The sequence below is a fragment of the Crotalus tigris genome, unplaced genomic scaffold (genome assembly GCF_016545835.1).
Source record: "Crotalus tigris isolate CLP2741 ecotype Arizona unplaced genomic scaffold, ASM1654583v1 scf7180000019068.10715455, whole genome shotgun sequence".
Lineage (NCBI taxonomy): Eukaryota > Metazoa > Chordata > Lepidosauria > Squamata > Viperidae > Crotalus > Crotalus tigris.
Genome location: NW_024097358.1, coordinates 6,878,316 through 7,010,005, shown reverse-complemented (window position 1 = coordinate 7,010,005; position 131,690 = coordinate 6,878,316). Strand labels below are relative to the sequence as shown.

General features: G+C 40.2%; 1 protein-coding gene across 9 annotated transcripts; it reads left to right on the top strand.

Annotated features, from left to right (window-relative positions):
* The first annotated feature begins 58,140 nt into the window (after window positions 1-58,140).
* Window positions 58,141-130,804, top strand: RAPGEFL1 (Rap guanine nucleotide exchange factor like 1). 9 transcript variants are annotated; one of them, XR_005558594.1, is made up of 17 exons: window positions 58,141-59,471; window positions 98,855-98,933; window positions 100,235-100,388; window positions 100,613-100,710; window positions 101,647-101,759; window positions 103,371-103,538; window positions 104,358-104,455; window positions 104,714-104,836; window positions 105,837-106,015; window positions 107,683-107,773; window positions 113,498-113,548; window positions 114,450-114,537; window positions 119,881-119,945; window positions 127,417-127,471; window positions 129,172-129,218; window positions 129,792-129,926; window positions 130,445-130,804. XR_005558594.1 is itself a non-coding variant. In XM_039358788.1 (16 exons), the coding sequence occupies exons 1-16, from the start codon at window positions 59,057-59,059 to the stop codon at window positions 129,798-129,800; spliced, it is 1,833 nt and encodes a 610-aa protein (XP_039214722.1). In that variant the 5' UTR covers window positions 58,141-59,056; the 3' UTR covers window positions 129,801-130,804. The 9 variants fall into 9 exon arrangements, 3 of the variants coding, with proteins under 3 accessions (XP_039214722.1, XP_039214721.1, XP_039214719.1); XR_005558593.1 differs by having other exon boundaries at window positions 130,394-130,804; XM_039358788.1 differs by having other exon boundaries at window positions 129,792-130,804.
* Window positions 130,805-131,690: the final 886 nt, after the last annotated feature.

Genomic DNA, 131,690 nt, shown 5'->3' with positions numbered 1-131,690 from the left:
CATGAGAGGTCAGGCCTAATTTGACATCCTATAATTAATTCACTTATTTATGTTCCTTTCAGATGTTAATTTATGAGCCAAAAGATATTAGAATGGATTTTTGCGATATTGTATCAGGGCCAACAGTACATATTTGAGTTCATTTTCTAAACTGGCCACAACTCCAAAACTGATAGTGAGCTCTGTACACTGGAGAATCTGTTTCATTCCTACATAACATGTTATAGTGCAAAAATATTGGAACATCTCAGAGAAGTTCTATTCTTCCTGAAATACCTGATCAAATTTTCTGGGCAATTTCCCTCTAAGAAACTGCAAAGATTATATAAATGTATATAAAATCTGAAATACATTGTCTTTAACATGCACTGATTTTTATTTTGTATTAGAACTTTTGGTTTTTTAAATTCAGTTTCTTCTAGTATAACCACAGAAAAGAACAAGATGGCCCACATTAACTGAAGCTGAATCCAATCCAACCTTACATACCACAGTGTGTTAATAAACTCAGATCTGTTCAACCAATCTTCCCAGCCCTGACCCATCTGGCTTTCCAAAGGCCAAGAGAATTTGGCTGTGAAGGCACACTCTGAGAACAAAAGATGGATTGTCTTGAATAAGATGCTGGATCACCCAGGCGCCCCTCCAGGGCATTTTCAGCTTCTGTCTAACCATGTGATTTCAAATTGTCTTATGCCATACCATCTGGACAAGAGAAGATGTCTGATGTCTGTAAGATACCTTCCAACAATCCCTTATAGCTCAGAAAGTCTCAAAAATAGAACAGATCTAGTACACAAATTAGTAATGGCATAACCTGAGTCAGTGTTTAGCCTAAAATTTGTTTAAAGTGCGCAAACTTTAAAACATAAAAAGCATATAAAGAAATATGTAATTCTACTCAGGATGAAATGTGTAATCCTAAAAATCAAAATATCTAAACAAGCATATTAAAAATACAAATTAATGACATAACCCTAAGGAAAAAAACACAAACTGTAGAAGAATATGATGAGCATAAATCATTTATGCAGCTTGAATGCCTCGTCTTCTGATTAATGCTCTCTTTGCTGGCTGACCAAAAGAAATTGCAGAAGAATTGAAATTAGAATAGAAAAGGCAGGGCAAACTTCAGACAGATTAGAAGGCAATAATATTATATCAATATGCTAGGTTGATGGTAGTCGTAATTTAATGGGATCTCTCAATATCTATATCCCCCTGTCTGACTTGAAAGAGAATTGAATTTAGCAATTTCAACAACTTTAATTTTCTAAGATTGTTCATTGATCATTTTGACTTTTTACTGTAGTACTGCCTGTTATTATAAGCTTTGTCTATGCCTATGAAGGTTCTTTAGCAACAGTGCTAGAATTAGTTTGTGATCGCATTTTTCTGGAAGCCCTTCCAGTCTGGCTTGTAGCCATGATAGTCTCTCATGAAATACCAATGAAGTCTCATATTGCTTAGCTTTTTCAAGATCAACCAAGATCAGCAAGCTATTGTCATCAGAATCTTCCACCTCTCACTCTGCACACACTAATTTTCAGGCCTGACCTACCAAATAATGTGGAATCCTTGATGATCTTTTAGTTTAGTTATTTGCTTTGCAGACATTTACTTGCAAATAACCAAGCTTGCAGATGTTTCATTACCTGACATGGTATCATCATCAATGCTAGTCAATGTGGAATTTTCTGGCTATTTATATTCAGTAGTTTTCCTGCCAAGGGTATGTAGTTCAGGGATGCACTCTTCTGTCTAACTGTCCTATTCAATGGCTGTTACAGTCCTTACATTGTATGTTATAGAATTGATGGCTCCTGTTTTTTTTACCTTCCTTTAGCATCTTTTTGTTTACTTAAGATGTTTTGGAGAGCTTTGGTTGGTTTGAAAGTGGGGAAAATATGTATATCTGGAAAATGGTGAGAAGACCCAACAAGTCAAGACCAATCTGCTTTGTCCTCTTCATTTAATTGTCCTTTCCCCACATAACACCCCATACTACTACTGTTCATGTTAATGTTAGTATTAACATTGTTCAAAGAAAGAAACAACAGATTGAGAACCTGGTGTTTCCCTTTTTATATCTAGTTCCACCCTAAGGGAGTGTCCAGATGGCAATCTTAGTAACAGCTGGCTTATTCCAGTTCATATTAAACCTTACATCTGACAGTACATTTAGACCTTTCCAGTGCTTTTTTTGTAAAAAAAAAAAAAAAAAAAAAGGTGCCGGAACTCACACATATCATACAACCCGCCTTGCCTATCCTACAAGATTCCATCCAAAAAAGGTGCCGGAACTCCGTTCTGGGCGTTCTACGACAAAAAAAGCCCTGGACCTGTCTATGCTGCAGAGTATCATTTGCACCAATTTACTGAGATTGAATGTTAGTGCTATTTTTCAACTTGTGTACTTTTGAGCATGTACAGAGAGGAACTCACAGATTCTCTCCTAGAACAGTAATGGCTAAGAGATGCATTGGTTAGCAATTATCTGTACTTCTGTAGAGAGAACAGCTACCTAAAGTGAGAACATAGGAAATCAAGTGGGATGATCTGGAAGTATCTGGAAAGGAAATGCAATAAAGATGATTCTCATTTAATGATGGACCAGAATTTCCACCACTAGGCAATGAGGCCATAAAATGTGACATTATGTGACTGCATGTTTTAACAACAACAGTTCCAAAATTTTCCTGTTGCCATCTTTAAGTGAATCCCCACAATGTTGTTAAGCAAGGACTTCATATGGTCACTATTTGTGACCTCCCGTTGGCTTTCCCATTGACTTTGTTTGTAGGAAGCTGACAAAGAAGCTTGCAAATAGCAATAGCACTTAGAATTATATAATGCTCCATAGTGCTTTACAGCCCTCTCTGTGGTTTACAGAGTCAGCATATTGCCCCCGACAATTTGGGGCCTCATTTTAGTGACCTCAGAAGGATGGAAGCTGTGTCAACCTTGAGCCGATCAGGATTGAACTCCTGGCTGTGGGCAGAGTTTGTCTGCAATGCTGCATTCTAACCACTGTGCCATCAGGGAAATGATGACTATGTGACTGTGAGACTCTGCAATGTCAAAATTGCAAGCCTCAAGCTGAATGTCTGGATTGCAGTCTTGTGACCATGATGTGACAGCTGGAACTTGAAGTTTTAAGTATCATTCATTCAGTACCATCTTAAATTTGAATGGTCCCTGAATAAGTGGTCATTAAGTAAGCACAGCTTTACTTTTGGAAAATCCAGGTTTCTGTTTCATCTAAGAGAGGGAGGGAAGTGAGCTCTGTCAAGCAGGAGACCTAAAAAGTATGTTGGGTTGTGCAGAGAACCGGACCTCTGAGAATGATTAGCAGAGATGGAAGCTGTTGAGTCCTCGAGTAAACGGCGAATGAATACAGCACATTCTGTAATTCCAACAGCCCTCTATTTTAAGTAGTTCTCTCTCCGTCACAGCTCTGAGGCTCGCAGGCCTCCTGACTCCTTTAATAGCATCCCTGGGCAAAAAGGTAACATTCTGGTGTGGTTCCGTGCCTCGCGCATGCGTGCGAAGCTGGCGCCACTCAGTCTGGTCCCAGGCAGCTTGCAACTGCCCAGGACCATTGCAACCTCCCGAACCTGCCTTTGCAGGCTCAGGACACAACATCCCTTCCCCCCGGGTGAGACTTATTAACTATATAGGTAGTTATACGCGACCTCAACATGAGCGTGGTGTGCCAACCCAAACCTGCACATCTATTGCAGCTACGCACTAGCCACACCACAAATGGTACTCGGCTATTGTTTTGGAATTAACTACCCAATACTCACACTCCCAGTTTTCCAACAACAGCAGGCACCCTCTCACTTTCCTTGCTTGGACAGCAGGGTTACAAAGTCCTCAAGATACTTGGGAGATCTTTTTACTCTCTGTGACCTCCTCAGGTTCTGAGAATCCCCTACTTCCTCTTGTGCAGAGGATGAAGTGGAGTTGCCCCCTCTTTCAAACCCTGGTGGTCCCCATGAACTGTGTCCCGTTGCCTGGTTTGCTTGCTTGCCCACCGGGCTTGTCAGACCAGGACTTTGTTCCCCCATGAACCTGGTTGACCTGCCTAACTGTAGGCTCTCGGGCCCCTCTGTATGCCTGCCAAAGTTTGGCATTTCTGTAGAACTCTCCAAGTCCACAATGGACCCATCAAGGGAACGCATCCCTTCACTCCCAAGCCCCGTATCGGGATTGTCTGGGGTTTCTGCAGTGCCCCAATACTCAGTTGCCCCCCAATCTATGCCGGAGGTGCCAGAATTGGGATTTGCTCTCTGACCACCTCCCTGTGTGAAGATTTCCTTTTGGAAGCAGTAGCAGTACTGGGCCAACTTGACTGTTTGTGTGCCAGTTCTCTTGCAATGTTTGGGTTATTAGGATGCTCCCAGTTATTCTCCCTGACTGGAGTACTGAATGGATGATTCCCTGGCTGGAGTAGGCACTGGTGCCTGTATTATTTCTTGTTCCCCTGAATTCCTGTCTGGAACACTTGCAGAACCCTGGAACAGGCCGTCTTCGCCCTCTCCGTTTGGCCCCGGCTGCTGCCAACACCCTTCCCTTTGCCCATAGTGGTCCCCCTACCCCCCTGGAGAAAGTCCAGGAGTTGCAGAGGGTAAGTCCAGTCTCGTACGCAGCTGATCGATATGCTGCTGTCGTTCAAGGACACCTTGTAGGACAATGGACCAGTAACCTTGCATACTACGGCAGGAACCCACAAGTGACTGGGCCCATAGTTTGGGTCCATACTGGGGCACCCACTTGCAGACACCGTGGTGCCCTGGGTTGGGTGACCTTAGGAGGCAGTCTGTCCGGGTGCAACCTGTCAGGTTTGGTGATCAGTTTGCGCCCCCAACGGAGTTCAGCTGGGCTCTTCCCAGTGGAAGTTGAAGGTGTGGTGCAGTAAGCAAAAAGAAAGTCTGCTAACCTGTGGTGCCAGTCCCCGTAGGTCAGTTTCTTTAAAGCATCCTTGGTGATGCGGACCATCCGCTCAGCCATACCGTTGGTGGAAGGGTGGAATGATGCAGAGGTGGCATGACGAATCATGTTGGCCTGCAAGAAAGCCTGAAACTCGAAAAAAGTGAATTGAGGACCATTGTCAGACACCAGAATATCTGGGAGCCCATGTGCAGCAAAAATCACTCTCAGTACTTGAATGGTCTTGGCAGCAGTGGTGGAAGAGACAGGTACAACCTCAAGCCACTTTGAATAGCTGTCAACAAGGACCAAGAAGAATTGACCCTGAAAGGGCCCAGTGTAATCTACGTGCACCCTAGACCAAGGTGACTGTGTTTCCTCCCATCTATGTACAGGAGCCTAAGGCATTTCCGGGCGTGAGCGCTGACACAAGTGGCATCCATGCACTTGAGCCTCTATCTCCATGTCTAACCCTGGCCACCATAAATGCTGAGATGGTCCATCTTTGGCCACCATAAATGGCCACCATAAATGGCTGCGCGCAAGCGCCTTCATCCTGACAATGCCAGGATGGCCCTCATGAAGGGAAGCCAAGACCCTAGGTCTCATTGAGGTAGGAATAACAACTCTGCTGCCACACAACAGACAACCCTGAAAAGTGGATAAGTCATGCTTCTTGAGCCAGAAACTCTGAAACTCAGTACCTGGACAACTCTCAGGCCATCCAGACAAGACCCAGGACAATACACGAGTGAGTATGAAATCCGTGGCTGATTCAGCAGCCACATCCCTGGCATTTAAGGGAGACTCAGGCAACGCCTGAATGGAAAGAATGTTAATGGCAGGGGCAGGGTCAGCCTCTACCATTTGTAAAGGTAATCTACTAAGGCCATCAGCGTGGCCCATTTCCTTGCCAGGTTTGTGAACCAAGGAAAAGTCATAGGCTGACAGAAAGATGGACCATCTCAGCATTCTAGGGGAGATGATATGGGGAGTTTGTTTGTTTGTAGTAAACAACCCCAACAGAGGCTTACGGTCAGTATAGACCGTGAAGTGTCTGCCATATAGAAATTCGTAGAATTTTTTAATTCCAGCAACAATGGCCAAGGCTTCTCTATCTATCTGGGCGTAGTTTTGGTCAGCAGAGGACAAGGTTCTGGAGTAATATGCAACAGGAACCTGAGTTCCATCAGTTCTTAAATGGCTAAGTACAGCTCCTACCCCATAAGGGGAAGCATCACAAGCGATGCACACAGGAAGAGTTTCATTAAAATGTGCAAGCACATCATTTGATGTAAGTAAGGCCTTGACCTCATTGAAGCTTTCTTCATGTGCTTGTGACCATTGCCACAATGCCTGTTTGTCTAAGAGTCTATGAAGTGGCTCAGCTACATTAGCTTTGTTAGGTATGAATGCATTGTAAAAATTCAAGAGGCCCAGAAAAGCTTGTAATTCAGCTTTAGACTTAGGCCTAGGAGCTTGCAGTATAGCCTTTAATTTAGACTCAGCAGGGTGAATGCCCCTGGCATCTATTCTGAATCCCAGGAAATCTGTAGAAGACACTCCAATTTTGCATTTGTCTTTTTTAAGCTTGAGACCTGTTTTCCTGAAATGCAGCAGAACAGCCCTCAATCTCTCAGCTAAATTTTGAGTGGATTCTCCTGCTATTAGGACATCATCAAAATAGGGGCAAACCCCTGGTATACCTCTCAGGGTGTTTTCCATTACACTTTGGAAAATTCCAGGAGCTACATTTACTCCAAATTGTAGTCTTTTGACTTTGAATGCCCCCCTATGAGTTACAATAGTCTGTGCTTCAGCAGCAGCTTCATCAACAGGTAACTGTTAATAAGCCTGTGCTAAATCCAGCTTTGCAAAAACACGTCCCCCCTTGAGGGAGGCCAAAATGTGGCTGACTACAGGTACAGGATATGCATGCTGTTGCAATGCCTTGTTTAGAGTGCATTTGTAATCTGCACAGATGCGAATGTCCCCATTAGCCTTGAGAGGCGTGACTATGGGAGTTTCCCATGGACTTGAGTCAACAGGTTCTAAGACACCTTGCTGAATCAATTTGTCCAATTCAGCATCAATTTTCCCTTTCAAAGCAAAGGGTACTCTCCTTGCTTTCACTCTAATGGGAGTGACAGTGGGGTCCAGTTTCAAGCAAACTGGGGGGCCTTTGTATGCTCCCAACTGAGGGCTGAAGACATCTGCAAATTCTTTGCAGACTTCTTGTAGACCTAATGTTTGCAAATTGTGAAGCCCTGTAACTTGTATTCCCAAGGCCTCAAACCAATCGAATCCAATGAGACTCGTGCGTTCACCCCCAACTACCAATACATCTAATGGACCTTCAAAATCCTTGTATTGTACTTTAAGGGTGGCCTCCCCCTTAACACACACCTTGGAATTTTGGAAGTCTGTTAAGACTATATTGGATGGCCTAAGCTTGGCCTGGAACCCACTGCTAGAGCAAATCTTTCTGAAAGTATGAATAGAAATGATTGAAAGGGCAGACCCAGTGTCCAGTTCCATAACCAATGGAACTCCTTGCAACTTCACCTTAAGTGACAGTTTCTTTTTAAGTGGCCTGTGTGTGCCTGTCCTATAAATGCTTCTACGTGATGCACAGAAACCCACCCTGTTTTGGCTGGGGACCCTGGTACCTTTCAGGCCCAATTCTTCTCAGGGTTGTACCTTCTGATGGCCCAGACACACAGCTGCTATGTGGCCTTGCTTTCCACATGCTCTACAGATTGCAGAACGGAACCTGCAGTCCGTCCTCTTGTGGCGACCTCCACACCTGAAGCACTTGGGTACAGCTAAAGACTTTTCTTTGCCTTCCTTCTGCTTCCTTTCTTTGGCTGGGTAGAGATGATCCACCTCATCTTCAGGATCTTCTTCCGAGCTCTCCTGGACTCCCTCATGGTGCACGGAGACAGCTTCTGGGTTGTTCCTGATAGACCTCATGTTCTTGACTGCCCCACCTGCTGCCTCTTCTGCAGTGACCTCTCTCAAGGCATCTTGGAATGAAATGTCCTCCTTTGCAAAGAGTCTCTGTTGCAAGTCTCTGTTCCTAAGCCCACATACAAATCGGTCTCTCAACCTTTCTTCTAAGTCTTTAAAATCACAAGGCTTAGCTGCTCTTCTCAAGACTGCAATGTATTCTTTAGCTGATTCACCAGCTCTTCGATCCCACTGTTCAAAAGTGTGTCTCCACGCAATAACAGACAACTTGGACTGAAAATGTTCCTTCAATAATTTTTTAAAATCTGTGTAAGTGACAGATTCAAGAGGAGCAGGGGCTGCCAAATTTTCAGCAATTTCAAATGCATCTTGACCACAGACACACAGCAGAGTAGCAGCCTTCAAGCCATCTTCTCTTACTTGATTTACTCTAAAATAATTTTCTACTCTGGCAACATAAGATTCCCATCTTTCTGTGTGCGTGACATCGAATTCAGACAGTCTCCCTATCTTCACCATTCTTGCTTCTATATTAGGAAGGGGTCTATCAGCCAGCTTACCTCCAGCAACACTGTACAGGCAGGCCAGGTGCTGAGTTTAACGCCGTCTTCCTCTCTCCAGGACTCTTGGGGTAAGCTAACAATTCTTCTTTTTTGTTTTTGTAAGCTATCCCACCTTCGTCGCCAGTGTTGAGTCCTCGAGTCAATGGCGAATGAATACAGCACATTCTGTAATTCCAAAAGCCCTTTATTTTAAGTAGTTCTCTCTCCGTCACAGCTCTGAGGCTCGCAGGCCTCTCTGACTCCTTTAATAGTATCCCCAGGCAAAAAGGTAACATTCTGGCGCGCTTCCGTGCCTCGCGCATGTGTGCAAAGCCAGCGCCACTCAGTCTGGTCCCGGGCAGCTTGCAACTGCCTGGGACCATTGCAACCTCCCGAGCCTGCCTTTGCAGGCTCAGGACACAACAGAAGTGACATCTCATTTCAAAATGGATGTCATTGCTCCCATGCTTCTTCTCTCAACTGCTTCCAACCATTTGGGGTGCACACACAAAATGTGCATCTTATCTGGTTTCTTATCTGCAATTATTGCCATCCCAAATTTTAACTAGAGAACAGGTTGCCAGACAACTGACTCTAACATGGTGGTAACACATAAAACAGTGTTTGGAGGCTTTGTAGGCCTCATCCTCCATCTCTCCGTGTTAATGTTCATTCATCTGGATTCCCACTTGAGAGGATTTTGGCTACTGACACTTTCTTCATCCCTTTCACATTTTAAAAACAAATCTCCATTTGTTATTTTTTTGTGTGTGTTGGGGGGAGAAGTTGGTGGAAAGAAGCAAATTCTTAATTCTGATAATTTCCTAATAATTTGCTACAGTGATTCGTGCTGCTTCTAAATTATTCAGTGCAGGTAGTTTTATCAAAAGAGAGCCAGTGTGGTCTAGTGCTTAGGGCAGCAGATAAGAAAACAGGAGACCATGAGTTCTAGTGTCACCTTAGCTATGAAAACCAGCTGGGTGACCTTGGGCCAGACACTCCCTCTTAACTTACATAGGGTTGTTGTGGGGAAAGTAATAGGAAGAATGGATGTGTTGGATGTGTTCACCATCCTGAGTTGTTTGTAAAAATAATAAAAGCAAGATACAAATAAATAAATCATATTGAAACTTTGCATAAAACATCTAGGATAAATGATGATGTGCTAAGCTCAGTATTGTAATTTCACAATAACAGAAATGGGTGCAAATACATGAGCCCTTGGAACATGTGACATGGCTTCATGCATTATGCAAAGCCATCATGTGATTTGTTGCTCTGGGCCTAGAATGTTATCTGAATCCAACCACTATAATTCATAAAGAATATTTTACAAATCATATTTATTATTGGGATCCCAATACATTACTGTCCTTGCAGAAACTTCCTTTAATACATGCCAATCTTGCTACCTCTAACTCCCTTTTAAAAATTGTTACTATTTCATTTTAAACTTAAATAGTGGAATTTTCCATGTTGCAACTAAAGCAACAGTCTCCTGAATCATATTTGTAAGGAAGCTCTTTAGGATGTTGATCAATGTAATAAGTGGATACAGTTCAGTACATACTTATTTCCAGAAAAGAAGACAGTTAAACTGGGAGAGGACTGTGAATATCTTGTAGGGCTAAAATGAAGGATTGAGAGCATCTTCACCATCTTGCCTTTGTGAATGGCTGTGCCTATAGAGGTAGCTATTTTAGGAATGGGAAAATCTGCCATTTGTTTTGGACAAATCTCAAATGTACCTCTTGGCTCCAATTGCTTCAAGGGTCCTATGAACTAGAGGTTGCATTTTAACAAACTATGGCTTAGTGTACTGCGGGAAACCCAGCTACCTCCTTTCTTTCCATTAATGAAAAGGGTTAAGAAATATCGAATTATGCCTCTACAGAACACACCAATGCTCTTGACTTATGTTTGTAAGCTACTGTATCTATGTTTCTCAACCATTTTCCAAAGTTGCTGCACTTTCTGAAATCCCAAAACATTTTATTTGGGGGAGAATGCAGTTGTTGTTTTTTTAAAAAGAAGTTACTATAATACCTGACAAGGGAATGTAGTTTCTTGAGGAATATAATCCTCTATAGATTTTTATCTTCACATCAATTATACCGGAAAATTCTGTCCTTTTTGTTCTGTTCTTTAATCACTGGGTAATCTTTCTGCAAGCAAATGCTCTAGGCCCTTGCAATTAATGAGAAAACAGTGAATAATGAAAATAGTCTCATCATCAGTTGAGTTTCAATTGCTTACTAATATGCTTCATTAAATATAGATTTTATTTTTATCAAATTATTGCATGTCTCATGGAAATGGTTTCCAGACTATGTCAATAAAAAATCTTCTGATCTCACAAACCAGCCTTTTGCAGCTGGTGCTCTCTAGATGAACTAAATTTTAGTTCCTACCTACCATTAAAGGGGTCTAATATAGCAAAATCAATAATAGTTAACAAAGATATTACAGTAAGTATTACAATATTGCTGCCTCAGTGTTCACTTCTAGGGACTGTCCAGCTCATTCTTAGAAATTTCCAATCCAACATGAGATTTGATAAATGCTGAATTTGAAAGTTTAATTTAACAATTAAAATATTTGGGGATGTAATATTTTATATCTTTTATATCGATTATATAAAAGATATGTTACAAATAATAATCATTCACAATTATCTCACTTTCTTTTTATTTGAATTTTTGAGTATCCAAAGAGGAAAGCTAGTTGGTTTTTGGTGGATCAGAGGAGAAGCATGGTAAATTTGGTATCTAGTGTGACAGGATATGGAGCAAAATGGAAAATGCATTCAATCCCTGGATCATACTAAAAATGTCATGATGAAATAAAGTTATTTTTCTTTTCTGGATGGCAGGGTTTCCGTTTTTCAGCAAGAATTCATTAAGTTGCCATATAAATATGCAAAGGATTGGACTCTCTGGAATCTCCCAAACCATAGAATTTGTGAAAATAAACTAAAATACCAATTTTCCAAAATGTTAAAGGGCCACGTTCTCTAGCCCATTTCTTAGCTGAAAACGAGTTGTGAGAATAAATGCCATTATTATATACAATATGATTTAAATAGTAACACTGAGTTCTAGCAAGATAGCTTGGAAGAAATATGTGTTTTTGTGCCACATATAGGTCAACATCTGCAAGGGAGAACAAGGGCAAGTGATAAATCACAGTGAAAGTTTCATCATTTTGTTTTCAGTGTAGTTAAGTAGTGATGTGTTTCTCTCTATATATGTATGATCTATTTCCCTCTCTTTCAATCTCTATTGGATTGGATATGGTGCATAAATATAAAATATTAAATAAGTAAGTTTATAAGAATAAATATTTGGGACTTCCGGTTCTGGTACACGGCGACGCTGGTCGTGTCTGGTGCTTGTCTCCAGCCTGGCCGGGTTTTCTGCATCGGTAGACCCCCCCAGTGGGTCGAAAGTTGCCCTGGAGGGGCAACCACCGAGAAGGAGGTTTGCTGGTGGCTGCGGGAGAGCGGCAGCTTCTCCCGCGGCTCCAGCTATTTCCTTAGGGCCGACGGAGCAACGATCGTCCTGCAAGATGGCCAATTATCCTGCTGCACCAGCCGAAGTCACAATTACAACTAAGCGATATTAGACCCACCACGGAGGATCCAGGTGAGACCCTTTTAGCCCCTCTCTTTCCCTTACTTGGTTTTTTTTTGCCTGAAAAAACTTGGGTTGGAATTATTTCCCCATTTGGAAAGGGTGGCTTCTGTATGTGTGGGAAGAGAGGTGTTGAGAATAAAAACTTTTTAAAGACTACACTCTATTTTTACTCACTTTGGGATACAGAAAAAACAACAACGCTTTTTTGAATTTTATTAAGAGCTAATATTGGAAGAATACTTCTTTCTCCATTCTTTAAAAGAGAAAAAAGGGAAAAAATTGTGTCTGGAAAAGTTTTTTTATTTACTGAGGACATCTAGTGGTGAAAAGTCACTGTTGCAACTATTCTTTGGATAGAAACCTGACCTTCAAAATATTCCTGGAAGAGATAAGCTGGTGCAGCTGTGGGAACTGAGGGGGTGCACACTGTTTAATTACAGCCTTCATTATATAATAATAATAATATTGAAAAGACTTTCTTTGATTACTTTTAAAATGGAGAAACTCCACTCTCATTTAAATTGCAAGCTTATACTGGAAAAGATTTATGAGGTTTCTGAAGAAATATGTGCTATAAGGAAAAGGATTACTACAGAACAAAGAGTCAATGTTACCCCAAACTTTCAAACTGACTTTCAGATCACATCTGTTTATGCTATAAACCAAAACATACCAGAAGAGGAATTTAAAAAAATTAAAGAGGAATTTGTTACAATGAAAGAGATTACCACAGAACTAAGAACCGGAGATTATTCTTCAGACTTTAAAAGTGACTTTCAGATTACACCTGACTACTCTACAAACAAAAATACACTAAAAGATGACTTTATTGAGGATACAGAGGAACTTATTTCATCCTACAAGCATCTTATCTATATTTGTGAGGACCAGAAAAAACAAAGATTGAGATTTGAACCTTTAATGCAGAGAAGTTTCAAGAATAAGAGAAATGGAGGTCCAATCCAGACAACAGGAAGCTTATTACTGCCTCAAATATCATCACAAGCAACAAAGAGAGATTTACCGGTTGAAAGGGAAGCGTTGTTGTGGAAACCTGCTTGGCAGAAAAAAAAAGCCTAGAATAAGACTGAAAAAAGAAATTTAAAATTATATATATTGAATATAAGGCATTTTAGAACTATAGGCTGAGTTAAGGATTAAGTTTCTGAATGAAATAAGAAAAAATAGGTGATTAATGTATGAAAATTACTATATAATGGAATGAAGAAAAATGAAAAGATGTTTTAGATTGGGATTGAATTAATAATAAATTGAATGTGATTTTAATAAGATGATGTGTTTTGTCTGATAATATGGATGATATTAGGTTTCATAATTAATTGGATGAAAACAGAACCTTGTCTAAAGGACTCAAATGATTTAAGGTTGTTATTATTTTGTTAACAAAAAAAATTGATGGATTGATGGATTAGATATGTATAGGATAGATTAATATTTTTATTTTAATTGGGAGATATTTGTGGAAGAAGAAATAAATAAGATTTATGATGAAATTAAAGAATTAGGACATATTTGGAAGGGATACCTAAACTGATAATGTGTGTATTTGAAGTTAAATTAGATTATGGTCTTGCAATTGCATAAAGCTTTAAAACAGCTTTAGGATTAATAGAAATTTAAGGTAGAAATAGACTAGTTTAAATATATAAGTTATTTGAGGGAAATAGAGATAAATAATTAAAAAACCAATAAAATTTGTTTTTTTTAAATAAAGAATAAATATTTGTATAAAATGTAACAGTGTTCATACTTTTTAAAAAGGAGTGTGCTTATCCGTTCTTCTTTGAGAAGGAAAAAAGCTGTAGTGTAGAATGTTGATCTGAAAAATGATCTGAATTCAGCTCCCTGTTAATACTCATTCCATAACTGGTTTTTGCTTCTCTGAAAAGTAGAAAATTCAGGGTGGGTTTCTGAACATAGCAAACAATGAATTTCTGAATGAATGCTCTGAATGTTGTACTTTCCAGGGTAAGTGATAATAAGGAAAGAAGAATCAGTCTTTTTATAGAGAAGATTTTTTTTAATCAGTGAACTATGGAAGTAGTTTGTTTGTTTGTTTGTTTATTAATGTAGAGATAAAACTTAAAAGCTACGCCATGGTTTGTTTCACTATGGCTTATTACTTAACCCACAGTTGTCTTTGTTCTCACTTCATAAGATGCCAAAAACTGTGCCCTAAAAACTTCAGAGACTAGATTTGCACAACACATTAAGCTAAATCAAACAGTGGATGCAGACCCTGGGGTCTGTTATTTTTATTTTCTGTTTGAATATTATACCCAGATCCCTTCTTGTATTTGGTTTGTATTGATTTTTCAAGTTATTATTTGTAAACTACTCAGACACAGCTGGAATTGAAATAAAAAATAAATAAATAGGATGGCATAGCATAATGGGTAAAATGAACCTCTGTAATTTAGGGGCATATCCATTAGCTGTAGTTCTCATTCATTTCTCTTTTCAGTGGTTGAATTTTTTCTCTAATTCTACAGTATTTCTAGCAGAGAGGGAACCGAACTGTAAAACTCCTTTGCTTTAGTGACTGTATTAAGTCTATAACGCGTCCCCGCATGGCTCAGAACAATACCCATCGGAATCTCCCATCTGAATGGCATCATTCTTTTTTTAAGTTCATTAGATAAGAAAGCAAAATCTTTTCTCTTTCTTAGAATTTTAGATGGGATCTCCTTTAAAATAATAACATCTTGAGCAGCAATCTGGAATCTCTTATTATAGAAGGCTTGTATGATTTCATTGTGCAGAGATCTCTTTCCAAAATAAACCACCACATCTCTTGGTAAATTTCTCTGTTTTGCAATCCAGGAATTAACTCTAAATAATTTTTCAACCTCTCTGCGTATTTCCTCTTTCTCCCTATTCAAAATAACAGCAAAGTCATTTACCACAATCTCTCTCAAATCTTGCTGCATATCTTCTTTCAGATCCCTAATTCTTAAGGCATATTCCATTTCTCTGTACTCAGACATAACAATGTCATCCTGTGAAATTTCCATCTTTTTTTCCATGCCTTCAAACCTATCTTCCAAGATGTCAACCTTATCTTCAACCTCTTCAACTCTAGTGTCAAGCTTCTCAACCACAGAAGCAAGTCCTGATAGAGCCATAACTATATCTTGCCTCAAAATAGTGTTATTCTGTTCCAACAGATTCTTCACTTCCCCTCTAATTTCAGTTTTATTCTGATCTAGAAGCTCCTTCATTTCCCCTCTGATTTGAGTTACTGCATTTCCCATTATATCTTTCATATCTTGTACAGATATTACTAGCAGAGGAGGAGAAGATGGTGGTGTAGCTTTAGGTTGTTGTACCGGTAAGATCGCAGGAGAAGAAGCCACCTTAGGAACTGTAGAAGCTGCTTGACTTTTTGAAGCCATTTTTTTAAAAAAATTTTTTTTTCTTATTTCCACTTTATAAAAAAAATACTCAAAGAATTAAAAAAAACAAAGGAGAGTTTAAAAGATATTTCAAAAACACAAAACCACTTTCAGAAAAAGAGGAAAAAGTTTTTTTAAAAAAAACTATATAGTCCATAACATTCCATTTGACTCACTTTCTTTTTCTCCTGAAAAAAACTTTCAAATCGCCATTTTACTTTCACTCTCCACACAAACAAAAAAACAAAAAGAAAAAGATCAACCTAAACTAAAAAGCAAATAAAACTCAATAAGTCAAATCCTTTATCCAGCTCTGTCCGCTTTATATAAAAAAAATCACTCACCCTATCCCTTTAAACGCGGAGATGGTAGCGGCGTTTCACTTTGTTCCCAGAGGAAACAAAGACAGCTGGGAGGCGGAGGCAACCCGAACTCCGAGGGAGCTCTCTTTCTACCCCCCCCCCAAATCCCTGGGGGGTTTGAGATGCTCTACCTCTATTCGGGTGGTTCTCTCCCCCCTCCCTTTGCCCGGGAGGGGGATTTCGAGCCGCGGAACAGCTGGTGACTGCTGTATTCCACGGTTCTCACGCTGACCCAGGAGGACGGCTACAATGTAGCCGCCATCATCGACGCTAACCACCGGAAGTCCCCAGTCCATTGTTGTCATTGAGGAAATACCATATCCAGAAATTTTTCTGACTGGAAAATAAAGTTTAAAATACATTCAAAACAGGCATACAAAGCCCAGAGAGTTTGTTCAGCAATTTCAGAGATGCAAGTGATTATTTACAGATCTATTTCTTTCTCCCTAATCTGTTCCTTTGATGTACTGCAGATTGAAACTCATTTGTTAAAGCAGTGGTTCTCAACCTTTCTAATGCCGCGACCCCATAATACAGTTCCCTATGTTGTGGTGACCCGCAACCACTTATACATCACCGGGTGCCAGGGGCATAGCCAAAGAAAAGGGGGAAAAATGGTGGACAGCCTTGTTTGGCGACCCCCGTGAAATGGTCGTTCGACCCCAATTGGGGTCCCGACCCACAGGTTGAGAACCACTGTGTTAAAGGAAGGTCACCTGTTGTTGGATTCTGATGAGACACATGAGGAAAGGGGACAAGGTTTTTTTACTTTGAGCTTTCTAGGACTGAGGAAGAAGCCAAACTTATCCTCATTCAAGATTTGATGCTAAAATATTCTAGATTCAACGCTAAATTATATTCTAATGCTAGAATATAAAATAAAAACATGTTTTTAAAACATTTGCTTGACTTTTTAATGGAAGCATATGCAGTCTATACATAATAATACTCTAACAAAAAGGAGATTTTGTGTTCTTTAGTATATTATTCTACTGAAACTTAAAGAAACTTTCCTTTCAAGACATCTTATAATGCAAATGGAAACAACAATAGTGAAAATAGACTTAAGTGACAGGATATGCCAGTTTAGAAATCAAAGTTGCCTTTATAAAGTAAAAAGACTGCAGGCATATTCAACTTTTTCTTAATTTCAGTTGATCCTCATTTAGCAACTGCCTAGGACAGCAATCCTTTGAAGTTACGAAGCCATGAAAAATGCCACGATCTTTTGCATTTATAAGCTTCACAGAACTATAAAACAAGGAAAGCTGAAGTAAGATTGTAAGCACAGTCATGGTTTTGCTTAGCAACTCTTTGCTTAACTATCAAGTTGCTGGCTCCAATTGTGGACACTAAACGAGGACTACCTGTATTAAAACTAGATCCATTATGTCCAAACTGATTTGGGGGAGGGGGGGACTGAGCTGGGGAGGAAATTCCATTTTCTCATCCAGTGGGACAAGATAATCTTCACTTCTTTTGTGACCAAATGTTGAACTTGAGTGATGGGTCCAGGTGGGAGAATTTCATTGTGTGTGTGAAAGGTTTCTATATCTTGAAAAGTTTCCTTATGATTTTGATTGAGCTAGTGAGAGCCGTGGTTGCACAGTGGTTAGAATGCAGAATGCATTCCCACTGCCAGGAGTTCGATCCTGACTGGCTCAAGGTTGACTCAGCCTTCCATCTTTCCCAGGTTGGTAAAATGAGGATCCAGATTGTTGGGGGCCATAGGCTGATTCTGTAAACTGCTTAGAGAGGGTTATAAAGCACTGTGAAGTGATATATAAGTCTAAGTGCTATTGCTACTGATATTTTCCAATTTTCTAGAGAGCTATTCACTTAGTTTCAGCGCAAGTGTCAATATAGGCAGCAAGACTGAAGCAGGATTTTGTTATATGAGTTCACTGAGAAGTCAAGGATGATCAAGATTGGTGAGTGGAATGTATGGCAAGGGTGGCATGAGGGTTTTATAAGGGTTTTTCCTTCTCACTGTTTTTTTTTTCTTATGTTGCCAGTTTTATGGCCATAGAATTCTTGAGGATGAGAGGGAATGACATAACAAAAACACTGTATCCTGTGTTTTTTTTTGTTTTTTGTTTAAATGCTGCAGTTCAGTGCAGGCTCCCTTAGAAATAGATGCCCTAGTAACCCTGGAGGTTTACCTCCCCATTACTTGCTTTGATGCAGGCCCAGCTGGAGAAATGACTGTCCCTCCCACTGAGCCCATTTCCAATAGCTGATTGAAAGATCCTTTTCCCACTGTGGTAGTTTCTAAGGGACTATTAACCCTTCGTTTACCTGCAGGATTCCCATCAGTTGTTCTTTTAGTCTCCAGAACACATTTTGCTCAGACTGAAAAATGGAGAATGTCATGCAGAACCAGAAATCTGTCCACAGCAAACTCTTGGAAATCCAGAGTTCGTTGGTAGAAAGAGAAAAAGGGAGCAGGAGGAAAAGGCATCTTGTAAGTCTTCCCTTCTGGCAACTCTAGCATTGTGTAATATTCCTCCCCCCTCCCCCAACTTTTCCCCAGGAGACACCTAGAAGGATCCTTTGCCTGACAAGAGAGGACAGATGGAAAGGCGCAAGATCTGCTCGCTCTTTTGTAGAAGCCTGTCATGCGTGCTTAGAATAAAACAAATGAGGCTTCTGTGCACCGAGGTGGTTTCTTTTGATTATCAAAAGAGAACTGAGACTGCAGAGTTGGTTACCTCAAGCCTTCAACTGTCTAATTTAGGGTAAGGAAGGGAAATAGATTGTATTTTATTGTTGCTGAGACTGAGCAATTGGCATCAGGAAAACTTGCTATCTATTGTAGGAAAACATACAAGGGAGGTAGCTGGAGCCTTTGTTTTGCCTTGTCAAAAATCCTTCCTGCCCCTCCCATCCTGTTTGACAGTGCTGTACCTCCTTTCCCTTTTTGCTCTGTAGGATTTGCTACTTCACTAGTGATTTATAGATGTTACAATGTCACCCTGCCACACTTGTGGAAATGTAAAGCTTGTAAAAAAAAATAATAAGGGGAGGGGAGGGGACAGGAAAGGGCAGGGGAGGGGAGGAGAAGAGAGGACCAATCACTTATCCTCACTCTTCCAGAATTTAATATGCTAGGACAGCTCCAGTTGCCTTCCTTATTGCAGGGGAAGAACAGGATTGTGGAGCTAGTACAAAGTATGCCAACTTACACTTTTGGTTTCCTCATTGACTGGAGGAAAACATTAATGTGGCCATGAGAAAAAGGCCTTTGTCTAGAGATTAAATTCTATATGATAGTTTGTACAAAATCAAATTCAAATATACATAACAGGTAGTTCTCCAATTAAAACGGCAGTCATAAATCTACCTTTTCAGTGCTCTTATAATATTGAACAGTCACTAAACAGAGCAGCCATTAACCAAGGATTACTTGTATATTCATTATTTTTAATCCATGCTATTTAAATCCCAGCAGTTTCATACAGACACAGTCCCCCTTTGCTGGCAGTTTATAAATGCTGTCACTTTTTTTAGATGTGGAAAAATATTCTATAGGATTTTAGATGGCTTTAAAATAATTAATGGAAATCAATATTATATTCCTGAATAATCTACATTACCTAACTCAGTGATGGCGAATCTTTTAGAGACCGAGTGCCCAAACTGCAACCCAAAACTCACTTATTTATCGCAAAGTGCCAGGATTGCATCAGCATTGTGGGGGCAGGGGGCATGGCCCACTGGGTGGGTCTGGCTGCAGTGATCATGGCAGACTGGGTGAGTGTGGCCAGGGCCAGTCCCTCGCCATCTCCTGGGCATCCCCGGGGGGCCAATGCCACTTGCTTGCTCACTTCCTGTCCTGTCACTTCCAAACGCCACATGCTCACTACTCTGGCGAACTCTGCTGAGGCAATGGTGTGCATGCCACAGAGAGGGCTCTGAGTGACGCCTTTGGCATGCGTGCCATAGGTTCACCACCACTGACCTAACTGCTAATTCTTGATAGCACATTACAGATTCTTTAAGCATCCATGCCTAGTTATATTAAGAGGATCTACGAGCAATAGAAAATCAGTACACAATGTTCTCATGCTGTACAATGGGGAATTTCAGTATCTATTTTCAGTATCAAAGCCCAATCCTGAAATAAGAAATAAACTACTGGAATGTATTTGGGACATCTATAACAAATAAAATAGTGGGCTATTTCTATACCAAACCGATAGCATCTACTGCAAAGGACCCAGTTCTTTTATCACTCAAATAAGCAAATTGATCCAAATTAGAAGCACTGAAATGGCCTAACAGTTAAAATTAAAAAATATTCTGCTGCCTAATTTAATAAGGATTAAAATCCACTTTATATTTAAAATAAGCTCTGGGTATGAGCCAGCATTGGGAAGTATGTTAAATAGAAATCTGTCTCATTTTGTAATATGAATCTGATGCATCAATATGCCCTTTCCTCAAAGGACTATTCTATACTTGAATATTGTTTATACAATAGCTATTCGCTTTTTTATCAGTGTGAGAATACATTCTTACAACCAGGGGTAGGATTCAAATATGTGAACAACTGGTTCTTTGTGCGGATGCCGCTTCCGGAAGTCTATTCTGGGCCTGGGCAACAAAAAAATTAGCTACTGGTTCTGCCGAAGTGGTGTGAACCAGCTGAATCCTACCACTGCTTACAACTAATATGGTTCATTTCTTTAGTTGCTTCTTACATGCCACGTTCCAGTTGTAAAAAATAAAGGAACTCTCTTTAAATACTGACACTATATTTAGTGATAAGACTTCGTTATAACTTTGTCTGGTCATGTCACCATGCCTATATTTCTTGACATTCTTTCGCAGTAATAAAAACTGGGCTCTCTGATCTGGAGAATCTCATCACTGGCTTCAATTTCATCTAAATTTTACCGTCTTGTTCATAGAGTTTTCTTGGCAAAAACACAAAAGTGATCTGCAATTTTCGTCTTGTTCTAAATTCGATATTGGGGGTCCATTTTCCTAGATGCAATGCCTTCCTTCAACTTGCAGATTGGCACCTTGTGGATTTTCCCTTTCCCTTACAAACTTGCTGGGAAGATGATTCTATCAGGAGCTTCTGCTCTTAGTGTTGTCACGCTCAGGGTAATGGGAGTGACCATGTAATGCCTTCAGTTCCATTCCTACTTTGATGCTTTGGGACAGTACTTAAAGGAACTTGGCTTATCTGTAGTGTTGTGGAGGAATTATGAAAAAAGAACACTACAAATAACTTCAGTTCTGATAGCTTGAAGGCTCTGAAGACCTGGCTGTTTCCCCAGGCATTTGGGCCACGAGGTTAGGTGAGTTCCATGGGTGATGGTGGGAGGCTGTTGTTTTAAGCAGGGTGTTATAGGTTATGTGTTGCTCTGGTGACTGTAATCTTTCAATATTATCCAGAGTCATTGCTATGAGATGAGTGGTTTCTATATATATAAATAAATAAATTTAAATAAATATTCTGAGGTGCTTCTCCATGATGTACTGTTGTATGCTTCTCTTTTGCTAGGCGTGAAGAGATGTCAATAGTTTAAATGTTATAAGATGCCCTGGAAAATAGCAAATTTGCTAGTATTGACTGATTTGCAAATATACTGTGAAAGATAATATTAATCTACAGAGCATCTTCCTAAATCTAGTTATGTTGTTATTGCCAGTTGTAAATAGAAGACTGACAAATCTGGCATTGCATTCCAAACATATCTTAAGGATGCCAGTAGGCAGAAATTAATTGTAAGGAAATACCACTGCCCCAAAAGCAAACTGCATCCTTTTGGAGACATCCCTAAATTCTTTCCCCCATCTGGGTTTTCTAAGGCTGATAATGGCCTAGTGTCTACCAGTGTGCTTCCAATACAATTTGAAGTGCTGATTATTATCTATAAAGCCCTCCATGACATAGGACCAGGTTGAAGGAGTATCTATCTCTGCATTATTTGCCACCGGAGTTGGCATGCTCCACTTCTCTTCTATTAAATAGTGTCATCTATGGGGACCCAGGGTGTGCCTTTTTTTCTCACACACTTGCCCTTTGAAATCAGTATAGCTCCTACCCCTTTTGTGTTCCATCGAGCATTAAAGAACTGGTTGTTGGCTTCCGGTACGAGGCGACGGCGATGGCGGCTATCTTTTAGCCGTCCAGCTGGGGAAGTGTCAGAGCCGCGGAGCACAGCGCGCATCAGCTGGCCCGCGGCTCGGAATTCCCTTCCCGGGCAAAGGGAAGGGACAGAGAACGCAGGAATAGAGGTAGAACCCCTAAACCCCCTCTGGATTTATTTCTAGAGGGGGTGAAAGGAGTGTTCCCTCGGAGCTCCTGCTGATCTCCGCCTCCCAGCTGTTTTTGCTTCCTAGGAAGCAAAAGAAACCGCCGCTTCTATCTCCGTGTTTATAGTATTTTGGTGAGTAATTTTTAAACGGACGGAGCAGTTTAAAGGATTTTTGTTATATACTTTAGGTGTTTATTTTTTTTATTATTTGATTTTTACTATTTTTCCTCCTTTTCTTTGTTATATTAGTGAAAGGATTTAAGATGGCGTTTTGAAAGTGTCGGAGTTTTTTTTTCCTTTCCCTTTTGTTTTACTTTCCCTTTTTAAGGACTGGCTTTTGCTTTTGCTTTTGGCTTAGAATTTTTTCTTTTGAATTGTTTGCTCTTTTATCTTTTATTCTTTGGATTTTCTCTGGATTTTCAAGGACTATAGTTTGTCTCTTTTTAAATTCTTTTTCTTTTTCTTTCCTCCTCCCTTCTTGTGTGGAGGGGAAAGGGAAGTGAGAACTGCGCTTTTTAAAATGGCTTCAAAGAGACAGCAGCCTGCTTCAATACCTAAGGTTGTTTCTTCTCCTATAACTTCCACTGCACAATTACAACAACAATCTAAACATGTACCACCGGCTCAGCCACCACCCTCCCCCCCTCTGCCTGGACTTTCAGCACAAGAGGTCAGAGGCATAATGGCAGAGATTGTAGTTCAAATGAGAGAGGAAATGAAGCAATTTGCCTCACAGATTAAATCAGAAATTAAATCTGATCTTAAAGAAGAGATAACGGGGATAAAGACTAAATTGCAAGAAAATAATAATGATTTACGACAAGATATACTTGCAGCAGTTTCAGGCTTGGCTACTGTGGTGGTTAAGCTCGATGCAAGGCTTGAGGAAGTGGAAAACAAAGTTGATTCCTTTGATGATAAAATTCAAGATGTGGAAAGGAAGGTGGAGTCCTCACAAGAAGATATTTTGATGTTTCAGTACAGACAGATGGAGTATGCCCTGAGGATTAGAGGCCTCAAGGAAGATATGAATCAAGATTTGGTGGAGGTGGTCCTTACTGATCTGGCAGTGGCCTTGGATATGGATAAAGGAGAATTACATAGAGAAGTGGAAAAAATTTATAGACTTAACTCCTGGATTGCTAAGCAGAAGAATTTGCCTAGAGATGTGGTGATTTATTTTACAAAGAAGTCCCTGCGGAATGAGATTATACAAGCCTTTTACAACAAAAGATTTCAGATTGCTGCCCAAGATGTTATCATTCTAAAGGAAATCCCATCCAAAATTTTAAGAAGCAGGAAAGACTTCGCTTTTTTAACCAATGAGCTCAAAGCTAGATTGATGCCATTTAGATGGGAAATTCCGATGGGTATTGTTTTGAGCCATGCGGGGACACGCTATAGATTGAATACAGTTGACAAAGCTAGAGAGTTTTATACTTCGGTCCTGGGTGCAGGCTCAACTCCATCTGGTCAGAAATCTTCGAGTGGCAAGGAAGTCGAGCAGCAATCTGAGGCATTAGGTTTGGTTTCCGCTGGGATGATACAAGCTGAAAGGCAATGCCAGATGGAGGTTAAAGAGCAGAGGATGACTCGTGCAGCTTATAAGCGTAAAGAGAAGGAGCAACGTAAAAAAGAGCCTAAAGAGAATTCTTCTGGAAGTGCATCATCGCCGGTGGGAGGAGCAAGACCCAAGAGTTATGCAACACATGCAGCTCTTTCAGATCTTGATGGTGTCTTCTCCAGGCTGCGTGCCAAGGGAGATGGCAAAGTTTTTGACCTGGAATGTTAATGGATTGAATTCTCCTCAGAAACGGAAAAAAATCTTTTATTATTTGAAGCAACATACCAATGATGTTATTTGCTTACAGGAAACTCATATTTTACTTAAAGATCAGAAATATTTAGTCAATGCTCGTTTGGGATCTCATTTTATATCTTCTGCTCCTGGGAAGAAAGGGGGAGTTGTTATATATGTTAAACAAAACCTACCAGCTTGTCTGGTAGAATCAGATCCCCAGGGGAGATATGTGATGATTGAACTTGGTATATATGGTAAGAAAGTACTTATAGTGGGACTTTATGCTCCAAATCAACAACAGGAACAATTTTATAAGCAGTTACATCAAAAAATAACATTGCTTGACTATAGATCAGTGGTATTAATGGGTGATTGGAATGGCGTCTTAGATATACAAAGGGACAAGAAAGGTTCCTCTCCTTTTCTTAAACAAGCAAGGTTACCTAAAGCTTTTTTTGATATGAAGGAAGACTGGGAATTAAGGGATTATTGGCGGGAATGTAATCAAGAGGAGAGAGATTTCACTTTTTTTTCTGATAGACACCAATCTTTTTCAAGAATTGACTTTTTTTTGATTACTACGGATTTGTATAATAAAGTAAAGAATGTAAAGATTTTTCCTAGATCACTGACGGATCATAGCCCAGTTTGGATGGAGCTGACTCAAGAGAAAGAGGAAAGGAGATCCTGGAGAGTTAATGAAAATTTGTTCAGACAAGAGAAGAATGTTCAAAAGTTAAAGGAGTGTTTAAAGGACTATTTTGCTTTGAACATGTATAAGGGGACTTCAATGTCAATGGTATGGGATGCAGGTAAAGCATTTATGCGTGGTGTTTTGATAAAAATGAATAATTGTCATAAGCGGAAGCAGATGCAGAAACGTAGAGAACTTGAAGATGAAATTAAATCAAAAGAAAGGGCCTTGATTTTAAATCCTTCTGATGAAAGTATTAAAGAATCTGTAAAGTTACTAAGGTCACAATTTAATATGTTGATAGCAGATCAAGCGGCAACCAATTTATTGTTTATGAAACAAAATACATTTTGTAATGCTAATAAGCCTGGGAGATGGTTGGCTTATCAATTAAGAAAGAAACAGAGACAGAGAATAATAGAGAAAATAAATTACAAGGGTAAATTAGTTTCTCAGAAGGAATTGATTAAAAAATCTTTTTTGGATTATTATCAAAAGTTATACAAATCTACTAATGTGCAACTGCTAGATATAAATAAATATCTAGCTGAGGCAAGTTTTCCTAAACTGACTGAGGATCAGAAACATGAAATTAATGGTTTAATTACTAAGGAGGAAATTGCCTCAGCAATTCAACAATTGAAACTAGGGAAAGCACCGGGTACGGATGGGTTAACAGCTGTTTATTATAAAGCTTTAATGGAGGAGATGATCCAACCATTAAATGATCTTTTTAATGGTATCTTACAGGGTTTAGAGATTCCTCCTTCATGGCGTAGTGCTTTTATATCATTGATTCCAAAGGAGGATCAAGATCTTACTTTACCAAAAAATTATAGGCCTATATCTCTTTTAAATGTGGATTATAAGATATTTGTAAAAATCTTGGTAAATAGGCTTATGAGGGTGGCGCATCATCTTGTGCATAAAGATCAATCAGGGTTTATAACAGGAAGGTATATGAAAAATAATGTTAGACAAATTATTAATCTATTAGAATATTTAGACAAGAACAACCAAGTTCCTGCAGGGCTCATATTTTTAGATGCTGAAAAAGCATTTGATCAATTGAATTGGCATTTTATGCTAAGAGTAATGGAAGAAATGAATTTTGGCGAAAAGATATTACAAGCTCTTACGGTAATATATCAAAAACAAATGGCACAACTTATTGTTAATGGAGGTTTGTCGGAGGTTTTTACAATAGAGAAAGGTACTAGACAGGGGTGTCCTTTATCGCCATTGTTGTTTGTTTTAACACTGGAAATATTATTGATCAAAATTCGAGAGTCTCAGGAAATTAAAGGAATAGAAGTTAACAAAAAAGAATATAAGTTGAGAGCTTTTGCGGATGACTTGGTTGTTACTTTGTCGCAACCTGATTATTCTGCAGTAAACTTATTACAGTTGATTCATCATTATGGTTTGGTTTCGGGTTTCAAGATTAATGTAAATAAGACTAAAATCTTACCTAAAAATATGTCTAGTCAGGAGAAGCAGATTTTGGCTAACTTGACGGGTTTTGAGATTGTTAATAAGGTAAAATATTTGGGGGTGATGTTGTCTGTTTCTAATGTAAAATTATTTAAAAATAATTATGAAAGGTTGTGGGTCAGGGTACAGAAGGACTTGAAGAATTGGGAGAAGTTGCAATTATCCCTCATGGGAAGAATTGCAGTGATAAAAATGAATATTCTACCCAAGTTTCTTTTTTTGTTTCAAATGTTACCGATTTTGAAAAATGAGATTAATTTAAGTGAGTGGCAGAAGGGTCTTAATAAATTTATTTGGGCAGGGAAAAAGCCAAGGGTTAAGTTTAAAATTATGCAAGACTTCCGTGAGAGGGGTGGACTTAAGGTACCAAATTTGAAATTATATTACGATGCGGTGGTCTTAACACTAATCAGTGATTGGGTAAATTTGACAAATCCTGAGATACTTCATTTAGAGGGATGGGATTTACTTTATGGGTGGCATGCCTATTTAATATTTAATAAAAAAATGGACTGGGTCTTTAAATCTCATATTTTAAGAATTTCTTTACTTAGGATTTGGAGAAAATATTATAAAAGTGATTTTAAAGTTCCATTATGGGCTATACCTTGGCATGCGATAGAAGGAATAAAAAGAGGAGTAAAAATGGACATGGTGTCTTATAGTCAGTTACTTAGATGGGATGGGCAAAACTGGCAGTTAAGAATACGGGAAGATTTAGTGCAAGAAAATATTATTTATTCCTGGTTTCAATATAGGCAACTAGTAGATAAATGGAAGGTGGATTGTAAATTGGGTTTTCTCAGAGAAGATGGAAATCTTATTAAGCAAGTCAAGGATCAAAGACAAACCCATATCAAGAGAATTTATGGGGTATTAGTTGAAATGGACTCAGAAACGGAATTAATTAAAGATTGTATGATTAGATGGGCGCAGAATTTTGGTGTCCCAGTCTCATTGGACATTTGGGAAACCATTTGGGTGAGAAATGTCAAATTTACACAAGCACAGAACCTTAGGGAGAATTTTTATAAAATGTTTTATAGATGGCACCTTGATCCACAAAAAATGTCTCTTATGTACCCTGACGTGCAACCCAAATGTTGGAGATGTGGTTATAAGGATGCTTCCTATTATCATATTTGGTGGTCATGCAGAGAGATAAAAGCATTTTGGATCAAAATATGGTGGAATATCCAGAGAATTTTTAGAAGGAGGGTAAAATTTACTCCGCAATTATTTTTGTTAGGCATTGTTACAGATTGTGATACAAAGGAGGTTGTATTGATGTTAAATTTGATTACAGCCGCTAGGCTGTTAGTAGGACAATATTGGAAGAAGGAATCTTTGCCTACATTGCAGGAATGGTTTCTTAAAGTAGCTTATCTGGCGGAAATGGCAAAGATTTCGGCTTTCTTAAAGCAACAAACGCAAGAGAAGTTCCTTGCTGTTTGGGACAAATGGATAAAATTTATACAATTTAGATTGGGTATACAAAAATATCACATAGCTTTTTTATAAGTTTTATTTTTATATATATATATAGATATTTTTTTTATACATATATAAATATAAATTTTTTAATTTAATTTTTTATTTTTATTTCTTAATTTTTAATTAAGCCTATATTCTGCTCTGGGAAGCTCGGGGGGGGAAGGGAGGGTTTTTGTGAGGGGTGGGGGATGGGTTTTTTTTTTTATATATATATATGTAATGTTTAGTTTCTTTTTTGTATATGTTGTCTTTTGTTTTGTATTGTTTTTGTCTTTTTGTAAAATTTATAAAACTTTTAATAAAAAAAAAAAAAAAAAAAGAACTGGTTGTTGTCCCAGGCTTGGTTGAGATAGATGAAGCCCTATGTTCTGTGTGCCTGTTATTTTTATTTTTGTCTGTATACTCTGATTGAATCTTATCTTGTTTTGGCTTGTATTGATTTTTATGGCATTGTATTATGAGCTGCTCAGAGTTAGTTGGAGTAGGATGATGTAAATAAATAAATTAAAATCTACAAGCTTCTGAAGTATCTTCCATCTAAATGGAAAAGGCATCAATCTCACATGGATATAATTCCTACAAACATAAAAAAAATCATTTTACATTTGAGTCAAACCCTTGCTCATGTAGAAAAAGATTGAATATTACCCATATTGCCCATTTATTGTCTGTTTCCTTTTGTCCCAATATTTAAGTTTGTTCCATTCTTGAAGATGGCATGTGACACTCTTCTTATCTATTCTTTTTAGATTACAATGACTTGATTACAATGATTCTTGAATTCTTGAATATGGTCTCCCTATAATGATATGCATATATCAGTAGCAAAAAATTGATTCATTGACCAAGATTCATGTCATCAGCATTCTTCTCTCAATATGGCCAGGCAGTTATCTCTGGAAGCTTGTAAGCAGATACAATAACAATAATTGTCCTATATAGCTGGTGATACAGAAAGGCATACTGTCTCTGCACTGGAGAGTATAACTATAAAACCACATAACAAGCCATTTATGTAAATACTTTTATGGATTACTTTTCAGGGTGGGAGTTCCCTCAAGACAGGTTAGAAAATAAATGATGGGACTTAATGAATGTTGTTACTGTAATCCGGGAATATGGAGTGCTTCAGATCTGTCCACCAATCTGGCAATAAGTAGGGCTTCTGTTTAAGACTGTAACATTAAGACCAGTCTATTATTATTATATGCTCTTCTGAATACTGTGGGAAGAATCCAGAGAAAGAAATATTTTGGGGAGTATTAAAAAGACAGAATATATTTCCCCAAAAGAATATATTTCCCCATTATTCCAAAAGGAATAATGACACCTAAAATCTACATACCCCCACTCAAATTCTAAGGACATGAGACATAATAGGATTAACCCATCAATAACAAAAGGGCACACTCAGACTCAGATCAAAGTGCATAACATAAGAAATACAAAGCCTCAAACAGGAATAGGAAACAATCCCAGAAGGTATAGAAACTCACCGCTCCCTGCTCCATGTGGGTCAGTTTTCCCAAAGTCATCTTTCTGTCTGGCTCTCCTCTTCAATAAACCACAACCTTCTTTCTAAAGCAGTCTCCATTTTGATTATTCCAGGCTTGGACTGGATCCTGATGAAGATTTTTCTTTCAACAATTTGGCACCCAGGATGGGACTCCAAGCTAACCTCTCCAGTGGACTGAGACTGGTAAGCCTCATCTTGCTGGCAGCAGACCCCTTGTGTCTGTGGATGGGTTTCCCAGGCCCTGCCCATGTGGAGCGAGGGTATTAAAGGGAGTTTTGAGTTTGAGCTGAAGGACTGCTTTGGAAAGGTGAGCATCTCTAAATTTTAACTTTTAAAGCCCAGGGCAGCGAAGGAAATATGTGTATGTCTGTGTGTGAGAGTGAGAAGACCCTTTTCCCAATGACAATTAGATTTTGCTCCCTCTGGCCTTTCCTAACTGCAGAAAGGATCTGTTCAACCAGCAGACTCTGGAAAGCATAGGGGTTTGGTCAGAGCACAGGACCTTTTGTTAGGGAAAAGGGAGAGGCTGTGTGAAAATGAAATGGAATGAGTGAAGGAGAGAATCAGATTTGGGCAACTAACTGGTAAGGCCCTGTAAGCAAAGCCCATCTGGAGGAGGTGCCCATACAAAGCAGAGTTCTCCCAGACCCCTCCTGGATCTGAAAACTAGTGGCAGTGTGTCGGAGGTGTCCCTACTACTGCAGGAAGCAGAGGTCCTCCCAGACCCCTTTTTGGTCTGAAAACGAACGGTGATGTGTTCCCTGGTTAGGAGGTTCCTGTACTTTGTGAGGGAATCAGAGTCCTCCCAGACATTGCTTTTTTGTCTGAAAACTGATGGCAGGGCGGCAGGGTTAATGTCGCTAAGAGTGGCTGGGCTGTGCCGCTGGAAAAGACCTGACTAAGCCAATTGAACCCCACATAGTAAAGGGAACATGGAAAGCTGTAGTCCAAGGGTTGAGTCTAGATTGCCTGTTGGAGATTTGCTTGAGGTGTGGGACGAGAGACAAGTGCCCATCCTAGCCAATATGAAAAAGAAGCCAGCACAAAAAATTTGTGAAGAATGGGCTTTGCTGGAAACCAATTTGGCTAAATAAAGGTACTTAAAAGGAAAAATAAAATAAAATATAGGAGTAGTGATTTTCTCTCTTTCTCTTTCTATGCAACCATGTGATATGTTTAAGATTTTGCCTTCCGTAATTTGAGTTAACTGAGATTTATGGTGGGAATGACCAGGATGTATAAAAACTAAGCATTCTGTTTCCTTTTCTGTTCTCTTTTCCTTGTCTTTGTGTGTGTACGTTTGTCAAAGTCTTTGTATATAAAGTAAATGTAATTGCTGGGTTACTCTAATTCAGGCATTCAAACTCGCGATACCATGTGACGTCGCGCAACCTTTTCGCGACTTTTCCACCATTGCCAGCAATGGGGTGGGCGTGGTTTGGGTGTGACACATCTGGCCCGTGGGCTGGCAGTTTGACATGCCTGCTCTAATCCAAAGAGATTTTTTTTTAAAATTCTGCTAGAAATTCTGCTTAAAATAAGCCACCAAAAGGAAAATATCCTCACTCTGTTTGTCTGGCCAGCAAACAGGATGAAGAGATGTGTTCTTTTTTTCTTTCTCTCTCTGTACTTTTAAGAATAGCCCAAAGTTATCAGGAGAGAATGTTTTAAGTTCCTCTGCTGGAAAAGTTTCACTTTTGCATTTACTGTATGTGTTTAAGTGGGTTTTATCTGTCTATTTAACATCTGCAATATTAGCCTTAATGCTTTTTCAAACTCTCTCCCCCCATCTATTTCTCCATTTCTTATCTTCTGTTCTCCATGTCTTTGACTGATCAGCAAAGCCTCTCCTGGGAGAGTCCACCCAGAAAGAGGGGAGGGGACCTTGTTCTCACATCTTTCAGCCCTGTACAGACAACCCCCACAACCTTTGGAAGCAGACCACACTAACTCAGACACTGCCTCCATTCATATGATCCATGGAATTGGGTTTGAATCCAGCCATCCATTAGAAAGTCACCATGCAACCAGAGTGGAACAGATCTTCCCAGTGCTACATCACCCAGAGGCCTGTGAAAACTGCAGAGAAAGGAAGGAATCCTGGAACAATTGGTCCCCACGTGAAGCCTCAGAATACAACTAGCAAAACTAGGGGGAGAAGGTGGAAACTCACTGTAAGGTTTTCTTTCTTTCCTCATATGTATTGTAATTAAGCAGTTGAATGTATTTATGGAGGGAATGGCATTTGGGAATGGTTGACACAACAAGTATTGAACATCTTGGACTTCTCTCTGCTGGGAGGCAAATTTGTCAAGGATGCTTGTATTGTCTGTAGAAGTAGCTGCATACACACACACACACACACACACACACACACACACACACACACACTATTCAGAATCACACTGAGTCTGTCCCCTTCACCTACCTTCAGTAAAGCTCCAGGCTGGTTCTTGCTCTGTGACACTAAAGCTTTGCATGCACAACTTCCTGCAAATTCCAAGGGGGAGGGAATCAGGCCTCCTCAGGTGATTTACAATTCAAATGCTCCAACTGAGGAGGTAGCAGGAAAGAGATCTCCAAAACCCAAGCTCTGAATATATTGCACTGGTGGAGTCAGAGTGGGAGTCCTAATGCTCACTGTGTGCAATTAAAAAAAAATTAATAGACTGGGTTGCACATTGGCTAACCTCAACTGGACATCATAAACCTGGATGAACTGAACTAAGAGTTAAAGCAGGCTCAGAAAGCAACCCTTGAAAATGGGCAGCCAGTGCTTATGTACTGAGGAAAAATATGGCTGTGAAGAATTTTTTGGGGTATGTGCAGACCTGACTGGAAGCTCAAAATGACATCGAACATTTGAAAATAATTGGCACAGAATATTGGACACTATAAATTTATTTTCCATCTAACAGAACTTTTGCCCTGACTTTTAGACCTTCATGGGTTGGAAGCTCTCCTTTTGGGAGCCACTGCAGAGATCTTTTTCTGCTGCCTCTATTAGTGTCTTCCCCCCTTTTTTGCATTAAGAGTTTAAAAGCTTGTTTATCAAGTCTTCCTGACCAGATCAAATTTTAATCTTGTGCCAGTAAAAGTGTGTCACTCACACTTTTATGGCACAAGAGGGGAATTGTGCGAAGAATCCAGAGAAAAAAATATTTTGAGGAATATTAAAAAGGCAGAATATATTTCTCCAAAAGAAATAATGGAGATCTTTTTAAAAAGACAGAAACCAGACCCCAGAAACCAGACCCAGCCCTTCTCCCCCAAGCAGAAACTAGGCAGAGAGCAGCTTTTAGAAATGCAGATGTAATAATCCATTCAGGAAAGTTGGAGCCAGGAAGCCATTAGGAAGACAAAGACACCTAAAATCTACATACCCCACCCAAATTCTAAGGACATGAGACATAATAGGATTAACCCACCAATACCAAAAGAATATACTCAGACTCAGGTCAAAGTACATGACACAGGAAATACAAAGCCTCAAACAGGAACAGGAAACAACCTCAAGAGTCCCAGAAGGTATAGAAACCAACCATTCCCTGCTCCATGTGGTCAGTTTTCCCAAAGCCATCTTTCTGTCTGACTCTCCTCTTCAATAAACCACAACCTTCTTTCTAAAGCAGTCTCCATTTTGATTATTCCAGGCTTGGACTGGACCTTGATGAAGATTTTTCTTTTAACAATACAATGCAGGACAGGTTATGGCAGTGTAAATTCATATGAAGTAACAGTAGTGAGTTTTTGTGTATAAAGAAAAACATTACCAGGGGCCGATTCTGTGGAGAAAGATTTTTCTGTAGACCAGAGAGTGTGTGGTTTTGTGTGCTGCCCGATTCCCATGGATGGGGCTTTGCTTGTTTATGCGGATCAGTTGCTGGCATGCCGTTGGCCCAGTACCGGCCCTCGGACCTCTGTGTTAAGGTTTTCTCAGGATTAATTAAGTTAGGGCACGGGTCGGTAACCCGCAGCTACAGAGCTGCATGCAGCTCTTTGAGCCATCACCTGCGGCTCTGGAGCCTCCTCCGCCATTTGTAGAGAGAGAGAGACAGAGAGGCACTTTCGCTTCCCTTCTCTCTCTCTTTCTCAGGCGGACTTACCTCCTGCAGGGCTCCTGATTTGCCCTGCGCCCGGGTCCCCACCCCCCTGAGAGAAGCACGGCTAGGGCCTCGTGGCTTGGAGCTGCCTGGGGAAGCCCTGGGATCCCTGCTAGGAGTGGCCCGCTGGAGGCTCCACTGAGCAGGCCAGCTCTCCCGCAAGCCGTGGCTCAAGGGAGACCAGCCCCTGCAATCCCCAGCCAGCCCGACCATTGGACCTGCTGGCCAGGAAGGTGCATCAGAGTCCAGGCTGATGGGAAGGAAGAAGGAGATGCAGCAAAAGTAGGAGAGCCGCCTCCTGGGGCCCAGTGCTGGTGGTGGCTTCCTTGATCTCCTCTTCCTCCTCCCCTTCTTCCTCCTGCTGCCCCCCAGGCGGTTCAGGCAGGCTCCGGGAAAAGAGGGGTGCCTGGGGGGGTGAGCAGCAGGGCTGGCAGAGGGGCTGGCAGAGGCCGCGCAGCACCAGCCCCTATTGCAGCTCCATCGGATGGGCAGAAGGCGAGGCCAGGCAGCACGGAGTCCTGGTGGAGTGGTAGCGGTGGTTTCCTCGCCCTCCTCCTCTCCTTCCTTCTGATGCCCCCCCCAGGTGGCTTGGGCGAGTGCTGGAGCAAGAGAGGTACCTGGGGGGAGCAGCCAGGCTGGCGGAGGGGCTGGCAGGCCGTGTGGCACCAGCCCCCACCGTGGCTTCATCAATGGACGGAGGACGAGGCTGGGAAGTGTGGAAGCCCAGCTGGGGTGGCTGCTTCCTTGCCATCTCCTTCCTCCTGCTGCCCCCCAGGCAGCTCGGGCAGGTGCTGCCTCCACCATGGCTCCATCGATGGGCAGAGGGTGAGGCCGGGCAGTGCTGAGTCCCGGGGGGGTGGCAGTCAGGCCGGGGGCAGCGGCGAGGAACCCTGATGATGCTGCCATGCCGCCGCCGCCGGAGCCGCTGCCTCACATCCTGCTCCCCCCTCCCCACCCATTCAGCTGAGGATGTGGCGGGGGCGGCAGCCGGGGCGGCGGCGGGGAACCCTGATGATGCAGCAATGGCCGCTGCCGCCGCCACCAGAGCTGCTGCCTCCCATCCTGCTCCCCCTCCCTGCCCGAGAAAGAGGAAAGAGAAAGAGAGGGAAGAGAGAAAGACAGAGAAAGAGAGAGGAGAGGGGGAGAGAGAGAAAGTTAGAGGAAAGAGAGAAAGAGGAAAGAGAGAAAAGAAAGAGGAAATTGAGAAAGAGGAAAGAGAAAGAGAGAGAGAGGAAAGAGAGAAAGAGGAAAGAGAAAGGAGAGAGAGAGAAAGAGGAAAGAGAAAGGGAGAGGAAAGAGAAAAAGAGAGGAAAGAAGGAAAGAGAAAGGGAGAGGAAAGAGAAAAAGAGGAAAGAGAAAAAAGATTGAGGAAAGAGAGATAAGAAAGGAAAAAGAGAAAGGAAAGAGAAAGAAAGGGGGAGAGGAAAGAAAAAGAGGAAAGAGAAACAAGATTGAGGAAAGAGAGAGAGGAAAGAGAAAGAAGAGAAAGAGAGAAGAAAGAGAAAGAGAGAGAAATAGGAAAGAAAGAGAGGAAAGAGAAAGAGGAAAGAGAAAGAATGAGAGAAAGAAAAAGAGGGCCAGAGGAAAGAAAGAAAGGGAGAGGAAAGGGGAAAAGGGAAAGGGAGAGAGAGAGAAAGAGAAGAAAGAGAAAGAAAGAGAGGGGAAGAGGAAAGAGAAAAAGAGGAAAGAGGGAGAAAGAGGGGGAGAGGAAAGAAAAAAGAGAGGAAAGAAAAAAGAGGAAAGAGGGAGAAGAAAGAGGAAAGAGAGAGACACAGAGAGAGACTCTTTTGACATCTAAAATGAAGATAACACTGCATATATCCTTTTTACCTTTATTTTATATATATACCCACACAAACACATATACATACATACACACACACAAACACACACACACATATTATATATATATAGGTTTTCGCGGGTATTTGTATGTAGGTCTTTGGTTGTTCGGGTTTTCTCCCACGTAAAATTGGAAGTGTCTTGGCGACGTTTCGACGAAGTCCCATTCGTCATCTTCAGGCTGGTGCTTTCAGCTTCGTGCTTTGTCGAAACGTCGCCAAGACACTTCCAATTTTACGCGGGAGAAAACCCGAACAACCAAAGACATATATACACAGTATTATCTTCATTTCAGATATCAAAAAAGTTCTGCGGCTCCCAGTGTTTTTTTTTTTTTCTGTGGGAAACGAGTCCAAGTGGCTCTTTGAGTGTTTTGGGTTGCTTACCCCTGAGTTAGGGTGACCGAATGCTTCCATTGTTGAAAGCCACCCTGAAATTTTCATATATACTGCATTTCTTACATAGTGGTTTTGAAAGTATCTATGAATTTTGTTCTTTCCATACCATAAAAAGGCATGCCATCCCAATTGCAAATTATGTCCTTCTAAGTATAGTAGCTTTTTGTGTCCAAGAATAATCCATTACTTTAACCATGTTAATGCACATGCTTGATAGTATAAAGTCTGATTCTGTTCCTGATTCTGTTGACCTGAGTAATGATAGGCAGGGATACTTCTGGTGAAATAGCATCATCAGTAAAAGGCCTTTAACAAAAAACAAATTACTAAACTGGAGAAGGAATAATTCAAGGGTATATCCAACACCAGTAGATTAGTTACTCCTTTTCATCCCTAGGTTGGATCAGCTATGCTAATGTATTCAGATAGATCATGGTTTACCAGCCTTGGCAACTTTAAGACGTAAGTTCAAATATTTCCCAGCCAGCATGAGTGGGCTGTGAAATTCTTGGGGTTGAGGTCCATGTGTCTTAAAGTGCCAAGGGTGGGAAACCCTGAGAGAAACTAATCTGGCTTCTCCAATTATTGTCCACCACATATGTTGGATTACAATTCCCATAAGCCTTTCTCAAAGCTACACTTTTCCATATAACCAATGCAGATATGTAATGGAGTTTGTCCTGTTTCCTGCAAACAACTTCTCACACATACACAGTATACACAGTAAGCACCATATATTTAAATTGTATTTTTATATGACAAAATGTGTTATTTCTTTTGTGCTATTCAGTGTTTTTTAGTTTAACTGGCTAAAGAATATTTTGTTTCTATGGTTGCAGCATGAGAAGAGAGGTTAGCTAGCCGTATGTCACCAAAACACATTGCAGAAATATAAATGGTGAAAAACTGTCAAAACATTTTTTGCAAAATGTATTCTTATATATTTTAATTTTTTATTTTATAATATTGCAACAGATTTTGCAGAGGCGAAAGGAGGAGCAGAAGTAGTAATTCTGCATTAATTAAGTGGATGCTCTATTAAAAGTATTAGCTTCCCATTTTCTATACTTGAGTTACACTAACATTTCGCCTCCTCTGAGTATTATCTGATAGGGTAGAAGAAAAAAACCCATCATACCTTCAGGCAGGTTAAAAAATGGTTTCAATAGGAATAGCTCTTGCTATTATATTGCCACAAGTCTAATCAAATGTGAGCTGACTGATGTGGACATTATTTTAAAAGTTGAAACTATTGTTGTCCCAAGGGGGGGGGGAGATAAAATGCATATTGTGCATTTTTGCATAGTATCTCTTACTGTAAAAAATAAATACATGGATAAATAAAAATACATTTTTTTCATAGCTAAAAAATGAGCTACATATATAGCTGTGCCCCTCACTCCCAGTTCCAGGAACTACACTCAGTATCTGCCTTTTATGTATTGTTCAGCAGTCCATACATTTTAAAGCATTACTATAATGTGCAGAATGTACTTAAAACAAAACAATAAAACTTTCTGGGAAATAGTTTTGAATATGCTGAACAGACACAATGAGCTTTATTCAGCATTTCAGAATGCTTTGAGCCTTTGCCTGAACCCCTTCCTCTATCGATGAATGATGTATTTATCTGAGATTTTAGCCATGCAGTTGGCTACAGCGCCCCTGACTGCCATGGGCTTATTTGCTTTTTATGTTTTAAGTCTACACAGACTTGTATTTACAGAAAATCTCCCTGTTTCTAAGAAGTAAGCCCTGGATAAAATACTGATTCTATTGTGCCTCTTTTACAGGTGGGTAATTAGAAGTAAGCTTGGTCTTTTCATGTGCAACATTCATATACTATATTGGAGCTGGGATATTTATCTTCTATAAAGACACAAGCCTAACAATCAGTCTCCAAAACAACTAGGCCTCATGCCATGAAAGGATTTATAAGTGATAATCAGCACTCTGAATTGCACCTGTAAGCTGATTGGCAACCAATGCAACCTCTATAGCAGTGACAACAGATGGGCATAATAAGAAGTGCTTGTTACCACTCAAGCTATCACAAATTTAACCAACTGTAGCTTCCACAGGGACTTCAAGAACAAGCCCCATATAGAACACATTGCAATAGTCCAATTCTGAAGTGACTGGGGTGTGAGTTACTGTCTGCCCTCCCAGCTGAGGAAAGGACACAACTGGCATGATCAATCTATGCAAAGGTCCTTTTAGCTGCAGCTGCCACCTGGTAGCAGTAGCTGCAAATCTAAGAGGACCAGTCTTGAATGGGGAAGTACAACCCCATACAAGACTAATAGTAAAACTGTCCCCAACTTACAAAGCAATTATGTCTGGTCAGCGTTGAGCTGAAATCTGTCCTTCCCCATCTGGACCTGAACAATGTCTAGAAACAGGGTCACTACACTGACAGCTCTGCAGCCCAGGAATGAGATATGCATCTGGGTTTCATCAACATACTGATGATACAGGAACCCAAAATAATGGATGGCCTCAACCATTAGTTTCATGTAAATGAAAGGGAGGCACCCCACAAGGAAGAAGACCATGGACATGATCTCTTCCTTTTGTCAACACTGACTGGGACAGATTTCTGAAGAAGGAGGTGGACCGCTGCAACACAATGCTCCCACTGTTCTAATTCCACAACCAGTTCAGAACTGGAACTGGAACCCAGCAGAGTGCATCAGTTGCCTGGGGCAGCCCACTCAAACAAGTCTTTAGCAGCAATGCTGCCTTATGTTACTCCTAGAGCTGGTGCAAAGAGTTTCCTTGTACTTTGTTCAATGCAGGAAAAAATATTTTTAAAGTATTACACTTTTGTAGATGTCTACTATTTAGATCAGTGTTTCCCAAACTTGACAATTTTAAGGCATGTGGACTTCAACTCCCAGAATTCCACAGCCAGCAATTCTCACCAATCTATGGTGAATCATCTAGTAGGCTTCCCTTAACATAGGTATACCTGCATGTATCTGAGTTGGGAGTGAGAGTGAGGAGTTTGCCAAGCTGGCCTAATTTCTCCATGGCAAGGACGCTAAATCTCTGTGTTGAATTCAAGCCCAATATTTCACTTGGCTCAGTTTAGTTTTCCTTCCTAACAAATACCTTCATTGTCTACTTGGCATTGTTTCCCATGCACTATTTGCCCTAGAACATCTCAGTTCTTCTGCTTGCTGGGGCTTGCTGGCCCTCTTTACTTACCCATCTTGACATTCCAGTTCCCACCCCCATGCCCTGCCCCAAAGATGGCACGTAACCATCTGCTCTGTTTTGCTCAGTTTCTCTTGTAAGAAAGAAAAGCCCAGAAACCAATAAGGAGTTGCCTAAACTTGCTCTTAGTTGGCAGTTCTTATGTAAAGGCCTAACTTATAGTAACGGGGTGGAGAGTTGGCACATGATATCTAAATTTAGAAAGAATATCTACCACAGGTGTGTCTCTGTGTTTGTATTATAGTAGAAATCAAAATACCTATTTCCTTTTGAATAAACATGCTGCGTTTATCCCATTCAGATCTTTGAAAATCTATAAGAAACGGGGGCGGGGGGGAGGGGGGTTTGGTAAAATTTCTTCAAAATTGCAATGGTTATATTAGAACTTACTCCTGGTCTTATTTTTGTTTTTGTATAAGAATTTATATTTTATCTTCAACCTCAACAGAATTCTCTTAACTCCAAACTGTGTCCTAAAAATTCTATAAATTTAAAATATACTTATTTGTAAGTAATGAGTTCTGTTAGTTAGGACAGTGTTGCTAACACTATTTAACAGACAACCATATACTCAGAAAAGACAACCATAAAAGCAAACAGATGTGAATGAGGTCCCCTGCCAGCTGTTCATTCATACCGAAGATGTGTTTTGCTTATGAATTAAAAATGTTATTCATATATTCCTGATACTTGGGGAATCTTCACGGATTGGCAGGAAGGAAAGGAGTTGAATCTAGAACTGACTGAGCTAACTGGGGATTATGGGAATTGCTTCTTCAAATGCTCTGACAGTCTGAAAAAAATGCAACATTGATTAAAACAATCAACCATTTTTATTTTCAATAATGGCTACGAGAAAGGCAAAAATTACAATAAGATTAGTCTGTGGTCAGTTGTGGGCAAGTTATTTATGAAAATAATCCAACAACAGCTTAAAAAAAAGTCAAATATGATAAGCACAAAGAGAACAGACCAGTTTCTGTCTGGAAAAAGATATTGTGACCAAATTATGACAATAATTATGACAATTAGACATGGAAAGAAGCTCCTCACTGTGTTGTTACTTTTGCAGCATTCATCTGTCAATGTATGGAAAGCTCCCACTGCTGAAGCTCTGCCTGCTAAAATAATATGCTTCCTATAGCAGGTATATGAAGGATTTTGTTAATAGCAAAATATTCGAAGATTTCCCTGTATGTAGTAGTCTGAGGCAAGGGTGTGTTGCATCTCCATTGCTGTGCAACATTATGATCAATACAGTCATGCAGAAAGGTTTTGCTAATCACTGTGGTGTCAAATATGGATAAGATGAATTAATCAGAAATATAATGTTGCTGATAACAGTCTGATTTTTGCAGACAGTGATATCCTACTTGATATAAAAATGCTGCTTATTCATGTAGCTTAACTATTAATACCAGGATATTCACAATTGATGGCTCCTGGACTACAATTCACTTTGATGAAACTCAGCTTGAGCAAACTGAACAATTTGCCTGAATTTGCCTGAATTATCCAATAATAGAAATGAATGGCCAGAGCAAAGGTCAATAGACAAATTGACCAGAGTACCTGAGTCTTTAGGACATTGACATTATGTCTCTAGAGAAAAAGCAGCATAAGCATTATAAATAAAATATGTACATTGAGAACTTATGCACATATGTGTCCAATCACACTTGGCCAATAAATAATTCTATTCTGTTCTACTCTACTGTACTCTACTGTATTCTACTGTACTCTGCTCTGCTCTGCTCTCTATCAGTCATTAATATTACTGGTGGTATTATATGGTGTTGCACTTTGGATCCTTCTTAAAAATGGTTTGAAAAGGCTTAATGTTTTCTAAATACAGTGCTTAACTACTATTAAACATTAGAGATTTGAATTTATGACAATAAAAAATATTTTAAAATATTATAAAATTAAACAATTAAAAAATGGTGATGCAGCCAACCTGTGTGGTTGCTAATGAAATTCAGAGATGTTCCATGTAATGATTGGGCACATATGCTGCAAGGTCCTGTGCTGTCCTTATCAATTGCTCTGGAATTCACACCCCATAATTTGGAAAATATGGTGACCAACTCTAATAAAACGTGGTTGAAACATGTGAAAGTTCTAAAAGACTCAACCAAAGGAAATGAAACAACTGGTTCATATCTAACAGAAATGGGGGAATGTGCTCCTTGATATCAGCAGATCCATAGTCTGCAAATATTCTGCAGGATAAGTATTTTAAGTTCACAGTCAAGTCCAGTATCTTGGGAAGGGATAAAATATTAATTCTTTCTTAGCTTTGGGAAGGTTCTATTTTTTAATTATTCATATTAAGGCTAATTTAGGGTTTATACTACCTTCTCTTCCACTATTTTTCAGTAACTGTGATTAGAATTCAAAACTATGTGGGTTCATGTGCCTTCATGTTTCCCATTTTATCTTAAATGTGGAAAATCAAAAACTCAGTCATGGAAGACTGATCTTGTCTATACACTGAATTAATTTAATAGGTAATTGGGAGAAAAATAGAAGTAGGAATTAAAACAACTCCATGTCCTTGGTGACTCCAGTCAATCAGAATCAACAATATTCAAAACTCCATCCTAGTTTTTTTTTCTCTTGATCATTTATGCCACAGGGTAACAATACTATATATTGAACATAGTTTTCAGATGGTTTGCTATATATGAATAGATAGATGGATTTCTTACTCATGGAAATAAACTCTTGAGGCTACAATTTCCACCTTTATAGGACACATTATCCCCAAATGGTACACATGGCTGGATTAATACAGAGTACCTGGGGAGGGAGGTGGAATTCAGGGGAGAGAATTACATCTGGATTCTACAACCTTTTGAACAGGATTATGGAAAATGTCGGCATCCGGCCCTCTCAATTCCTGGCAAATAGATGGGGAAGAAATGGAGGTAGTGACAGATTTTATTTTTCTGGGCTCCAAGATCACCTCAGATGGGGACTGCAGCCAAGAAATTAAAAGACGCTTGCTCCTGGGGAGGAAAGCTATGGCAAATCTAGACAGCATACTAAAAAGCAGAGACATCACCCTGCCAACAAAAGTGCTTATAGTCCAGGCCATGGTTTTCCCAGTTGCAATGTATGGCTGTGAAAGTTGGACCATAAGAAAGGCTGAGCGCCAAAGAATTGAGGCCTTTGAACTATGGTGCTGGAGAAGACTCCTGCGAGTCCCTTGGACTGCAAGGCGTTCAAACCGGTCAGTCCTAGAAGAGATCAACCACGACTGCTCTTTAGAAGGCCAGATCCTGAAGTTGAAACTCAAATACTTTGGCCACCTAATGAGAAGGAAGGACTCACTGGAGAAGGGCCTAATGCTGGGAAAGATTGAGGGCAATAGAAGAATGGGACGACAGAGAATGAGATGCCTGGATGGAGTCACTGAAGCAGTAGGTGTGAACTTAAATGGACTCCAGAAAATGGTAGAGGATAGGAAGACCTGGAGAAACGTCCATGGGGTCGCGATGGGTCGGACACGACTTCGCAATTAACAACAACAAACAACAACAATGGAAAATGTCACTAACAAGGCATTCCTCCTGTCCCTTTTGAAAGGGTGGGCATAACATATTAAAGAATGAAAAGAGGTATAGAAGCTAATTGGCACTTTTCTGCCAGTTTTTCTCTAGCCTCTTAATTTTGATGGGATTCACATTCTTAGTTCCTTTCCTTATTTATTTCTTTATACAGACACTTATATATCACCTACCCCATAGTTTATCCAGGTAGTTTACAATAAGAAAAACAACATTCAACAGATAAAACCAGCCACAACACATTATGGCCCTATATGTTGTTATTCATTTAAATGGGTTTCTTCCTTTATCATGGACCCTGCATGGTAAGCAATTTTGATTGCTTTTCTGAATGTTATCAGGCTAACCATCATCCTGATCTGGAGGTAAAGCAAATTGGAAATCATTTTGTTTAACTAACGCCTTAAGGAAGCAAAGGCAAGCATTTCTGATGGCATCCTTGAAACTGTGAAAACCATGATCTCTTATATTAATGAAGATTGTACTGTACTTATATTATTCTAAGGGCTGTTTGCATACTGCTCGTGGAATTTTTCTTGTGCAGTTCCCCCACTGGGAGGAGAGAGGGGGAGATTTGACATTGCATAAAAATCATGTTTCCAGTCAGCAAGGTTAGGCAAGGCGGGTTGTATGATATATATATATATATATATATATATATATATATATATATATATATATATGTATGTATGTATGTATGTATGTATGTATATGTATATGTATATGTATATGTATGTATATGTATATGTATATATTATGTATATGTAGGTCTTTGGTTGTTTGGGTTTTCTCCCGCGTAAAATTGGAAGTGTCTTCCAATTTTACGTGGGAGAAAACCCGAACAACCAAAGACCTACATACAAATACCCGCGAAAACCTCAGAAAACATACATACATACATACATACATACATACATACATACATACATATATATATTTAGGTTGCTAACAAAGAATAAAGAGAGAACTGGTATAGCTATTTCGAGTTCCGTTAACTCTCTTCAGCCAGACTTACTCTTCTGAGATTCGAACCTGGGCTTATCTGCATGTTAGGCAGTTGTCATGCAGATAAGCCCAGGTTCGAATCTCAGAAGAGTAAGTCTGGCTGAAGAGAGTTAACGGAACTCGAAATAGCTATACCAGTTCTCTCTTTATTCTTTGTTAGCAACCTAAAAATGTAAAATGATGTCGCAGTTGGCGACTGCTGCTTATGGATGGCTCTAGATTGAGCTGATACAGGCAAAAAGAAAAAGAAAAAGAAAGAAGATTTCTTTCTCCCATATTTGGGCTGACAGGGTGTACATTCAAGGTAAATATATATATATATATATATATATATATATATATATATATATATATATATATATATATGTAGGTCTTTGGTTATTCGGGTTTTCTCCCACGTAAATTGGAAGTGTCTTGGCGACGTTTCGACGAAGTCTCATTCGTCATCTTCAGGCTGGTGCTTTCGGCTTCGTGCTTCTAGGAGCAATGTGTGGTTGTAGCTGTTTAAGGTTTAACACCTTAAAATCACAGGACATGAAATTGACTTTAAAAAGGCCAGAACTATCGCCAAAACTGAACATTTTAATAACAGAATAATCAGAGAAGCCATCGAGATAGAAAAACGCCCATACAGCATGAACAAACGAGATGATACCTCCCACCTACCAGCCATTTGGAAACCCACCCTGATTGAAAAACGACTCCCTAACACAAAAAATGACACCAGACCCACACTCACAAAAACCACACAGGATGTCACCACCACACATTCACGCAAAAAGCAAACCCAAAGCCACACCGATGATGAGGCACGACCACAAACCAGAAGCCAGACCACAGCTGCATCATTAGCCACTTTAAACCCCTCCAATCCATACATGAAGCAAACTGACACCCACCATGAAGATGAGGCACGACCGAACGCGAAGCCAAAAAATAGCAATGCAGCTCACCATTTTAAACCCCCTGGCAACTCAGACTAACCTGAGCACAACAAAGCCCCCACCCAAACAGAACACTCCCCCAGCCAATCAGAGCACAGCCAACCCCCCAGCCAATCAGAGCACAGCCAACCCCCCAGCCAATCAGAGCACAGCCAAGCTCTCATCCAATCAGTTCATACCCCCACTGGCAGTTAAAAGGAGGAAACAGCTACAACCACACATTGCTCCTAGAAGCACGAAGCCGAAAGCACCAGCCTGAAGATGACGAATGAGACTTCGTCGAAACGTCGCCAAGACACTTCCAATTTTTCGCGAGTGTTTGTATGTAGGTCTTTGGTTGTTCGGGTTTTCTCCCGTGTAAAATTGGAAGTGTCTTGGCGACGTTTCGACGAAGTCCCATTCGTCATCTTCAGGCTGGTGTTTCAGCTTCGTGCTTCGAGCAGCAATGTGTGGTCTTAGCTGTTTCTTCCTTTTAACTGCCAGTGGGGGTATGAACTGATTGGGTGGGAGCTTGGCTGTGTTCTGATTGGGTGGAGGTGTGTTCTGATTGGTTAGGGGCTTGGCTGTGCTCTGATTGGCTGGGGGGGTTGGCTGTGTTCTGATTGGCTGGGGGGTTGGCTGTGCTCTGATTGGCAGGGGGAGTGTTCTGTTTGGTTGTGCTCAGGTTAGTCTGAGTTGCAGGTGGGAACAAAGAGTGGATCAGCATGGCCGAGTGTACTATGTAGATCATATAGAAAAAAGAACAACATGGGATAGGCCAGAGCCTCTTCCTCCAGGTTAGGAGCGCCGAGTAGACAACATGGGACGGATTTATTATGTTGACCATTTCACCAGAACAACCACTTGGCAACGACCAACTCTAGAATCTGTCCGTAATTACGAGCAATGGCAACTTCAGCGTAGCCAGCTTCAAGGAGCTATGCAGCAATTTAACCAGAGGTTCATATATGGGAATCAAGACTTTACACAGAATAAAGAATTTGATCCTCTTGGTCCCTTGCCACATGGGTGGGAAAAGAGAACAGACAGCAATGGCAGAGTATATTTTGTCAATCATAATACTCGCATCACACAGTGGGAAGATCCCAGGAGTCAGGGAGACAATGGACCTCAAATAGCCTATGTTCGTGATTTCAAAGCAAAGGTCCAATATTTCTGATTTTGGTGTCAGCAACTGTCTATGCCCCAGCATATAAAAATAACAGTGAGCAGGAAAACACTGTTTGAAGATTCATTTCAGAATTCAGTCAAAAAAGAGGAACCAACATCTTCCCTGGTCCAACACCTTAAAGCCACAGGACATGAAATTGACTTTAAAAATACCAGAACCATTGCCAAAAGTGAACATATGTCCGATCTGTTCTAAGTTACAAGCAAACTCTCTTCCCCCACCCCCCGCCAAAAGATATTTATGACACAGTTCCATCCACCACCACCCCCGATCAAATGAATGCATTTTGGGCCATTTGTAGCATCCCATGGTCACATAACTGCAATTTACCAAAAACTGGTATTCCAGCAAGCACCCTCTGAAAAAAGGGTCATAAAAATGAGCCTGGTCACATGTTGACCTACTTTACAACCATCAGGACTTAACCTTTAATTGCCAGGGTCAAGGATTACCTGTAATCTGGTGCATTTCAAATGTTGCTGGACTGCAGTTGAAATGACCATTATAGATTGGCGCCATAGGAATTGTAATCCACCAGGTTGGAGAAAGTTGTTGAAGAAAGTTGTAAGGAAGTAGATGAAATCATCATCTTCTTCTTCATCATCATTATCATTATCTTGTATGTTGCCTGACTAATATACCTATGTTACTGCTATCTCTTAAAATATTTAATGATTGAATTAACTCATGTTCTTAATATGCACTGTATAATAAATCATAAACTAATTTAGTGAGTTCAGTTTCCACAACACAGCAAGTGAAACAAAAGAAAACAAAAAATCCTCTAAACATTGATAGGGTAAAACAAGTGAAATTTAGGTGTGCAACTATAGCTGCAAAATCTTTAACTAAGCCTGTAATACCAACTCAGTGGTATGTATTCAAGTGGTGCCAGTAAGGCAAGAACGGAGGGATTGCTATCCTGACATTATCTCTTGCACTGAACCTCAGACTAAATAGAATACATTGTTTAGTAATTATTCACACGTTTGGACACTATGCTAATACAACATAATGTTTAGCACAGTCTTTCCCTATTAGATGCTTTCTAGGTATGATCAAGCCTCACTTGCCAGCCTAATTACACTGGTCATACTGCTGTGTTTGGTACTGCATTGTGGGAGTTGTTGCAACACATCTGGGAAGTTCCATTATCCTGGTAAATAATGTTACTATTATCAAGATAGTTATATTCTAGACATAACTGTCCCAATTCAGATGAGAGATAGCAATTGGTATAATTGCGTGGACTAATAAAATAAAGGAGCCTTGCGGATAAAGTTGCTGGTTCCTTTTCAAAACATTTCCCATGTGTCACATTATGTATCTTTGAAATAATCAGACATCTTCTGCTCGGCATTTGCTTGCTTCTCTTGCAATATTATATCTATATCTGTCTTCTTCAATCTAATGTTCTCTAGGTATGTTTCAACTACCACTCCCATCATAGAGGAGGATTTGATGGGAGTTATGGTCACTACTTATTTGATGTTACTGGGTTAGAGAGATTTGATTTCATTCTCAGCCTAAAGTTTCCTGAAACCATGATTAGTCTCATGATTCCTAGCTAGCAAGAACAATGAACACTGTAATGATATCTGCAGATCTGAGATTGGTAAGTTCAAAGTTTGTTCATAAAGTTAAATATGGGCTACTATCCATAACAGTTAAATAGAAATTCTATGTTCAGAGGCAGCACTTTTCTGATAGCTTTATGGTGGAGAACAACATTATAGAAACATCCCTTTTTTAGAAGGCATACATCTAGCTAACTGATGACAGAAACAGAGTGCCACAGGTATCTTTGTCTAAAGTCAAACAATTTTTATAATTTCTTCAATTTTTGTTAATTTCCTTCCAGTTACAAATTAGGAATACATATAGATATTGATAGTCCTCTACTTTCAACCACAATTGAGACCAGAATTTCCAGTGCAAAGTGAAGTGAATTGCACTTAATTTTATGACCCTTTTTTGGTATAATTATTAAGCAAATCATTGCAGCTGTTAAATCAGTCCCATGGTCATTAAGTAAATCCAGCTTCCCCCATTGACTTTGCTTGTGGAAGCCAACTGGGAAGGTTGCAAATGAGGACCATTTGAACCTAGGATTCTGCAACCTTCATAAATGCGTGTCAGTTGCCAAATTTTAATCTCATGACTGTGGGGATATTGCAACAATCTTAAGTGAGAGGACCATCTGTAAGTCATTTTTGTTAGTGCTGTCATAATTTTGAATGTTCACTAAATGAATGGTTGTAAATTGAGAATTATCTGTTTCTAGGGCTGTAAAAATTGTGGGCAGAATTAACAAAATATGCAAAGGAAAATCAGTAAGAAAAAGTAAAGGAGATGTGGGGAAAAGTTTGCTGCTGTTTTCCCATCACCATGAAAAGAGGAGCAATCCAGTGTTTGAATGATGCAGTGGAGGACATAAACCTCTAAAACAAAACAATAGACAAACTGTCAGGAAGATCCTTAGTCATGGAAGAACTATGATAACATGACTGGTATTTTGTTCTTATATGTGCAAGATGCCATCAGCATGCTTTATGAAGTATTTTTGACAATAACCTCAGATTAGGATCCTATGATTTGTATACAATGTTCAATAAAACTGAATGGATGACAGTACACAAACTACATATAGATCATGCCCTTGATGAGGTGGATGGCATACAGGTTTGATAGATAAATAAATAATTATGCAGTATTGGGCATATATATCTGTAGAACAGAGAATGAATAGCTGAATGAATGAATAAAAGCAGGATAAGGACATGAAAAAAGAGACTTTAGAGCTCACACCATGAAAGCAGCATGTAGATATTTTCTTGTGCATATCCTAGCTTCACGGAAAAAGAAATTTGCCTCCCCCATCCCTTCATCAAATTATATACTTTCTATGATGCTCTCAATAGCTCCTAAATACCTGAGATTCTCAAATATTTCCATTGCAAAAATGATGACAAGAGAATGTATCTCTCATCTGTGATAGGATACTTCCCAGAGATTTCGCCACCCTCATCCTTTTAACCTAAAAGTATTTTTGTTCATACTACTCTTTAACCTTTGCCTGCATCCTCTTGCAAGGAATTTTTGGAATTAATCTGGCTAGCCTGTTTTATTGCCACCATTATTAACCAGCTATTTTTTTATTTTATAAGAAATTGTGTACATTCAAAGATCCTATTGTTTGTTTTCATGTCATCCTTTTCCCCAACCACCTCTGAAGGCTTGACAGCTCTATGTATACAGCTATATGCTTTTAGAGGAGAAAATAAGTGAGTCATGAGAAGAAAAAGAACCAATATGCAGGTACAATTAGACAAAAATATAAAAAAAACCCTGTTCCTTCTCCTTGATGCCAATTCACCAGGAAGGGCTCTGGAATTTAATGTCCATTTAGTATACTTTGTAGCAGTTCAAAAGTGGTTTGCCATTGCCTTCTGGGATTTTGTGTGTTCTGTTCTCGGGAAAGAGGCATTGAGACGAAGCAACGAGTTCCAAAACAGTCCTTCTTTATTGAAACACCAACAGAACAGGATTACACAATGGTGTGGTTTCTTTTATAGTCCCCTGCACAGTACCTTGCTGGCCAATCGTTGCAAGGGATTTCCCGCCTTGTGCATGTGCGCAAGGCTGGGAACAGCCTTTCTGGTCCCAGGCATCCACATGGTCTGCCTGGGCCAATCGCTGCAGCCTGTGCCTGCAGGCCCAGGACATAACACCCCTCCCCCCTTGGATAAAATAATAAGGCACACTTATTATTTTAAATACTCCAACATTCCATTACATTGCTTACATTGCATATATACACAAGCTACAACTTTGCTACAACCATAATCCCCACTCCTCTTGAGCTACATTTATTTACCCAGACCACTAGGCCTGCGCAAGAACTGACAAGGACCGTACATAGTCCTTTAAGTATTTGGGAGGACCTCTGGCCCGCCCTGATCTTCTCATGGCCGGTGTGTGTGCCTGGCCTGCCAGCTCGCCTGCCAGGCTAGGCAGACCAGGACTTTGTTGCCCCCAAGACCCAGGTGACTCACCCAGTTGCTGACTGGCTGGATCCGCTAAATCCAAGCCAGAGTTCCTTGGGGGGGGGTGGGATTCCCCAAGTCCAGTGGAGGGGTGGAATTCCCCGAGTCCACAACGGACCCCTCTTGGGAGTGCTGTCCCTCGAACCCAAGGCCAACAGCTGGAGTGGCCTGAGTAGCTGATCTACCCCAATGGCCCATTGCCCCAGTGTCTGTGCCACAGATGCCAGTGAGGAGCCGCCTCCATGGCAAACCCCCTTCCTGGAGCAATAGCTAGAATCTATGAATGTCAGAGAGACTCCCCGTCTGGAGCAATAGCTGAAGCCTGTGAATGTCTGAGAGACTGTGGTCCACAATCGTAATTGTGGTCCTCCTCCCCCCTGAGAGCAGAGCCGGAGTGGGAGTGTTGCTGTGGAGCCTCCAGCGCAGTTGGTCAATGTGATGTCAGATCACCCGACCATTCTCCAAGGCCACTTCATATGACAGTGGCCCAGAGACCTTGCATACCACTGCTGTGACCCAGAGATGTCCAGGTCCATAGTTCCTTGCCCAGACCGGATCGCCCACCTATAGTCTCCTAGGTGCCCATGGCTGTGACACCTGTGAAGCCACCCAGTTTGGGTGCAACTTGTCCAATTTCGTGAAGAGGCGGTGACCCCAGTGGAGTTCAGCTGGGCTCTTCCCAGTAGCTGTGCAAGGTGTGGTGCGATGGCAAAGAAGAAAGTCCGCTAACCTATGATGCCAGTTTCCGTGAGTGATCCTTTTAAAAATATCCTTGGTTGTGCGCACCATCCGTTCAGCCTAGCCATTGGAAGCTGGATGGAATGGTGAAGATGTGGCATGCTGGATCATATTGGCCTGGAGGAAAGCCTTAAACTCAAACGAAGTGAATTGGGGCCCGTTGTCGGAGACAAGGACATCTGAAAGTCCATGTGAGGCGAAGATCCCTCTCAGCACCTGGATGGTCCTAGCAGTAGTAGTGGAGGAGACAGGCACGACCTCTAGCCACTTGGAATGGCTGTCCATGAAGAGTAAGAAGAATTGCCCCTGAAAGGGCCCAGCGTAGTTGATATGGACCCTCGACCAAGGGGTATGAGTCTCCTCCCACCTATCTCGGGGCATCTCGGGCCTCGCCTGTTGACAAACAGTGCACCCGTGGACCTGGGCCTCAATGTCTTTGTCAAGCCCTGGCCATCAAAGATGGCTGCACGCTAATGCCTTCATCCGGACTATTCCCGGATGTCCCTCATGCAGAGACTGCAGGACTCTAGTCCTCAATGAGGTTGGGATTACCACCCGGCTACCTCATAGGACACACCCCTTGAAGATGGAAAGTTCATGCTTCCTCTGCCAGAAACTCTGGAATTCTGAGCCTGGACATAGGTCAGGCCATCCAGACAACACCCAGGTCAGCATGCGTGTTAATGTGTGATCGGTGGCTGTTTCTGTAGTCACGTCCCTAGCATTTAGGGGAGATTCAGGCAAGTCCTGAATAGACAGGATGCAGTTGGCAGGTGCCAGATCTGCCTCTACCTGTTGTAATGGCAACCTGCTGAGGCCATCTGCGTGGCCCATGTCTTTACCAGGCTTGTGAACCAGTGTATGGTCATATGCAGACAGGAAGATAGACCATCTCAGCATTATGTGTGGGGTTTGTTTATTCGTTGTGAACAACCCCAGCATTGGCTTATGGTCTGTAAAGATCGTGAAATGGCGGCCATATACAAAGTCATGGAACTTCTTTATGCCAGCCACTATGGCTAAGGCTTCCCTATCTATCTGTGCATAATTGCGTTCTGCTGAGGATAGGGTTCTAGAGTAGTATGCTATTGGGACTTGTGTCCCATCAGCCTTCAAGTGACTTAACACAGACCCAATCCCATAAGGGGACGCATCACAGGCGATGCACACCAGCAATTGCTAATTGAAATGCACTAGGACCTCATTTGAAGAGAGCAAGGCCTTGACCTCTTTGAAACTCTTTTCATGTACTTGTGTCCACTGCCAAGGAGCCTGTTTGTCCAAGAGCCGATGTAACAGCTCAGCCACTGTAGCCTTGTGGGGAAGGAATGAATGGTAGAAATTTAACAGTCCCAGAAAGGCCTGAAGTTCGTCTTTAGATTTGGGACTTGGGGCCTGCTGAATTGCTTGCAGCTTAGATTCAGCAGGGTGGATGCCCTGAGCTTCAATGCAGAATCCTAGGAACTCAGTGGAGTTAACCCCGATCTTACACTTGTCTTGCTTCAGCTTCAGCCCCGCTTGGTGGAAACGTAGCAAAATGGCTCTCAGACTTTCGGCTAAATTGTCAGCTGAGTCCCCTGTGATGAGAACATCGTCAAAGTACGGGCAAACGCCAGGAATATTATGTAGCATTCGCTCCATTACACTCTGGAAGATGCCAGGGGCCACATTTACTCCAAATTGCAGTCTTCTTACCTTGAATGCCCCCCCTGTGAGTTACTGTAGTTTGGGCCTCGGACGTTGCCTTGTCAACTGGCAATTGTTGATAGGTCTGAGCCAGATCAAGCTTAGCAAAGATCTGCCCCCCCCTTGAGGGATGCCAGAATGTGGCTGACCACAGGTACCGGTTACGAATGCTGCTGCAGCGCTTTGTTAAACGTGCACTTGTAGTCCACACAGATTCGGACTTCTCCATTGGTCTTCAGTGGCGTAACTATGGGGGTTTCCCATGGACTGCTGTCCACAGGCTCTAAGATACCTTGCTGAATCAGCTTATCCATCTCTGCATTTATTTTACCCCTTAATGCAAAGGGCACACTGCATGGCTTGATTCTAATGGGAGTTATGGCTGGATCTAGCCTCAGAGAAATCGGGGGGGATTTGTACGAGCCAAGTTCTGGACTAAACACAACTGCAAACTCCTTGCAGACCCCAGCCAGGCCTGTTGTTTGCACTCTGTTTATTCCAGTCACCTGAATCCCAAGGACTTCAAACCAGTCGAGTCCAATGAGGCCCGTGCGGTCTCCCCCAACCACAACTACATCTAGCAGCCCCTCAAAATTCCTACGCTGCACCTTGAGCATGGCCTCCCCCCTCACGCTGACTCTGGAATTCTGGAAATCTGTGAGGATGAGGTTCGATAGCCTGAGTTTAACCCGTAGGCTGCTTCTGCTGCAAACCTTGTTAAAGGTGTCTAGGGAAATAATTGATAGAGCGGACCCTGTGTCCAGCTCCATCGACAAGGGGACTCCTTGCAACTTTACATCAGTGTGAAGCTTCTTCCTAAATGGCCTGTGGACCCCCATTCTAAAAACGCTCCTACGTGATGTGCAGAAACCCTCCTTGTTCTGGCTGGGGACCCTGGTACCTTTCTGAGGCAATTCTTCTGGATAATGTTCCCTCTGGTGATCCAAACAAACGGAGGCAATGTGGCCTTGCCTACCATATGCCCTGCAGATGGCGCTGCGGAAACGGCAGTCTGCGCGGTGATGATGGCCTCCACACCCAACGCACCAAGGGGATGATGCTGGCTGGGCCTTCCCTCCATGAGGCCTTCTCTACAGAGCCTAATGCAGCCGGTCCACTTCCAATTTTGGATCCTGTTCGGATTACTCGTGAGCGACCTCTTGATGGATGGTGGCTGGAACTTGAGGGGGCTTGGTGAGCTGCAAGGCCTTCACTGCTCTGCCTGCTGCTTCTTTGGCGGCAACTTCCCTCAAGGCATCTTGGAACGTGAGGCCTTCCTTCCCGAAAAGTTTCTGCTGCAACTCCTGGCTTTGCAGGCTACAGACCAGCCGATCTCTCAGTCTCTCTTCCAAGTCCTTGAATTCGCAGGGCCTAGCTGCTTGTCGTAAGGCCACAACAAATTCCGCAGCAGACTCACCAGGCCTCTGATCCCGCTGCTCAAATGTGTGTCGCCAGGCAATCACTGAGAGCTTGGGTTCAAAATGCTCTCGAAGCATCTCTTCAAGTCTGTGTAGGCGATTGATTCCAGAGGTGCTGGGACGACCAGATTCTCCGCAATATCAAAGGTCTCTTGCCCACAAACACATAGCAACGTGGCAGCTTTGAGGCCGTCTTCATGAATTTGATTCACCCGGAGGTAGTTCTCCACCCGGGCCATGTACGAGCTCCAGCGTTCTGGATGAGCTGTGTCAAACTCTGACAGCCTACCTATCTTTGCCATTGTTGCAGTCCAAGAACTTTGTCCACACCTCCTGCTACAAGGTTTGAGAAGGGGCTCCCCTCGCTGAACTCACCTCCAGTGTTTCCATACTGGCAGGCTGAGTTGCAATCTCCGGACGCCATTCTCCTCCGAGCTGCAAGCCTCCCGTGGTGAGTCAGCTTGGCTTCTTACTTCATTTTCCTTGCAGGCATCCCACCTTCGTTGCCAATGTTCTGCTCTCGAGAAAGAGGCACTGAGACGAAGCAACGAGTTCCAAAATAGTCCTTCTTCATTGCAACACCAACAGAACAGGATTACACAGTGGTGCGGTTCTCTTTATAGTCCCCTGCATAGTACCTTGCTGCCCAATTGTTGCAACGGATTTTCCCGCCTTGCGCATGTATGCAAGGTTAGGAACAGCCTTTCTGGTCCCGGGCATCCATGTGGTCTGCCCGGGCCAATTGCGCAGCCTGTGCCTGCAGGCCCAGGACATAACAGTGTGCATGTGTGTGGGACTATATGCCCCTGAGATTTCCTTCTGTCTATCATACACATGTTGTCCAGCTCCATGATTTCCAAGTTTGTCATAATTAGTCAAACTTAGCTATGACTAGTTTGGTCTAGTGATTAAGGCACCAGGCAAGAAAGTGGGAATCTGTGAGTTCAAGTCTGCCTTAGCCATGAAAGCTGGCTGGATGACCTTGGTCATTGTCTCAGGACAATCCACCTCAAAAGATTGTTGTTGTGGGGAAATAGGAAGAAGATGGAGTATTAAATATGTTTGCCATCTTGAGTTACTTATAAAGTAATAACGGCAGAATATTATTTTTAAAAAAGTAATCAATTATGCTTGAGGAAGGTGTGTTATATACGGTGGATGCCCTGAGTTATTTGTAGAAAAGATGGAAAGCAAATATACAATTTCTCAGACAGCAGATATTGTGAAATAGCAGCAAGGTATTGTTGGAGAAAGCCATGGTGCCTGCAGAGAGTAAGGGAGATGACTTTGACTGAAATACACAATATTATTACTTAACAAGAAGGCTGTAACATTATTTAAGTCCTAGAAAGCAAGATAATATTTTGAATCAGCTTCGGCAGAAGTCTCTCTGATTGGAGTCAGAAGGAGAGGAAATCAGATTTGCAAGACCCTTTTATTATAGCCAATCTCAATAGCCTTTCTGTGAAGTTGATTTTGTGGTCTGGTCTATCTAGTGGGGCTGACACTACCAGACCTGGAATGTCTTCTCACTCTTAAAAAAGGCTCAGGCTTCAGCCATAAGTCTTACTGTCTAATATTCAAAGGAAGCTTCAACTAGTTTTTATTGTGTCGTGGAAAGTCCACCATTACCTTCTTGGCTTCAGATCTACAAAAAGATTTTGGTCAGGCTTGCAAAATGCTGCTGCCAAACAGTGAGCTATCTTGTTAAATTCCTTCTGTTCCTTCTGAAAAGTGCCACTGTAACGTACCTTCCCATTTTCTACATGCTCCTAGCCAGCCAATCCTTTGTCAGACAACATTTCTGTGTTAATGAACTAGGGTGCTTGGTTACAGTGGTCTTAAGAAATAAATGAAGATTTTTCTAGAACATTTTGAATAGGAGAGGTGTCAGATCTTAGAAGGTGACGTACTCTAAACCTTTCCACTGAGAGAAAGGGGTGGTGATGCAGTTAGGGTTCAGTGAAAATATGCAAGAACTAAGTAAGCAAGGTTTATAAAAAGATAATCTCAGAAAGCTGACAATAAAATTCTTTGGATGCTACTTGCTATGCATCTATTTTATTACCCCAGATATTGTAAAGATTCTCTGGTGTTCTTTTCACCTGGGAAATCAAAATCAAAATATTGTGTGTACCTTTATAGCAGCGGTTCTCAATGTTTGTGTGATGGCGACCCCGTCACACAAACATTATGCGCATGCGCGGCGTCACCCCCATGCGCAGTGCGCATGCGCGCCGCCATCCCCATGCACGGTGCGCATGCGTGCCGCCGCTGTGCACAGCGCGCATGCGTGGCGCCGCCCCCAGAGGGGAGAAAATGACGGATCGCCGCCTTTGGCGACCCCCGAAAAATGGTCGATCGACCCCAAATGGGGTCGCGACCCATAGGTTGAGAACCGCTGCTTTATAGCAATCTATGAAAGGCAAACTCATACATAAGGTGACAAATAGAGGTTAATCCTTGGATTCAAACTGGGATAGAAAGAGAGTCCTCACTGGTTTTAAGGGGGATCAGGCATAATTATTGATGCCAGGTGAACTCTGTGCTGCCGTTGCTAAAATGTCTCTTTTGGGGGGGGGCACAAACTGGAGTCTCCATTGTGGGAAGGAATAGCTCACTGAACACCTAGCTGCAAACTACTCAACCAGATTTTAGCCTAGCCCCTTGTGCAATCCCAGGCCACATTCTGGAGGTAAGAAGATGTAGTAATAGGAGAGAGCTGCAAAATTGATTTGTTATTTATTCTTGTCTTTAGCAGCAATAACCACGTTCTTTGATGACTTTGCTAGCAACCTGCAGGCTGTGAATTTTCCTTTCCCCCTTGGGAAAAGAATTCAGGAGTGATAGATTTATTTTTCTTGCTAATTACAGTATATCTTGTGAGTTTTTTAAGGATCTTATGAGAAAAAGATGTACCTGAAAATTAAAGGATGTATCGATTGAGTTGTCAGACAGGAAAGGGAAGTACATGGACTTACGCATTTCCAGTTGCTTACAGGTGTGCCACTAATATTCTGACTGGACACCTGCATGCTCTCTTCTTCTTAAATACTTAATAATAAAATAATGAGAACTAAAGGCTCAAAGGGAAGGCAGATTAGAAAGAACCTTTTGGGGTCTTCAATTCCCTTCCTCTTAAGAGTTCCTTAATAAGGTTTGCTCTTCCTAACATCAATAAAGATGGTTTTTCCAGAAAATATGTGAAGAGCTGTAGTAAATGGTTTAACTATGTTTTCTTTTTGGCTGTGTTTTAATTTATATATAATGTATGTTTAATCGAGAAGGGCTTGGAGAGGTAGAAGTGGCCAATATGGAGGCTGCATGCCCTCCAGATCTCTGTCTGCCCTGTAGATCTCTGCAGAGGAGGAGGGTGTGGCAGGGGAGCTCTGTGAGGGAAGGCTGACCCAACAAGCCAGCATCCTTACCATGCACGATTGGAAATGGGACTCTCCTTTTGAGAAGACCCAGCCTCCCTTGTGCAGGATCCAGGACCCGCTGCTCCCCTGTAGCCTCCTCTTGCTCTCCAGAGATCTGTCAAGATAGGAGTTGGACTCAGAGGAAACTGCTTCCTGCAAACGTCCTCCATCTCCTGCTTTGCCAGGAGGGGGCACCGGACAGGGAAACACTAACTATGTCTGAGATTGGGAAAAGAACATCTCTTTAGCATGCTACACACACACACACACACACACACACACACACACACACACACACACACACACACACATTCCAAGCTTGGAGACTTGTATCCACATCTGAGCTAGCAAATTGCCAATCGTGCCTGGACTTGGGGAGAAGGCCTATTCCTCTGTGGATAAAAGTCCCCAAATCTAGAATGTGGTGTGCGTGTGTGTGTGTGTGCACGCTTGCGCTTAGCTACTAGCAGTTTGGGGAGGCGAGAAGTTTATGGGGCAGGGAATTGTCCCCACATCGAGTTAGCCAGTGCAACTTGTTCCATTCTGACCCAGCTGTCTCGAGTCAGCTGTGTTCAGTGTGTGTCAAGCAGGCCACGCCCACCTGCTAGACAACTGGTGGTACTTGAATATTGTCATATCCTAAAAGTGGTACATTCTCTGAAAAGGTTGAAAAGTCCTGGACTAGACGATACTTAAACAATTAACCTGTTGACAATATCAATATGGTAAAATAAGGGTTTTTTAAAAGATGCTTCTTTCTAGCTCATATTGTATGTGCAGTAAGATGAATATGAAAAATAAATGTTCTGTTCTATTCTCCTTGTGAGAACTCTGACACTTCTGATTACATGAAGATACTTCCCCAAAGCCTAGAGCAGTTTGGTTCTATGATGGATTAAGCAGGAAAAACAAGTCAGGTTAATTTTTCCCGGGACTAGAAGGTTCAACATACCAGTGTTTAAAATATGAACTGGAAATATATTAAAGGCAGTGTGGTGCAATGAAGGCAGAACACTAAGTTTGCCAGGGCAATTTTGTTCCAACGTAAACTGCAAATGGAAGAAAATGGTGGACCACCATTTATATCTGAAAGTTGTGGTGCAGTTGTTTCAGGCTAGAGACACTACACACACACTTTAAATAAGATGAAAGAATTGTTGGCCTAATGCTTTTTTTGTTCATCTAATAACTCATGGAACATAAGCAAATTAAAACATACTGATCATTCCACTTCTAACCTCTCATGACCACATCTGTATGAAGACCCATAAACTCTAATGAAGCTGGTAGCTGAACAACCTGATTAAACAACCTGAACAACAACTTCAGGAGGTGGTGGTGGTGGAGGAGGAGGAGGAGGAGGTTTTAATTCCGTTCATCGTTCACATCAAGGTGTATATTTTGGCTTCAATCCTGCACGCAACAAGTGCAAGCGTAAAAGAAAAAAAGAGAGAGAAGAAGAAAAGGGGAGGAAGAATAGAAGATAGGGGCGGAGTTTAGAGCCGCCTTGTTACTCTCCCAGGGTGAAGGAGATCTAGAGGGAGAAAGAAAGACGGCTGCTGATTCGCGACTCTTACTTCATTTTACGCCGGGAAATACAAAGCAGGAGAAAGGGGTAGAGCCGAGAACCCCTCCCCCCGCGTCTGCAAACTCCCCTGCAGAGAGGCAGGCTTCAGCCCACGCTCCTGCTGCTTTCAGTGCCTGCCTCCCCCGCTGTCATGAGCATCCATAAAGGAGGATCCCGCCTGCAGCAGCAACCGTCTGGCGAATAGAGAGCGTATAAGACGCCCAGAGTGGGAAAGGCGAGAGAGACGGGTCTGCAGTGTGGCGGCTGCGGCTACGGGGAGATCCGGCTTGCAAACGTAGCTCCCCTCATCGACTCGGGAAAACCCTACTCGCACGCCCCTCTGCGCTAAGGACAGAAGCGGGAGTGGCGGCGGCGAATCCTGCCAGAGATTAGCCAGCTCGGTGCTGCTGAGGTGGTCAAGAGAAAAGAAGGCTATATATGCAGTCGCCTCCTTTCCTACTTCTTCATTTAGCTCGGGGGGTCAGATAGACCAGGTCCTCGAATTGCTCCCGTTGTGAGAAGCAAGCCGCAAAACTCTGTTTATTTTGCCCTCTAATCCCTTTCCAAGTCCAGTAAAATTGTCTAAAGCTGTGCTTTCGTTCCCAGTTCTTGCCCCTTCGCCAACATCGGGTATAGCCATGACTGTTTGACCACGCATCTTCCCATTATCTACCTCCAGCACGCAAAGAGGGCACCCCTGATCTCCCATTTTGGCCTAGGCTGAGAAGGGCGCATTGGATCAACCCTCGTCCTGGGGCCCTGCTGCGCCCTTGGGTGCCCCCGCAGTGGCCGGTGGGATGAAGCCTTTGGAAAAATTTCTGAAGAAGCAGGGCTCTCACTTGGCCACCCGGGCTGTTCCTGGTTCCGGAGGGCAGTTATCTCGCAGGCAAAGCGTATCCAAAATCCTGCCTGGATTTCTTAAGGAGCCACCTGAAGATCTGACGGAAGGAGGCACGGAAACCCCGGGCGATGGCCGCTGGCTGGAGCTGCGGGCCCCCGATTCCTCTCTACGCTCCCCAACATCCTTCTCGTCGGAGGAGCTCTCCCCAGGAGGTGGCGGAGGAGGCGAAACCCAGCTCAGTCCCGAGTCGGTGCCTACTTGCTGCTGGGTCCCGTTGGCAGAACCGGAAAGCCCCGATCGTTTAGTGGGGAGGGTGCTGGAGAGGCTGGGAGGGGACCCTACAGCCCCCCATGGACATGGCTGTGGAGCCGGTAAGGGGTCCACGGTTGGGAGTTCGGGTGAAGGTTGGGACTGCTGCCAAGATGGGGGTGGGGATAGTAGTTGCAAGAAGGGGGAGGAGAAGGCTACTGTCATCCAGCAAGAGCAAAGGGGATTAAAAGGTTATGGACAGGGTTGGGCCTCGTGGTGGGAGTATTAGATAGATCAGCTTGCTTTAATTGTAAATAGGAAACAGTTTGGAATGTCAGGGATTGCTAGCCCCAGTATATATGACATCATAGGGAAGAAAAAGAGTGTCTCTGTGTATGTGCAAAGTGTTTTGTCTTTCATAACTGCAGCATGCTCTTCCTAATATCTAAAATTGAATCTAGCCCTTTCAAAGCTTTGATTTCAAGGTTATGTTATGATATTGAAGAGAAGATATTTGGGGAGCAGAAGTAGGAATATAATGCTTTTTCGTTCAAAATGTTCCTTTGGGTGATTCCCATCTTTTCTTTTTAGTTACCTCAGATAGTAGGAAGCAGTGATATGGAGAAATGATAGCAGAAATTGTTTGGAAAGCAGCAGAAGAGCAGATTAGGAAAAGGAACAAGGTGTCTCCCACCTTCACCTTGTTCATACCTGGATGGTGACAAACATAGGAAGCACCTACAGGTAGCATTTGTCTATTGGAAAAAGTACAGGCGCTAAGTAGGGGAAATATACTTGTCATAGGGTGATTGTCATTATAATGTTGGAGCTAAAAAAGATTGCTTGCTTGCTCTTGAGGTGGCCTGGCCTGGCCTGGCCTGCCTTCCTGTGTGGACCAGCTAGACCAGAGGATGAGGTCAGATCAACCTTCCAGTTGTGAAGGGAAAAGAAAACCAAACTTTTAAATCCCTTTTGCATGTAACAAGATGAATGTGAGCAATAAGGGTTTTGAAAAGGAGAGCTCAGTGTCTGCAAATGATGAATGCATCCTAGCTCAATCTGTGTGCATTGGATGTGTTGGAATACAAAGCCCATCACCTCCCCCAGAATTGTCATCAGAATACATGCTGGCATAGTCTGGCTATAATGTGGAATAGGACCTCTAAATCAAAGCCACCCAATTTGAATCTTAGCTCAGTCACCAGTGTAAAATATGCTTTTGTCTCAGTTATACTATCGTGTCTATAGAAGCAAAGATCCTGTGATTTGTCTTGCAGTTTTGTAAGAATAATTGTTGGAAGATGTGGGAGGGACTTTGAACTCCCTAGCAAATGTGCCATATAAATAATCACTTTTTGTAGGTTGAAAACTATTTTTAGTAGCTCTCTATGCAATAACCTCTTGCATTATAAAAGACTTGGACTTTTATTGCAGGCTTCGAAAAGAGTGATTTGATGTATGGTACATAGATATTGTTTCCCGATTACCAATCAGGAAAACATTTACTGTATATGGAAGGTGAAAGATCCTAAGTTTAGGGAATTCTTTCCCCAGGCTATCAACCTGTGGTAAACATGTAAGCGGATGACTAATACAAACTTTAAATTAGCAAGAGTTTGTACATTTGCAATATTATTTCAGTTGTGGTTTGATAAATAAGATGTGGTGTGATACCCACAAAAAAGAGGCAAGCCTTTGGTTGCACAGGTATGGCTGCCATCTTGACATTTTTTACTCTCTCTGCAGACATCCCTGAGATCAATGGGGGTGGGTAGGAGCAGGAATACAAGCCAGGCTGGTTCATACCTGCGTATAGACTGGGTGATTGTTTTGCCCTTGATAACTGGCAACTGAATATGTAAACTGACTATATCAAAAAACACCGGAATGATGAAAAGCTCTTTTGAACTATATTTTTAATGGTGGTCAGTGCTGGATAGGCAATCAACTAAGGATACACAATTATATGAAAGGCTGAATATAAATCTAATGAACAAATGAAATGAAATATACTGATATAGAATATAGAATACAGAAGTTGGAAGGGACCTTGGAGGTCTTCTAGTCCAACCTCCTGCTCAAGCAGGGGATGCTATATTTTTCAGACAAATGGTTGTCCAATCTCCACTCAAAACCTCCAATGATGGAGCATCCACAACTTCTGAACGCAGGTTGTTCCACTGGTTAATCGTTCTTGCCGTTAGCAAATTCCTCCTTAGTTCTAGGTTTGATTAATTTTCATCTGTTATTTCTTGTCCTGCCCTCAGGTGCTTTGGAGAACAGGTTGACACCCCCTCTTTTTTGTGGCAGCCCCTCAAGAGCTGGGCACCCAAGACCTAAACCAATTAGGACCAACTCATTTCCAATGAGTCAGTCAAGGTAGTCCTTGACATGCAATCATTCATTTAGCAATGGCAAGGAAAACAGTAACTTACAACTGGTCCTTGCACTCAGCGTTCATGTGATCAATGGCTCAAAAGTGCTGCACCCTATGCCCATATAGCAAAGGGTGGCAGATCCAGTTCTGCCATATACAAACTAAGGGATGAAAAGGGACTAAGGGATTAAAAAACTACAGACTAAAGACGTGGCAAAAGGGCCTTTTTGCTTCTCAAATCCAGTACATATTAATAAGCTCACCCCTTTTACTAATCCACAATTTCCTTGTGATTTGTTGAATAAAAGACAAGTACATGGGTTCAGACATGTTAAACCATAAAATATGTTTTATAAATCACTGTAACCAAATTATATTGTGGAATTAAAACTGGAAAGGATTCCAACTTAAATGTACAGGTAGTTGTCACATTATGACCACAACTGAGCCCAACATTTATGTTGCTAAGTAAAACATTTGTTAAATGAGTTTGCCCCATTTTACGACTTTTCTTGCCACAATTGTTAAGTGAATCATAGCATTTGTTAAGTTAATAACAAAGTTAAGTGGCTTCCCCATCTACATCACTTGTAAGAAGATTAAAAAAGGGAATCACATAACCCCGGAATACTACGACTGCCGTAAATATGAGTCAGTTGCCAAGTGTCTGAATTTTAATCACGTGACCGTGCAACAGTCGTAAATGTGAAAAATGGTCATAAGTCCTTTTTTTTCAGTGCCGCTGTAACTTCAAACAGTCACTAAATAAACTGTTTTAAGTCAAGAACTATCTGAATTTTTAATATATTTTCAAAACAGCTTGCAGTCAATTCACTTCCTGGTTTATGATTCAATAATAAATTGTATGGAAAAATGCTTTTCTTTCAAGTTAGCAGAGGGTAGCAGGGGGTGGAGTCTATTTTTGAGAAGGACCTGAGTACCCTCGACAAGTCTCTAGTACCGTCTACACAAGCATTAAATATACATAGGCTTTTGAACCTCCCTCCCTGTCTGGCTCTGTGGACTTGAATACTATTTTGAATGTGTAGGAATGCAGAGAAGGATCTGTAAAGGAAAGTTCATTGATCATTACAAAAAACGATTATTCATAATTTCAGTCATGTTTCTCCATGAGAAAGAAAAAAAACCACAGATGTTCAGGGCTTCTCGCATGTAATCCTCATATCAATCCTGTTGCTAGTTAACAATCCACAAGTAATCCAGATGTCTGTGGACAGACAGACGTCTGTGCTTCAAACATACGACTGCAGCCGGCTTTACAGCATCTTTTTCCCACCTGGTGTTCCTCAGTTATTAGGGAAGTGCAATTGTTAGAACATTCTGTCATTTTGGTAGAATTCTGGAAATTGAAATTCCAATGCATCTGAAGGGAGTATACTAAAAATACTTGAAATACATCTAGTATTTGTGTATTAAAATGGTCAGAGTTCAGAATTTTTCTGAGAAATCTGATTATTATTTTGTCATTAAACAACACTAAATTATCAACTGATCAATCCTAAATCGTCAACGATTAATCAGTTCATTGAAGGCCATCAGTATCTGTGGCATATAAGACTGAAATAGGTTGTAAGTTAGATATTTAATTCATGAAGTGTCCATACCTGAATTCTTGGATCTGTCATAATACTTATAACAATATAATTATCTTAATTTATTTACTATTTTCTTCAAGTTTTTAAATGGTATGGAAATGATAATTTTAATGATATATTTAATTGTTTGTTCATATCTGGGGGTCTAAATGGTATTGAATTGTACTACAGGTAGTCCTTGATTTACAATAGCTCACTTAGTGACCATTCACTAAGTTACAACAGAGCTGAAAAAAGTGACCTGATCTTTTTTTCAGACATATGACTGTTGTAGCATTCCCATGGTGATGTGATTTGCATTTGGATAATTGACAACTGACTCACATTTATAACGGTTGCAGTGTCCTGGAGTCATTCCCTTTTGTGACCTTCTGACAAGCAAAGTCAGTGGAGAAACCAGAGTCACTAACAATTGTGTTACTAATTTAAGAACTGCAGTGATTCACTTAACAAAGGGGCAAAATGGGGCAAAACTCACTGAACAAATTTCTCACTTAACAACAAATTTTGGATTCAACTGTGTCGTGACTCAAGGACTATCTGTAGTCTCTCTGATGCACTTTAAAAATGTATGAGGAAAGGTGCTGTCATAAAGTGTTATCTTCTGATGTGAAATGAAATAAGCTAAATCCAGATATTAACATACTGGGTTTCCTCTTCCTTGTCTGTAAGGTAATGAAATATTTAATATACTTGACTTAAAGTCAACTATTGATATGGTTAATTTTATAATTTATACCTGCTGGAGTTATGGATAAAGTGACCTTGGGTACATCATTTATGTATGCCATAAAGTTTTATTTTTCAAAGTCCTTAGGAATCTGTTGCATTTGAAAAAAGGGGGAATTTTCTTGTAGTATTTGAAAAATTTGAAAATTTGAAAAATATTGGCAATTTTCAAGATCATACATCTGAAAATTGCCAAGTTTGAAAACACTGTATTATGTGATACTTGAAACATTATGAAAAGATTCCTCAAATTAGATATGAAAAAAGGCTTCTTTGAAGTCATGAGATATATATGGTTTAAAAAATCTCAAGAGTGGTGTGTCAAAGCTCTGTCTAGTTTGTATGTGTGTTGCCCACCCATCCCTCTTTAAAGCCCAATTCTTCAGACTGAGTTCTTGTTCTTCTGCCCTAATTTGTGCCACTGACAATTGAGTTCTGGGTAAAGCACATCTTATAGGCCAAAGATTCTCTGAGAAGCCATTTTTGATGGCTAGACACAATTGCAATTGTGAATCCTAAAAGTGATATTTTATCCTTTTTTTTCATCCATTGCTTTAGTAGCCCTCTGAGCAAAATCAGTGTTATCCATCCCAATTTTACAAGTTTACCTTTTGCAAGGAGAATGAATATTCTCTGGTTCAAATGGGGGACATTTAATGTGTTTTGGTGTGTGAATCAGGTAAATGTATTAGAATGTCTGATATCTAGTAATTCAGATGTGTCTTATAAAGTGCAATAGGCAGTGCTTTTTTTCTAAAAAAAAAACAAAAAACAAAAACAAAGGTGCCAGAACCCAGACACGTCCCAACCCGCCTTGCCTACCCTACAAGGTTCCATCCAAAAAAGGTGCCGGAACTCCGTTCAGGGCGTTCTATGAGAAAAAAAGCCCTGGCAATAGGTAACTAATTTTATGGCTAGGTGACTACAATTTTGCACTTTATTTGATTACTGGACATTTCAAAAGCTCAGAGTTTATCCAGTTTTGCTAAAAAGGAGGTAAAAATATTCCCAGTAAAATATGCTTCAGGAGGTGAGAGAATCTATGTCCATCCTAGCACCTGATGGAGAATAGGTTTTCTACCTATAAATTATTTGATTTTGTTAGCGTATATACGTCAAATTATATGATTGCATATTGTACTGTTTTGCCACACTGCTGTTCATTCTCAAGGCATTTCACTTGGATTATGTTGTTTGGGGGTGATGGAATTTGTAATTCAATATATATTGAGAACCAGTTGTGATGAAAGTGCTGGCCTAAAAAGCATAAACCTGAATTCTAGGCCTTTGAGGCTATCATTCTGTCTTTATTCGGGCCAGCCCACCTCACAAGGTTATCATTGGGGCAAAATAGAAAGCAGAAACATTATTTCACTGCCTTGAGATAGACAGACGAATGTGCACACAAACAGGCAGACAGAGAGATGGACAATTATCATCACAGGTTGATATATCCCCAGGTTAGGGATAGCTGGTATAATAATTATAGTGACTACAATCTATTTTCTTAGGGAAAAGAAATAAAGGACAAACCTGAATAAAAAAGCAAATCTGAAGAGGTTCAGATAAAAATATAATAATTGTTTATGTTTATAATTTTGCTTTAAGAACAAAACAAAAGAAAGTAGATAGTTAAAATTAAATAAAGCTAATGTGATAGTTTTTTTAAATAAAAAACTGTCCCTTATGATAAAGGATGTATCGTCACTGATAACATGCACAGTATATCTTTACAATATAGAATAATATAAACTATTTCTGAGCAAGTGCAAAATGCCCTCATGTTCTCAGTTGCCTATCCTAATAAATCATAAACATTTGTGGATAGAAGGTACGGTTTCTAGATCAAGTGAGGCAAAAGCTGGTCAGCATCTGTGAGATCTAGCATCTTTTTCTTTATAACATTGAACTTTTGTATTGTTTCCAGCCTTGTGATGGTTCTTGGTTTAAAAATGTGCCATTGAGGGAATAGAAGTCAGATTAATGGGGACTTGACTAAAATATTCCTTTAGCTTCTGTTGAGCACAGAAACAGCTAGGCACAAACTTTATCAAGTTACCTTAAAAAAATGGACTTTGGTTTAAAATCTTGCATGATAGCAAAACGGATTGCATAGCCCTGAGTTTCTGGACCTCTTTGTTAATCTATAACACCATTTCAGGGCTAATTTTAGCTAGAAAACCTATTATGATCAAGAAAAGTCCAGGCTGCAAAGATTGGGGGCGCGGGGGGGTTAGATGTAATTGAGAGTGCGTCCCCCACCCCCAAACTCACTAAGCAATTTGGAAGTTGTAAACCCTTTTTTTCTTGAGTTACGAATGTTTTAGAATAGAGTTCCATAGGCAACCTGATGGAAAAAATATGTTATGGATTTCAAACCCCATATTGGGCACACCTTGGAGGAGAGAATTGTTGCAGATATCAGCATAGGTTTTTGTGGGATACAATTTACAACTCTCATCCTATTTATTAGTTAGATTTATACCCTGCCTTTCCTCTAGGTGTTCAGGGCAACCTACACAAGAAACTCCATTTATCTTGTTACAACAACCTAATGATGCAGGTTGGTTGGAGAAAAAGTGACTGGTCGAATTCCACCTAGTAATCTTTGGTGGCTGAAAATGGATTTGTACTTGGGCCTTTCTTGTTCTAGTCCAGCTAAATCATTTCACTACACAAGTAAGCATTGTATAATGTCCCAGTTTTCCTATAAAGTGCAGTTGAGTAATGCTGGATTATACTGTGTTTCCAACTGTCCGAGGTATAGAAAACCGCTGTAGAGTTGGGCAGAGTTTGCTTTTACGGAGGCCTATAGTCCTGATTCCCGCATTATGTTAGAATATAATCTGGCTTGTTTGCTTTTCATTTACTATGTTGCTTGAATGGTATATTGATTGGCGGCGGGGGGAACAGGAAGGATTAATTTTTGAAAGATGGTAGATGTAGCACTGTAATCCAATGTCCTCCCATTGCTTTTGTATGTGCATCAGTACCGCTCACATGTACAAAAAAGGGTGCAGCTTGATCACATGACCACATCTACCATCTTGCAGATCTTGACCTGTCCTTCCCTTCTTGTGGATGTGACTATTTTTTAGTCTTAACAGTTCTGATTTGTGAATTATGAGTGATAGCTTAATCTAGTGTGAACCCAAATATGGTTAAGCAAGGCGTAGTTTAGAATGAAATATCAAGACAGTCTACAAATGCACATACCTCCCTAACTATTCAGCAGCTGGGCTCACACTACAATATGAGCTTTTTGTCTTAGCATAAGATCTAAAACTAGTCAGTAAATGTCAATTAAAATGTAAAATGGCTGAAAAGGGGGGGAAAAAACAAAACCCTGTATTTAAGTTGCCACTGGATGATATGAAAGTTCTGTCTCTGCTGATTGATTTGTGCTGTTCATTCACACAAATGGTTTCCATTATTTGACTTTAATTCAGTGCGTTTGGTTGACCGCAAATGTACTAGCATGAGTTGTATTAGCACTGTGGTTGGCTAAGTGAATGCCCCCCCTCTCTTGTGCCTCCCCCAATTAAATTTGACTGCACACCATATTTGTTGATGAGAAATAATGTGACTGGGCTTGCTTAGTTTAGTTACTTAATACATCTGTTTGCTTTGTAGAGGCCTGTTTGTATTATATTTGCTCTCCACATAGGACATCCTGTGACCAGGATTTCATAATCTAATTTTTAGAAAAGTTCATGGAATTAGTTAATTTTTGTATCTCTTCTAACTAGGGGAGCCCATAACAAAACGTTTAACATGCAGTATTCTTGTTCAGGTATCTGACCAGCCCATCCTGTTTTCTTCTAGGATACAGTACTCTATTCTATTTCTGTTGTTTTCCAGTTCTTTAATAACAAATATTTATGGTGTTTACACAATATACTAAAATTAGGAAGATTGTTCAAGGTGGAGGACATTCTACACATATACCCAGCTGCATTTTAAACAAGATTTAAAGATCACAGTGTTCTGGGATCTGCAATAGTACAGTCTGAGGTTTGTGATAACTAGAATTAGTAAGATAGCTAGACTTGCATAAACCCCAAATGATGTTAATTTCCGATTGGATTGACCTAGTAAACGTTAAACCTTAGCTAAAGCGTGGCTTATGATGGGATAAAAAAATATTTGGCTAAGTATAATCATGTGAACATGGTTTGCAGAGGTTGGATTCACACAGCATGCTAAATGAAATCCAAATGAACCCAGTATATAGCTCAATATATAAATCCAGTGCTTTTTTTCTAAAAAAAAAAAAAAAAGTGCTGGAACTCACACATGTCATACAACCTGCCTTGCCTACCCTATAAGGTTTCATCCAAAAAAGGTGCCAGAACTCTGTTCTGGGCGTTCTATGAGAAAAAAAAACCCTGTATAAATCTAGTGAGTTGGTTTTCATAAAATTTGAAAGAAGTCATCTCTATTGGTGTTCTTTTTTTCCTAAGGAGATTGGCAGAATTCGTACACTGTATATGTATTTGAGAACTTCTGAATGTTCACAAACACTTTTGAGGCCTGCAAATTGTTATCACAGCTACTGTGAGAAGTATAAACTTGTTTTTAACAAGTTTAAATCAAGCAGAGAACAAAAAAACTATCATTTTGCATTGGAGCAAGTCTTATCTTAATTTCCTTTGTGGGGCAACTGGCAATTAACTATGGTGTTGATTGTTAGGACAGAACTGTGTGAAAAAATTGTACTTTCCATTTTTGCCCAGGATTCTCATAACCTCTATGGTATTGCTATTAATATGAGTGAGATGACCCAAATCAGGGCATTTTCTATCCCTGTGGTAGAATTCTAGATAATTCTAGATAATTCTCTCCAAAGTGAAGGAGACCTTTTTTTCTAGCCCTACTATCTAGGTTCTTTCACTGGAAATGCTCCTGTGCTTCGGCTGAACACAGACTTTCTGTGAAACACACAGATTCTTCAGATAGCAAGATGGAAAAAAAGAGGGGGGTGGAGATGGCTCCATGCTGAACAAATCTATTTGCACTGCTTGTTTAGTAATGCATTACAATTAGTCTCTCTGCCTTTCTGTGACTATGGATCACAGCTTAGAAAAGCTGCCAGCGCTCTATATTGATAGTCAACCCTATTGAAGGCTAGTCCAACCTGTAATTCAGCAACCAGCTGAGCATGAAACACAGGCAGTCCTTAACTTACAACCATTTTTTCAACAAATGTTTGAAATCATAATGGTACTGAATGGAGTAGAAACAGCTAATTGCACTGCATTATTGGGGTGCGATTGAAAAAGTAGAATAACTCTTGAGCCGGTATAGATGGTGTTTCTAATCATAATAGAACCCTAGCTTACCTTATACATTTTTTCTTTAAGAAATAGCAGGGAGTGGCATGTCTGGGGTTCAGGCTTGAACCACAGCATTTTTATTTTTAGAAACTAAGCCATGCCTAACAGCACCCTTTCCTGATGAAAATTACCTCTTTCTCATGCTCCTTTGTTCTTCTCCGCGATCAGTGCCATAGCTTTTGTAAGAGGCTGTTCCTCTAGAGCTCCCGTAGCATTTGCTGTCAATTCAAGTGAATCCAGTGATTCTAGTTTCCAGCTTCCCACTCCAACCGCTGGAGACACAGTCTCTTTATGTTGCTCTCTCCCTTAGGATATAATTATATGTGTGTGTTATCCTCCCCCCTCCCCTGAAAAAAAGAAAAAAAAAATGCAAGGCCTGTGTGCTCTTGATGGCTGACTGAAATATTTGCACAGGCCTGTCCTGCCTGGGAAAAACTGGGAGCCAAAGAGATTTGCTTTCTTTTTCTATTGTTCTGCATCACTAATTGCAGGACCACCCCAGCTGCAGTGTATGGTTCCCCCATTGTACCAAGGATTTCCTTAATCCCCCTCCCTATCACCTCTGTAGTTGCCTCTTGTATAAAATTTTCTCCCCACAAAGCACACTAGAATTGCTTTGATCTGAACTTGACATCCAAACTGGGTCTTTCTGCTAAAGTTAAGGTTTTCCAGGCTTCATTGCTTTCTCCTCTGCCAGAAATTTACAACTGATTGATGAAAGAAATAATGAGTTATTTCCCTCCCTCTTTAATAGAATGGAAAGATAACACTGTCTTTGTTGGATAAAGTCAAAGTTGCTTCTACTAGCAGAATTCAACAAGTTCTTTGAAGTTGTCTCCAGAGGTTATTCAAGGGATCAATCCTGCTTCTAGATCAGTGGTACTGTCAGAGTTTGGAGGACTCTGGACAAGAAAACCTCAATACCGCCCTCTTTCTCTTATACATAATATCTGGGCTGAGTTGCCTTTTTCGTCTCTGGAATGCAGCCCCTCCTCCTGGAGATCCGCCTTCTTGCTAATTCTATGACATGTCCCCCCCCCCCCGTGTGTGTGTGTGTGTGTGCCACATGCTAAATCTTACAGCAAGAAAAATAACTCTGCATCCAGATGTTTAGATACCTACTGTCCATAGACTCCCAGATGTAGGCTGCAAAAATATAGGAGAATCAGTTTTGTATTTCACTTTATCGCCATGTAATGGTCAACAAGATTTTTGCAGGCCTGGTTTATATATTAATTATATTAAGACAACAGTTGTTACCTACAAATCACTGAACCACAAATTATCAAGCCTATTTTAGTTTCTAGTACTGTGTTATGCAAAGCTAGTCTTTCTCTCTTCTTCTTATCTCCTGCTGTCATTATTCTTTCTCTCCCCACAATATGGCAATTCTGCTAATTTAAAAAGTGAGCAGTGAATTTGGATATCTAGCTCTAAGAACACAGCCTTTGCAGAATTAGATGTTGCATGCCTAGCTTTAATAGCTGATCTTTTAAAACTAGCTTGTCAATCTTACTCTACTGTTACCCCTGTAAGGATGTAGTCGTCATCTTCCAAATTCTTCTGTTGCTGACTTTATCTTATTCCTTATGTGTATCTGTAATTCTCCTTGCAAGTTAAGTCTGCCAAAGTTGTGCCCGCCCCAAAATCTGCAGTGATTGCCTATTTTTGATTCTTTAAACAATGCTAACATTGGTATATTTTCCTTCTTGTCTCCAAATTACAATTTTTCTCTTTGTCATCAGATAACAGCCTGTTTCTCTGTTACCACAGAAGCTATCATTGATCAGTTTCCTTATCCCAAATGTCTGTTATGTTAAGGTTCCATAATACTTAGTGAGCATGTCCACTACCTGGCATAAATTCTCCCTCTGCATTAATGATGCCACTTCTCTCTCTTTTTTTAAGTCCTCACTTTCAAATCCAAAACATTTTGTTTGGTGAAAACTTCAGCTAGCATATGATGAAGCTCCACCTTAGCTTCATCATAATGCTAGCTGATCTTGCTCCTGTCACTTGACTAACTCATCTCAGCTTTCTCCAAACTGTCACCCCTCCAAATGCTTCAGGTGTTAGTTTCCATTATTGTCAACCAATATTGTGGTGGCTGGAGTGATATTTGTGATATTTGTCTGGATGCAAGCAGATACCTCACTGGATTAAAATCTGATAATATTAAAATACTAATAATTGATCATCCAGGTTGGGCAAATAAGTCAGGCAAGATGCAGATCCCAAACTTCTTGTAGTCATCTTTGTTGAATGCACAAATGTCTGCAGGTGGCTGCATCATTTGAGTGAAATCAGCTAGCAACAGGGCACCATCCCAAGTTTGCAATGTCTGCATTGTGCTTCTGATGATGGACATTTGATTTCTCAATTAGAAATAAATAACTTAAACTATCTTGCTTGTTGCATTTTTAAAAAATAAAATACAGAGTTATTTCTGTACAGAGCCAGAATATCTAAGAGTTTGAGCTGTGAATTAGGTCTCTTCACAGAACAAATAAAATGCTGCTAACCAACTGGAGATGGCAGGAAAATGTGTGGCTTAAAGAAGTGTTCCCAGTACTTCCAATGCCAACTGCCTTGGCAACGAAGCAGAATAGAAGTCTGTCCATGCAAGAGGCAGGGGAAAGAAAGAGATTGGGAACACTTACTTTGATGCCAGATGCTGGCAGCAGAAGGTCCACACATCTTTTGCAGTCAGTTCCCCAATTCTGTGGAGTGATTATTTCACAAGATCGGAGCATTGGGCACCAGAAGAATCATTTTCTACCACCTTTCTCTCCTTGTTCTTTCCTGCCGCTCACAGTAAGAGAAGAGGAGGAAAAAAAGGTCTCTGGCATGCTCTCCTATTGCTTCTCTTGAATGAGGGAGAAGTGAGGCAAACAGGTCTCTGACATCTCTGCAGGTTTGGAGAAATGTGCAGTAAAGGAGCTGCTTTTGTACAGAGGGCAAGCAAAGCGAGAGCAGAGAAAGAAAGGAAGTGGGTCTTTGGGGCATTGGTCCTCCTAGCTCCAAACAAATTTGCCTCCAACCAAGAAATAGCAGTGAAATAGCCCATGGAAAATGTTGAGGCAGATCTGCAGCTTATGGCTCCATAGTAAAGTTACACTTGTATCATATTCCTCTGTTAAAGTCATAGGTATTTAATAGCAGCTCTGCACTCCTTGATAAGCTTAGGTGCAGCAGCACCTGGGCTGTGGAATATGCAGGTGTCCAAAAACCTGAGCAGGCGTTTATTACTTTTTTTAAAAAGATAGGAATTCTTATTGCTGCACTTGTTTGAATTATACTTTTTGCATAGCAGTAGGCTAAAGGGCCAAATTTTAATTTGAATTTTGTTCCAATTCCTTATACTTAACAGTTGCATCTGATGTAAGTTAAACTCAAGATCTCCCTGACTCTTGCCGCCTTTGGAGCCAGTGAGGAGAATATTGAGTCGCAGGTCACAGATGTCTCTGTCTTCCAGTTTTGATCAGAGCACAAAATGCAAGTCTGTTAAGTAACAAAGAGCTCACATATTTGAAATTCTGATTTCAATACGATGAGAAAAGTGCATTTGTTCCAGATAAACCTGGACACAAAGCAAATCATTAATACTGTCAGGACCAAATTGGATGGAACATTATCCTGATGATGCATGGAAATCTCCCAATTTTTAATGCAGAGAAAGCATCCTGTGGACTAATTCCAAAAGGTGTTTCTAATTGGTCTGCTCAGATTGTCTTATCCTTTCCCCAGCAGTGTGGAGGAAAAGAAAATGGCAGGAAAAGGTGCACTCTGCAGTCTCCAGATATAACTATTTCTCCATGGTTTAGAGACATAAAGCAAGGTGCTAGAATAGTAATTTTAGTAATTGACACAATTTTAAACAAGAGTGGATAATACAATTCCAGAGGAGCATAAGCAACTTTCCCCTCCCCTCCCCTCCCCTCCTCTCCTCTTTCCTGCCCATGGAGATGAGTGGGAGAACAATGGCGGCAACTCACAAATCAAATTGCATTGCCAATGAAATAATTCATGTCATTTGCACAATGATATCATCATGACATATGAGCCATCACATAGCTTATGTCCCTGGAACTTCTCCAACTGAAATTACCTGTTGCCTTTTGCTTCTTTTTGAAGTAGCAAAATAGTTTTCCCCAGTTCATGTTCTCCATATGTATTTCAGTTATGGAATTTCAATCTTCTACAGTGGCTACAATGTCCAACGCATCTGGAAAAATTCCAAATTGGGGAAGCAGCAGCGAATGTGTGTAAAATATAGTGTAAGCCTTAATAACACAGATAGATCTTGATTTACAACCATTTGTTTTAAGGAATGTTTGAAGATACAGTGGCACTGAAAAAAGTTACTTACGACTGGTCCAACACTTATGACTGTCATAGCATCCCCACAGTTACACGATCAAAATTCAACCACTTGGCCACCAGTTTGCATTTTAATGGTGCAACATTCCAAGATCATCCTGTCTTTGTTTGTGACATTCCCAGCAAGGTCACAACAAGCGAAGTCAATGGGGGAAGCCAGATTAACAATCATGTGATTCATTTAATGTCCATGCCAAAAAAGTTCATAAAATCAGTGCGACTGATTTAATAGCTGTCTTGTTTAACAATGGAAATTCTGTCTCAATTGTGGTTTTAAATCAAGGACTAGCTGTATGCCTAACATAACTGAAGAAAGAAAAACCCCAACTTATATAAAGTTACTATTTTGATTTCTTTCCTTCTAATCAGGATTTGCAAAAGATAGGTCCATGCAAGGGCATTTATTTTCTAATAGTGGGAAAAGATCTACATTCTGCTATTGGTGCCCTGCTAGCTAGAATACATATGAAACACCCCCTAAGAGCCAAAGGGTGTTTTTTTTTTTTTTAAGGCTGCCTGTGCTTCAAGTGCAATATAGGCCTCCTTAACTGGAGAGCTGGCTAAGAAAAAGAGCAAGGCTGCGCCCCCATTTTATCTGTAAGGACACTTATAAATAAGCTATCTTGGTAATTTTTTCCATTTCTCAGCAACTATCAATTGGTCAAGCAAGAAAAGGATCTAACATGGTTATGGGACCAGTGTAAAATACATATCATTTTTGACATTGTGAAGGTATGTGTATTTTAGGTTTTATTTGCTTCCTTTAAGGTTCATGTATGCAGTCAATCCAGTCCAGTTAAAAAACAATGTCTGTGTTCTCACAATTCTCACAACGAGTGCCAGTAAATCTGTGTTCCTAGTTTTTATACCTGTTCTCTCAGGAAGCTTTATCAATCTGATTCCTGATGCTCCTATCCTACTCTTTCCCCTTTTAGGTATGGCCTGTATGATCCTTCACTTTTGCCTGCATTCCAAACCTCATCTCGGTATAATAAACCTTGGCCAACAATATCATACTTTCTTTCTGCGGACTGGCTAACTTACTAGGTAATTACTAGCCAGTTAGTAAATTGACCAAGATGAATTCCCTGCAGAAGATCAGAATAGGAATGTCTGTCAGAGTAAGGGAGTTGCTATCAGATTAAACAACTGATTAAGCATTTCTTGCTGATATGGCTTTGGGCCTAATCACTGGAAAATATGCTTTATGGAATGTTTTCTCTAACGTTTGGGCTATGTTTGGCTACAATCCTCCAGTTCTTTCAGTATGGCTGTACCTCATTCACAGAAGGAGGGCAGCAGTTTGAAAAGTTTTAGGTTGGCAAGAAATTGAAGGGTGGCTGGTTATGGCACTCCACCTCAAGGCACTAAAACAGGCAAGGCCAGGGCTGATCCCATTGCCATCCCTCATCCTTGCTCTGAAGAAATGCAAGGAGGAGCCATGGTGAGAAGACCAGATCCTAGCTCTGGTCTAAACTGCCTTGCTTCCTGGCTCTTCCAGGATGTCCCAGAGAAAGGGATTTGGATTTGCTTGCCATCTTCTCTCCAGCCAGAGCAGTTCCTGCTCCTCTGATTTTGGGTCTTTTCAAAACCTTGGAAAGAGGATTTGGAAAACAAAGCAAGCAAACTCCGCCCATTATGGAAGTGACAGCTAGCTCTCCTGTCATCAAACAGAATTAGCCAGAGAATTTAAAAAAGTGCCACTCTAGCTACTCTGAGAGAAACTGAGTTCTGAAGGTGAAAGTATTTAGTCACTGAGATTTCTGGAACTTAATCCCCTTTCTCTTCTAATGAATCTCATTACTATATAGAAGCCTTTGTTGGAATCTTGTTTTCTGTTATCAAGAGCTCAACAGTGGTGCTTCTCCTGCTGCCTTCTTAATATAGGCTGCCATAAAACCTAAATATCTTCTGAGCCTTTGCAGTTACCTCTGTGGCCGCAGCAAAAACCAATCAGCCTGCCTGCTCATCTGCCTTCTGGCCAGTGCCTAAGCATTCTCCTTCCTTGGTGTCAAAGTTCACAGATGTGCTACTGCTGATATAATGATGTAAGGGTGTCCAAGATCACCGTGACTGCTAGCCTTGCTTTTGTGGGTCTCATCATGACACCAGATTATTGCATTTTCCACCTCTTTCCTATTCACTCACCTGCTCTTTTCCTGATTTCTAAGGGCTTTTTTTAAAATAACCCCATCATCTGCCTTTTTCTTCCTTCTTTTTTTCTATCACAAATTCTTATATATGCCAAATTTTCTGGTTGTACTAGGTCAGAGGTGTCAAACTCGCAACGTCACATGATGTGTTGTGAGGTATTGTGACTTTTTTCCCATTACCAGCAATGGGGTGGGCGCGGTTTCACCATGACGCATCCAGCCCGCAGGCCAGCAGCTTGACCCCCTGTACTATAATGTTTTTTTCCCTTCTAAGGAAATGCATTGGAAAAAGAATATCAGGTGGAGGGGTGGCCCCATATAGAGATCTATAATCTCAGAGCAGGAAAATAGCCAGTGACCATTAGGTAGGAATAAGGTTGGGAACTTTTTCATTGTTCCTAGACACTCTCCATGCAAGAGCCATCTACTAGCTACCCAACTGCATCATCAATATAATCCCTTCATCATCTCCATGCAGTTGTCACCATGTTCCTTCACTCTTGCACACACATGGCTCTTGGCTTATTCTTGGTGTAGTCCTTGCAATGATTCCAGTTTGAGACCTGGGGTTTATCACTTAGCATAATAAGTTATCTGTCTCTTTATTTAAAAAAAGAAAAAAGATAAACAAAATTATGTCTTGCATCTAGCTTTTCGCTGAGTTAACCATGATTTATTGATCAGAAAACCACAACTGGATGACACTAAGTCTATCTTATATATTGAAACCCATAAAAGATGGTTTCACAAAACTTGAACTTGAATTAGCTACATTGTGGTTAAGTATAAAGTATAGTCTTTGCATTTAATGAACATGGTACAAATCATATAGCTTACATGGTGTATGAACCAGGTCACTGTCTCCAAGACAGTTATTAAAGAGATAATGGTCTGGCTCTTTCCTAAAGTTTATTATAGCAGCTGCTAACACATTGTTCAAGAGAATAAAAGGTTCCTGTGAGAACTTAAGAATTTCTCTTTCGATAGATACTCTTGCATGACTACAGTTCTGGCCTTGGTTACTTCAATCAGTCTCTGTTCTGAGTGGTAGCTTCTGTCCTCATTTCTGAATCTGCTGGTGTGATCCAATCAATCACCCTTATTGCCAAGGCTATAGCAGAATCGCTTAGCATTAGAAAAAGCTCTTCTTAAACAGTGATCGACATAAGAAATTATATTGAGAGCTGGGAATTTGTAAGGAAATGTCCATCTTTTTTTAAAAAAAAAAGTTTGAATATTATTTGTAAGATGAAGGTTCTCTGGCTCATGCTGGTTTTTTGCTTGCAAAAAAGTTTTTGCCCACCAAAGTTTTTTGCCCAGCAGTGTGCATATTGTAATGGTATATAGGAATGACCCTGGAGGAAGAATGGCAACGTAAACAGTGGTCTGACCCAAGGAATGACCCAAAGTCATTCCCACATATGGTTTACACGTATATACTGATGCCATAATGACAAGAATATCTTCAATGCATTCTACATGGTATATCTGTAGAATAGTGATGTCACTGAATTGTTAACTAACAAAAGTTTGCAGGAACTGCCTGTGCAAATTTATCTGTCATTGGTATAACAGTCATCAATATATCTTTGAATATATTCTGTAATTCCTGTGGTGAGCAAAGCTTTTTGGCAATGAGATTTTATCACAAGTAGCAGGCAAAACAGGAACAGGAATCAGTTCTTTTTCCCAGCATCGAGCTGGTTCATATACCACCCTAAACTTCATTTTGTCTAGTCATGTTTTATTGAACAAGTCATAGAAGTCTGATTTGTGCATTACATTCAATCACACCCAGAGCTTTCAAATCATAGAGATTGCAAATAAGCTCACACTGCGGCTTATTGTGATTTATAAATCCAGCCAATGTGATTGCTAAGCAGGTGCTTAAGTGAAACTGATAGAGCCGAAGTGGTTATCAATGAGAATACATACTTTCTTCCGGCACTAATCAGAACTTTCCCAGTTTGGCCTCTATTTTTGCCTTGCTTGGTCTTTTCTTTTTCTGGGGTGCTGCTTGGTGCAAGAAGGGATATATATTACTCAGTGTTACTCCCTATGGCCCATTTTCCCTTTCCAATTAATTAAGGCTTAGCTCAATTGCAGGCAGGGAGCCAGCTTGGCAAAAGTGCTAGATTGCGGTCTGTGATGAGCACTTTTGGATGAATGGTGTTGAGCTGTGGCCAGCATCTCTGCCTGAAGCTTTGTGTCGGTCCTAAGGAAGATCCTGGATCCCTCCCAGAACTGTGGAAAAATGAGATTATTGTTTGAGCATATTGGTATGTCTCTAATCGATCCATGTGCAAGTGTCAGAGAAGCCTCTAGCACAATGCACTTGGGTCGTTATGTTCAAGGCTGCACAGCTTTTATTAATTGGCAGAAAATGTACTCGTGACATTTTTTTACTCAATCCTTTGCAACTACATACAGAGTCTGTGCTTTATAATGTACTCGCATAGGGCATTCACAAGCTCATTTAGCAAGAATTAATAGTATCACACATTTTGTAGCTTATTATTTTTAATTTTCATAGTTCTCAGTTTTGCAATTTACAAACAAAAAAGTGCTTACTTATATACAGAGATATAGAGCAAAGAAGAAATAGCTAAAATATAGTCCATTTTCTGATACTGAAAACTTTGCTCCAAGGAAAATTAAACATTCCGATATTCTAAGAAACTCCAGTTTTTAACATGGCCATCCCCATCATACATCTCTGTGGATGCTGCAGGATGTGGGTCTTTTATTTTTGGAAAATTATTTTGGTTCATTGTATGTGTGTGTGTGTGTGTGTGTGTGTGTGTGTGTGTAATCAATGTACCAATCCAGAAGCTTGAATCCATGTGAAGCAGCCTTCTACATCTGCAGGTGATATGTAATAATTCCTCTTGACTGAACTTGCTAGATGCACTTTTTCATTCTGAAATGATTTGTGAATGTGTAGAGTTGTGCTTTCTTCAATCGATCCCTTCCTGATACGGTTCCCAGAATTAAGACAAAAGAGTTCTGTTTGATTGAGGAAAAGGCCCTGTAGTCTAAAATTTATTTTAGACAGTGGAGTTTGAAAGGCTGAAAAGCCTGCATTGGAGGACAATACAGGTGATCCTTGATTTACAACCACAGTTGGACCAGAGCCCTCTCTGCTAAGTGAGGTAGTTGTTAAGTGAGTCATCCTACAACCATGCCCAATTTTATTATCTTTTTGCTCCAGTTGTTGAACAAATCACATGATTGTTGAGCAAATCTGACCTTGCTTGTTGGAACTCCTTTCCTCCCCCCCCCCCCCGGGGAAGATCGCAAATGATGATCACGTAACTCCAGGATGCTCCAAATGTCCACTCGCTCCAGTGAAAGAGACCTACTTCGTATCCGGTCTGCCAAAGAATTTGGGCTGGCAGGGATCCAGGAGAAGAGCCTATTTTGCTCTGGCCCTTGCCCTCTCAAATATTCTCCCGTTGGAAGTGAAGTTGTCCCCCGCACTCCTACTCTTCTGGGAGCATCTTAAAACTTGGCTCTGCTGTCTGGCCTGGGGTTCTGATAGGGGCATGCCATGCTGGGGGTGACTGACAGGATAGAGAGAAGATCCCTACCTGTACACCACCTGTCCCCTTGGTTTTTACTTTCTTATGTAATTTTCTTAATTTTAATTGTTTTGCATTATCTTTATTTCCTTTTTTATCATTTTGTAAGCCACCTAGAGTTGCTGCAACAGTGAGGTGAGAGGAACATACATTTAATAAATAAAAAATAAAATAAATACATGCCAGTCTCTAAGCACCCAAATAATAAGTATGTGACCTTGAGAATGCTGCAATGGTCATAAGTGCGAGTATTGGTCATAAGTCACCTGTTTTCAGCACTATCATAGTACATAGTCTGTACCCTCTAATCACTTCCATTCCTCTTTTAAATGTCCAAATTGTCAGCCATTCCTACAGAGCTGGTGATGAATTCCACATTTTAAGTACGCACTAATATGTTAAAAACAATCTTCTTGGTGGTCCCAAATCTACCTGCAATTCCTTTAGCTATGCTGGCTGAGAATTCCAGAGATTTTCAGGCCATGTGATTCTCAAGGGCACAACATTGGATATATCTTCCTGAGTTTATCCTGCAACTTGCCTTTACCCAAGATGCATGGTCTGAAACCAAATTGGTCTTTTATAGAGATAAACACCTGCTAAACCCTTGGACAGATTCAAAAAGGGTCAATAACAGATAGGTGCCACAAATAATTAGGGTGTAGTGGGATGGGGATGAGGGTATAGGGGTAGAAAATTTCTCTGGCAGCCTATTGTGATTTGCTTAGCACACTGATTAATCACCCTCAGGCATTCTGCTAGGGTGCTTTTTAATGGTTTATAGAGGAATGTCAGCCTTGGATTATAACCTCGTTGCTTAGAAATGCCTAATACAAAGGTAGCTAATTAACTACGGCTTGTTTTCTCTCTCCTCATGGTCATAATAGTTTTGATTGTCTGGGAACCTGCTGTGAGGATCCCTTTTCTCTTTTGATGTCTGGCTGATGCAAAGGATTAACATGCTAGCCTCCTTTCTCTTCCCGCCCCCAAGACACTGAACTGAATCCAATAGGATTTTCTTGCTGAAAGAGCTGCAGTAAATTTGGCAGAAGGCAAGGAGTTCACACACTTCTACAGTGTGCTGCAGTGTAGGGGAAAGGAAGACAGAATGGGGCAAATCCCTGTGCTTTGTTTTTGTAATAGGAAGCAGGTTTCACTCAGAGTTTAACAGATGTCCTATAAGGAGTTGTTGGGAGGACATGCATGGAGTGTACTGTGCTGAGAACTTTTCTTTTTCTCTCTTTGTTCACTGGAGATATTTCAGAAAAGATTGGTCAGCCATTTGTCCGGAATGATATAGGGTCTCCTGCATTGGGCAGGGGGTTGGACTAGAAGACCTCCAAGGTCCCTCCCAACTCTGTTATTCTGTAATTCTGTAAAGCCAGATAATGGCTTAAGAGCAGAGTATTTTGCTTGCACTGAATTTCAGTTTCAGATGAATCCCATAAAGATCTCCTGTAGCAGGCTTAGAAACTCTAACACAACTATTTGGGAATTTTGTAAATTGAAAAGGATTGGTATATATGATAGTACCTTTAAAAAAAATCAATGTAGCAGGCATTTTTATTAGGGAAAACCTGTTTAAGTGATCAGATATTTTATGTTCCTAAAAATCCATATCTGGGTTGCAGAAATCTAAATGACCAATAAGTGGCAACAACTATTTCAGCAGCAACAACAACAATAATAATAGTAATAATAACTGACTACAGATGACTACAAGCAGTAGCATGACAAAGTAGCAACAATAGTGCATTGAAAGATCTGCAAGAAATATCATTTGCCTGTAAGCAAGAACTGGTAGAATCATAAAATATAGAAAGTCATAGGAAATGATAAAATTAAACTGCTCTGGGACTTCAGAATTCAAACAGACAAGCATCTGCAGCATAACACTCCGGACTTAACAATTGTCAATAAGAAAGACAAAAAAGTCTGGATAGTGGACGTGGCAGTGCCTGGAGACAGCAGAAAGAACTGGAGAAAATAACAAAATACAAATACCTACACATAGAAAGACTGTGGCAAAAGCAAGCAAGGGTAATACCAATAGTAATAGGCCCCTTGGGTACAATCCCTAAACAATTGGAGCACCACTTGAACACCATTGGCATTGACAAATTCACCATTAGTCAATTGCAAAAGGCGGCCTTACTAGGAACTGCTTCCATCCTGCGACAATATCTGTAATACCATCAAACATCCACATCTGCCTATCCCAGGTCCTGGTAAGGACTCGATAGGTAGACAAAAATGCCAAATCCAGTCTGAACATCTGGCTGACTGTGCGATGATTAATAATAATAATAATAATAATCCCCCAGTGAGGCACTACCTTGACGTGGTTGTGGGGCTTGTGTACTCTGAGGAAGATGAGAGCTATGCCAGAGGTTCAACCATACTGGACAGGTCTCATCAGAGGAGTCAGACAAAGAGTGTCTCTCCCATAAAAAATATGGTGAGACGTAAATTTCAGAATGCCATACCGGCTCGGATGTCGCCCGGGTTAACAAGGTCCGCGCTAGATATTGGAGTTCCTGGATATCTGGTGAAAAATGGGTTACAGGACTCAGGACTGTTGGCTGAGCAACCAGGGCCAGCAGCTGCAGAACTACTGGAAGAAAAGGTGTTTACCTGTCGCAGATACACAGTGATGGAAAACAAAGAAATAATGATCTGTTACTACAGATCAAGTCCAACAAGAGAGGATATCTAAAACGAATGCACCAGTTCTGGAAAGAACAACATCCAGAATCAGAAATAACAGAACAGAGACTAGCAGATCAACGCCGATTTATAATACGAAATAAAGTATTCACAGAAACAGAATTGGACGAACTGCAAAGGTTTACCCAGGGCAAAGAAATCAAAGCCTTACCAGAAGTAATTCAGAATGTAGAGGCAAACCAGGGGGAGTTGGCAGTGAAGAATCCAGTAGAGATATACAACTGTTCTCATTTGGAAACCAGGCACCTCTTCCTCAGGAAGAACAAAACCCTCTAACTAAAGAAATAAAAGAATTGAAACAAAGAATAACTGAGCATCTAGAACAGCACAAAAACAACAGAATAAGGCTGCCTGCATTGAAGCTTGTTCCAAAGAAACAGCTAGCACAAGCATTAAAAGATGCAAATACTGCAATAGCAAGTATAAGCACCAATTCACTGCAAGAAACAAACCAACTAATGTACAGCACAGCTGCAGTTATAACTGAATACCTGGGATGCAAAATCAACAAAGAAGAAAAACAAACAAACAGTGCACCAGAAAAATGGAAGGTTAGACTAGAAAATAAGATCAGCAAGTTAAGATCACATGCAAGCAAGCTAGAACAGATGAAAGAAAAGAAGCTGAAGAACAAGAAGACCAAAGAATACCTAATCAAGAAATACCACTTAGAAACAAGGAAGATCAAGGAAGCACTGGAAATAATAAAGCAACAAATAACAGCTATAGCCAGGAAAATCAGTAGATATGAAGCTCGAATTGCAAACTATAGGCAGAACCTCCAATTTCAATCCAATCAGAAACGTTTCTACCAATCCATCAATGGAGAAACTGCAAGGAATCAGTCAGTACCTGACAAGGAAGAAACAGTGCAGTTCTGGAAGCAGATATGGGATAACCCAAAGAAATACAACAAGGATGCGGCTTGGTTAAAAGAGGTGGATGCAAATAAAACAGAAGTTGAAATGAAAGAACTAGTAATAACAACAAAAATGGTAGAAAAAAGAGCAAAGAAAATCAAAAATTGGTCAGCACCAGGTGAAGATGAACTGCATGGGTTTTGGTTGAAACATCTAACTGTTATACACCCACTCATTGCCAAGCAGTTCAACAATATACTACACCTAATAATGAAAAATCCAGCAAAAAGGGGCAACCAAGGTACTAACAGCCAATTTCCTGCTTACCACACCCAACTTTCAAATTACTAACTGGTGTGGTAGCGATGCAGTACACGCATCTAGTTCGTGATTCTCAACCTTTCTAATGCCGTTGACCCCATAATACAGTTCCTATGTTGTGGTGACCCCCCAGGTGGGTGTGGCCACCAAAGAGGGAGTAGGACAGCCTAGGGAAAAAAAGAAAAAATGGCGACAGCATGGTTTGGGTGACCCCCTGAAATGGTCATTCGACCACGCAATGGGGTCCGACCCACAGTTGAGAACCACTGATCTAGTTGAAAACAATCTCTTTCCACCTGAGCAGAAAGGAAACCGCCCCAACAGCAGAGGAACAAAAGATCAACTCCTAATAGACAAATGATCTTGGAAAACTGCAAGAGAAGGAAGACCAACCTGAATGTTGCATGGATTGACTACAAAAAGGCATTTGACTCTCTGCCACATGATTGGATAATCAAGTGCCTAGAAATAACAGGAGTCAGTAGAAACATCAGAAAATTTGTGCAAAGATCGATGGCACAATGGAAGACACAGTTGCAGATCAATGGTGAGAAGCTGGGAGAGGTTAATATCAAGAGAGGGATATTTCAAGGAGATTCATTATCACCATTACTATTTGTTATTGCACTGTTTCCTCTGTCAACAATACTGAATAACTCAGGACATGGCTATCAAACATCAAAAACATCTGCCAGACTATCCCACCTCCTTTACATGGATGATCTGAAGCTGTATGGAAAAACATCATCTGAAATAGAATCGCTGCTCAACACTGTCCGTATATATAGCCAAGATATTGTAATGGAGTTTGGCTTGGACAAATGTGCCACACTTACTATCAAACAAGGAAAAATAGTGAAAACTGAAGGAATCAAGATGCCCCACGAAAATAACATTAAGAGTCTGGATGAGGAAGAATACTTGGGTACAAGCTGACAACATCAAGCACACTGAAGTCAAGAAAAAGATTAGAGGTGAATACATCAAGAGAGTGAAGAAGATCTTAAAGTTCAAACTCAATGGAGGAAATACCATAAAGGCAATCAACACCTGGGCAATCCCATTCATTAGGTACACAGCTGGAATAGTGGACTGGACTCAAGCAGAACTAAAAGCAATGGATAGGCAGACCAGAAAAATAATGACAATGAATCATGCCCTTCATCCACGCAGTGACATTGATAGACTTTATCTACCAAGGCAAATAGGTGGGCGTGGAATGCTACAAGTACATCAGATGGTTGAAGAAGAAAAAATGGCTTTGGAAGAATATCTGAAGAACAATGATGAAGATGCACTGAAATTAGTATATCAGGAAGGTTTACTAACTACTGGAGAGACCAAAGTGGCCTACAAGAAAGACCAAATGAAGAACAGAATAGAGGCATGGGAAGACAAAGCACTACATGGCCAATACATGAAAAAAATAGCTGGGAAAGCAGATAATAATAAAACCTGGCAATGGCTAAGAGCAGGAAAATTGAAGAAAGAGACCGAGGGACTAATTCTGGCTGCACAAGACCAAGCCTTAAGGACAAATGCATACAAAGTCAAAATTGAGAAGACAGCAACAGACAGTAAGTGCCGCCTATGCAAAGAAGCTGAAGAAACAGTGGACCACTTGGTAAGCTGTTGCAAGAAGATTGCACAAACTGATTACAAGCAGCGGCATGACAAAGTAGCAACAATGGTGCATTGGAAGATCTGCAAAAAATATCATTTGCCTGTAAGCAAAAACTGGTGGGATCATAAAATAGAGAAAGTCATAGAAAATGATAAAATTAAACTGCTCTGGGACTTCAGAATTCAAACAGACAAGCACCTGCAACATAACACCCCAGACTTAACAATTGTCGATAAGAAAGACAAAAAAGTCTGGATAGTGGACGTGGCAGTGCCTGGAGACAGCAGAATAGAAGAGAAAGAACTGGAGAAGATAACAAAATACAAAGACCTACAAATAGAAATAGAAAGACTGTGGCAAAAGCAAGCAAGGGTAGTACCAATAGTAATAGGCTCCTTGGGTGCAATCCCAAAACAACTGGAGCACCACTTGAACACCATTGGCATTGACAAATTCGCTATTAGTCAATTGCAAAAGGCGGCCTTATTAGGAACTGCTTCCATCCTGCGACGATACCTGTAATACCATCAAACATCCACATCTGCCTATCCCAGGTCCTGGGTAAGGACTCGATAGGTAGACAAAATGCCAAATCCAGTCTGAACATCTGGCTGACTGTGCGATGATCAATAATAATAATAATAATAATAATAATAATAATAATAATAATAATAATAATAATAATAATAATGAACTGCTTCCATCCTGCGACGATATCTGTAATACCATCAAACATCCACATCTGCCTATCCCAGGTCCTGGGTAAGGACCCGATAGGTAGACAAAATGCCAAATCCAGTCTGAACATCTGGCTGACTGTGCAATGATCAATAATAATAATAATAATAAATTTATTAATTAATGAAAAGAAAAACAAACAAAAGCTCAATGGGCAGATTCAGTGGATTACCAGATCTTTTTCTGCCATCAATTTTTTATCTTTCTATGTTTCAGACATCTGACAGTATGGATTTTTGCATTACAGGTATAATAGCTCAGATCTTTCAATTAGTAATAGTAATAGTAGTAAAGTTGGAAGGGACCTTGGAGGTCATCTAGTCCAACCCCCTGCTCGGGCAGGAAACCCTACGCTATTTCGGACAAATGGCTGTCCAGTCTCTTCTTAAAAACTTCCAGTGTTGGAGCATTTACTGCTTCTGGAGGCAAGCTGTTCCACTGATTAATTGTTCTCACTGTCAGGAAGTTTTCCTTAGTTCTAGTTGCTTCTCTCCTTGATGAGTTTCCACCCGTTGCTTCTTGTCCTGCCTTCAGGTGCTTTGGAAAATAGCTTAATTCCCTCTTCTTTATGGCAGCCCCTGAGATATTGGAATACTGCTATCATGTCCCCCCTTGTCCTTCTCTTCGTTAAACTAGACATACCCAATTCTCGCAACCGTTCCTTATATGTTTTAGCCTCCAGTCCCCTAATCATCTTTGTTGCTCTTCTCTGTACTCTTTCTAGAGTCTCAACATCTTTTTTACATCGTGGTGACCAAAACTGGATGCAGTATTCCAAGTGTGGCCTTACCAAGGCATTGAAGAGTGGTATTAATACTTCACATGATTATTATGTATTTTCTCAGAATTTTAAAGAGAAAAGTGGGCATCCTAAGAGCCTAGGCCCTTGTGAGGCCATCTGATTGTTTTTGAAGGGGGGGGGTCAATTCTGACCACCATCCCTAGACATATGTGAGTCCCCTGACCATGCCCAAAATTGTATTCCTTGCTTAAAGAGGAAATAGAGTTTGTTGCTTCTTTCTGTAACATAAATCCATTAGTTATGACTGGAGCTTCATTTTCAAATGAATTTCCTCTCTCTCCTTCTTCCTCAAAAATCTGCTAGGTGCTGAAAGGAAGCAAAATGCAGAGACAGAGACTGCTTTCAACCCCTAATCTTATGGAAGTGAAGTGCTGGTTTAATGTTAATTGAAAAGTTTAAGGGATGGATGCTTATGAAACTTTGGGCACTAATGTTATTTATACACTAAAATGATTTGTTCTTTGTTGGCTGAACATCAAACGAAACATGATGTTGGAGGCAAGGTGGATTTCTCAATATTCTTAATTGCAATTATGAAGGGCTCTGAAATTAAAATGTAGCAGAAGGAAGACATTTTATTCTCCCAGTCCTTTTTCTGGGGACTGTTTCTTTTGTCACAATTATTCTCTCCTATTATTCTCCCAAGCTGCTTTTGCCCTGTAATGGCAGAAACTTTCTAACAAGCTGTTTTCCACAGTAAAACCCTGCTCCTCTCCAGCTGTTTTTCTTTCATCACAAGGAATAGTGTAGCTTCTTTTCCTCCCCTGCTGTTCTGATCAAAGTTAAATTATTCTAGAACTCCTTTAAAATAAAGCAGTCTCTTCCCCCGCCCAATCCATAGAAAATTATATTTGATGCATCTCATGTTAGATCTATATTGGCTTTTAGATTAACAATTCAAGTTTATGTTAGGCATTTTAGCTACAGTCTCTAAATGGTGTTACATCTGTCTCACAAGCATAATTAATTAATTACTTCTTTTAGATTTTTCATCCCTCCTTCATTTATAAGTAACTGAAGGTGGCAAACATGCCTAATATTTCTTCTCTTCCTATTTTCCCCATCACAAGAACCCTGTGAGGTGGGTTGGTTTCATGCCTAAGGTAGGACTAGAACTCATGGTCTTCTAGTTTCTAGGCCATCATACCAAACTGGCTCTCATATGCAGAACATTAAGAGTTCTTTCTCACTAAGCCCCTTTTAACGTTAATTTTTTAATAGTTGTACACTCTTTCCAGTATGCCCAGGACAAGTCTCTGAAAAATGTTCTTCATGCTGCAAAAAGCAGAAAATGAAGATAAACCCTGAAAGTGATTTCATTCCCCAAGTGTGAATCCAAGCACTACTTTGTTGGGGAGGAGGGAGGGGAAAAGCATACTGTCTTGCAAAAGGACCAAAAATATTTGATTTGGGGGGAAAGGCCCAGTAGACAAGGAACCCCCAAAAGAGCAGAAGAACAAGCTGACTCTTTGGAGAAAGAAAAAAAATGGGAGGAGCAGATTGCAACGTTTTTTGTACAGGTTCCATTTGTTTAAAATACTAAAATTAATAGTACTTGAGTACATAGTAATAGCAGATCTTATGGAATAGGTCTAAAATTGAGAGGTCATAGATTTTGAGCTACATGCCTTCCTTACATTCTGGCATACACAGTACTTTAAGGAAAGACCGTCCTTTTCATATTTTAGAAATGTTTGTTTATCATCCCCATGCCAGTTAAGTACCTTTGGACTGAGCTGGGCGGAGTGCTGTGATGTTGAAAGGAAATGTTGCAGTATATGGATAAATGTTGAAACTCTAGGGTGTATTCAGGGTGTATGAATTTTGATCCTTGAAAATATATTCATTCTGATACTTGCTTCAGGACTATTTCTGATATTACCTTGATCTATTTGCAGAAAATAGATAAAATCATACTTCTTTGTAACTGTAAACAGTTATCTGTCTATTAACTTTAGACAGATAACAGAGCAGTAAGAGAAGGAGCCAGGGGAAGTGAATGAATTTTATAAAATTATGAATAAGGTGGAGAGAGCAGCTAAAGATATTTTATAAAACATGATAAGCTTGCTTAATTTAACCTTGATTAAGGTGTCTCTCTGTGTGGGTATTTTGGCATATTGTGTGAACACGTATTATTTGGTGCTTCACTATATTAAGCAATCCCAGAAAATATATTAATTAAATATCTCAGCAATATGTTTTCTGTGAGATCAATCAACATATGACAGATTTCGGTTCCATTAAGTTACATTGGGGCTTCAAAATAAACATGGCTGTAATTACAGAAAATTAATATTGATATGGTTGCTTTTCTTAAAAGAAATATTGCAGATGAGAATGGATTTAACTATTTCTCACCCAACTGGATTTTCCATGCCAACCATTCTAGCTGCTCCAGATAGTCCTCAACTTATGACCAGTTGCTTAGCGATCATTCAAAGTTACAATGGACCCCTAAAAAGCTACTTACAACCGTTTCGAGTTCTGATGTATGCTCCCCTCCAGTGGTCACGTGACTGCATTTTGGGTGCTTGGCAACCAAACTGCATTTATGAACGTTTGCAGTGTCCCATAATCAAGTGACTGCAATTTACTGCAACTGCCCCATAGTGAACAGTGGTTCGCTTAATAACCTCAATGTTGTTTTGCTTAACCACTGCTGCAAAAAAGTTATTAGATAAGGTCTGGTCATGTGGTAACCTGCTTTACAATGGTCACAATTTATGACTAAATTGTGGGCTCAGTTATGGTTATAAGTCAAGGAATGCTTGTATTTGCTTTGGAAAGAAACCACCCCTGACCCTACAGGTCCTTTGCACTTGATGCAAATAGCACCCTCACGGGGTAAGTATGCATCAGAATTACACATTTAGTACTGACAAAGGACTCATTATCTTCTCTTCGTTGCACTTTTCTAAGCCAGATCATCTCATCCCATTCCAAGACTGTTTAATACTTCAAAGAAGCCCACAGATCTTATTTGTGCTATTATTATTTCATAATTTGGGCACCAACACTGTTGAGTCCGTGGCGGGAAAATAGACACGAGAAGCAGCTGGAGTTCTCAGTTTCTTTTATTCAGCGTTCAGCTTACAGGAAGATGACTTCAGCCTCGCCCAAACGCCTCACAGCCTCTTATATAGGCAACTCCCGGGTAAATGGGTTACTTTTCCCGCGCCAGCACCCGCGCATGCGCACGGCGCTGGCGACAGCCTGTCTGGTCCCGGGCAGCTTTGCACCTGCCCGGGACTGCCTGCAAACGCCCGAGCCGTTTGCAAGGCTCGGGACATAACACCCCTTTCCCCCGGGCTAAAACTACTACCAACATACAACATTTATTTTATACGACAATTTGCTCCCCAGTGCTCCCACTGTTTACTGGCTTTTGCCTTGCCAGCAATGTTATGTAATCTTCTAGGTACTTAGGAGATTTCTTTGCTCTCTGTGACCTTCTTAGCTCTGGGTTACTGGCATAAGTTCCCTGACTGGAGGGAGGCATGAGCCTGTTCTCTCTACTGTGCCCTGGTGTCTTCCAAGGACTGTGCCCCGATGCCTGGCCTGCTTGCTTGCCCACCGGGCTCGTCAGGCCAGGGCTTCTGTTGCTTTGTGACCTGGTTGTCCTACCTAGCTGTAGACCCTCAGGCCCCTTGAAGTGATAGCCACTGCTGGGCGTCTCTGTAGAACCTCCTAGGTCAGTCCAAGACCTGTCAGGAGGCTGTCCATTCCCTGAACCCCATTCTGTGCTCGGGCTCGTGTGGGTTTCTGTACTTTCCCAAAACTCAGGTGTTCCCTGATTTGTGCTAGGGGTGTTGTAGTCGGGACTTGGCTCCTCGACTAGCTCTGTGTATGTTTGACCCCCTGTAGGATTTGGTGTAAGGTCAGGCCAACCTTGGGAATTGTGTGCCAGCTCTCTTGCGGGGAATGATTTGTTGGGATGCCCCCGGGTATCCTCCGTTGCTGGAGTGCTGTGTGATGTGTGTGGAAAGTGAGTATGCCCCCGGGGTGACTCCCTGGCTGGAGTAGGCATGAGTGCCTGTTGTGTGGGTAAGCTCCATGACTTTCTTTTCGGAGCAATTGCGGAACCCTGGGATGGGCCGTTTGTGGCTCCCTCAGTGGAGATGGGCAGTAGCTCTTGCCCTTCCCTTTGCTCCAAAGGGTCCCCCTCCCCCCCTGGAAAAGACCCAGGAGTCTCAGCAGAAAAGTCTCGCCTAGAGCGAAGTTGGTCGATGTGCCGACGCAGGACACGACCGTTGTCCAGGGCAACCTCGTAGGAGAGAGGGCCTGTGATCCTGGACACAGAAGCGGGGACCCATGTATGACCAGGCCCGTAATTGCGAGCCCAAATCGGGGCACCCACAAGTAGTTGTCTAGGTGCCCTAGGATGTGAGGTAGATGAAGGCAGTCTGTCCGGATGCAACCGGTCAAGTCTAGTAGTAAGTTGGCGCCCCCAACGAAGTTCAGCTGGACTTCTCCCTGTAGAAGTGGACGGTGTGGTGCGATAAGAAAGGAGAAAGTCAGCCAACCTGTGATGCCAGTCCCCGTAGGTGAGTCTCTTCAAGGCGTCCTTTGCGATGCGCACCATGCGTTCAGCCATACCGTTGGTGGACGGGTGAAAAGGCGCAGACGTGGCATGACGAATCAGGTTTGCCTGTAAGAAAGCTTGGAATTCGGAGGAGGTGAATTGAGGGCCGTTGTCGGACACAATGACATCTGGCAGCCCGTGTGCAGCAAAAATCCCCCTCAGTACCTGAATAGTCTTTGCAGTGGTGGTGGATGAGACAGGCACAACCTCAAGCCATTTTGAATGGCTGTCAACAAGGACCAAGAAGAACTGGCCCTGAAAGGGCCCAGCGTAGTCAATGTGCACCCTAGACCATGGGGACTGTGTTTCCTCCCATCTATGCACAGGAGCTTGGGGCATCTCTGGGCGAGATCGTTGGCACAGGTGGCATGCGTGTACCTTAGCCTCAATATCTTTATCTAAACCAGGCCACCACAAGTGGCTTCGTGCAAGAGCCTTCATACGAACAATGCCAGGATGACCCTCGTGGAGGGATTCTAAGACCCTAGTCCTCATTGAGGTGGGAATGACAACTCTGTTTCCCCAAAGCAGACAACCCTGAGAAAGGGACAGTTCGTTCCTTTTGGACCAGAAACTCTGAAACTCAGGACTAGGGCAGTGCTCAGGCCACCCGGACAGGACCCAGGAGCGGACACGTGAAAGTGTGTGATCAGTACCTGTTTCAGCGGTAACATCCCTGGCACTAAGAGGGAGCTCGGGCAAGGCTTGGATTGATAGAATGTTGACAGCTGGCGCGGGGTCAGCTTCTACTACTGGCAGAGGCAACCTACTGAGGCCATCAGCATGGCCCATTTCTTTCCCAGGCTTGTGGAGTAATGAAAAATCATATGCAGACAAAAAAATAGACCACCTAAGCATTCTAGGGGAAATGATGTGGGGAGTCTGCTTACGTGTGGTAAACAGTCCCAGCAGAGGCTTATGGTCAGTGAAGACCGTGAAATGCCTGCCATATAGAAAATCGTGGAATTTTTTAATTCCAGCCAGAGCCTCCCTGTCTATCTGAGCGTAGTTGCGCTCGGCAGAAGACAGTGTTCTGGAGTAGTATGCAATAGGAACCTGAGTTCCATCAGACCTGAGGTGACTCAGGACAGCTCCAACCCCGTAGGGGGACGCATCACAAGCGATGCACACAGGAAGAGACTCGTTGAAATGTGCAAGAACACTGTTAGAAGTGAGCAAGGCCTTGACTTCTTTAAAGCAAGCCTCATGTGCTTGTGACCACAGCCACACAGCTTGTTTGTCTAGTAGCCTGTGAAGAGGCTCAGCTACACTAGCTTTATGTGGAAGAAAAGAATTGTAGAAATTCAGGAGGCCTAAGAAGGCCTGAAGTTCGGCCTTAGACTTTGGCCTGGGTGCTTCTAAAATAGCAGTTAGTTTGGATTCAGCAGGATGAATCCCAGCAGCATCGATTTTGAATCCCAGAAATTCAGTAGAAGGCACCCCAATCTTGCATTTGTCTTTTCTGAGCTTGAGGCCTGATTTCCTGAATCTTAACAGGACAGCCCTAAGCCTTTCAGCTAGAATGTGTGTGGAGTCTCCTGCAATCAAGACATCGTCAAAGTAGGGGCAGACCCCTGGTATACCTCGTAGTGTGTTTTCCATTACGCTTTGGAAAATCCCAGGAGCGACATTCACTCCAAACTGTAGCCTTTTTACCTTAAAGGCTCCCCTGTGGGTCACAATGGTCTGAGCTATGGCAGCATCATCATCAACAGGCAGCTGTTGATATGCTTGAGCTAGGTCAAGCTTTGCAAAAACACGCCCCCCCTTGAGAGAGGCCAGGATGTGACTGACCACAGGAACAGGATAGGCATGTTGCTGCAATGCCTTATTGAGTGTGCATTTGTAATCAGCACAAATGCGAATGTCCCCATTTGCCTTTAGAGGCGTGACAATGGGGGTCTCCCACGGGCTGGAATCAACAGGTTCTAGGATTCCCTGTTGGATTAGTTTGTCTAATTCAGTGTCAATCTTACTTTTTAAAGCAAAAGGGACCCTTCTTGCTTTAATCCTAATGGGAGTGACAGTGGGGTCTAGCTTTAAGGACACAGGTGGTCCTTTGAATGTGCCCAGCTGGGGGCTGAAAACATCTGCAAATTCTTTGCAGACTTCCTGTAGGTCGAGTGTTTGTAAGCTGTTGAGTCCTGTGACGTGTATCCCCAGGGCCTCAAACCAATCGAGTCCTATGAGACTCGTTCGTTCACCCCCTACTACTAATAAGTCTAGTGGACCTTCAAAACTCTTGTATTGCACGTTAAGGGTGGCCTCCCCCTTAACACACACTCTTGAGTTCTGAAAATCTGTTAATACAATATCAGAAGGCCTTAACTTGGCCTTAGTCCCACTACTGGAACAAATCTTCCTAAATGTATGCAATGAAATGATGGAAAGGGCAGACCCTGTGTCTAGTTCCATAGATAATGGAACCCCTTGTAGCTTCACGTTGAGTGACAGCTTTTTCTTCATGGGCTTGTGTGTGCCTGTCCTACAGATGCTTCTTCGCGAAGCGCAAAAACCTACCCTATTCTGGCTGGGGAGTCTGGTACCCTTCAGGCGTTCTTCTTGGGGTTGTGCCTTTCGTCGGCCCAGACACACAGCTGCAATGTGCCCTAGTTTGCCGCATGCCCGGCAGGTAGCGGAGCGGAACTTGCAGTCGGTTCTCCTGTGGCGACCTCCACAGCCGATGCACTTGAGCGGAGCCGAAGAGCTTCCCTTCTGGTTTCTTCCTTCGCGGGGTGTAGACGGTCGACTTCCTCGTCCGGATCCTCCTCGGAGTTTCGTTGGACGTCTTCCTGGTGCACGGACGCACCCTCTGCACTGCTTCTGATCGGCCGCATGTTCTTGACGGCGCCGCCTGCTGCTTCTTCTGCGGTGACTTCCCTTAAGGCGTCTTGGAAGGATAATTCTTCCTTAGCGAAAAGTCTCTGTTGTAGCTCTCGATGCCTTAACCCGCACACGAATCGGTCCCTCAGTCGTTCCTCGAGGTCCTTGAACTCGCAGGGCTTGGCGGCCTTCCGTAACGCGGCGATGTATTCCTTGGCTGACTCACCGGACCGTTGATCCCTCTGTTTGAAGGTGTGGCGCCATGAGATAACGGACACCTTGGGGTGGAAGTGCTCCTTCAGCAGCTTCTTCAGGTCTGCGTAGCTTACAGACTCTACTGGGACAGGTGCTGCAAGGTTTTCTGCGATTTCGAAGGCGTCTTGGCCGCAAACGCAAAGCAGGGTGGCAGCCTTCAAGCTATCTTCCGTCACTTGGTTTGCCTTGAAGTAGTTCTCCATTCTGGATACGTAGGACTCCCACCGCTCTGGATGTGAGACGTCGAATTCCGAAAGCCTTCCGATTTTCGCCATCTTCGGATCTTCAGGAGACGGGTCTATCAGCCAGCCTACCCCCGAATGCGCACCGGATTGGCGGGCAGCTGCCGAGTCGACGCCGTTCCTCTTCCGCCGCTCAGGACTCCTTGGGTAAGCTTACACTTTTTCCTTTCCAGGTAGTGCAAGGCATCCCATCCTCATCGCCAGTGTTGAGTCCGTGGCGGGAAAATAGACACGAGAAGCAGCTGGAGTTCTCAGTTTCTTTTATTCAGCGTTCAGCTTACAAGAAGATGACTTCAGCCTCGCCCAAACGCCTTGCAGCCTCTTATATAGGCAACTCCCGGGTAAATGGGTTACTTTTCCCGCGCCAGCACCCGCGCATGCGCACGGCGCTGGCGACAGCCTGTCTGGTCCCGGGCAGCTTTGCACCTGCCCGGGACTGCCTGCAAACGCCCGAGCCATTTGCAAGGCTCGGGACATAACAAACACGTTTTTAGAAATGCATTAAATGGAGAATACAGACTAACATACATACTAGTTTAATATCTGTGCCCTTGCTCCCAGTGAAATGAAAGCAGATAGGGAGTGAAGTATTTTCAGAAGAAAGTGACACAAGAAATGTTAACGCCACAATAAGAGTGATAAAAAAAGTGAATTTCTAATTTTTAGAGGCTTAAAATACACATAATGTCAACGTTCACCCATCGTGCAGACCTCATTAGCTGCCGTGTGTGCATGTTGTCAGGCAACAAGGAAAAATGTTTTTGAACTGAGTTTGTGGTAGCCTAAGACACAGCCTTCATCAACTAGAAAAATCCAGATTGCCTCAATTTAGGATGTAGTTCTGGACAAAGACCATGTGAATTGAACTGAAGGATGCTGCAATGACTGTTGCTGAAGTATTAATTTTATTTACCGCTAGATTTATTTAGAGTCCCTGCTTCAGCATATATTCTCCTGATATGGTCCACAATAGAATAAAAATAATTTTAAAAATCGAAATTCATCCTGCATAAAATCATTAGCAAAACAAAGTAAAGAGCAGATGAAACATAGTTGGTATACTGGTATACTGGAGTCACACCTCCTCCCCCATTTGACAAATGCAGTGTAATGTATCTTCCTAATGTGTTAAGGTTTGATCTGAATTCTGTTTTTGTCTATTTTCCTAAGAAAGGTAAAGTGAGCCATTATCCTTCATTCATTAATAGACAATGATATGAAAAAGCAATCTATGTGAACAAGGAGAATAAATGCCAAAGAAAATTTGAGAGAATTAGGGTTGAATTTGGGGTTTCATCTGTATTTTTGACCAATGACCTTTTATTTTTCATGGGGAATAGGTGGAAGCTAAGATTTCTTCTTTTTATGCCTTCAAATCATGTTGACTCCTGGCAACTGCCTGCACTAGTCCCTGCAGGGTTTTTTGGCAAGGTCTTTCAGAAGTGGTTTGCCATTGTCTCCTTCCCAGGCCTGAGAGAGGGTTGGGTTAGGGCAGGAGTAGGCAACCTTGGCTCTTTTATGACTCGTGGACTTCAACTCCCAGAATTCCTGAGCCAGCATGGCTCAGCTTGGAAACCTCTCCATTTCTCCTCAGCATGACTGGCTCAGGAATTCTGGGAGTTGAAGTCCACGAGTCATAAAAGAGCCAAGGTTGCCTACCCCTGGGTTAGGGTTAGGATTAGGGTTATCCAGCTTTGTGTCTAAGGCAGGATTCAAACTCATGATTTCCTGTTTTCTATTTTAAAGCCTTAATCACTACGTCAAAATGTCTCTCTCTGGAAGCTAAATTAAAGATTTTTATTCAATAACATATAATAATAATAATAACAACAACAACAATCATAATAATGTTGGAAGGGACCTTGGAGGTCATCAAGTCCAACCCCCTGCTCAGGTAGGAAACCCTACACCATTTCGGACAGATGGCTGTCCAGTCTCTTCTTAAAAATTTCCAGTGTTGAAGCATTCACCGCTTCTGGAGGCAGGTTGTTCCATTGATTATTTGTTCTAACTGTCAGGAAGTTTCTCCTTAGTTCTAGGTTGCTTCTCTCCTTGATTAACATTGTACAACTATTCTTTATACATGCTCAGAGACACTTCTTTAAAAAAAATCATAACACAAATCACTAGAATATGCCCTAATTATGATGGCATGAGGTAGTAACTCCCAAATCAGAGCCTTCTAGATCAGGTATCCAACCTTGATAACTTTAAGGCCTCTGGACTTCAACTCTCAGTTCCACCACCAGTTGGAGAATTCTGGGAGTTGAAGTCCAAACATTTTAAAGTTGCCAAGATTGGACACACCTGATTTAGATGTATGAACTGCAAGTCTCAGCAATGGCCATTCTGTCTGGGGAATTTTTTTTATTTTTTTAAAAAAATTATTTACATCAAAAATATAATTTCAAAAGCTATATTGTTAAATGAATGTTATACAACTAATATGCAGTATAATATTAATAAAAGATTAACCATAATAGACAAAGTACACTGAGTTATTTTTATGGGTCAAAAGGAAAATATAAATCTTTGAAATCTCCACTATATTGTTATTTTGTAAATGTTAAAAAAAGAAAAAATAACTAGAAAAAGAGAAAAAAACCTTACTAAAATAGTATAAGTATTTTACTTCTGATTTCCCCTTCTTTGTAATCCAAGTCATTTACATTATTTATAAACTTTAGAAATCACACTTTAAGTATTTGTATTTGCCCTGCTGTGTGATATACAGTATATATAGAAGCCATTCTTGCTTACATTTAATTAATTTTTTGTTATGTATATATACTGCTAATTTTACCATTGCTGCATATTCTCCAAGTTTAAATTCTGGCCAGAAAATTCTTAAAACTGAAATTCAATTACCTGGAGGGCTATCATATTCAGCAAAGACTGATATGAAGGTGGTAACACTTTCTGTCCACATTGCAAGCATAGATGAGAAGAGACAAGTGTATAGAAGGGTGGTCCTTAAGACCAAACTTCAGGGTTTTGTAATTCCTCTTGAAATGGCTACCAACTAACAGACCCAAGATCAATACAATTAAGGTGATCAACTTTTTTACAATAAAAAGGAGGACACAAATAAATTGAAGAAAAAAAATATTGTAAATAAAAGAAACATTTTATTCATTGCAACAATAATACAGAATACACTATAATATGATAAATACATAATAAAAACATTTGTAACAATAACATTTTATATTGTAATTATGCTTACATGTCGTGCCCGCAGCCGCTCCGCCAGCACTGTTGCCCTGCCGTGTAGAGCAGGCCTCGCGGCTCCCAAAGCACCAGCTGTGCCGGCTCTGGCCCTGGGGGGGCAGCCCGCCATCGACACACCCCGCCTGCAGCCGTCCCACCAGCACCACCGCCCACCCTGCACAGCCCCATGTAGAGCAGGCCCCACAGCTCCCACCTCACAGGGGGCAGCCGGCCACTGCTGCCCCTCATACCCCCACCCACAACAGCCCTGCCGCCCCTGCCTCTTGCGCCCGCAGCCATTATTGCCCTAGTAGGGCCGAAGATCAAGAGAAAGTTACCGTGGCGTCACCGCTCCAGTCTCCTCCAGGTACCTTTGGGACTAATTAGGAGATGATGTAGTTGGGTAACAGGGAGGGGTGCAAAGTTCCTGCCAATTCGCCTTCGCTGCAGACAACTTACATATGCAAAGTTTGCTGGCCGGGTGTTTTGGTGTGCTCAGCAGCAATTCCTATTGGCTTTCGAAAGCCAATAGGGGGAGTAGCACAGCTCATGCAAAAGTTGAAAAAAAAACCATCAAAAAAAGGTGCCAGAACGCCGTTCTGAGCGTTCTATGAGGGGAAAAAAGCCCTGCAGATTAGTCCTCAAATATCGAAAAGGAGGACATGTAGGAGGACACTTTTCGAGGGAGGACAGAACTCACAAAGGGAGGACTGTCCTCCCTAAAGGAGGATGGTTGGTCACCTTAATACAATATCTTGGTTGATGTGAGCTGCTGCAGCATGCTCCTCCCCTTTCTCCAAGGCCAGAGTTTCCTGCTACACCATCAGTGTATTACAACGCATGCTGAGTATGTACAGATGCTCATTTATTAATAAAATATTATCTTCTGAAATAAAATGTGTTGACTCTGGAAGAAAGTGAATAAACAAATTATCTAAAATCAGCCAGCCAGGGCACTGCAACAAGGCTATTAGGATTTGTTGGAATTGAGTTGGCCATTTGCAGAGTATTCATGAGGCTGCTTGTGTGTCCCATCCTATTGAACCAAACAAGGAAAGAGTTGTCCAAGTTCCTTACCATTGTTTCCTGAGCTCAGCTGCATTATAATCTCTTTTTTTCTTCCCATTTTTTTTTGTCTTTTCTTAGATATCCTCCTAGATGATATTGTTCTTACCCACTCATTGTTTTTGCCCACGGAGCAGTTCTTACATCAGTTATACCAACAATATCCTTCCTGCAAACTTTTGGAGAAGACCCTTTAAAAGGACTGGGGGGAAATCCATTTCACTTTTCATGTTTTCATATTCTTGGATCTTCTTGTATTTAGTTATTCTACAGAGTGCTGTTGCATAACTGGTTAATTTCCTTAGAATTTCAGCTGTAATTTTCATTTTAAAAGCATATTTCTAGTCATTATGAAAATATATGAGCAGCACCCAGTGAAATATTTGGAGTCATTAAATATGAAACTACTGCCCACAGCTGTATGATTTTTGTATCCCTTGACCTTGGTGGATATGGCTAGAAGCTGCCGAAGAAATGGTGCTAAATGAACTACATAAAAGAGTGATCAACATTTTTAAAAGGCAGTTGATCTCTAGGAAGCTTATTGAAAAATATTTTAAAAAATAGCCTTTAAAAATTGAAATAATACTTTGTAAGGGACAATTGACTCTTTAAAACTTTTTTTCTGCTGGTGACTCACTAAAAAGTTGTATCATACAGTATTATTGTCTCCCTTTTTTTAATTGGCTGTTGCTTAAGGAGAACAGGAAAATTCTAATACAATGATGTTGTACCTCCTGTTTTTTTAATTGCATGATTTGTAAAATATGGGCTACACATATACTTTTATCCATCTCTGCAGCTTATCCTTAAGAGACTGTCATCAGCATAAACAATTCAATTGTGCTTGTATTTAGATATAGTCTTCAATCTATTCAATAAGGTTTTCTTCTTAGGAAATCAGTGAATGACAGTAATGATGGTCACTTCAATCTTTAGAAGACAATATTTGTAGCTCAAGGTTGAAGCATGGTGGTCTCTGAGTTTGGTTCTTTACTTGCAGACATTTCATTACCCAGTTGGGTAACATCTTCAGTATTTGTTATCTTCAGTGTTGAAATAAAATATTCAAGCCTTTCCAGAAGTATTCTGAAGCTATTCCACCCACCATTCCCATTTATCAGAGACTTTTCTGGACATGGAATGCTCACAATACAATTCTAATAAATTTGGAACATTTTTGAAACTGAAATGGAGAGTTTTAAATTCAAAATATTCAGAACTTTAAATCTTTTGTATGCCACTTTTGTGATTATTTGGAATATATACAGTATAAAATGACACATTAAATTAACATCGGCTAGTAATGCAAAATTCCTTTGGTTTTTCTTATTGCCATCTGGACTCAGATTAATTCCACTTCATTCCCAGACCTGTCATTTGGAATACCTTTTCCCCTCTAATTGTTAGTTGTTTCCTGAAACTTCATGCTGTGGGTTTACCTTAACCTGCCTCTGCTACCTTCATGACTGCGTCAACAATCCCATTACCACCAAGCTGGAAAGAAAATGAAGCTATGCACCGGAAACGAGCAGTTTTGATCATTTTACTGCACTTTCTTGAAACATTCAAGGGGATTCTGCAAGAAGAAGAGAAGGCTGGCAAAATCATCAAGGTATAACAGAGCTTTTCTTTCCCTGCTTTCATGAGAGCAAACTAATTAAAAAATGAATATACCTGAATTACAAGTTCCCAATCTTTGTTTTTCTAAATATTATTTCATATATCTAAGGAGGCAAGTCTTCATAGCTGGCTAGATACTGGTGATCAGTAGTTGTTATTCCTTTGCTTAGGCAGTTTGATGTTATTTGGCCCAAGCAACTTTCTTTTCTCTTTTAGGATCTGTATTTGCTGATCATGAAGGATGCATCCCTCTACCACAAACTGGAAAATGAAATCCTGAAGTTACATGAGCTTGTGGACACAGTGGAACTCAAGTAAGTTAAAAATGGCAACATGGATGGGAAAGTTTTGGTTCCCATTTGGATTTAATCCAAGTAAGACAGAGTAACAGTGGTTATGGAAGCGTTTTTGTACTATTTTTTAAAATTCTGAAAGAAGTTGAACTGTCCTGGGTTGAAGTGATTCATTATATAGGGGTCTTCCTGGATTCTCACCTCTTATTTGAGGATCAGGTGGAAGATGTAGCTAGGAAGGTCTTTGCACAGTTTTATCTTGTGTGCTAGTTACAATCTTATCTGGATCTAGAAGCTCTATTACCTTTGTACCTTGTCTAGACTTTTGCTATCCATTTCATGGGATTGCCCATGAAAATTATTTGGAAATCAACTAGTTCAGGATGGAATTGCTTGAATAATGAGGATGCTGCTAGGGATTTACAGATAACACCTCTACTGTAGGAGCTACACAAGCTACCTGCTATTATGGGTGATTGTCACTTTTAAAGTTCTCCTGATTAGGTAGTTGGTATTTCAGGAATATCAGTACAGCTAAAAATGTTTAAACCTATCTCACTTATGGACTGGAGTTAAGATGCACTGAGATGAGAGCATGGCAGAAGAAAGATATTACTTAGCATGATTATGTACAAGTGCTGAAAGGCCCTTGACCATAAATAATTCTTTTCAAACCTTAATAACTTAGGTTCAATAATAGGCTGAGCCAGTCAGTCAAACTGTATTATTCATCTCATTGACTGAATTTGTGTGTCATGCTTATTCAATGTTAGCTTAACTTTGGCTTACTCAATCACATGTTGGGGTATGCATGTTGTATTGGCTGAATTTGCATAACATACTAAGTTAAAATGTGATTGGATGCTTTGTAGCTTAGTGAACTGTGTGAATCATAGCTATTGCGGAGAATGTAGTTACCATCTCTTCTGGCTTTTAAATCTTGCCATCTGGTTACAGAATGACTGAAGAAACTGAACCACCCAGCAAGCAAGTCAAGCCTTTGTTCAGACATTTTCGCCGCATTGATTCATGTCTTCAAACTCGGGTTGCCTTCCGTGGATCGGATGAAAGTAAATAATAAAGAGTATGCTTGGCAGTGGGGTGGAAGAGAGAATAAAATTAAAGTTTTGTTTATAGGAACTGAATGAAGATAGTGATACAATTTCATTCAACCATTGGCAAAAAATTACAAATGCACACAAGCCCTTGAATAAATTAGACAGGATTTGCCATACAATTTTTCTAGATCAGAATATCAATTTGGAATGTTTAAAATGTGGTTTGGCATTCTCTCAAAATTATTGTTATGGTAGATTTTGTGCATTTCCGATCAGGACTTAACAGTTTCCCAAGGAAAATGTCACCATGACATCTGCCTTCTTTTCTGCCTTCTCTATTGCAGCCTTTTCAAAGTTCAGAAAATAAGAGATTAGAGAAGGGGAAAAAAGAAAGTAAAAGCAGTCAGGTTAGTTTAATGCAGAGTTTTTCAATCTTGCTGTTTGAGAAATTCTCAGGGTTGAAGTCCACACTTCTTAAAGTTGCCAAGTTTGGAAACACTACAGTAATGCCACCTTTTTCACTGGCTCCAGTTCTTCTGTCTTTGCAGGAAAAAGGTCTGCCTAATGAAGCAGAAACAAGTACAATAATTTTGGGGGAAATGTAGCAATCCTACTTAAGGTTGTCAAATTTTGGAGGTATGGCCAGCATTGGCATAATACTATAGGAATAAGCTCAGTTAAAAATTAAGCTCATATATGGGATATTCAGAAGATTTTAAAAATTAAAGGTATTTCAGTAATCATTCAGCAGCAGCAAGTTAAGTTTGTAAGACAGTAATGGGGCAGAAACAAACAGGGACACTTGATGCTGTATATTCCAGGGATTCATGTGCATCAGAAGTTGGGCTTTTCTGCCAGGTGAAATGTCAGAATCTCACCACAAACCAAATTATAGAAGTCTAACATGAGATGCCATGAGTGATGTCTCATGGTCTGTATTTAAGGAGGTAAGAGAGGGAAGTAAGCAGCATTCTTGTCATTGTCATAAATTTGGTTTCCCAGATGAGTGATGAATCCAAGAAACTCCTAAATCTGTCTAGAACAGTGGTTCTCAACCTGTGGGTCGGGACACCATTTGGGGTCGAACGACATTTCACGGGGGTCGCCAAACAACGCAGTCCGCCATTTTTTTCCCCTTTTCCTTAGCTATGCTACTCCCTTTTATTCTATTGGCTTTTGAAAGCCAATAGAATAGACTCTCTTGAAGAGAGTCTAATTCTATTGGCTTTCAAAAGCCAGTAGGAATTGTCCAGGCTTTCTCTGCCCTGCTGAGCCCGCCAAAAGTCCCATTCTGCAAACGGTGCTGCACCAGTTGAGTAGTCCACGACTTACGACCGGTTGAATAGTCCTCGACTTACGACCGGTTGGGGGTCGCGGCATTAAAAAGGTTGAGAACCACTGGTCTAGAAGGAACAGAATTCTACCAGTATTGACAGTTCCTTGATCATTTCCACATTGCAGGACCAACATTACAGGCTTTTCCAAATGCAACATGTTGGCTTGATTGCATCCATTCCCCAACTATGGCCAGAGTCTCAGAGAGATTGATAGGATTCAAGCCATCATTGAAGTCCCTTTCTATTCCAAGTTTCAGCAGCTTGGTTGTCTCCCCTTTTTTTCTAGTCTTCTGCAGAGTCTATATGCCAGACCACTCCTACGTTACCATCCGCAGCCGCCTCTCAGCCTCTGTGCAGGACATCCTCACATCAGTGACTGAGAAACTTCAATATTCTGATGAACAGCCTACACGGGAGGAAGCTCTCATTCTGGTAGCTGTTGCATCATCAGGAGGTATCTGTCCCTCAGGAAGAGTGATAGTGGTTTGAGTTATCCTTCCTCAAGCTTGAAACTCAAAAATTTCAGAAAATAAAAGGTCAAAGATGGAAAAGCACAGCAGGTTGTAATTACTATTACATCTTACTGCCACCTGGTCAAAATGAAGTACATTTAGGGGTGGTTTTTTTGGCTGTTGCACCAGAATGAGGCCTGATAAGAAGGTAATAGACTTATCTAGTGCCTAGGGTCACATAGTACACAGTGGCACATAGATAAAAGGAATTATCCATAAGTGCAGCAAAAGTGAAAGAGTAGTGAATTCGTGAATAATTATTAACTAATTACTCAATAAGGTAAGATGAAATAGAAGATAATTCTGTTGTATGTTGTTCTTTTGTTTGCTTTGTGAGAGGGTTAATGAGTGAAAGTCCTAGTACCTAGAGTTTGGTTTTAAAGACTAGGAAAGTCTCTACTCTTAAGTCCAAAGTCAAAAATGAAATAATGAAAAAATACTAATAAATGATGTCCCAAATCCAGCCAATTTAAACTCTCCAAGGTGCTCAGATACTCAAGACTTTTTTGGAAGGTGTTCCCTCAGGCATTCCAGAAGTGATTGCACTGCTAGGAACTCCACTGGTGCTAGATGTCTCAAAGTGGGCCAGCTATGTGTTGAAGCATAAAATGTTCATTTGAGAGGTGATGAGTAGAAAATAAGATTATTGACTTAATGTGAACATGAACCTACAATCATTTTAATGAAAATGTTATGGGAGATATTTATATGCCAATCCAGGTAATTCAGTAACTTTCAATCACTTTCACCCCCAATCTCAGAGAAATCTGTGCTACAACCTAATGAAGAGTGTGTTTTCACTACCTTGGGGATAAACAGCCATCTTTTTGCCTGCACAAAGGATACTTTTCCATCCCTGGTAAGTGGATTTCCTTGGGTATGGCTCTCCTTGACTTGTCAACATGGCTTTTGCGTTGTGAGTCTTTGACCTCTTTGTGGTTGGAGTTGCTGTGTTTGATTACAGTTCATCTTTACATCTTTCCAACATATGTAAATATGTCTTCCTCCCTTGTTCCCCTTCCCCTTATATATGTTGGTAGAAAGATACACATTCATATGCATACATATCCAGATCTTACATTGGTAACATTATCCATCAATTTGACCTTTTCTGCAGGTTCCTCTGCCAGAGGAAATCCAAGTGTCACCAGGTGACACAGAAATCCATCGGATGGAAGCTGAGGATGTAGCAAATCACCTGACAGCCTTCCACTGGGAACTGTTCTGGTGTGTCCATGAGGTGAGCAAACTAAACATAATCTTCCTAACTTGACCTTTTCTAGACATGTTTGGACACTGACTCCCTGGAACATCATGATCTCAGCATACAACAAGAGCTGAATACACATTCAGAGATGCTTCACTTTCTTGCTAATATGTGATTCTATATTGTACTGAATGTTCCCCTTGAGATGCTAGCTTTCTTTAGGTAGAGTGAGTTTCTTAATAGGCCTATTCAAACTTTGAAAGGTGAACTATACTGTGTGCCATTCTTAGATTTTTTTTAATGAATTTTTCAGAAATGGAAAACTTTGCACTTCAGAATAGCAGGACATTCTCATTACTGAATTTTTGGAAAAAGATGAACTTGCTCTCTGACACATTGGTTATTTTTTTACTAGAGATTTAACGCATCATACAATATCATCCAGTCATCATTGAAGTGCTAGCAAGCTTGCCCTCACAATAATAACAGCACAAGAGTGACATATTTGATTTTATTACTTTTTTTGCAGTAGTGGTTTTTTTGTAGTGGTTAAATGAATATTGTGGTCATTAAGTAAATGCCATGATCATTAACTGAACTAATTGTTTGTTATGGGCTGGTTTTGCTGAAATCTAGAAATCAGCAAAAACATTATAAAATGCAGTCAAGTGATCATGGAAAGCTGCAAGTGGTCATAAATACTGCTGGGAATTCTGTAATTCTTAATACTGAATAGTCACTAAGCAATCAGTTGTAAGTGGAGGACATCCTGTATAGAGGAATATGCAGTCATTGGACCTTTCACCATTTTGTGGGCTGAACTGATCCAATACAACAACTTAACTTTACTTAGTCTTATCTTTTCCCCAGTTCAGTTTCCACCCCTTTCTCCTTGTTATGTGTGACGTAGACTGATCAATAAAAGGAGTTCATGTATATGAGTTGTTTGGCACCAGGATTGCAGGGTGAAGCCTTCAGTCTGGATCTCAGAAGGCCCATTGCCTACTCTCTTTCCTTTTCAATTTTTTTATAGCTAGAATTTGTGGATTATGTGTTCCATGGTGAACGTGGCCGACGGGAGACTGCCAATCTGGAATTGCTGCTACAACGCTGCAGTGAGGTTCAGCACTGGGTGGCTACTGAAGTATTACTCTGTGAATCTTTAGGAAAGCGGGCTCACTTGCTCAAGAAATTCATCAAGATTGCTGCTGTGTGAGTGCCATATTTTGGTCCTTTCTTCATAATGGGATTACATTTAATGCAGTCATAATGTCACTGGTGATGATGGTTCTCCTTCTGTTACCTGACATGAGATTGTTAATGTTTTCCAAATGTTCAAAGATCCAAGCCCTTTTTATATGTGTTGCATGGATGATACAAGTAAACAATAGGCAGAGTTTAATTGCACAGTTGTGGCTGCCATCTGGACTTTTTTTGACATATAAATACACATATGAATGCTCTGGTTAGAAGAACATACTGTGTTAAGGAAATAGTTTAAAATTCAAAAGGGGATAATTAAAAATATTCAGTTTCTTTGAATTTCAAGCAGCCCCGAAGAGAGGGTGTATAAAATCTCACACGGTAATCATCTTCCTCTGCAGGGACAGCAGTTCATATCCTCTTTTGCCAACTTCCAGTTCTTTAAGAATATATTCCAATGTCTTGAAATCTGTAAAAAAGAATATTGGAATTCTGAGAGATCTGCAGAATATACTATGAAATCTTAGCTTTTTCTATATTTCCATTTTTCTCCTTTCTTGTTCTGTTCAACCATTATGTTCCTCTCTGCTTCTTCCCTGCATGTTCAGTCTACTTCCCCTCTCTGTTGGTTTCTTTAAGGTTAATGGCTAGGAAGGTTGAATCTCATTGCACCATCCTGATTGACTTTAATACCCAATAACAGCTGAGCCTTTGCTCAAGCTTCCTTCCCAGATTATTTATTAGATGAGGGGATTTGCAGCAAAAAGGCCTGGTGCCTGGAGGAGCAGGAAGAGGTTGAACACAGCTATGAAACACACTGGGCGTCAGATTTTGGACAAATTATTCAGGTTAGAGAAGTGCTCTAAATTCCTGGATTTGCAATGGCTATGGTTTGGTTAAAAATGATGTTTGTGTCCTATGGATTTCACGGAAGACAGTGTTGCCTTTTCTCTCATCATTTACCTAGCTAACACTTACTTTTAGTATCCTGCTAATCACAGAACTAATCCTTTGTATAGGTTGTGTTTTATGATATCCCTTTAACTGCCTCTCAGCCATTATGGAGGCAGATATATTTGAATTTGGCAGTTCAGTTTTTCCTGGTGATGAAGTCACATCCCTTCTCATTTCACTTGCCACCTCCTGCTTCTCTTTGAGCCTTGGCAGCCTACCTGGGCTCAGAAACATGACAAGAGAAGGTGAAGGTGTTTATTTGCTTGCAGTATTTAGGAATCATCTTAACCCAAGTGAACTCCACAGCTGCCCCTTTTTCTGGGCCACAAATTACTTTGTAAAAAACAACTTCTAAAAACGATTTTCCCTTCCTTGCTACCTGACCAGTACAATGATCTCCTGGAAAATCCTGAGCTTTTTGTCTCCTCATCTTCTCCTCCTCCCTTTCTTCCTCTAACAGCATTTGAGAGTGAAACAGGACAGAAAGTCGGACTGCAATTAAAATAACACAGATTTAAGGGGCATTATGTCTTATGTATATAAGTAGTAAGGTGATATGTACAAGGGGGCCATGATAGCAGCCAAGATGTCTTCTCCTATTTTACTGACTGATATCAGAATAAATTAAAATAAGGGCAGGCATGGTAAAATCAGTTGAAACTGCTTAGTTTTAATATTTTGTTGGTTTGATTCTCAGCTACCTTTTTATTTTCTCCCTGCAGATGTAAACAGCATCAGGATATGTTAACATTCTATGCTGTGGTTATAGGACTGAACAATGCACCTGTCAGTCGTTTGCGCCTCACCTGGGAGGTAAGATGATGATGAAGAAAAACTGATTTTTGTATATTTGTATCTCTGTTATCTCTTTTTCTCTCATACACACTATTTCATCACCCAAATTTGCAGTTAAATTTTTATATTTCTAAAATATTTCAAAATGGCTAAGAATGTACAGTAAATAGATCCTGACAAATGATCATGCTATACCGTTAGCAACATAAAAACAGTTAAAAACTACTGGACATTTAGATCCAGATTTCATTATGACTGGAACAGATGCATTTCAGTTGGTAAGTCTGGAGTATTTCCTTAGTTTCAGTTGGTTCATTCTATGAAGTATTTACTCACTTGCCTCTAATCATGTCATGAAGATTCTTTAGCAATACTTTTTTGTGCCATGTCCTATGACATTACCTTCATCTCACTGAGAATTGTAGTTATACAGGTGTTACAGTAAAGTTTTCCTCATTCCAGCACTGTCCAAGATCCATTTCATGATGTGAAATCTATTAGTCTTTTTTTTTAAATCACTGTAAAACGAAATTAACTAATTCCAGTGACTTGGAAGTAGGATCAGAATCAATGATAAAAAAAGCAGATTGCTGGTGTTGGTATATTTTTTTTGCCAAATGGTTGAATAACACTTCAACTCACCACTGAAAGGCCTTTTGAATGACTAGTAGTGATTCACGTCTTGTTATGATTTACTGCAACCATGGTTGTCATTTTTTAAACTATAGTTTATGATTTAATGCAAATTGCAGGAGCTGACTTTGCACAATATGACAAGAAGCAGTGATTAAAAAAAAGCGCATTGCTGGTTTTGATATAAAGCCAGAATCAAACCAAGTTCTTTGGGACTTGATGTGATATATGAAATCCAGCTTATCTGACTCTAATATGTGAAAAGCTAAACAAAAACACAACAATTACTCCTAAGTTTCTCTGAGTAGGGAGATCAGAGAAGTATCAAAGGAGCATTTCTTCATCTTTTCCTTAGATAATGTTTGAACTCAGAAAAGAGTTTCACAGAGTTTCCAAGAAACTACTGGGGAGTATTCCCAATGTGTTCCATGGAACTTGCTTCTGAATAAAGCTGTGAGGACTGGATTGCAAACCAAGACACAATACCTACCTATATATCTATATGAATTTAGCCTAGAATTATCCCAGTGGGTGTGTGTTGCAGCATACAAATCAGTTAATCAATTAGTCAATTAATCTAGTTAGTGAGAAGCTAGAGAAAAGTTCTCTGAACATGGGCTCCAGTATGAGTCCAAAAGCTCGGAAAACAAAATCTCTGGTCCCAGTGACCGACCAGATTGAATCCTGCAGATTATCCTGGACCATATACATTCACCTTCATTCTTGCTTTACTGTTTCACAGTAATGAGGAACTGGGTGAACTATTAGTCAGCAGTGTTGGACAGAGATGGTTACCACACCTTATTAAAAAATTGCTATCCTTTGCACCTTTTTTTAACAGAGGAGCCAGACAATGCTGGTGATAAATCATTGCATTTAATTTTTTCTATGTTTTCAGCCTTTTTATTTTCAATATTATTCATGATAATTTATTCCTTTTTACTTTAAAAAAGGAGAAAAATTAGTTGTGCTTTGCTTGAGAAAACATTTAGCAAAAGAAAGCTTGATTTGTAAAAATAGTTGGCACTAGTGAAAATGTTTTTGGTTACCCAGATATTTTAGGTTTATTAGGAGTTACTGGTTTTATCATTATTATATTGTATTTTTTATATTTCTTAGTTGTATGTAGTTTCTGCACTTCTAGAAAACCCTAACATCTTTAACATGCTCATATTTAATCTGTGTCTGTCAATGGTCTATTTACATGCAAAGCATTATTGTTAGCATCTAAAATGTGTTTTTATTTCATTATAGGCTGTCTGCTTACAGCTGAAAGTGTGTTACTTGGCAGACCTGATAAATACTTTTTAATTGTCCTTGTTTCACTTGAAAGAAAATAAAGAATGAAAGCTAAACCCCATTTCATAGTAATAAAAAATGAGGAAAAGAGATTCAGCAGGAAACAGGAAAAGTAGCTAAAGCTGCAAAGAAAGCTTTTAATAAAAATTGGATGTCTCTTCTGAGGATAATACTTGTTTCCAAGTAAATATGGTAGAACAATGCTGACTTTAAGGAAAAGCTTGCTGCATTAAGTAGTTTTATATTAAGTGCTGCATGGAATCACTGTTTTAATGCTGCTTCCCCTGTGGCTACAGGTAATTGCAAAAAAATAGTGCTGTAAGGATATCAAAAGACTCTAGTCCAGAGTTCATTATTTTTCTTACACTTTCTGAAAATCAGGTAAAAAAAACTCGTTACAGCAATAAAATGGAAAACTGAGATTCCTTAAGTATCTGCTGTAAGACACTAAATGTTGAAAGATTCACAGTTGCGATACAGTGAGTGTTGAATTCATCTTTCCCAAACTCCTAGGTAGACATAGAAACATAGAGACACTAATTTGTTCATTATATTCACAATGTTCCTTTTGGTTGTTTTGCAAGAACCACTTTTCCTGTTTATCAGGAATTGAGAGTACAAATAGTTTTTAATAGCTGGGCTCCTCCTATAATTTCAAATAATCTTTGGCATCAGACTGTGTTGGCATCAAGCAGAGATGCAAACAAGGAACATCCATGATCCAGAAAATGCAGTAATAGGTTTCTTATTTAAGGACTCTTTCTCATGATGCTTATAAAACAGGATTTCAGCAAGTAGGATTTCAGCATTAATGGTGGATGCATTGTAACAGCTACAATATTACTTATTACATTATCTGGATCTCACTCATGAACCAATATTCTCATTAGATTTATATGCTGTATTAAATTATTGTTTGTCAAATAAGGTTTATTGAAAACATTATGTCAGGGAATTGGGCAGCAACTGTCCAAATGAAGTCAGAGATGCTGCCTCAAAGTTGTGATTTTATATAAATAAATATATTTCACATTTATATTTACAGCAGACAAGATAGTCAGGAACACAGAAACATCATGAGGTAAATCAAAACAGCATACATAACACACAGAAGAGAAAGGTGGGAAAAGGAGAAACTCCCCCTTTACACCCTCAGCAACCAATCATGCATGAGCCAGCACTCTCCAACCAGTGAACTACAACTGTATGTTCTGTCCCATTGTACACTGTACTGTTCCAGCTACTAAATTTAATATCCTAACACATCATAACTGCTGTGTACACATAACATATTAAGCCAAGCAACCACATTGTGGGTTATCTTATGTGAACAAAGCCACTAAACCTCTCTCTCTTTATAACCCACTGCAGTTTTAAACATCATCCAAGAGCAGTAATGGAAGGTAGTTTGTTTCTGGGTATGATTTGTAGTTTCCATTTTTAAGATCAATTTTATGTTTCCTTATTCAGAATTTACTTTTATAGTTTTCAGTTCTAAGTAAGTATTGGCTTTATACAAATTATACAAAACGTAGTATCTTAATCTTTGGGCTATACAGTCCTCTGATTTCATGTTGCATTAAACTATGGTTTTCCTAATACATCACAGTTTACAACTCATAATAGCTAATTCACATAATACATAAACATGCACAATAGTTTCAGGCCTTCAGAGAATCCCTGTTCTTCTTTCTAAGTTAGCGGGCATAAATCCTAAAATATACTGTTTGAATATAGCATATAATTCTGATATCTTAGGAGAAAATCATATCTAAATCCTAGATCATGTATAAAACAAAACCAGGTGAGTAGCATTCAGGCATATGAGCTCACATTTTATGTACAGAAATATAGATTCATAGGATGTAAGTGTTTAAAGGCATTATGAAGATCATCTAGTTCAATATCTGGATTAATGCAGGAATCTACTATTATAGCATTGCTGACAAACGATCATGGTTAAACACCTCCAACAAATGAGAATATATTACTTTCACAGCAGTCTGTTCCACTGTTAAAAAGCTCTTAGATTGGGAATTATTTTCTTAATGTCTAACTAAAAGGTATTTTCTTGTAATTTATCAACCAATTGTTTCTTGTCCTGTTGTCTGGAACAATTCTGAACATAGCAGAACTCTGAACTCCTGTAGCATGCTGGCTGGGGAATTCTGGGAGTCAAAGTCTACACATCTTAAAGTTAGCATTGTTGAGAAACACTGCTGTAGCCTATAAACTGTTAATTGAATATGTTAACAGTGGGCTTCCTCATATAGAGGGAATAAAATTCCAGACGATTCCTTGGAAGGCTGTTATATAACCTGATTGATGTCTGTGAGAGGCATGTTACCTTTCACAGTCTTTTATTAATGGATTTAATGGATCTAGCTCAGATCCAAGAACCAGTTTCTCTGTTCTACATGGTCATTATGCAGCATGCATATGTTTAACAGTCACATTCGTTCAAAACACATTTCAAGATGAAAAGGTATACCTGTTTCACTCATTATGTATTGAAAGAGGCTGGGAGCCATTTTGTAATGCCTGTGGGCTTAAATTACCACAGCTCAGTATTTAACATGCTAGTTAGCCAAATGCAGTCTTAAATCCAGTTTTGTAAATGCCATGTCATACTACAGTAGAAAGTACTGACTGAACCAGAACCTGTTTGCTGCCCCTGAAGAGAGCTACTTGTTTTATGATTATCTTAATACTGAATGTATTTGCCACCCATCTCGTTTCAAAGGGACTGGGTGGCTTACAGCATAAAAATATTAAAATCATCAAGTATAAATATTCCAACACAATAAAACAACAATATAAACAAAATAAAATTATTGTCACAAGATAGAGAAGGAGGGAACCGGATGCATGGTGAGGGAGGTGGGATTAGCTCTGAATTAATCAACTACCTCCAGTGTGAAGCCCAATGGGGCCCCAAGCCATCTGGTAGAACCAGGTCTTAAGGCTCTTGTGAAAGGTCAGAAGGGTGGGAGCTGATCTCACCTCAGATATTCCAAAGGGCAGGAGCCACAGCAGAGAAGACACTTCTCCTGAATCCCGCCAACCAAAATTCCTCGACTGACAGGATCCGCAGAATGCCCCCTCTGCCAGCATGGGTGGGGTGAGCCAGTCCCTTCAGGGTAAGATGGTTCCTCAAATTTTCTTATGGTCCTTGCTAGACAATTGTCCATGTTAGATGGTTCTAGTTGTAAGATGCAGTCTAACCTTCATTGGAAAAACTGATCTAAAAAAACATTAGAAAACAGCATAAATTCTCAGTTTGAATTTTTAAGCAGGGTTTGCCTGTTTAACCACTTTCCCTTATCTGAAGTCTCAAATGGTTATCTACCTAACACCTGAAAATAAGGAGAAGATGTGTTTATGATTCACTTTTCATTTTACAATGAATTCCATTAAATCAGGGATTAATGTAAGCTTCAATGTGGTCATTCGTTTTTCTCCTAAATATCAACTGCTTCTCAGAAGCTGTATATAGCTTCTAAACTGGGGCACTTCTGTCACTTACGGTATTACCTCCTCATGGAGAAATCTATTTTTTGTAAAAGCAGTTGGAAGGGAAAATGTTGGGAGACACGCCTTCCTCCTCTTTAAATTGTAGCTTGCTCAATTTACTTTCAGTCAACATCTGCAAGTTTTCCACAGTGCTTAGCCTTTTGTCTGGATAGATTACCCCACATCCATCACTGAGGACAGACTGAACAGGATAGACTCTGCTTTCAGCTGATCATTTTTAAACCATCTTGTCCATTTAGAACTGTTTATATCTGTATCACTCTGTTTTTCTTCCAGAAGCTTCCAGGCAAATTTAAGAACTTGTTTCGTAAATTTGAAAACCTCACGGTAAATCATTCATATTTTGTTTATAAAAGAGCTGGTAAAAAGTGTGACTAAAAGGAACTAAAAGTATGTAATGCAAACACAAGAGCATCCAGTTTAAATATTTTATTTTATTATTTTATTTTAATCCCACTTTATTATCAGCCCTGATTTTTTTTTTCCCCTCTTTTATCTTAAATCAAAACTAGGGGGAAAAAAACTAGATTTTAGGCTATTTCACTTCCAGCAATTAGGATAAATCTTTTCCCACTGGTAAGCACAGTTTAGATGTTGAAAACTCTCTCTTCTAATGTTTTCTAGTCATTGATGTGTTTCTTTTTTTAATATAGTAGTTAATAAACAGTGTCCCAAGGAGTCTCTGGATTTTCTTGGAAGCTTACTGAGGATCTTCTAGAAACAAATGGCTGTGGTGGACATTTTACCTGAAAAACAGACCCATTATTTTAATTTCACCTATTAAGTATGGTGGAATTTTTAATATTTATAGATTTTTGCTGTCAGCTAGCGTGAAATAAGTATAGGCCAAAAATGTTGCCTGGAATCTCTTTTAATATTTTGATATAAATTTTTTGGGGAAAAAATACTGCTAGAAATAGTTTTTCACCCTAAGAACCACATTTCTTTTTTAAAAAATCCCCTTTTCCTTCTTTCCTCTCCTATTCTTTCAAAGTAATCCTAAATCTGCATAGTTCAAACAGTCTTTGTGATGATTAGAATGATTTTGAACCTCCTAGCCTCATCAAGGATTCATATTTAACACATTTAATTGGATATATCCATGGTTTTGCCTCTATAGTTTAACTTAAAAAATGGGGGTTGGGGGTAGAGGAATGACTGCAGTTGATTCTCTCTCTGCTTTTATCACAGATAATATTGAGTTTTTCATTTCTCTTTTGCATTTTAGGATCCCTGTAGGAATCATAAAAGCTACAGAGAAGTCCTGTCTAGGATGAAACCTCCCATTATCCCCTTTGTGCCCCTCATCCTAAAAGGTTAGTGATACTTGATGGATACAAAGTCCTTGCTTTTCTCAAACTGGAATGTGTGGGAAACTATCTTAGGACTCTTCTGCAAAACCTACTAACTGGGTCACATTGACTTGACTGGATGATGTCACCCTCAGCTTATCATTCTCCCAGCATTGAAGCAGTTTGCCATTGTGCTTTTCTGCCCTATTTTAAAAAGTAGTGCTTTTCAGTTTGTCCTGACAGAGGTTTAGCCATGTGGCTTCCCTATTACTCTTTAATTAGCCTAGGCCAGAGATGTCCAACCTTGACAACTCTAAGACTTCTGAATTTTAACTTCCAGAATTCCCCAGCCCACCCTTCTCTAGGCAATGTCTCCTTCTATTAGTTGTTGTATGAAACTCCTGGTGTGACCCCCCCCCTCCTGTCCAATTATTAGCTGTTGCCCTAAATGGCCATTTTTACGATCTGTGTATGGGTAAAGAGGAACATGCTCATGCAAAGCCTGAATTGCCCTGTGCTTGAAAAGACACCAATACTTATTCACCTATGCAATAGGATTGCAGCAGTTGGGGCAAGCAGCAGCTGGTCAGAGAGGGCCAGTACCTTAAATTCCTCCCTGTTCCTCCTTCCCACTGGCAGAGGAGTGAAATGTTGGATTTTTTTTTAAACAACCAAAATTGACGAGAATTTTGCCTGTTAAGAATGGTGGTATTCCTTCTTTTTGTTCCTGCCCACCAGTGGACATATTAAACAGGAAGTGCCAGGCCTAAGGAGGAATTTAAATGAAAAATCTATCAATGCAAACCACATGTCCTGAAGCTAATACAGGAATAGAAAGAAAATTAATTGGCACTTTTTTCCCAGCAAGACTGGGAGAGCTAAAGAAGCAAGGGAATCTAGCAATTGGCAGATGTGATAATCACCATCAGACAGAACACCTGACCAACATTATTGCCAATTTTAGATTGGGTAGAAATCTAGATTAGAATAGGATAGAGCTGGAAGGGACCTTGGAGGTCTTCCAATCCAGCCCCCTGCTCAAGCAGGAGAACCTATACCATCTCAAACAGGTGATTGTCTAGTTCAGGGTTAGGCAAACTTGGTTCTTTTAAGACTCATTGACTTCAACTCCCAGAATTCCTGAGCCAGCCAGTCCATGAGTTATAAAAGAGCCAAGGTTGCCTACCCCTGGTCTAGTCTCTTCTTAAAAATCTCCAGTGATGGAGTGCCCACAATTTCTGGAGGCAAGCTGTTCCACTGGTTGATTGTCCTCAATGTCTGGAAGTTTCTCCTTAATTCCAGGTTGCTTCTCTCTTTGATCAGTTTCCACCCATAGTTTCTCGTTCTTCCCTCTGGTGCTGTGGTGAACAACGTGACCCCCTCTTACTTGTGGCAGCCCCTCAGATACTGGAATACTGCTATCATGTCTCCCCTATTCTTTCCTTCAGACTAGCTAAATCCAAGTTTTGCAGCCGTTCTTTGTATGTTTTAGTCTCTAGGCCTTTGATCATCTTAGTTGCTCTTCTCTGAATTTTTCCCAAACGCTCAACATTTTTTTTGTGATATGGTGACCAAAATTGACTGCAATATTCCAGGTGTAGTCTTACTAGGGTTTTATAAAGTGGTACTAATATTTTGATCTTGATTCTATGCCTTTGTTTATACAACCCAGGATTGTATTAGCTTTTTTGGTTGCTGCTGCACACTGCTGGTTTATAGTCAAATGATTGTCCACTAGGACTCCAAGATACGTCTCACAGTTGCTGTTTTTAGCCAGGTCTCACCCAATCTGTATTTATACCTTTGAATTTTCCTGCCTAAATGTCTTGCAGCCGTTCTTTGTATGTTTTAGTCTTCAAGCCTTTGATCATCTTAGTTACTCTTCTTTGAATTTTTCCAAAACTCTCAACATCTTTTTTGTGATATGGTGACCAAAATTGACTGCAATATTCCAGGTGTAGTCTTACTAGGGTTTTATAAAGTGGTACTAATATTTTGATCTTGATTCTATGCCTTTGTTTATACAACCCAGGATTGTATTAGCTTTTTTGGTTGCTGCTGCACACTGCTGGCTCATAGTCAAGTGATCATCCATTAGGACTCAAAGATACAGTACCTCTCACAGTTGCTGTTTTTAAGCCAGGTCTCGCCCAATCTGTATTTATGCCTTTGATTTTTCCTGTCTAAATGTAAAACTTTGCTTTTCTCCACATTGAAACTCATTTTGATGAATAAGGGCCCATTGTTCAAGTTTGTCAAGATCTTTTTGGATCCTGAGTTTGTCTTCTGGGGTGTTGGCTACTCCTGTCAGTTTGGTGTCCTCTGCAAATTTGATGGGTTCCCCTTCAGTTCCCTCATCTAAGTCATTGATGAAGATATTGAAGAGTACTGGGCCTAAGATGGAACCTTGTGGTATCCCACTGCTTACTTCTCTCCAGGTGGATGTAGTGCCATTGAGGACTACTTGTTGAATACAGATTGCCAGCCAGCTACAGATCCATCTGATGGTGATGTCTATTCCATCTTTTTCTAACTTACCAAGGAGTAGGTTGTGGTCTACTTTATCAAATGCCTTATTGAAATCTAAGTATACTAAGTCCACAGCATTTCGCTGGTCTACCAGTTTAGTCACTTTATCAAAGAATGAAATAAGATTGGTTTGGCATGATCTGTTTTTAACAAACCCGTGCTGGCTATTAGTTATAACTTTGTTTGCTTCTAGTTGTTCGCAGATCTGTTTTTTGATTATCTTTTCTAGGATAATTTATTGATGTTAAATGGATTGATCTGTAGTTTCCTGCATCCATTTTCTTTCTTTCTTCAAGATGGGAACCACATCAAGCCCTTTTCCAATCCTCAGGTACTTCCCCAGTGCTCAAGGATTTATGAAAGATGTGGTGCAACAGTTCTGAGATAACATCTGCTAGCTCTTTTATCTGGGATGTAATCTATCGGGTCCTGGTGATTTATATTCATCAAGGTCGGATAGGTGTTCTCTTACTATTTTATTGCTTATTTTAACTTTTGTTTCTAATATGTCTTTTGCAGTGGTTTTTTTGGTATGTTCGGCTATAATTTCTTTTTGTGTGAAGACTGATGCAAAGTATGAGTTAAGCAGCTCTGCTTTCTCCCTGTTGCCTGTTATTTCCTTGCCATCTTCTTTCTTTAGTGGGCCTACAGTTTCCTTGACTTTTTTCTTGTTAATATGTTGGAAGAAACTTTTTTTATTATCCTTGATTTCTGTTGCAAGTCTTTGTTCGTTCTGAGCCTTTGCTTTCCTGATTTCATCTTTGCAAGTTCTGGCTGTCTGCTGATAATCAGCCTTAGTTATGTGCCCCTCTTTCCACTTTTTGTATTTGTCCTTTTTGTCTTTCAGTTTGTCAGAGAGATCTTTGTGCAGCCATGCTGGTTTTTTCTTGAATTTCTTGTTTTTTCTTTCTCAATGATATTGTGCTGGTCGGGGCTTTTATGATCACATTTTTCAGGGTTTCCCACACTTCTTGAATTGTTTTCCCATTTAGAATTTTCATCCATGGGATTTTTCCTAGATGCTCTCTGAGTTTGTTAAAGTCATCTCTTTTGAAGTTTAAGACACTGATTGGATTGTTTTCTATTGCTAGTGTTTGCATTATGTTAAATTCCAGTATGACGTGGTCACTTTCACCCAAGATTCCGGCGATTTCAATTCCCTCTATCACTTTTTCTCTGTTTGTAAGGATAAAGTCCAGTATAGCTTTGTGTCTAGTTCCCTCCTCCACCTTTTGGGTGACAAAGTTGTTGGCTAGGTTGGTTAGGAATCTGTTTGATCTCCTGCTCACTGCAGAGTTTGTCTCCCAGTTGATATCTGAATAGTTGAAGTCTCCTATTACTACGGTGATAAGCTTCCTACATACATTTGTTAACTGGTTAGCAAAGATTACATATAGTCCTTTTCGTACAAGGATTCAGTTAGTGACCATTCAAAGTTACAACAGCACTTTAAAAAGTGACTTATGCATAGTTTTCACACTTATGACCAATGCAATAGCTCCATGATCAAAATTCAGCTGGCATGTATTTATGACAGTATATTCACAGATCATGTGATCATCATTTGTAACCTTCCTAGTCAGCTTCCAACAAGCAAAGTCAATGGGAAAAACCAGATTTGCTTAATGGCCACATGATTCACTTAACAACTGCAGTGATTTACTTAATGACTGTTGCAAAAAAGATCATAAAATGGAATAAAACACCAATAACAACTGCCTTGCTTAGTAACATAAATTTTGGGATCAATTGTAGTCATAAGTTGAGGACTATTTATACAGCTCCTTACGGTCTATCTGTTTCAACATAGGAGACAGCATCTTAAGTCTGCTATGCAGAACAGTACTCAACAAATCTAATTTTAGGGTTAATTTTGAAGTAAGGATATTTGGAGCAATAATAATACAATGGGCTAAAAACCCTTTCTCAATAGTCTTCCATAATGACCTTTGCTGTGGTGACTGAGAAATTATAGATAGTCCTTGATTTACAACAGTTCATTTAGTAACCGATCAAGATTACAACAGCAGTGAAAAAAGTCAGTTATGATCATTTTTTACATTTACGTCCATTACAGGATCCGAATGGCCATGTGATCAAAATTCAGACACTTGGCAAATGACTCATATTTATGATGATTGCAGTGTCCTGGAGGTCATGTGAACAACTTTTGAGCCATTCTGACAAGCAAAGTCAATGGGGAAACCATTTAATAACCATGTTATTAATTTAACAACTGCAATGATTCACTTAACAATTGTGGCAAGAAAGGTCACAAAATGGGCCAAACTCATTTAACAATTGTCTTAGTAACATAAATTTTTGACTCAATTGTGATCATAAATCAAGGACTTTGTATGGAATTTAATTTGAACACATCTAGAGAGTACTAAGTTACTCCAAGATGTTCAAGAAGCAGAATCTATTCAGGGAAAAGTTTGGTGTTGTTTTAGTTATCAACAAAACTATTATTTTTCTCCTATGTATATGAATATTTTCAAATAGAAAATCTATTTGTGCTAGTGTTTTAAAGGCAAAACTTGTTTTCCAATTCTGATACACAGTCTCCTGGAAGTAGCAAGTTTCTCATTCTTTATCATCACTACTCAGATGTTTTTCTTATACATGCATATAATTGCATCTGAATAACAGACATTGAGCTATTAACAGAATTAATAAATTAATTAATTGGAGCATAAATATAGGGTTTTCTTCTAACTTGCTACAATCGCAGTAGAGAAGGATTATTTGATTACTAGCAATATATTTTTAATAGTTAGAAATGAATTTTGCTTTTTATCCTTTTCTTACTTTTCTTTTTCCCTCTTCTCTTCTCAGACTTGACATTTTTGCATGAAGCTAGCAAAACCTTAGTGGATGGATTAATCAATGTAGAAAAACTGGTAAGAATCTGTATCAAATAATTCTCAGTTTTCTTTACTGTACTTCATAGTGACTTTAATTTCCCAGTTTGCAAAATGGGAATAATTATGTCATAAAAAGGGAATAAATATAAAGTTTGTCTTCTAGTCCATCTTCTCTCAGGGGGTCCTTAAAACAAAAATTAGTGAGTCTCCATAAGAAAATGCAATTTTAAAGCATCAGAAAAATTGTAAAATGATGTATTAATTCAGATGGTTGTAAAGTAAGGGGGTGAACGCATGCTAAATGTCTGATTGCAACTCTAGATAATTTGCCATTTGTTAGAATATAAAAACTGTATGCAATGAAAGGCTAAAGAAGATGCTGTATTATTTGGCACTCTATCTTGATGAAACTGATTTGCCTCCATCATAAATATGAAGAAAGCACCTGCAAGATTGTTGTTTCTATTTCTTGACAAATTTGTGCTAGTTTTTTTTTTATCACAACCATAGTGTTACTGCCACTGGCAGGTACACTGATTCCTAAATTATGTGGAACTTGATTATGTACTGAACTAAAATGAAGTGTCAGGTAAGACAAAGAAAAAAACCTTATTTCTACCTGCCTTCCCCCCCCCAGCCCATTCTATAAAGATTCTGAAGGGAAAGGCTGGGCTTTTCTTACATGCAAAATGCTGCTGAGAAATTTCTGATTCTATAAGCTTTGGAATCATTTAAACAGGGATATTTATTTCACCTACTTCATTGGAATAAAATTCTTTCAAATTAAAAACTGTTTCAATTTTTACTGGGATAAAATTATTTCACTTATTTTAGCATCCATTGCAGAAAAAAGAGATACATTCAGATTTGCAATCTGATTTATTGCTGATCTGTTTAGACTGGAATTCAGGTGAGGATAAGATTTTGAGTCCTATCTGAAACTTGATCTCAAAACATTTTGCATGCAAAACAAATGCTTTGTCACCAAGCTGTGTTGCTTCCAAGAGCTCACATTCAAAGCTGTGAAGCATTTGAAACTTCATTATTACACCAGACATCACTTGTGTGATTTCTCTCCTTCACAGATACAAGCACATACTCATTTTCACACATAGCTAAAAAAAATATCTTGTGCTGCTGTATATTATACTCATTTACTTTGCAATAACCTTATTGCACTATTATAAAAACAAACTTTTTGTTCATTTTCTTTAAGGTATAATTAAAAATATTAACCTACAATGTTGAACAATTCAGAGGAGCATTTCCCGACTATAACAGGTTACATGGCAAGCAGTGCATAAGGTGGTGACTGGGCACCCATACCTATGCATTTATGTATAGGTGTCCTGTGCCCCTTTTCCTCCAGGAAAAGAAGTCTAGATTTCAGCTTTTGCATTTGGGAGAGAAAAGAGGATGTGCTGTGCCCAGATGGCCTCTTGAATTAGCTCCATTCAGGCAATCTTCAACATAAAACACTTACCATGTGAGTGTGCTGGTTGAATCCTATCCCCTGCTGTCATCTCTGAAATGACATCAGCTTCCTATAACCATTGCCTGTTCGCTGCAGCTGCAGGGACAAAGCCTATAGGCAGGGGACAGTCTGTAATGCCGATTTTTCCCAGATATGGAAACTCAACACGTATATAATTATATGTACAGCTAGGCACAAATGTCTTTCCAGTTCAGTATATGCAGTTAGATTTATTAATAGATTTTTATCCTGCTTTTATTTATCTAATTTATTTATTTGTTAAATTTTTATGCCATCCATTTCACTGATACAGCAACTCAGGGCAGCTTACAGTTTGATAAAAAGTGGAAAAGTCCTACAAGACAATTATAAGTAGAGGAATTAAAGAAAAAAACTTAAAACCAATACAGAGGACAGTCTTAGGGTAGGAATCCTCTCTACCCATTTAGCCATTTTAGTATGTCAGAGCTCTATCAGACCAAGTGGCAGAGCTAAGTTTTCAGGCTTTTCTGAGAGGCCAAAGTGTGAAGGTGGATCTCACATTTCCAACAGGATAATATTTCCGAGGGTGGGAGCCACAGCTGAAAAGACTCTTCTCCTGGACCTCACCAGCCAAAATTCTTTGGGATCCAAAGTAGGCCCTTTCCACTGGAACAAATGAGGCAAAGTCCCATCAGGGTGAGATGGTTCCTCCGATACCTTATAATTAATTCAAGGTGGTGAACATACCTAATACTCCTTCCTTGTCCTCTTTTTTCCCATCATCACAATGACCTTGTGAGATGGGCTGAGTAAGAGAGGGTGACAGGCCAGTCTCCCAGCTGGTTATCAGTAAGGTGACCAACTTTTTTACAATGAAAAGGAGGACACAAATAAATTGAAGAAAAAATATTGTAAATAAAAGAAACATTTTATTCATTGCAACAATAATACAGACAACTTGCATGTGCAAAGTTTGCCAGCCGGGTGTTTTGGTGCACTCAGCAGCAATTCCTATTGGCTTTCGAAAGCCAATAGTGGGAGTAGCACAGCCCATGCAAAAGTTGAAAAAAACCCATCAAAAAAAAGGTGCCGGAACGCCGTTCTGAGCGTTCTATGAGGGGAAAAAAGCCTTGCAGATTAGTCTTCAAATATCAAAAAGGAGGACATGAAGGAGGACACTTTTTGAGGGAGGACAGAACTTGCAAAAGGAGGACTGTCCTCCCTAAAGGAGGACGGTTGGTCACCTTATTATCAGGCCTAAAGTGGGTCTAAACTTAGAGTCCCGATTTCTAGGCCAGCACCTTAACCACTAGACCAAATTGGTCCTCATGTATAAGCTTTCTTCCTGTTGTGCTGAGTGAACAATACATGCAGGAAGGTATTGCTCTGAGTGTTGTGGATGTAATGATGACTGAACAGGAGTATTTTCTGCAGAAATAATGGTTTTGTATTTATTTTATCAAAACTTTCTTGGTGGTCAAATATCATAATTTGAAATGCTAATGCTCCACTTTCCCCAGCATTGAAACTATTTTTAATTATTATAGATAATAGCAGCAGTTTTAAACACTAACTGTACTCTTTGTCTGCTATTTTTTATTCATCACAAGCTCTAAGACCTTATACTATTCTGGGGGAAGAAGGTGAAGGGAGAAATGTTGGGTAGGGGGAAACTGTGGAGCATATATAGAAGAAACGGCTTTATTTTTCTAAAAATATGGGGCAGTAGGGAACAAAAACATATATCTTGAGAAAAGATAATTTATAGTATTAATCGGAAATTCAAGATTGGAATGCTAACATCTCCCACTTAAGAACATTGTTCAATAATTTCCCTGAAATGTTCCCCAGTTGCAAAACAGAGGGAAGAAATAAAATAGGGAGCTTCAGGGATGATATGTGACAAAAAGGAATTGTCTCATTGTGGGTTTTCTGTGTCAGGATTCTCAATGTCAGTAGCCTGACCTGGAATTGAAATGCTTTGGACAGAGGACTTTGCTCTTTCGATTGGCTCAGGGCAGACGGCTGAGCCCTCAGTATTTGTACCAGGCCATACTGGTCAGATTTACAGATTGCTGGGTCCAAATGATGACCCAACCCTCATAACATTGAATGTCCAAAGTGACATCTGAAGATCTGGGGCTGCTTTGCAAAATATTTTTTAAGATGTGCAGAGAAAATGAAAGTCTAGCAGAGATGACTGAGTTTTAGGAAGGAGGATGGGTTAGTCCACTCCCTGAATACTTTACCCAGAGAAGATCCCTCTGTATGCAAAGGCATACAGATTTATTGTTCAGCTGTATAGCAAGCCAAAAGCCTTTTCTCTGCTCTAAAGGCATAAGAAGAAAAGGATGCTGGAGGCTAATGCTAATGTTCTAATTTTCTGCCTCAGAGCCCATCTTTTTCTGCTTTTCCTTTCCTGCTGAGGCTGCTCCCCATGCTAGGATATAACAAGTTGCAAGAAACACTCAGTGTTATTTTGGTCCCTGCTGTAGGACTGGGGGAGAGTAGGAATGGTTGACTTTAAATGCAGTCTGACAGTGGAAGGGTGGGAGGGCTCAAATCCTCTTCCCTCCTGCATCTCCCCTCTGCCCCAGGGAGATTATTTAGGGGTGACTCCTCCATACAGAGTCTAGCTCAGTGGGACAGTGCAGTTACCATGGCAACAGTTTTTCAGTTTTCCTGCAGCTCTCATGTGCATGTGTGAGAGAGACGTGTTCAGTGCCGGAGTTGGCCCAGATTTTCTAGTCTCTGGGGAAGAGGAGACAGAGGTGGTGGTGGTCGTAGGAGAAACAAAGCTGCATCTTGGTCAGTGAAGCCCTAGTTTTTCTTATGACCTCATCTTCTTCCTCTGGCCTAAATGTGCATCATGTGAAATGCAGAATTATTTGTATGCTGGGCATTCATCTTTTCCAATCGTTAAAAAGAAAAATTCTGTAATTATTCGTATAACATATTTCCAACAAGCCTGTTTATCCAAAAGAACTTGTCATCTTTTTGTTCGAAGTTGCTTTTGGCCATTTTTAACAGTGTGTATCTTGGTTGGCATATCAAGAGTTTTAGGGGAAAAGAGGAACATATTATTATGAATGTTTGAAAAAAAACAATCTTGGCTGTTCCGGGAAAAAATAAAAAGGGTGTTAGTACTCAGGAGACCCTATGGCTGTGGGCTAAACTGGGAAATGAAACGAACATCTTAGAAGAAAGCAGTGGCAAACCCCCATCATATTGTTGCTAAAAATAAAAACACATTCAACATGGATGGGTCTGTGAAGTCAGCAGAAACTGAGCTTGGAAGGAAAAGTTACCTTTCTATAGGTTTCATAGGCCTCTGTGAAACAGAAGAACAAGTGAGAACTTTGAAAAATGGTGGAATTATGCAAAGTTATCGAGCTCCTCTGAAACCCCATAAGGAACCTACCAATAGATTGAAAATAATAAACTGCAGACTTTTAGGACATCTTTCTATCAAGCTAAAAGTTAGTCTGTTTTTTCCAAAATAGTCATTTTTTGATCTGCCGAAGAATGTCCTGGGTGGTAGAAAAGAGAATTTAACAATGTAATTGAATGAGAGATTACTGAAAACTTATATACATCAAAAGATTTCGATCTATCTCAAAATCTTATCAAGCATACATTACAATGATTAATTGATAATCTGTATCATATTTCATCTGCATAATCAACTTGTCTTCCCCTCCCTTACCCCAAATTAAATTCTACACTTCTGCGTGTCTAATGTAGCTCACAAAATCTTATGCCTTTTAACAATATTTGTTAGTTATATGAAAATCCAGTTAAGTAACCCTATATAGTGCTTTTCTTGAAGGGTAAGTTACATTTTACCAACAACCAATAGTAATCTTTTGTTAATAGAGAAATAGAGTTCCTTTCTCTTTACCTATTTTCATCTTATCAATACTACAAAAACAGAACTTTAAAAACAGCGTTCCAAGATGATTCTTGCTGCAGCAGGTCAGCAATCATTTTTAATAAAGTCTTTTCCTTATATGTAAGTTGGTATAGCTCTTTTAAAAATTTTATCCCCTCTTTTTTCATATGCAACTCAAGGCGGAAATAATACTAATGCTCCTTCCTCCTCTTATTTTCCTCACAAAAAAACATACGATTGATGAAATATTTCTTTAATAAAGTAATTTTAAGTCCCACAAACTCTGCTTGGTTATGGTTCTTAACAAAATCTTCTGGTGAGTCTTGAAAATGAGAGTGACTCAATCTGATAGCAAAACCAGCTGTATGTTAAACAGCAGATAAAATGATAGATATTCTGGAGTCAGTAGGGTTGCCCCGATTATGTTGGTAGAAGTCTCCCTCTGCTGGTGAAACAGTGCATCCCATTCAGCATCCCTCTGGGTAAGAGAAAATATATACAGTATTATCGATTTGCTTCTTTGTACTATTCATAGGTTTGTTAATATGGCATTACAAAGATCATTATGATTTAACATGTGAATGTACTTTTGAATTTTACACTCAAGCCTTGAATCTTACTTCTGTTGAAAATTATGGATTGATTATATTATAAAATTATAAGCAGCTTATATAAAGTAGTAATAAAAAAGAAAATAAATCTCCAGGAATATCAATATCTGAAGGTATATTAAATTCTCTCTCAACAATAGACATAAAAAGCTCCCCACCACCACCGATTAACTTAACCCAAGGCTTGGGGAAAGAACTGTTTTTAATGCTTTTTTTTTTAAAGGCCATAAGGTGAGACCCATGCAAATCACAGGAAGAATGCTATTGTAGACAGCAAGTCTTGAAACAGAGAAGGCCTATTTCCTGAGTCCTGTTAGATGGCATTGCTTGATTTATGGAATCAGGAATAAGCTAAGTATGCCAGATCTTACAGAGTAAGCAGAAGTCCCAGGAAATAGATAACTATGTCCCAATAAACAGATAACAGATAATCTATGACATATAGATCTTTAATCATGTTGATCACCACCTTAACTGTCAGCCAGAAGCTGAGGAGTATCCAGTGTAGTTCAAGGGGCATGAATGTTGCATGTCATGTCATGGCTGACTTGCCACCACTTGTGCTAATGTATTTTGTACCAACTGTAATTTCTGAATTGTTTTCAAGGATAGACCCATATTCAGTGCACTGCAAAATCCATTTTGAGGTTACTAAGCCATGAAAGACCATAAGAATGGACTCCTATCTGAAAAAGAGTATAATAGATTCACCCAATGTGAAGGTTCTCCTGGCCAAAGCTACCATCAAGCAGATCCTTGAGTCAAGGAGGATCCTGAGATTATGCACAAAACTCTCACAGCCTTCAGATACTGGGAAGACTTTAACAGCATCATCTGGTCAGCCCAGTGAGGGATGTATAACAGTATCATCAGCATACTGCTGATGATACTGCTATACATCCCCTCACTGGGCTGGCCACATCAGCATACTGATTATATCAGACCTAAAATAGCAGATGACTTAACCCAGCAGCTTCATTTAGATGTTAAATAAAAGGAGTAAGAATGATGAGCCTATGGTTTCCCATATATCATGGGCTTAATTGTTCTCTTCTCACCAACTTCATTTCTGAAATTGGACATGGAGAAAGGAGAAGAATCACCATAACACTATGTTTCCCTCTGCAGAAGGATACTATGATCGATGTTACTGAAAGTTACTGAAAGAGCAAGAAAATTTAGGATGGTTGCACCTCCTCAACTTAATTCCAACAGATCATCTACAAGTGTGATCAATATGGTTTCCATATTAAATACTGACTCAAAACTTCACAGAAAAAGGGCTTAGATAATTTGTTTTTTTAGTGTCTCTTTTTGTAAATAAAATCCAACCACCTCCTTGATCCAACTATCTTCTTCAAAAAAAAAATATTAAATATGCAAGGGAGAGGTAGCCAACAAACAAACTTCATCTGTGAAGTTGGAAAAACAATATATATTTACTTCCTGCTTATAAACTTTAGTTGTTTACTAAGGAAATATGACCAATATTTTTTATATGATCAAAATATAGATGTGCTCTTTTCCCCTTTCTATTTTCTTTTGCAGCATTCAGTTGCAGAAAAAGTACGCAATATCAGGAAATGCCGAAGTCAACCTCTCTGTAAGTATTTATATCATAAGTGGGGTTATTTATGTATGGTTGGCCATGAGACATTTAGCAGAACATGGAAGAAACACAATATCTGAATAAATAATCTAGAATTTTAAACTGATCCATCTATTGTTGTGATCTGCTGAGTTTTGTTTAAATAATTAGCTGAACCTCTATATGTTAAATCCCACTGTGGTGATGTGGTGTTTTTTGTAGCAAATGTACCCAGGCATTATTTTAATTAATCTACCATTCTAGGTCATAGCAAATAACTAGTATCAGAGGAGGAGCTTGTTCAGACTGCTACCTCCTCCTCTGAGTAGCATAGCTGTGAAACCATGATTGCTGGATAGTTTAAGGATGAACTGTGATGTATGACTATTATATCTTGCTCAGTTGATTACGAAGAGCAGATAATTTAAAATCTCCCTTCTTCCAAAGTTTCCACGATAAAAGACACTTAGAATACTAGTTAGGCTGAACTTTCTGACTCATCATAGTTTATCTAGAGCAGTCTGAACTCTTCCACCAAGAATTTTCCTTTTGACCTAGTCATATAGAAAACAGAAAGCTACTTTGAGTAATCCTGGCTAAAATCCACAAAAAGCCCTTTTAATAAATGTTTTTCTAATATTGGAACACAAGAGGCAAGTGCAATATTATACAGTCTTGCATATAGAAAGGCTTGTAATGAGAAATTATCCTATTAAACCAATGAAGCAATTCTCTAGATGCAAAAATGAGTCTATTAGTAAAGGGAAACATGGGAAAGAAAGTATCAGCAATTAAATATACAGAATTCCGAATAAAATAAATAGCCTAGCTAAACTAATTAATTGTTATCACCTTGAAGAAACTCAGAGAGCATAGTTGGAAAGAGATGATCTGGCTATGGGGTCACTCTTTGGATAGTGATAATAGCAATATATCTTCTTCCTGTTCTTTTCTTTTGTTTCTTCTTGACTATTATCTTTAGAATATGGAGAAATTAAAATGAATCTCTTTTGGTAGGATTCCAATATGCAGGCTACAAGTTTGCAAAGAATATCTGCAAAGAATCTGAAAATATCTATCTACTGTCATTCTGTGGTTATCTGGATTTTTGAAATCCAGATATGGTAGTGGTTTTCGGGACTCCTTTGCTGAATCAAGATAAATACTTCATGTCTTGTGTTCTGAATCTATCCCACAAATCAGAAGTTGCTTTGTGACCAAACTACTTTACTAACACTTTTGGTGGAATGATGAGCACAATCTATTTTTCACCTACTGCACAACTGTATAAATAGGAATATAAGGAGAAACTGTTTTGGAAATAAAAGCTGAATTCAGTCCATTAAATATTCTGTATGGATTAGTTTATCAGATATTTTAGGAGACAATATTGTGCCATATCAAAACCTAAGATGTAGTTACAGTTGCATTCATATAGCATATGATGCTATGATTTGCTTAACCATAGTACAGTGAATCCCAATTGACTAGGTTTGTGTATTACAGTAAGCCATAAATTATAATTTATGAATCACAGTTGATGGGTTTGAACTCTAAGCCAAACAAACAATTACATTATGGCTTAGCATATTGTGTGATCTTAGCCTATGGCTTGTTCAACATTATTAAATAAGCCATGATTTCATAAAATATAAAGCCTAGTATGTGTAACAGCAATGTTCCCTAAATAATAGTCTTCTTCCTTTCTTCCACAGGTTTGGAAATGGAATCATCTCCTCAGCAGCTACAGACAAAGGCTTATGTCCGTCAATTCCAAGTTATTGACAATCAGAATTTGCTCTTTGAACTCTCTCACAAGCTGGAGTCAAACAGCCAGTGAAATCCCTGCCCATAGGCAGGCATTGCTATAAAAGAATGTTTACTCTGTATGATACTTGAGCACTTTTTGGATGTACAGGGGACCCACCTAGGCTTTGCCTTAGTTGCAGAGGCAAATATGGAGTCACAAGATGGCAAGGATGAAGAGTCTTTGTTATAGCTGACCCAAGACATGTTGGTGGAAAATAGAAATGGCACCTTGTAATATTACCGATTAGAGTGAGACACAATTTGCTGGGAAGCTCTCCTGCTAGATTTATCCATCCAGTTTGATATCAGAGCTGAAAAACCCAAATAGCACCTTTTTAGTTGTTTCACAATATAGTGGAACAATTTAATTGTGTCTTAACTCTTAATCAAACCTCATGTCAGTGAATAATAATTCATATGCAGGAAATTTTTCCAAAAAAATTCAATCCATTGGTCAATCTATCAGTTTTCTAATCTGCTGCCTTTATTGTCAGTTAAAATTCTGTATATGACCTCCCTTTTACAGGATTCTTAAGACAGACAATAAAATGTCCAGAAGAGATGGAACAGCTTTGTGGAGATCACATTCAACTGGATTTCTTGACTGAAGTTTGCACTGGAGATTGGAGCCCTATTCATCAGGTTTACCTCTCCATCACGAGTAAATGTAACAACTGCTTGAAAATTACAAATATTTGAATCAGATTAATAAGCTTCCAATCTCAATAATTGGAAAAAGAACAGTTGCCAGAGGCAGCATGTGCATAAATGTCAAAAACATTTATTTTTTTATAGTTAATATCTTATTAAAATATTTCTATAGTGTTAATGTACATTTATATTTCCTTCTCCTTTCTCCTTCTGAGAAAAGCGTGCTGTGGAAATATTTTAAGATTACCAGGAGATTCTCAGTCCTCCAGGGTTGATTTCCTCCGACTGTTAATCATTACCATGCATTTCAAAATCTAATTTTAACTGAGATGAGAAAATCTTGTTAACATCTAGCCATAACAGACATACTGTATTTCTATTCTCTGGGATTTAAAATAATGAAAAATTTTAAAGTTTAAAATGCATACCAAAATTATATCTGCTGTATTTCTTTAATAGAGTATATCTATTCAACAGATTTTAATAACATGAACCATTCAAATTCTGCTGAGAATCACTGTTTTATAGTCCTAGGCTGCATCGACAGAGGGGATAGTATCAAGATCACGTGAAGTGCTAGTACTTCTTTATACTGGTTTGGTAAGACCACACTCAGAATACGGCATTAAGTTTTGTCCTCACGATACAAAAGAGACCCTAGAAAAAATGCGGAGAAGAACAACAACAGAGAAGATTAGGGGACTGGAGGCTAAAGCATATGAAGAATGATTGCAGGAACTGAACATATTTAGTCTTATAAACAGAAGGACTAGGAGTGACATGATGGCAGTCTTCCATGGGTCTGTAACAAAGAAGAGAGAGTCAACCTATTCTGCAAAGCATATGAAGGCAGGACAAGAAATCCAAGAAATAACAGATGGAAACTTACTAAGGAGAAATCCACCTAAGAGAAATTTCCTGACAATTAGAAGAATAATCAGTGGAACAACTTGCTTCCAAATGTTGTGGGTGCTCCATCATGGAGGTTTTTAGAAGAGATTGGACAATCATTTGTCTGACATGATATAGGGTCTCCTGCTTGAGCACGTAGTTGGACAAGAAGACCTCCAAGTCCCTTCCAACTCTGCTTTTCTATTATTAAACTTGATCGTCATTATTTCGACTAAACTCAACTAACATTTTTCAGGAAGCCATGAAAGCTACAATCCATGATTCTGAATGCTATTTAAGCATTGTATACATCTGAAGGAACTGAATATATTTATATTTGAACATTTAGAAGGAGAGCAAAGCAATTTATCCCTTCCTCTTGGAGAGTCTCTGAGGAAAGAAAAAAAGATTTATACAATCTGAAGAGAAACCAGAATCTCTGAAAAGGGTCACTGTAGGTATCAACTTCAGCAAGGTTGAAGGTAGCAAGGCTACTATATCTGGTCTGCAAAAATCTGGGTGAATAGTCTTTATGTCACCTATTGGTCATGTGAATTCATGCACTTCAGATATGGTGCCTGTAGCTTCAGTTACTATGAGAACCAGTATAGAATAGTACTATTTTATCTCAGCAGTGCTTTTTTTCTAAAAAATAAAAAAATAAAAAAGGTGCTGGAATGCACACACGTCATACAACCCGCCTTGCCTACCCTACAAGGTTCCATCCAAAAAAGGTGCTGGAACTCTGTTCTGGGTGTTCTATGAGAAGAAAAGCCCTGCCTCTCAGGAGAGGATGTTGAAGTTTTCCTTTTCCTTCATGAGACAATTTGTAAGAACATTAGAAATGTTTAATTACTCCATACTATGCACACAAATATAATGG

Bases quoted from the DNA above. Each gene is read 5' to 3' on its own strand.
- RAPGEFL1 (XM_039358785.1), top strand. From the start codon at position 59,057: ATGAAGCCTTTGGAAAAATTTCTGAAGAAGCAGGGCTCTCACTTGGCC. The intron at 104,837-105,836 runs GTGAGCAAACTA...ATTTTTTTATAG, and splicing joins TGTTCTGGTGTGTCCATGAG to CTAGAATTTGTGGATTATGT. The intron at 113,549-114,449 runs GTAAATCATTCA...TTTGCATTTTAG, and splicing joins GTAAATTTGAAAACCTCACG to GATCCCTGTAGGAATCATAA.